This window comes from Lotus japonicus, chromosome 4, assembly GCF_012489685.1.
Source record: "Lotus japonicus ecotype B-129 chromosome 4, LjGifu_v1.2".
Classification (NCBI taxonomy): domain Eukaryota; kingdom Viridiplantae; phylum Streptophyta; class Magnoliopsida; order Fabales; family Fabaceae; genus Lotus; species Lotus japonicus.
In genome coordinates, this window is record NC_080044.1 from 70,964,381 (window position 1) to 71,086,276 (window position 121,896).

The 121,896-nt window shown below is 37.4% G+C and overlaps 14 protein-coding genes, 2 long non-coding RNA genes and 1 pseudogene across 17 annotated transcripts in view; 9 read left to right on the plus strand and 8 right to left on the minus strand.

The window, feature by feature from the left end:
* LOC130714307 (aldehyde dehydrogenase 22A1-like) overlaps positions 1-2,288 on the plus strand; it is an 8,122-nt gene extending 5,834 nt beyond the window's left edge. The window contains exons 11-14 of the mRNA XM_057564211.1: positions 1-177; positions 794-985; positions 1,478-1,621; positions 1,695-2,288. The exon at positions 1-177 is cut by the window's left edge and continues 39 nt beyond it. Coding sequence (XP_057420194.1) covers positions 1-177; positions 794-985; positions 1,478-1,621; positions 1,695-1,856 — 675 coding nt within the window. The 3' untranslated portion in view covers positions 1,857-2,288. The remainder of the gene's footprint in view (positions 178-793; positions 986-1,477; positions 1,622-1,694) is intronic.
* Positions 2,289-5,538: 3,250 nt separating this feature from the next.
* On the plus strand, positions 5,539-14,208 carry LOC130713281 (aldehyde dehydrogenase 22A1-like). The gene is made up of 17 exons (XM_057563059.1): positions 5,539-5,559; positions 5,703-5,951; positions 6,066-6,095; positions 6,420-6,489; positions 6,577-6,620; positions 6,802-6,897; positions 7,536-7,663; positions 7,773-7,895; positions 8,246-8,399; positions 9,473-9,576; positions 9,665-9,743; positions 10,120-10,215; positions 10,351-10,488; positions 11,671-11,886; positions 12,676-12,867; positions 13,355-13,498; positions 13,569-14,208. The coding sequence occupies exons 1-17, from the start codon at positions 5,539-5,541 to the stop codon at positions 13,728-13,730; spliced, it is 2,046 nt and encodes a 681-aa protein (XP_057419042.1). The 3' UTR covers positions 13,731-14,208.
* Positions 14,209-14,290: 82 nt separating this feature from the next.
* On the minus strand, positions 14,291-22,526 carry LOC130711635 (uncharacterized). Its single transcript, XM_057561336.1, has 13 exons — positions 22,169-22,526; positions 21,481-21,667; positions 20,967-21,039; positions 20,528-20,675; positions 19,008-19,117; positions 18,659-18,799; positions 18,434-18,575; positions 18,212-18,355; positions 17,434-17,594; positions 17,101-17,178; positions 16,735-16,873; positions 16,253-16,522; positions 14,291-14,889 (listed from the first exon to the last, which is right to left on the minus strand). Exons 1-13 carry the CDS (start codon positions 22,439-22,441, stop codon positions 14,740-14,742), a joined length of 2,016 nt encoding a protein of 671 aa, XP_057417319.1. The 5' UTR covers positions 22,442-22,526; the 3' UTR covers positions 14,291-14,739.
* LOC130711637 (uncharacterized) lies at positions 18,617-24,121 on the plus strand. Its single transcript, XR_009010733.1, has 3 exons — positions 18,617-18,749; positions 20,007-20,074; positions 23,523-24,121. It is a non-coding gene; the product is annotated as an uncharacterized LOC130711637 (long non-coding RNA).
* Positions 24,122-29,048: 4,927 nt separating this feature from the next.
* On the plus strand, positions 29,049-30,988 carry LOC130715095 (probable N-acetyltransferase HLS1-like). Its single transcript, XM_057565135.1, has 3 exons — positions 29,049-29,273; positions 29,527-29,663; positions 30,017-30,988. The coding sequence occupies exons 1-3, from the start codon at positions 29,100-29,102 to the stop codon at positions 30,882-30,884; spliced, it is 1,179 nt and encodes a 392-aa protein (XP_057421118.1). The 5' UTR covers positions 29,049-29,099; the 3' UTR covers positions 30,885-30,988.
* An 11,499-nt stretch (positions 30,989-42,487) lies between these two features.
* Positions 42,488-46,831, minus strand: LOC130711999 (protein high chlorophyll fluorescent 107). Its single transcript, XM_057561817.1, has 8 exons — positions 46,282-46,831; positions 46,025-46,168; positions 44,944-45,249; positions 44,789-44,848; positions 44,372-44,617; positions 43,563-43,673; positions 43,296-43,472; positions 42,488-43,024 (listed from the first exon to the last, which is right to left on the minus strand). Exons 1-8 carry the CDS (start codon positions 46,795-46,797, stop codon positions 42,686-42,688), a joined length of 1,899 nt encoding a protein of 632 aa, XP_057417800.1. The 5' UTR covers positions 46,798-46,831; the 3' UTR covers positions 42,488-42,685.
* A 1,654-nt stretch (positions 46,832-48,485) lies between these two features.
* On the minus strand, positions 48,486-51,682 carry LOC130714133 (flavonoid 3'-monooxygenase-like). The gene is made up of 3 exons (XM_057564026.1): positions 51,162-51,682; positions 50,227-50,673; positions 48,486-49,381 (listed from the first exon to the last, which is right to left on the minus strand). The coding sequence occupies exons 1-3, from the start codon at positions 51,606-51,608 to the stop codon at positions 48,737-48,739; spliced, it is 1,539 nt and encodes a 512-aa protein (XP_057420009.1). The 5' UTR covers positions 51,609-51,682; the 3' UTR covers positions 48,486-48,736.
* A 1,629-nt stretch (positions 51,683-53,311) lies between these two features.
* Positions 53,312-54,399, minus strand: LOC130713283 (uncharacterized; the record flags this gene model as incomplete). Its single annotated transcript, XM_057563060.1, has 1 exon — positions 53,312-54,399. A coding segment is annotated over one exon (555 nt), but the record flags the coding sequence as incomplete, so codon positions are not given.
* On the minus strand, positions 54,397-57,335 carry LOC130711093 (uncharacterized; annotated as a pseudogene).
* Positions 57,336-71,835: 14,500 nt separating this feature from the next.
* Positions 71,836-75,479, minus strand: LOC130715445 (uncharacterized). Its single transcript, XM_057565543.1, has 4 exons — positions 74,167-75,479; positions 73,665-74,087; positions 72,895-73,572; positions 71,836-72,817 (listed from the first exon to the last, which is right to left on the minus strand). The coding sequence occupies exons 1-4, from the start codon at positions 74,888-74,890 to the stop codon at positions 72,033-72,035; spliced, it is 2,610 nt and encodes an 869-aa protein (XP_057421526.1). The 5' UTR covers positions 74,891-75,479; the 3' UTR covers positions 71,836-72,032.
* Positions 75,480-77,400: 1,921 nt separating this feature from the next.
* Positions 77,401-78,917, plus strand: LOC130715651 (TPD1 protein homolog 1-like). Its single transcript, XM_057565769.1, has 3 exons — positions 77,401-77,876; positions 77,950-78,054; positions 78,247-78,917. Exons 1-3 carry the CDS (start codon positions 77,792-77,794, stop codon positions 78,546-78,548), a joined length of 492 nt encoding a protein of 163 aa, XP_057421752.1. The 5' UTR covers positions 77,401-77,791; the 3' UTR covers positions 78,549-78,917.
* A 2,085-nt stretch (positions 78,918-81,002) lies between these two features.
* Positions 81,003-84,059, minus strand: LOC130715556 (uncharacterized). The gene is made up of 3 exons (XR_009011690.1): positions 82,711-84,059; positions 81,735-82,155; positions 81,003-81,597 (listed from the first exon to the last, which is right to left on the minus strand). It is a non-coding gene; the product is annotated as an uncharacterized LOC130715556 (long non-coding RNA).
* Positions 84,060-84,290: 231 nt separating this feature from the next.
* LOC130715555 (dirigent protein 11-like) lies at positions 84,291-84,970 on the plus strand. The gene has a single exon (XM_057565671.1). The coding sequence runs from the start codon at positions 84,334-84,336 to the stop codon at positions 84,880-84,882; it is 549 nt and encodes a 182-aa protein (XP_057421654.1). The 5' UTR covers positions 84,291-84,333; the 3' UTR covers positions 84,883-84,970.
* Positions 84,971-86,597: 1,627 nt separating this feature from the next.
* On the plus strand, positions 86,598-91,675 carry LOC130715252 (ATP-citrate synthase beta chain protein 1-like). Its single transcript, XM_057565331.1, has 17 exons — positions 86,598-86,750; positions 87,351-87,469; positions 87,588-87,690; positions 87,894-87,959; positions 88,047-88,170; positions 88,265-88,399; positions 88,884-88,944; positions 89,012-89,088; positions 89,211-89,366; positions 89,461-89,589; positions 89,720-89,852; positions 89,968-90,095; positions 90,325-90,430; positions 90,557-90,633; positions 90,735-90,805; positions 90,911-91,195; positions 91,392-91,675. Exons 2-17 carry the CDS (start codon positions 87,370-87,372, stop codon positions 91,465-91,467), a joined length of 1,827 nt encoding a protein of 608 aa, XP_057421314.1. The 5' UTR covers positions 86,598-86,750; positions 87,351-87,369; the 3' UTR covers positions 91,468-91,675.
* A 2,007-nt stretch (positions 91,676-93,682) lies between these two features.
* On the minus strand, positions 93,683-94,818 carry LOC130710565 (uncharacterized). The gene is made up of 2 exons (XM_057559874.1): positions 94,157-94,818; positions 93,683-94,062 (listed from the first exon to the last, which is right to left on the minus strand). Exons 1-2 carry the CDS (start codon positions 94,763-94,765, stop codon positions 93,880-93,882), a joined length of 792 nt encoding a protein of 263 aa, XP_057415857.1. The 5' UTR covers positions 94,766-94,818; the 3' UTR covers positions 93,683-93,879.
* A 5,602-nt stretch (positions 94,819-100,420) lies between these two features.
* On the plus strand, positions 100,421-118,899 carry LOC130710564 (serine/threonine-protein kinase STY8-like). Of its 2 annotated transcripts, none has more exons than XR_009010394.1 (13): positions 100,421-100,921; positions 101,684-102,098; positions 102,173-102,815; positions 103,037-103,077; positions 114,459-114,527; positions 115,753-115,853; positions 115,975-116,053; positions 116,549-116,647; positions 116,776-116,844; positions 116,971-117,020; positions 117,123-117,204; positions 117,613-117,718; positions 118,190-118,222. XR_009010394.1 is itself a non-coding variant. In XM_057559873.1 (13 exons), exons 1-13 carry the CDS (start codon positions 100,569-100,571, stop codon positions 118,314-118,316), a joined length of 2,223 nt encoding a protein of 740 aa, XP_057415856.1. In that variant the 5' UTR covers positions 100,424-100,568; the 3' UTR covers positions 118,317-118,899. The 2 variants fall into 2 exon arrangements, 1 of the variants encoding a protein (XP_057415856.1); XM_057559873.1 differs by having other exon boundaries at positions 100,424-100,921; positions 117,624-117,718; positions 118,190-118,899.
* A 1,919-nt stretch (positions 118,900-120,818) lies between these two features.
* LOC130713284 (glycine-rich cell wall structural protein 2-like) lies at positions 120,819-121,637 on the plus strand. The gene has a single exon (XM_057563061.1). It carries the CDS (start codon positions 120,819-120,821, stop codon positions 121,635-121,637), a length of 819 nt encoding a protein of 272 aa, XP_057419044.1.
* Positions 121,638-121,896: the final 259 nt, after the last annotated feature.

Below are 121,896 nucleotides of genomic sequence, written 5' to 3' on the forward strand. Positions count from 1 at the left end.
TGCATGCATGAGCATTCTGAAAAACTTGAAGGCCTTGTAAATGATGCTTTGGACAAAGGGGCTGAAATTGCTGCACGTGGAAGTTTTGGACATATAGGTGAAGATGCAGTTGATCAGTATTTCCCCCCTACTGTGATTGTGAATGTAAACCACTCAATGAAATTGATGCAAGAAGAGGTAGCGAAACTCAAATTTTCTATGTTTACACTTTTTTTTTTTTGTTAGAATGCCTTCACTGATCACCTCACATTGTATAGTTTTCACCTCCTTATTACTGCTGTTCCCACCTCATTTTTTTCTTTGCACGCCTACAATTTGATTCTGCCTTATTAGTTATTAACTAGTGTGAGTCAATGTAACCTATATTATATTATTCTTATTAGGGTTCTATTGATGTGTATCTTTAGGGCACTTGTTAAGGAATTCAAAAACAGGATGCATTTAGTTAAAAGTACAACATTTATTGTATTGGGATGTAAAAAGTTTTTACTTTTCATTTATTATTTTCTATTTTTGAATCCCTAACACCTTGGGGCCTAGGGGTACTGCTGGGTAGCAATTGCCTTATGAGTATCGTTGTTTTAACCGATAGTTTCACTGATACTAGATACTTATACTTACCATATCTACTTAAACCATTTGTGATTTTTTTTTGAAATTTAGGTAACCATATCTCATGTTATAGTCATATATGCACTGCAATTGTGCATTTACATTCGTGAGTTTCCCTTCTGTATTTGTATGCTTCAGCAACTGCTTACTAGATTCATCTGTGCAATGTAATGATATCTAGGCATTTGGACCAATCATGCCGATAATGAAATTTAGCTCTGATGAGGAGGCTGTCAAGCTTGCCAATGACTCAAAATATGGGCTTGGCTGTGCTGTTTTCTCTGGAAGTCAGAGCCGTGCCAGAGAGATAGCTTCACAGATACATTCCGGGGTAGCTGCAATTAATGATTTTGCGGCATCATACATGTGTCAGGTGAATTCATTTTAAATTTAACACGGGCTTGTCATGATATGTTTTATCTTTTATATTAATATTGCATCTGATTGCTAGTTTAGAAAGTGTGCAACTAATTCGCTTAGAGAAGTACCACGGGATTGTTAATGTGTTTACAACTTCATTTCATGAGGTTACAACTTCATTCCTGAAACATCTTTGACATGAATTACTTGTTTTGGAAATGATTTATGCGCCCCGCACAGCGTGTAATTTCCAATCAGATAAAGAGATACGTTAAAGAGAAAGGGATTTATTATTTCTTATTATTTATGTTGGTTAAATTGCAAATGACCCACCCACTTTAGCTTTTGACTTGAACTATAATTTAAGAGACAATTTACCTGAGACCTGAAATAAAAGTGGGTCATTTACAATTTGATCTCCACTTGACTTATGAAGCTGTTTTTGCCAAGGTGCTTGGCAATGTTTTTAAGTATGCCTAGTTCATGTTCATATTTCCACTTGCAGTCCCTACCATTTGGGGGTGTGAAACATAGTGGATTTGGACGATTTGGCGGTGTAGAAGGTTTGCGAGCTTGCTGTCTTGTTAAAGCAGTTGTTGAAGATCGATGGTGGCCATTTGTCAAAACCAAGATACCTAAGCCTATTCAGGTGAGTCCGGAAAACCTTTCATGATATTTTTTATTCTACCACGACCAGAAACTTAAATGGGCTTGCCCTGCAGTATCCTGTTGCAGAGAATGGATTTGAATTCCAGGAGTCACTTGTTGAAGCACTTTATGGGATCAGCATATGGGACCGTTTGCGAGCATTAGTTGATGTTTTAAAAATGCTTACCGAGCAGCAGAACCCTGCTGGCAGCAGCAGTAAGAGAAGAAATGACTAATTGTCAGGTCAGGTATAACATGCTAAATGGTCAACATTGTCATATTCAAATAATCCCCGGCACCACTGATAAATTAGAGTACTGATATTACTATCTCGGAAAAATATGGATATAGTAGTTCATCACACTCACCACGAAAACAATGCCCCAGCGTATGGTTTGGCAAAGGTAGCATTGCAAAACTTATGGGATAGGAAGCTTTGCAGGAGGAGTTCATTTTTTTTGCATTACTAGCATGCTAAGAGCATATATGGAACTGCATTAGTTTCTATTTTTTCTACCTGTGTTTATTTCCAACTAAAAAAGAAATAACTCTGATGTCTTTGGCCATCCAACACGGAAGTTTAGTCATGTGTGTAATCAAGGCTCACAAAATGGGGACAGAGTAGCTGATTCAACTGGAAATTTAATAAATCAATCTCTTTGTTCATATTTCGACTTGCAATCCCTGCCATTATGGAAATTTCCACTTTAAATTTAATTGGAAGTTAAGTTGTTTACCTCAATCAACTAAAAAACAAAATCGATTGATCTTAGAACTGGGTGTAAATTGGTTCAAATTCAGTAAAGTGGTTGAAAATGTAATCTTAACCTTTGTACTCCAATATTATTTGGCATCCGTGTTTACATAATTAGCAGGATACAATGTTATAATCAAAATTTGGAGACAGTCACTCAACTACAGAAATATTCAGTTTCCTTGAAAGAAATTTCCAACTCTACATGCAAGTGAGTGCCCTCAGCATGACTCTTCTTTCATTTGATACCTTCCATTGCATTGGATGAGAAGGATAAAGAAACCCTGTAGTACTCATTGACTGGTTATCTATCCATTACTTTTTCTTTGGACATATCACATTTGGTGTTTCCTCATGTTATACTCTCAGGCTGTCCCAAAATGGAAGATGACTCTTAACCGGTCACCAACTTAAATACCTTGCCACTTTATGCTATTTTAAGCTTCTTGGCAATCCCTGTGCCACCCTTTGTTTATACAGCAAAAGTACACCGTGCATCCAACAATTAATCAACCATTCGCACTTGGAGGCACGGGTGGGTGATTTCCCAGCAAGTTGGATCGTCTAGCAAGAGCTCATCTACCACCATGCCATCCCGCTTAGAATTCACCAGTGCAAGTGTGCAACCATAAACCTCTCATTTTCTAACGACGAAGGATACATTAGTTGTTCTTCCTGAAACAAAATAATTTTATTGTGAAACTTACAAATAGTAGTATTTTCCAAATTAATCTTACTTGGGCAAAGGTAGAATTTGTCATTTCTTACCCGCATTGATAGAGTTTAATGGATATGCACAGTTTTACCCTGATAATCAATCACAACATGTCATGAAGGAGAATTAATAACTTTCATTTTAAATTTTAATTAAAACAAAGATATATTTTAGAGTAAAGTACACTCACCCCCCTCAAGTTTTGTTAGAATAACACTCCACCCCATTCTTATCTAAAATCTACACCCCACCCCATTTTATATAGAGGCAAATTTAGTGACGAAAAATATTCTTCATTAATAATTAGTTATTATTTAAATTGTTAATCAATAATTTCAAAAAATATTTTCAATATAATCCAATAAATATAAAAATGAAAACATCACAGTCCTCCTCATTCTCTCAATCGCGTTCTTCCTCCGTAAATTCACAATGCAAATTCTGCAATAGCACACATGACCGGTTGACAAACCATATCTCGAACATAGTGAAACATGCTTGTGTTTTCATATTTGGTAATAATTCAATTTTAATCAAAATAATCTATTTATACCTCCAATTTTTAAAATTGGATTGTATCCGGATAACGCTTGCATCCTCTGTCTTACCGCGGCTGCTGGCACAGAGTTAGCCGATGCTTATTCCCCGGATACCATCATTGCTTCTTCTCCTGGAAAAGAAGTTCACGACCCGTAGGCCCTCTACCTCCACGCGGCATTGTTCCGTCAGGCTTTCGCCCATTGCGGAAAATTCCCCACTGCTGCCTCCCGTTCCAAAAAGCAACACAAATGGGTGGTGAAGAAAATAGAGAAACAAAATTAAGAAATATGAAGTGGATCGGAGGTTATTAGAACCCAACGATGCGGTGGAGCACCGTTTTTAACAAAATCCAACAACATCTTAAACCAACAAAGTGTTTGCTCACAACTTAAAGGGGTGAAGTTCACAACAAGTAGTTGAACAAGTGGCTTTGGGGATGTGCGATTCATGTTCTGGGGTTCAAGTCGCAACAAAACTTTGAGGCATGGTGGTGCGATGGGGTTTCACATTCTGGGATGGTTGTCGTCGTGTTAAAGGGAGCAAAGGTTTGGTGGTGACCGTTTGTGGTGAGAAATACGATTTGGAGATAGATGAGACGTGGACTTAACAGGCAGAGTGGATGGTTTTTTTAAATTTAATTCAGTAAAATTATTTTCATAAATTGATGTATGATAGTGTATATGCATTTAATTTATTTAAATTTTAACTAATTAGTACTTATTTTTTATTAGTGACGAATTTATTTTCGTCACTAAATTTTGCCTTTATAAAAAATGGGGTAGAGTGTAGATTTTAAAAAACAATGGGGTGGAGTGTCATTCTTGCAAACCTTGAGGGGGGTGGGTGTATTTTACTCTATATTTTATGATGTGGCGGAATTCAATTGGATGACAGTGTAAAATTTGTTTATCGGTGCATATATCCCTTTAATTCTTTACGAAACCAAAAGAGAAAAGAAAAGAAATACATTTATGTTTATGGTCAACTGCCCAAGAAAGGAATTGCAATAAATTAAAAACTAAGGCTTTGTTCAGTAAATATATGAGATTAATTTCTATACACCGATAGTGTAAAAAGTTTTACACCGTCATTCAATCACAACCTTTCATTTTCTATTTTAAAAATCATTAAATTCAAAATTAATTATGAGCTATCAAAATGGATGGATGTGATTGAATGTTTGTGTAAAACTAAATTACATTGTCAGTGCATAGAATGGATTAATGTGTTTTCATGTTAATTCATGTGATATCCAAACATTCAATTAGTGGGTGCTCTCACCTTCCCTCTTCCAAAAAATATTACTTGTTTTTATATTTGCACAAATGTCCTTATGAGCATACACTCTTCGTGCGATTTGAAGGAAGAGGTAAGATGCTTATAGTTTTCTTGTATCTGGATGATTTAATTTATACCATTAATGATGAAGTGATGATTGAGGAATTTAAGAAATCCATGATGTCAGAATTTGAGATGTCTGATATTGGTTTGATACACCATTTCCTTGGCATTGAGGTTGAGCAATCCTCAAGTGGTATTTTTATCTCTCAAAAGAAGTACACAAGAGAAATTTTTAAGAGATTTCAGATGGACAGATGTAGTTCGCTGAGCACACCAGCAGAAACAAGTCTAAAGCTTGTTAAAAATCCAGAAGGAAAAGGAGTTGATGATACTCTTTACAAGCAACTTGTTGGAAGTCTCATGTACCTAACTGCTACAAGACCAGACATTATGCTTGATGTAAGCCTCATTAGCAGATTCATGGAAAATCCAAAAGGGATGCATCTCATGGCAACAAAGCGCATTTTGCGGTACTTGCAAGGAACAAAAGATTATGGAATATTTTACAAGAAAGGAGAGAAATCATATTTGATTGGGTTCATAGATAGTGATTATGCGGGAGATTAAGATGATAGGAAAAACACATCTGGTTATATCTTTATGTTTGGTTCTGGAGTTGTTTCATGGTCATCAAGGAAGCAACCTATTGTCACACTTTCAACTACTGAAGCAGAGTTTGTAGCAGCAATTGCATGTGCTTGTTAAGCAGTTTGGTTGAGAAATATTCTTCAGGAGCTTCAACACAATCAAGAAGTGTCAACTCCAATTTATTGTGATAATAGCTCAACAATCAAGCTGTCCATTAATTCTGTTTTACATGGAAGAAGCAAGCATATTGATGTGAGATACCATTTCTTACGTGAACTGACAAAGGGAAAAATTGTTGAGCTCATTCACTGCAAAAGTGAAGATCAAGTGGCTGATTTGTTTGCAAAACCACTTAAGTTAGCTGCATTCAAAAAACTTAGAGCATTGCTTGGAGTATGCACATTGGAAGCAAACGTGCCTCCGAATGAGTTTTAGACTTTGGTTGTTTTTTTTTGTAATGGACTTTGGTTCTTTAAACTTACTTATGTTTTTGTTTTTCTGTTGTAGATAGAGTCACTTTTTATCTGGTCTTTAGGAGTTAGTTGTAGCATGTTGCACCAGTTTTCCTATTTTATGCACGTTTATTGATGTATCAGCCTATTTTAATGGCTCAATGATGATCCAGTCCAAGCAATATATATAAATATGACTAAGCTCAAAGCCTATATCCATCACTCAGTGACAGTGGGAGCATTCTAAGCGAGGAGGTTTTCTCTCTGAATCTGTGAAATTCCAATGGCGCTTTGGTGGACATTTCTCGTTACTTTCGCATTCGCTTACGGTACCTACGGGTTCCTTCTCATGATCATTCCTCCCAATGGCGTTTGGAGGCCATTGCTCGCTGCTTTCGCATTCGCTTAGGGTATCTACGGGTTCCTTCTCATGATCTTTCCTCCCAACGTTCCTTCCATCGAGGTTGACGCCTCCGATGGTAATACCCCTCTCTCTCTCTCTCACTATCGTTTTCTTCGTTCACGGAAATTTGTGGTGATGTTGATGACGATTCTGTTGATGACAGTGTTGGACGATGGAAATCAAGCACAGGAGAAGAGCTTTAAATACGTAAGTACAATTTCTGTAACTTTAATTTTCAATTAGGTGTTAATTTTGATTTCAGAAATTCAAATGTGAATGTGAGGTGATAGATCATAGATATATGGATACTATTTCATGTGAATGTTATAACCTGGATTTTAGTCAATTTTCGAGGATTAATGTAGTGTTATTGATGGTTCCGATTCAGGTGCCTCCGTCGCAACAATCAGGGAAGATTGTTCAGTGCTATGAACCTGCAACTATGAAATATTTGGGAAATGTTCCTGCATTAACGCATGATGAGGTCAGTGAGCTTCAGAGCCTGTTATCTTATTGGGGACTAATGGTTATGAGATGCGTGGTTTTTGTATCTATTTCTCTAATTTCTCTAAAGCTAATAATCAATAGTTTATAAAAAAGCACGCCTTAGTTTTGAGTATACTTATTTTGTGGTAAGTGTTTAATGAAGTGTGGTATTGAGAATTAATTTTCGTGGCTAAAGAAATGGAGGTGTGAGATAGAAGGTTGGCCAAATCTAGGAGGACATCAGTGTTGTGCAAGAAACCTGCTGGTTGTGCTGAAGAAAAAATCTAACAAGTCATGGCTTCTAGCTAACCTTGTATACTAAATAGTAAATACTTTGCTTGTTTGTCATTTTATCAATGTTGAAGTTGAACTACAAATTCTAATGAATTGTATGTTTACTGGTTTCTGTAACTTTTTCCTTGTTTATGAATGGCCACATATGTCAGCACCTTTTTTTGAAAAAAATTTACACCCCAACCATTAATGGCAATGCCCACAAAGCTACTAACAGGGGAGTGTTGATGCAAGGAACCAGTTATTGAAGATCATGCACCTTAAAATGCTTAATATTTGAGTTGAATCTTCAGTAGTGAAGCATTGCCAAATTAACTTGAACTATTTTGCATGTATGGACAGGTCAAGGATCGAGTGGCTAAAGTAAGAAAGGCACAAAAAATGTGGGCTAAGTCCAGCTTCTTGCAAAGACGCTTGTTTTTGCATATACTACTAAAGTATATAATTAAACATCAAGCACTTATATGCGAGTAAGAATACCTATTTTCAATGGTTGTAGGAAGAAATTCAAACATTAACTTTTTATCAATTTTTTACATGAGAATATTGATAAAATTCTAATTCATTTGCTTTTATTAGAATATCTTCACGTGATACTGGAAAGACGATGGTAGATGCCTCTTTAGGAGAAATAATGACAACATGTGAGAAGATCAATTGGCTACTATCAGAGGGCGAGAAGTGGCTAAGGCCTGAATACCGGTATGTGCCTCAATATTTGTAGTAGCTATATATTCCCTCATTTTATTTAATCCATAAGACACAGTAGCAGTTCTATATTTATATTTCATATAACAAGGTGTGCTATTATCCTTCCTTAAACTGATTATGATTGATTCTCTGTCTCGGTATATTTTCTGTTCTTCCTGTACCTTATTTGACACCAAAATAAATCTTAAGATGCACATATTTTTATGGGAAAAAAGTAAAAACTTCTTCCGTGCACATTCATTGTTCTAACGTTTCTAATGTAAAATTTCAAATTGGCTAAACTCTCTTTTATGACCATATTATTTTTTCTATTGTTAGGGATAAATAAAAGACTTGTGCAGGTCTTCTGGAGGATCAATGTTTCTTAAGAGAGCCAAAGTAGAATTTCACCCCCTTGGTGTCATTGGAGCCATTGTTTCGTGGAATAATCCTTTCCACAACATATTCAATCCTATGCTGGCAGCAGTTTTTTCTGGAAATGGGATTGTGATTAAGGTATGAAATATCATACTAACTAGCTACCTATGTACAGCTCTTCATGCAGTAGGTGTATCATATTGTTTGGACATTGCTAACATTTATGCTTAATTGGACTTTGGTTATATTCCCCGACAAATTACATTAAAAATTGAGAATTTTGTTAGTTTTGATACGTACTCTTACTGCTAGAGATGTGAAACTGTTCATTTACTTCTAGCCAATAACTTCACCTTTTTTTTTGTCATAACTTCACCTTTTAAAAGAGTTGACACTTGATGTGGAATCCACTAATCAAAGCCTCTACGACCAAGTGGTCAAGACTCAAGAGTTTGATTCTTGCCACCCCAATCCTTCATCATTAAGCGGAAGGTTCTGAACAAGTTAAAATGAGTATATGTATTGTCCATAATTCAAGCCCCAAAAGGCTATTGTGTAGGATCATGTTCGAGCTAGAGATATAAAATCATTTTTGAGCTTCACCTAATAGGATAAGCTTTAAGGTGAGTTTGTATTGTATTTCACATATACTATAACCCTGTGTTTGGGTGATTTATTTTAAATTTCAAATGATTTGAAATTCATGGTAATTAAATTGATTATTTTAATTAGTAGCATTTATGTTATCTGGACAAATCTTGTAAAATGAAGCTTTTTGTGTGTGAGAAGGGTTTGATGAGGAATGATAAGGTGGAATTTGAATCCTCTATTTTGTGTTAAAAGCTGTTGAGAAATGAAGATTGAGTTTGGAGTCTACTTTGTTTAAGAATGAGCTAGTTGAAGACTGTTAGAGATAAGACCCACAAACCCAATGCCTTAAGGTTTTGGGTAAAGATGTTATGTTTGTCTCTTGGTAGTCTTCTTTGTTTGTCCAATGTGGTGTGTGAAGAGATCTCCATGCCCCCTCCGCGACACAACAATAACTACCCTGTAAATTACCTTGTATTTTTTTAAATTCTTTCTTTTGATTACCAAACCTTTCATTTTACAATAAATCATTTAAAACCCTCAATAAATCATTACCCCATTAAAACTCTTTACCCGAAGACATCCTAAAAGCTTGATTGAAAACCATGTGCTTCTACCTGCAGATATCAGAACATGCAAGTTGGTCTGGATGCTTTTTCTTCCGGATCATCCAGTCAGCCCTTGCTGCCATAGGAGCTCCAGAGGACCTTGTTGAGGTGATAACAGGGTAGGGCCTTCTGTTTTTCCCTTCCTTTTACCTTTTTGTTCCATGTTCATGTTTTCAATCTGTGGCACTGATTGGGCCTCTTTCCCAGGTTTGCTGAAACAGGAGAAGCATTGGTATCTTCAGTAGATAAAGTCATATTTGTGGGATCTCCTGGTGTTGGTAAGATGGTATGATTCCTGTGGCCAATCAAATTGGATCATTGTATGCTCTCACCTCAGAGCTGTATCATAATTCACATTATCCATAACTTGATTTGGATTTCTAAGAGTTTGATAAGGTTTGATAAAGGAACTCCAAAAGAGTCAATATCTAACTTAGTAGAATGAGGGTCTGCTTATCCCCATTCTGTACTGACAAAAAAAGTATTAGGAATATACAAATTCTCTGCCCCAAAAGTTGTAGTAACCTGTCATTTAGAGTGATGCTTTATGAGCTGAATGATCTCCTAACTCTTTCAAATACTCTTCCATTCTGTTTATGATGGTATCCAATTCCCAAGAAATTTGATTGTCCTCTCCTAATACACTTCATTTTCTTATGCAGATAATGAGAAATGCTGCAGAGACACTTACACCAGTTACCCTAGAGCTTGGTGGAAAAGATGCATTTATTGTTTGTGAAGATGTAGATGTGGACCATGTATGAATCCCTTCCATCTGTTCTAATTCCTCATGGCTTGAAAGTTTGTTGATCATGGTTGCCAAATGTCATCTTTAAAGCTTAATGACATCTTCATTCTTGAGAGTCACAGTTTTAACAAGCTTTGCTATGTAGGTTGCACAAATTGCTGTCAGGGCTGTTCTTCAGTCAAGCGGACAGAACTGTGCTGGGGCTGAGCGATTTTATGTCCACAGGGATATTTATTCTTCTTTTGTCAGTAAAGTTACCCAAATAGTAAAGTCTGTTACAGCTGTAAGTGTTTTGTTATGACTTAAATTAGTATAAATTGTACTTCGTAACTTTCAACATGGACTTCTGAATTTCTGATGCATATAATCACTGTGCTTGCATTTATTGTCACAGTATTTCAGAAATCTATCATATTTTACATATGTTGTAGTGCATTGACAGAAACTATGAGAAATAAACACCTATATTGATATTGATTCAGCATACATGGCTTTGTTACTGTTTTTTGTTGCATCTCTGGCTGCCTTTTATTTCTTTTTTCTCTTTCGGTAACAAAGGGAACATATGCTACATAAACCTTTTAAGAGATATTGTTTTTATCAACTTATTTTATATTAATTTGTTTCCCTCATAATTTGGTTTTTGATTGATCTCAATGGCTTAGCGTGATCCATATAGCCGACCTCACGCAGTGGGATAAGGCTTTTGTTCTTTTTGTTGTCTATATATTTGGAACTCTTGAAAATGATTCATATCTGTGAACTGCTGACATCTAGCAAATAGATAAAGTTGATGATGAAAATGTTATGTGGCATCTCCATTTCTCTTTTGAGATTAAATTGTTCGACTCATTAATTTAAACACAGTTCCGAATATTTTTTAGAGAACCAATCTGGTATGTAGACCATATCTGAGTACAATAGTACAATAGTAATAGGCATATGGTTTCCCCCTAACATCAAGTCTTCTCCTTTCAACTACGATCTGCAAATCTGATAACTTCCGTCCAACAAGCACCCTCCTAGTAGTAAATATTATCTGTCACATATTATAGTCATTAACTGCCACATATAAAAACATAGCTTCCCTGCTGCCACATACAAAAACAGAACTGTCCTGATAGTAAACAGTATCTGCCACATATAAGGCATAACTGCCTGAGGTATAGTAATAAATCAAGCCCGCTTTCTATTTTTTCCAACATAAACCTTCAATATCTTAGGCCATTATCGGCCTATCAATATCTTCCTTCAAAATGAATAGTACTGTGAATCTGGGTGTCATGATTGTATATAGATTAAAGGAAAGGGTATAAACATAAGAAATTATATTCATTCACAAATTTCAATATGAACAAGAACTCATTGCTAAATGATTATTGAAGAGTATACTTCTATTGTAGAAGTACTGAGTATGAAGAAGTCCATATTTTATATATTATTTTTGGTTATTGATTTCTTGCAGGGCCCACCACTTGTTGGAAAGTTTGATATGGGAGCTTTATGTATGCATGAGCATTCTGAAAAACTTGAAGGTCTCGTAAATGATGCTTTGGACAAAGGAGCTGAAATTGTTGCACGTGGAAGTTTTGGACATATAGGTGAAGATGCAGTTGATCAGTATTTCCCCCCTACTGTTATTGTGAATGTAAACCACTCAATGAGATTGATGCAAGAAGAGGTAGCGGAACTCAAATTTTCTACATTTACACACTTTTTTTTTGTTAGAATGCCTTCACTGATCACCTCACATTGCATAGTTTTCACCTCCTTATTACAGCTGTTCCCACCTCTCTTTTTTTTCTTTGCACGCCTACAATTTTATTCTGCCTTATTAGTTATTACACTAGTGTGAGTCAATGTAACCTATATTATATTATTCTTATTAGGTTCTATTGATGTGTATCTTTAGGGCATTGTTAAGGAATTCAAAAATAGGATGCATTTTTTTATGCATTTAGTTAAAAGTACAACATTTATTGAATTATTGTATTGGGATGTAAAAAGGTTTACTTTTTATTTAATATTTTCTATTTTTGAATCCCTAACGCCGTGGGGCCTGGGGGTACTGGGTAGCAATTGCCTTATGAGTATCATTGTTTTAACTGATAGTTTCACTGATACTAGATTTTTTGAATCTCTAACTCCTTGTGGCCTAGGGGTACTGCCGTACTGGGTATCATTGGGTAGCAATTGCCTTATGAGTATCATTGTTTGAATCCCTAACACCTTGGGGCCTGGGGGTACTGGGTAGCAATTGCCTTATGAGTATCATTGTTTTAACTGATAGTTTCACCATAACTAGACTTAAACCATTTGTGATTTTTTTTTGAAATTCAGGTAACCATATCTCATGTTATAGTCATATATGCACTGCAATTGTGCATTTACATTCATGAGTTTCCCTTCTGTATTTGTATGCTTCAGCAACTGCTTACTAGATTCATCTGTGCGATGTAATGATATCTAGGTATTTGGACCAATCATGCCGATAATGAAATTTAGCTCTGATGAGGAGGCTGTCAAGCTTGCCAATGACTCAAAATATGGGCTTGGCTGTGCTGTTTTCTCAGGCATTCAGAGCCGTGCAAGAGAGATAGCTTCACAGATACATTCCGGAGTAGCTTCAATTAATGATTTTGCGGCATCATACAAGTGTCAGGTAAATTCATTTTTAATTTAACACGAGCTTGTCATGATATGTTTTATCTTTTATATTAATCTTGCATCTGATTGCTAGTTTAGAAAGTGCAACAAATTGGCTTAGAGAATTACCACGGGCTTGTTAATGAGTTTACAACTTCATTTCATGAGTGCTTTTTATTCCTAAAACATCTTTGCCGTGAACTACTTGTTTTGGAAGTGATTTATGCGCCCCGCACAGCATGTGTAATTTCCAGTCAGATAAAGAGAAATGTTAAAGAGAAAGGGATTTCTTATTTCTTAATTTTTATGTTGGTTAAATTGCAAATAACCCACCCACTTTAGCTTTTGACCTGAACTAGAATTTAAGAGACAATTTACCTGAGACCTGAAATAAAAGTGGGTAATTTACATCTTGATCTACTAGACTTATGAAGCTGTTTTTGCCAAGGTGCTTGGAAATGTTTTTATGTAAGCCTAGTTCATGTTCTTATTTCCACTTGCAGTCCCTACCATTTGGCGGTGTGAAACATAGTGGATTTGGACGATTTGGTGGTGTAGAAGGTTTGCGAGCTTGCTGTCTTGTTAAAGCAGTTGTTGAAGATCGATGGTGGCCATTTGTCAGAGCCAAGAACCCTAAGCCTATCCAGGTGAGTCCGGAAAACCTTTCATGATATTTTTTCTACTGCGAGCAGAAACTTAAATGGGCTTGTCTCGCAGTATCCTGTTGCAGATAATGGATTTGAATTCCAGGAGTCATCTGTTGAATTATTTTATGGGATAAGCTATTGGGACCGTTTACGAGCATTAGGAGATGTTTTAGAAATGCTTAAAGAGCAGCAGAACCCTGCTGGCAGCAGCAGTAAGAGAAGAAATGACTAACTGTCAGGTCAGGTATAACATGCTAAATGGTCAACATTGTCAAATTCAAATTCAAATAATCCCTGGTATCACTGATAAATTAGAGTACTGATATTACTATCTCGGAAAAATATGGATATAGTAGTTCATCACACTCACTGCGAAAACAATGCCCCAGTTTATGGTTTGGCAAAGGTAGCATTGCAAAACTTATGGGATAGGAAGCTTTGCAGGAGTTCACCATTTTGCATTACTAGCATGCTGAGAGCATATATGAAACTGCATTAGTTTCTATTTTTTCTACTAAAAAAAAGAACTCTGATGTCTTTGGCCATCCAACATGGAAGTTTAGTCGTGTAATCAGAGCATTCTAAATGGGACCATAGTAGCTGATTCAATTGGAAATTTAATAAATCAATGTCTTTGTACATATTTCGACTTGCAATTCCTGCCATTTTGGAAATTTCCACTGTCAATTTAATTAAAATTTAGTTGTTTACCTTAATCAACTAAAAAGTAATATTGATTGTTCTTAGAACTGGGTGTAAATTGGTTCAAATTCAGTAAAGTGGTAGAAAATATAATCTAAACCTTTGTACTCAAATATTATTTGGCATTCATGTTTACATAATTAGCATTTAGCTGGATACAATGTTATATTCAAAATTTGGAGACAGTCAATCAACTACAGAAATATTCAGTTTCCTTGAAAGAAATTTCCAACTCTACATGCAAGTGAGTGTCCTCAGCACGGCTCTTCTTTTATTTGATGGATGAGAAGCATAAAGAAACCATTTAGTACTCATTGACTGGCTTATCTATCCATTACTTTTCCCTTGGACATAGCACATTTGGTGTTTCCTCCTATTATACTCTCAGGCTGTCCCAAAATGGAAGATGACTCTTAACAGGTCACCAACTCAAATACCTTCCCACTTTATGCTATTTTAAGCTTCATAGCAATCCTTGTGCCACCCTTTGATTATACATCTAAACTACACCCTTCCAAGTGCATCCAACAATTAATCAATCATTCACACTTGGAGGCACGGGTGATTTCCCAGGAAGTTGAATCGTCTAACAAGAGCTCATCTGTCACCAAGCCATCTCGCTTACAGTTCACCAATGCAACCATAAACCTCTCATTTTCTAACGACGAAGGATACATTAGTTGTTCTTCCTGAAACAAAATAATGTGTTATTGCCAAACTAACAAATATTAGTATTTTTAACATCAATCTTACTCAGGCGAAGGTCAGAATTTGCAATTTAGTATTAATATCTGAATACAATGCGTAGCTACTTCTGCGATTAGTTTTTTCCTTATTGATAGAAACTACATACATTTACCAATAGAGAAAAGAAACGGTATACACATTTAAGTTTATGTAGTGTAAACTGCCCGGGAAAGGAATGTCAATAAAAACTAAGGCTGTAGTGTTCAGTAAATATATAGTAAACGCGTTTCACTAATTTTTTTTTGATAGACAAATGTTAGTAGTGGTTAGTAAATTAGTACGAATTATTCCTCTTCAGGGTTCGAACCCTGACCCTTCACCTGCATTTACCCTTAGCTCAACCATGTGAGCTACCTAAATAACAAGATACTTTCATGAAATATGTAAATTATTGTAATAACAATATAAAAACATTTGAAAATTTCAACTTCAAAAATCTCAATTTAATCACTGATAAAATCATTTAAATATTAATCCGAAAGTTTCTCTTCATATTTAATGTTAATTAAAAACATAAATACAACTCGAGAATTTCTTGGGTAAATTTTAAATATGAAATAAAATTAAAATAAGAGCATTTTATAATTAAAACTAAATAGAAACAGCACAGGTCAGCACGTTTGATCCAAGTGTTTATCACTTGTGAGTTTGCTTGAATATCTTATAGTGTTGTCAATGCTAACGAGCATTAGCATTGACACTCATTTTAATATAAAAAGTGAACGAAACTCCTCCTAGTATATGTTTGGATTCCCCACGTTGTCAAGTTATATGCATTGGATGCTGTACTCACAAATTCCAATGGTAAAAACGGAGCTAAATTTAAGACAACTTTAATCCAAATATGGATTTAGATGAATGTGCTTTCATGTTAAATCATGTGATATCCAAACACACTAATAAGTGGGCGCTCTCACCTTCCCTCCTCCAAAAATATTACTCCCTCCGTTCCTTTTTATAAGAACCAACTTGGAGTTTGATGAGCATTAAATATTTTTTGACAAGAATGCCCTTATTTAATTGAATTTCTCTCTCTTTTCACTTGTTATAGCATTAATTATGCACAGAAATTAAGAATAATGGGTAGAGGGTAACTTTGAAAAGTTGATATAAATTAAGAACAAATTTAATGCAATTATCTAGATTAACTAAATTTCTTAAAGGGTGTGAAATGGTTGTTTCATTCGTATATTAAGGAATGGAGGGAGTACTTGTTTTTATATTTGCGCAAGTAGCTTCTCTCCGTATATGGTCATATGAACATAAATTTACTTCTGAGAAACTGATCAGAGTTAAAAATATTACCTCCGGAAGGTCATTGAACTCCTCAGGAGATATCTGCAACAAATCCATAGCAGTTTGACCAGTGCACCATGCTAAAACTTTCGCACTCTTATCCGCAAGAGTAATTTTCAAATGGAAAGTCCGCACTACTTCTGCATCAGAAATTATATGACAGAAGTTGCATTTCACAGTTCCATCAGGAATCATGTTGACAAAGTGGCCACAGAGAGAATGTGCAAATCTTGTATTAACATCATAATACTCAATCGGATCAAGCCAGACCCGACAGACCTAAAACAACATCAAGGAAGAGAAATTCAGATTTTGTAGATAAATATATTGGCTTCAGAGCTATGAGGAGTACTCCAAGGGTGCAACATTTTGGACATGTGCACAACATTGTAGTGTTTGGTCCATATTGAAGATATCAGCTAGTGTACAACATAATAATTGAAACAAATAAAGAAATAGATATTTAAGTAATACCAAAACATAACTCTTACCTGCGCATAGCTAGCCTGGTTAGAAATATCAGCGAGTTGCGATAGCTTGTGAAGGCAAGATGAATTGATCAATGCTGGTAAGCAGCTGATATTGATGAATGAAGTCCCAATACTATTCTCAAACCATGATACTTCCAAACTGTCAAAAACATTGCTGAACAGTAAGATTATGTGCATAGAATAAAGGCAGAGAAAAGAAAACCGATTGAGCAGACGCCATGAACAGCTAGGGGTACGATACAAGATTTTGAAGAATAAAAATAGTATTTAAAGACCAACATTATTTTAAAATGTAAATTTTCACATTATATTTTTCCTTATGTCTGATGTGCATTAGTTCTAAACATTCAAGTTGGATGTGCTCACCGCTTCTGTTTCTTAGACATGGTACATGTCAAGCCAGATATGAATACAGTGTGTCCAAGACTCACTCTTCCCAACGACCTGTCATACATTATAAAAGCATAAGAACGGGGAGGATAAAACAGGAAACATGTTACATTGTTTCTTAACACTGATAGTAATTATTTCCAATCCCCTCCGTCACCAAGGCTTCTTCTTACTATCTCTTCTTCCTTCCATCTCACTTTTTATCTTTTGAATTTTCAATCCTAGACCTACTCCATTCTGCATCTGTCTACCCAATACTGCTTAAGAATGCTGCTAGAAAGTAATTCTAGTATTAATTGTAATCATTACCAAAATCTGGCAAAATGAAGCTTTGCCCAAATTTCTCCGCTAGTATCCGTGATTCTTAAATAAAAAACAGTTTCTTGGATATTATCCTCTTTGATAATATCTGTAACTACACCATAGAGGCAGATCCTAGTCATCTTGTTGCGAAGGTCGACCACAAATGACTGCAAAACTTTACACAAGTAACAACGTTAACAAATCAACCATTAGAGACAGAAGATAAGCACTATTAAGGAGGGAACGCAGGATAGTGTGAAAAACATCAATATACTCATATACAGCCATATGATTGGCACTGCTTAAGCAGCAGACCCCTCTACGAAACAACTTATTAGCATGGGATGAAGATTTCCATGTTGACTAATTTATGCATTATGTTGAATTTGTAAATGTATGATTGAGGTACTGATAACAGTGTGATCTTGAAGATACGTAAGCAAAGCTCGTTTACGATTAAGCAATCCAACTACTGTTACCCAAAGAGCTTTCATTGCATAAATTATATATACTCATAGACAGTTAAGATATTGCATGAAATGCAATCACACAAGCTTGTGCATCTTTATGTCTATACAGGTTGCATTTGAGTTAAAACAGAAGGGTAACGAGCTAAAGCCAATATAATCAAAACACCAGCAATTGCCAGGATCCCAATATAAATAAATATCTAACATAAATAAAGTAAATAACATACGAGATAGCTATTGAGATCACGAGTGCAGAAAATAAGAAAAATCAATCCTTTTATTTTCTTTGGAGGAGTGGTAGAGGATAAGCTCACCCGAAAAGGGTAATTACTGAAATCAATGGCCCCTTGAGAATCACGGGGCAAGCTCACTTGAGAAAACCTGAGACCCTGACTGGGACTATAGGAACTCATGGGCCTTGAACCTTGATGGCGATTCGGTGTCAACGTTATGCAAACCTAATCAACAGAGTTGTTTAATATTTCCTCCAAATGACAATTACAATAGCTCATGTCACCTAAAAATCCAAAAATCACCTGTTCTTCATGTTGAATATAAGGCACCAAATATAACTGTGTTGCACTTCCATATTCAAGACAAAATTTCTCACTTGTTTCAATACCACACTCTTCAGAACTTGTAACGTATGGTTTGTCCAGTGCAAGCATGCATCCCACTCTGAGCATCCACAAAAACATGAATGTTACACATAAGAAAAGAATTACTCGGCTTCAGTAATTTGACACAGTGCAAGAATTCACCTGAAAAGATTGGCAAGGAGAGTCTGCTCACCCCACAAGAAAAACTTTAAAGTGACACCATCACCATCAACAAGAGTAATCTGTTTTCTTTGTAAGTTCCCAAAACTCCCTTGAATTTCTGCAGATTCAATGCTTTCAATCCTGCAATCAACATTAGAAAGTAGTGAGCACATGCGTACTTGTAAGTGGAAAAAAGACGACTACACAGGATTATGAATCATGTTGATGAATGCATATGAGCAGGAACATTGATGAACTAGTAAATTATTTAAACCTCTGACGCGCTTACATAGATATGCAACAAAATGTTACATGAAATTTTCATAGATGCAAATTGTAAAGTGTTTACCTCGCACAAAGTGAATAAGAAGCCCCCTTGTTCACTTCATCAAGAGAAATTGAAGAGAAGGAGTCTGAACAAAACTGAGCGGCTAGCAGCATTGCATCATCATCCTGACTCTACAGATTTGAAGAAAACAAGAAGCTTGCCATCATGAAAACTTGATCTATCTGAATCTACCTTCTAAGTTCTAGGTGCCGCATAAAGACCAAAAGATAGAACTAGTAATACAAAGTATCATTAAACCCAAAGAAAAAAATGAATTTTCTTTTTTAAAAAGACCAGGTTTTAACGCTTCTCATACATTAGATTTAGAAGCACTTCATTTCATTTCCTGTGCGCTGCTTCTTCATCCCTCCTCTATTCAGTTTCCATTTCTCTACTTTTTCCAGTTGTAGCTCTATCTTCTTCCAATCTAAAGCATCCTTTTGGAGACTTTAATGAAACTTTAAAGCCCCAACCATCCTCTTTACTCTTGTGAGTTAAGTTTGTAGTGATTTCATGGAGTTAAGTTAGTGCTTAATGGATGAAAGGTGCTAAGCCAATGAAAGCTACTTACTGTGCTCTAAAGTATCCCTACAATCCAAAATTGAGGATTTTTTTAAGTTTATATTTTTATTGGGTTGAAATATTTTAGTATTAAAGTAAAGATTTAAGGGTTTTATTATGAATTTATTCAATATACACTACAATGTGTATAGTTTTGCAGAAATGTCCAATTATATTTTATTATCTTATTTTTCTTAATTTAATATTCAATTATGACATGATAAGGTAGTGAAATATAATTGAAATTGTAAAACTCATTTTTACAAGTAATTCTCAGGAAAGTTAAGATCTTATTTCACAAATTATGAGTTATCTTATGAACTTACAATTTTCTCTCTACTTTATGCTATAAACTATGTCTAATTTTAAACATTCATGTCATAACTTTTTTCCTTCATGCTGACTTTGTTTATTCTATTTCACCAAGTTTATGTAACTCATCTCATTTCTTTTCTTCAGATTTGTAGGCTGATGAGTAGTGGGTTCATGAAGTTTGCTCGTCCGTGCAAGAGTTATTCATATTTTTGGTAAGCTTCACAATGATCGACGGCTGTATTTTGTTCACTCAATTATAGATGTTATTCTATTGAAATCTTATGAAGTTATGACAATCATTGTTTATGGATGATACAAACTTTGTTTGACAGGTTCTGGACATGGAAGTGAAATTAAAATGAATTGTTCAAATCTTAAGGGATCTGACTTTATCAGATTTTTAGTATCTAAAAGATATAATCATCAATATATTTTCAGTGTGGTTCTATCATTAGGCTTGTAAGGCTAAATAAGTGACAAGTTAATATTAACTTGCACACAGATTACAACCTAAGAGTCATGACAACCAGTCTTCCGAAGGAGAGACTTGGTTCCAAATTTGAACTGCTTATATATGAAACTACAATAATAGAATCTGAACAACACCAATTTATATTAAAAAAAAAAAAAAAAAAAAAAAAAAAAAAAAAAACTTTGACAGTTACCTCATCCAAAATAATCACAAGATACTCTGTTGGCAAGAGACGTGGATGACCAGAACCTTCAGTGGCAGTTCGGAGGTAGCAACCAGTAAGGAAAATCTCCCTCCCTCTCTTCAGAACTCCATTCTGCATGCCTGCCAAGTCATAGTATCTGCTAGATAAAATATTCGGTTATTAGAAAATGAATTGAATGAAATTGCAAACAAGAGTATGCCTTGTTTTTAGGCCAAATCACATGCTACATGAATGATTCAATACGTGCACTCTGCACAAATATTCAAAGAAAAGAACTTATTGGTATATTTGAGAAAAGATTCGATTACCAATTGAAAGAACAAATAAAGAATATATTCTCATAGTGAAAAATATTTTATTCTTTTGATCATCAAAGCAAAAAATTAACTTTGACCTTAATTGATTCAATATTGCATTCTGCATATACCTGCGGTGTAGATAGAGATCTATGATATTAGAACTCCAATAATCCCCTAATGTAAGCATGAAGATGTTTGTGCCTGCAGGAAAAAAAAAATCCAATGATAACAAGCATTAATCACCACAAAAGCAAAACAGAAATTATATCTGCAACAGATACACCACCAAGCCTTATCCTGCCAACAAGGGCTAAGTTACCTGAATCAATGGACGCCAATTTCCTCTATCAGAAAATCATTTTTTCAATAGCCAATTTAGAGTGAGGTGTTTTTTACTAATTTCTACTAAACCAATTCATTTTTTACAACAGGGTAAAATATCATAACTGGTGCCTGTTAGTATATAATTTAATAGGTTAGGTGCCACAGCAATGGCTTCTCATTTCTCATTAGTCATAAGAGATACATGACCCTTCAGTTGGATCAGAATAAATCAAATGCACTAACAGCTACGATTCTTCACATTCAATCAACATAATAAACTATAGCAAGAAAAAAAAGAACAGTTTAATTCCAAGATACCTGGGAGTACAAATGCATCAATAATAATAGTTTCCAGAACACTGTTCAATGACAAGAAATTTTTCTCGCATATAGAATCAATGGTAACAGTGTTTGGAAGCTTTGTCCTCCGATGATCCTTCTTGAGTTGGTTAATTACTTCGAGCCTCTTCTTCGGAGCACCAACCCTGCGTTGCTCACTCCATGCCTTCAAATCAAAATCAACAATCAGAGAAAATAGCCAAAAATGAAAAAAATAGTAAAAACCTAAAAAACTCAAAACCGCATCACAGATTCACAGTAACAGCTACACTTCAACAACAACAACAAAAATCGTCCACTGCTACAAAAACCTATATAATTCCAGAGAAGATAAAGATAACCGACTATTAATCCCTAATTTGAACATTTCATGGTTTCTGTACTGTACATCAACTTGAACAGTAAACCTATCTAATTCCAGTGAACAAACTATGAATCTCTAATTTCTGAATTTCACGGTCTGTGTAACAAGAAGATGGAATCGGAATCATCTTCTAATACATCAACCAATCTAATTCCAGAGGAAATGAATGTAACCGTCTCTAAATCCCTAACCTATGCATTTCACAGTTCATGTACAAACGAGATAGAATCGGAAATCGGAATCATATATTAGGTTAATTTTCTGGAAACGCAGAATCAGATGAGGGAAGGTGAAGTACGGTACCTGAGAGAGTTCAGAGAGCAAGATCGCAGGAGTGACGCCGCTTGAATAAGCAACGCAAGTTTTGAGAATACGAGACACGATCCAGCTCCAACCATATCCACCGGCACCAGAACCGTCTCCGGTTGGATCATCTTCCAGTGACAGTAGCTCGGATCTGGCGTAGTCCACGAATTTGAGGAATGGATCCTCCTCCTCCGACTTCTCTTGATCTTCTTCTCGGTGATTATCTACGTCCATCGCAGAATCTCTCTCTGTATAACGGTGATGCTCCATTCTCGACTCACAAGAGTTTCAGACGAAGGAGCTTGGTCTAGTTTAGATGAGAGAGAGAGAGGGGTTTCTGTGTATAGGGCGCGGCGTTTGGCGCGTTTTTTTTCAATTAAAAATTCTCCCGTTTTTTTCGTCACTGTTAGGTTTTCTTTTTTTGTCAGGCAATTATGGGCTGGGCTTACATGTACTTACAGGCCCAAATATCATAGGGTAGGGATAAAGGGTGTTACACTTACATTTGACCAAAAATAATAAAAAACACCCCAACTACTACTCACACCACCCCTAATTTAAGAGGGGGGAACAATGGCAAAAAAAATAAATCATTATACTACTACAGAAAAAAAAAAAGGTGCAAGTGCATCCTAGGTCTTGCACCATACAAGAGCCAATTTTACCTGTTATAATAGGTAATAGTTACCTGCTGGAAAAAAAATTAAAAAGTTATGTGACAATAATACCCTCAGCCTTATATGCTCTACCCTCTCTCTTCTCTTTGGATCACCAAAATCCTCCACTGGAACTCTAGATCCGGAACCGCGGCGACCACCGCCATCGGAACCAGTCCAACCCCATCTCTTATCCGACACCGCCAAACCGCTGGTTCACAACCACCGCGAAGCAGGTCCTGGATTTCGTCCGCAACCACCACGAAGCCACCGCCGCGCAATGATGGGTTTGCTTTTCCCGTTCTTCCCTAAGCCGTGAAGATGAACAACGTTCTGTGAATCTCCTGGAATGATTCGCGTTTGGCGTCGTCCGCATGTGTCTCGGCGACGATGGTGGAGTTGATAAAAGGGGAAAGACAAAACTGCTGGTGGTGGATCTGGAAGGGAAAAAGGGGAATTTTTTTTAGGGTTTCATCATCTTAACTTTGTGATGTGTTTGTTGAGGTTTATTAGCAATCAATTGCTGCTTGTTAGTTTCAAAAAAAAAAAAACAAAATTGCTGCTTGTGTTAATTTGAATTGGCCTAAATACAAGTTACTTGTTCAAGTTTTGGATGTTAACATGGTTGCAAAACATTAATCTGAGATTTCATATTGAAATTGGAGCAACAAGTGAATGGGGCGTTCTTTTTTCAGATCCGTAAATGGTAATGCCCAGTGAAGAAGGTTGCAGAAGGTTGCTTTCTTCAAGTATTGAAGGAGAATGACGACCGTAAAAAAGAAAAAGGAGAATGGTAGGGGTGCAAGTGTCATTTACATATTATATTTTAAATATATCTAAACTTCCAGTTAATAGAAAGAGCCGGTTTCCAATTTCCCCTCTTGACATATGCTTTAATCTCATTGGTTCTCACCTATATGGCACCGGTGCAAGACCCATCCTCTATTGCACCTTATACTCCACCGTAAATATAATATAGAAATATATTTGTCAAGAATAAATTGATTGGTTAAATTTGTTCCTGAAAGTGTTGGACGGTGGCAAGTTCGTCACTGAATTTAAACATTTCCCTCGCGGTTCTAGATTGTGTAAAATGTCTGTCAAATTAGTCTATATCGTTAGATAAAACGTTGGTCAAGTTAGTTTATATAGTCTATACAGACACTAACCTAACTGACATTTTACACAATTAGAAATTATATGAGGTTTTTTTTTTTCTCTAAAGACAAAGACAAACTTATTGGCGTCCAACACTTCTGTTTATCAATTTCACCATTTCACTAAAAAAAAAAAAAAAAAAAAGAAGAAGAAGAAAGGGGAATTGAAACTTGGAAGTGTGGTTCCTATTCAAGTGAAGTGACAACAGGCCCTAGTCTGTGATTGGTGAAACCTGTTAGAAATCGACAACACATTGTGACTTCTGGAAATAATGCAGTAGTCAGTAATCCATGTATTTTCAAGAACACATACAGATTTTCCACAGCATCTTCATTAGAATGCACTATAGTCAAACAAACTCCTTCTCATAAATTATTCATGTAATTAAGTACTCTTCTTTTTTCAAACAGAAAAGCTTATCTATAAAGATGTTTGAGATCATTCATCAAGTAGGACAAACATTCACATTCAACATTTTTATAAACATAAATCCCAAAATGCACAGGCAGAAAAATCCCTACTCATCTAAGAAAAATAGCAAAATGATATCAATATAAAAATAACTCACTTTAATGATGAACCATAACTATAGCCTATCAATAATCTGCCAAAACCGAATTACCTATAGTACTCTCTTGACCTCATAAATAACAAGAAGGCTAGCTGAATGAATGCGGAGTATACAGCTATGTTTGGCATGTCATTTCAGCTAACTTATAGCTTATTTGACTAGTTTAAAGCTTATTTCAGTAGCTTAAAACTTTAAGCAATAAGTTATCTCAGGTAGCTTATAGCTTAAAGCTTATAGTTTATTAAATTTATTCTCATTTTTATCCTTATTATTTTATTAAAATTCCACCATTATCCTTATATATTTATAAAAACACTAAACCTATTTTTCCCTGACACTTACGTATCCAGTTCCCGGCCCACCGCTGGGTACCACAAGTATTAAAAATATTATATTAATAAAAATAAGTAAAAATTAATATTATATTTTTAAGATAAATAACTTGAGTTAATAAAAATATTTAAAGTGATAATAATTTTAATACTAAAATCATATAGGTATTAATGTTAAAATATAAAAATAATTATACAAGTATGTCCTTTTACAATTTCAGCTTGTTTACCAGCTAGTTTTACCAAACACTTTTGTTTCAATCACGTAGTTTTTCCGCTTTCAGCTATCAGCTTTGAGCTAGCTTATCAGCTTTTAGCTATCAGCTAGTTTTTCAGCTTTCAGCTAGCTTATCAGCTAAACATGCCAAGCATAGTCTACCACTATATTTTTTAGAGAACATTACTTATAATGTGTTTAGGTTGAGAAGTTTACATTAACTAAAAATATACAATCAAGATAACTTTTATATATGGATAGGCAATTAGCACCATCAAGCTACAAGCTACTTTTTGAGTTAGCTCTCAAGTTCTAATACTTGGTTTTTCAATTATAAAGTGTAGTTTCTGAATGTAATGTGTTTTAAATGATGGGTCACATTAATTAACTAAAGACACTGGAGATTTTGATTACCTTGCTTATGTAAAGAAGTCTCTTCAGAAAACCATAAGACAATTTTCTGCAGTGAGAAAAAGAAAGGGAATCTGACAAAGGCATACCCTCATGTTTCTTGATATTTCCCACCAGTTTGGCTTTTTACATGTCTAAAGCTGTGATGGGATCACTGCAGCCAACACCAAAAGGACAAAGCAATTATAAGTTGAATGACTAAAAGTAAGAGGAACAGCCAATTGATAAGAAACGAGTCAATAGATATACAGGGATCGACCACAGTGATTTAACTATATTCCTTGATCGGCAGTCACAGCATCTTCACATGGTTTCTTCAACTAAGGTTCTCTAGTTTGCCTCGTAAGTGAAGTGGTAACCAGAAATAGTAGTTTAACACAATTCAGCCACAGAAAGACTTGCTCTCACTAGATCATGGCAAGAAAAAAAACTGTTCCAAATGGGAATTACCCATGGATTATAATTGTGGCCCTTGATTAAAAAACCGGTAATAATTAGCTTTCTTGTAGTGTTGTACCCACAGTCACATGTTGACTGCCGAGTATGCCCGACTAGACATAAGTATTCGGGCGCAATATAGCCACCGATCAACCATCCGACTACCCCATGTGGTTTGTTGACCATGTCCAGCCAAACATAGTTATTCGGGTGCATGCTTATTAGCCACCGACAATCTCACTACCACCTACATGTTGTTGGCTGACTATATCTGACAAAACATAGTTATCCAGGTGCATGGTGAGGCGTCTACCATGTCCGATCAAACAGAGTTATTCGGGTACATGGTCTCCATCAACCATCTTCTAGCTCTACTATCCATGAACATGTCAAACGACTACAACCCTCCACCCGTCAAACACTTGCAACCTATAGTAGTCCATCTCACCATTGATTAGTACCCATCGCCATAACTTAACACTTTCACCATTGGGACACTCCTTTAATTTCTCATAAGGTCAACAACTCTCAATCCAAAGAGAAGACGCAACACTCAGAGAAGATGTCACATGCAAAGCCCCTGAGCACCGATCACCAACGCCATGTTTCTCGCATCAAACAATCCAACAGGCTGCCAGATTTCCGGTCAACTCAAACCTTGCACCCCACGAGCTCAACCCCTAAAAGACGAAGAACAAGCATGTCAAGTACAGACACTTCACATCATTTTTCGCGCTTTTAACTCATATTCTAACTTGAGCGCAGATAATGGAGGAGCGACCCCGAAGCACCAATCCACTACCTTTCCTACTTAACAACAAGAGAGTATCTTGTGAGCTTGTCCGATCAATTAGCATATGTATTTGCGGGTTCAACATACAACCAAATTTGTATTTTACTCGTTAAAAAAAAACACTCAAATAAAAATACTAGCTGGATTTTAAACAATGCTGCCTCCATTTTGGTGATATTCAAACTGGCTAGAATAGATAGGAGCATCGCAAAGGACAATTTACGTGTTTTTCTTCAATGGCTATATGTACTTATTTTTGAAGTGACAAATCTTGGACAAACCTATGAGAATCATTACAAATATATTGAATGGCTATATTCACTGGATCATATTGAAAGCTACTTGCTTCAACTTTGTGGTGCAAGGTGCAACTACGTAGATAGTATAGGTACACTTGTTACCGGTCCTCCTCATAACAACGAAAGTACCCACTTTGATACATTCACATTTTACACTCATTTTTATTTCTATTTCAATTTTACTCATTTTACTGATTTCCTGTTGACCGATCTCTAATAGTTCTATTTCGATGTGACAATGAGAGGAATTGTGGAATTAATTTTTTCCCCCAATAAGCAATGTCAACATTACTAATAAAAAACTAACTATACTCTCTGAGTAGTGTCAAACCTGGTCTGAAGGACGAGTCACACGTTAAGTCCATTAAGCTCTACGCTTAGGATTTTGGGAATTGTGTACCCTCAAGATTTGAGGCAATGAAGGTGTTAAGCCAAAATTACAAGTACTACAATTCTCGACACCATGGTGCAAAAGTGGTTTCTCGACAGAAAGGGTTGGGCGAAGCCGGCAACTCAGCACACGATGTCCCTCAAAGACAAGTTAGTAAAAGCCATAACTCGACACACTCAGAAGATGAAGAAATCTCGATCATCTTAATGGAAGAGGCAGTTACCGAATAACAAGCAACTACAAGCACGTGCGTACACCCACGATGCCACGAATAGCAACGGTTGCCCACGACTCAGAACCATCCACGTGGCAATAGAGTCACGTGCGCAAAGACCATCGGCTAAACGTGGGTTATGGCGCCAAAATTCAAAACCCACGAAGCCATCGTGCATCCAAGGAAAACCGCCAAGAACATGGGCAGAAAGAACAATATAAATAGAGGAAGCAGCAGCAGAAGAAGAGGTTCCCAACTAAAAACTCTGAAAATTCACCAAAAGCTCTAAACGTCCGCATCAATGAGACTTCGAGAGCAGAACGTGATGATGGAGGAGTATGTTGCAGAACCAACGCTTTAGTTTCCCTGCATTTCAGTTTGTTGATTTCCAGTTCTTGTGTGTAGCTTGTTTTGTCGAAATTTGCTTTCATGCTATTTTAGTTTGCTTGACTGTTTTGTAATCGACTCATATTCAATAAAGTCCAGTTTCGTTTGAGTTGTTTATTGTTGTCGAGAATACACTCGTTCACACACTACACTTTGGCAAAGCGTTTTCTCAAAAGGACCCCGAATCTAAACTTCCTTTAGTCGAACTAAGAGGATATTTGTTTACCAAAAATCCGTGTAAACAGAAGGAGAGTTATGTGCAGATTATGACCCTCTCCAATAATGAGGGGTTGTACCTCCCACCTGAATCAATAGCGTCGCCCTATTTAATAAGTCAATCGGTTCTTAATCAGCACCATTAATATGCTATGAAACCATCAGAAGTCACCAACAACCCAAGAGTTAAAATAAACTTTTAAGAAAAAAAAAACTTTTAAAAAAATATTGGTCCAACATTTTAAATATCTTCACTCATTATGAATTTTGGACCCTTAGATTAAATGCTCAGGTAGGTGCCTTCTAGCTATCTCCGAGATTTGGAGGGAAACACTAACATATGCTATAGTTATACTCCCTTTGTTCCTGTATACTTTGTTCCTATATAGCTCACATTATTTCTTGCTGATTATACTTTATCAATTGTATCATCAATTTATTGGTGGTAGGAAAATTAAAAAATTAGAATTAATAAAAGAGATAAAGGGTATAATATGAAGTTATATTGTAATTTTAATAAAATAAGAACATTAATTATTATTTTTTAATATTTGTGCAACAACTTTAAAGTGTCAGTTATATAAGAACAAATGGAGTACTACTTTCAAGGGACACATCAATTTCAGTGTTGTAAAATAGCAACTAACGATATATATTTGACAGGAAATACACGAGATCATAGGACATTGTGAAGAAGAATGAAAACAAACAACCAATCATTTTTAACCATATATATATGGATGCAAACATGAGTTTGTTGAGGCGAGAGCGCAATCAAAAAATATTTCTTTTCCCTGTTCCCACACCTCATATCTAGTACTTCACTTGCTTCTTTTAGACTAGGGATGGAGAGCAAGTTCCTTATAAGAGAGTATGATGTAAATAGAGATGTTAAAGTGGTGGGGAAGCTTGAAAGGGACTGTGAGATCGGGAGTACTCAACAAGGGATCTCCATTTTCACCAACATGATGGGAGACCCTTTATCTAGGATTAAGTTCTACCCCCTTCATGTTATGTTGGTATGTAATTAACTATATAATATGTCTTTCCTTTTTCTTCCTCACACAATTATATCTTTTCAAATCACAAATGAAAATTTGGGGTGAAGTTAATATGTATTCTTTCCTTCCATCCAATAAATATCATTGTCTTAAATTTTGTAATTCTACAATTTCTTGCAAGCCATTTTCATAAGATATTATAAAAAGTAAGCTTCTAATTCTATACCTAGTTTATACTAATCATATGCTTCATAATATGGCCTATATATAGGTGGCTGAGCTGCTTGAAAATGGAGAGCTTGTTGGAGTAGTTGGAGGATGCATCAAGAGTGTGCAGACTACTCCAGCTTCTGGATCACTCTTGAAGATGGGTTGCATACTAGGCCTCAGAGTCTCTCCTACACAGAGGTAACTAGTACCCACTTTCTTCAATTTAGGAAAATGTGTCACACACCCCAAATTGCATAAGAGATAAGCTCTGGTTATGCTTGAGGTCCAGAGAGGGACAAGGTTCTCTTTGTGGATCTAATGTAGTAAGTCTTACTTTGCATTTTTGCAAATGATTGATTTCACGACTCGAACATATGACCGTAAAGTCACATGCATGGCAGTAACCTTACCGCTGTACCTAGACTTAACATATGTTAATTAATTTAACATGATGTAAAATATAGAACTTTGTTTTGAGGCAAAGATATTGCATTGGTTGACTAGTGTTGTGGTGAAATGATATATATCACACAAAATTTACTCATCTGCAGGAGAAAAGGGGTTGCACTAAAACTTGTGAACTCAGTTGAAGAATGGATGCTGAGAAATGGGGCTGAGCACGCATTCCTAGCCACTGAAAAGAACAATGAAGCCTCAAAAAACCTATTTACCAACAAATGCAACTATCATCACCTCAGCTCACTTGTCATATTTGTCCATCCCATTAGTTTCCCTCCAAAGCATCACATTTCCAATAATGATATCAAAATAGAGAAGTTAAACATAGACCAGGCAATTTCCTTGTACAGAAGAATCATGAGGGCCAAAGAGTTGTATCCACTAGACATGGAAGTTATTTTGAAGGAGAAGCTCACCCTTGGAACTTGGGTGAGTTATTACAAAAATGAAGGCTGGCTCAACTTGGAAAGAAAGTTAGAAAGTGAAGAACGCATTGGCAATGAAATTACCAACAGCTCATGGATTGTGTTTAGCATATGGAACACTTGTGAAGCTTATAAGCTTCAACTCAAGTCTCAGCCACTTAGGTTTCTTTTAAATCATGCAAAGGACAAGATTTTCCCTTGTTTGAGAATGTTGGTGAGTGACTCACTTTGTGGGCCTTTTGGGTTTCTCTTCCTCTATGGACTCCATGGAGAGGGAGAGAACCTTGGGGAGCTTATGGAATCTATATGGAGGTTCACATCAAAAATGGGAGAAAATTTGAAGGATTGTAGAGTGGTTATCACTGAGTTAGGGTTAGGGGATCCACTTGTAAACCATATCCCTCAAACAGCTTCTATGTCGTGTATCGATGATGTGTGGTACACAAAAAGGCTTTCACTTTCAAGCCACAGTGATGAATCGCTGATGATGAAGAGACAACTCGGTAATGTGTTTGTTGACCCAAGAGAATTTTAGGTATTTAATAACACCCACGGCTAGCTTGCATGTCTTGATCAGTTAGTTATTTTTCTTCAGAATCAATTTTGTTCTTCCCGGAATTGTCTAAGCTTAAGAATCCATCGGAGAACACTTGATTAATTGCTTGATAAATTGGCTTTCTAGCATCATGATCTCGATCAGTATAAATTTGGAATCATTTTGTCGACATTGACATGAAATTGTTATCTCTAGGGAAGTACATATTATTAACATCTCATGTCTTTCTGTTCTTTCAAATCAAGATTAACGAATCATTGTGGGAACACCTATGTTTTCCTCATAGTGCAAGACAAAATTCCAGATAGAACTAATTCCCGATCTTTTCCTCTTCCCTTTTTTCACACCTATAATTATTTATGTTGTCCTAGAGTAAATTGTCGCTGCAACCGTGAACTTAAGCGGCACTACTTCAATTTTCTTAAGAAGTGTATCAGGTTTGAGACTTGTATGTAAAAAAAGTTGAAACCCCTTAAAATCACTTTTTTTTTTTATTGAAGTTACTCTTAAATATATGTTTAAACTTTAAATTAAAATCATTGTATAGTTCGTTTAAAGTCTGAATAAATTCATTCTGTAGTCCCCAAATAATAGTTCAAGTGGTAAGAGTTAGAGGACATATGAATTGGGAGGGGGAGGTTTAGAGATTAATTCCTGAATGATGCAATTTATATTTCCGATATAGAAAAAAATGAATATTATGATTAATTCTTAAAAAATAAATTTTGATCCTCAAACATGTTAAATAACTTCTTTTAGAATCACTTCTCAAGATAAAATCTCAGGTTTTCAATCACACATTTTGTTGCATGTGCCATGATGAAATGCTTGAACAACATATTTTGATCACTCAAAAGTGTAAGACATTAATTTATGAATTTTGACTGTTTGGTCAGGGTGGCTGTTAGGGTGCAAGTGCATCCTAGGTCTTGCACCATGCAAGAGCTAAAATGACCTACAATAGAGGGTTAAGTGACCTGCTGATAAAAAAGTTAAAAAATCAAGATAACAAAATTAGGCTTTTCATTCAAACTTCTCTCTACCTCCCCTCCCCTTTCTCTCTCTACCTCTCCATTGTCCCTTCTATGTCAGCCATCGGCACCGCCAGCAAACCACCGACAAATGTTGTTGGTCCAGCGAGAGCACTTCACCCCCGCTTGTAGATGCAGCTCGCGACGGAGATGTGGTGGAAGATTGGGTGCTGGGTTTTGGGGGTGCTTCATCTTGCCCAGATCTGATTGAAAATCTTCTTCTTGCCCAGACCTCCATTTCCGATCTGAGTTGTCCCTTGATGAAGGTATTTCTCGGAATCTGGGCAATCTATACTATGAGTTTTGGTGGCTCTTCACTGGCTTCCTCTCCTGCGAAGGTGCGCTCCACCACTGCCATTGTCGAGGAAATGAAGCATCACGATTCTCTTCTGAATCTTGGGCGAAACATATGAATTAATAAGCGATTTTTAAGAATCATGTGCGATTCTCTGTTTGATTTCAGCAAATTTGTCGTTTGGGAAAAGAAAATTAGTGGCTAATTTGGTGGTGGTGAAGACATATGGTCATGGGGTTTTTTCCTAAGATTATAATGGGTCTTGGACGATGAGGTTCCAGACGGCGGAGGCGGCAGTTGGTGGTGGTTGTGGAGGTCGAGAATGTGCTGCCGTCCTTCCTGGGGCTTCCGGAGTACAGAGGTGGAGGGAAGAGGGAAGGGGAAAAGATGAGGGTATTAGAGTCAAAATGTAAAAAAATTAAAATAAATTACAAATACAATCCTACCATTTTAACAAGTTCCCCATAAGGCATCTTTATAGCATATTCCATTTCTGTGGCTGATAATATGTCATGCACTGGTGCATGACCTAAGACATATTGCACCTTAGACAACACCTTTGGTCAATTGTATAAACTAATCAACATTTTCTTTTTTCTTTGAATGTGTGACTACACAACACGAAAGGTCCATAATATTTTATTTGGCTTACCTTACTCATTTACGTGCTGCGGGCTAAGCCAGTTCATACTTTGGAATTTGCACAATGCTCATCTCTTGCATACAGAAAAAGGTATGAACACGTATAAAGCTGCCAATGAAGTAGATCCAGTTCAGGATCTTCTCCAGAATGCAGAAATGACAAATATTTGCATAGTGCTATCGTACACGTAAAGGCATAAGATGCACCAAGAAATCAAGAATCATTTCTGCATACTTAAGTACTCACGCAGTTATTAATGCATTTAGTGCACATATTAGTTTGTATGTTTGTGTATACCGCGTTGAGTTTGAGAAAAATTTAACATGCACAAGTAAAAACTTGTGTATGGTTGCACATTGGCATTTTAACCCACTATAGTAGGTTTTAAAAAAAAAAATTAAAAAACATATTTTCTTAATTAAACATTTATTGTTAATTAGTTATTTTTTTTAAATATTCTTAATTAATCTGTTCCTCTTTTCTCTCCCTAATCACTAAATTAAAAACCGACAGGTTGAAATCACACCAAAATGCCCTTCAATTGAGGGTGAGAATCAAGTTCTGTTCTTTTTCATTTGGTCCAGATTCTAAATCTCAAAATTTATAACTAGAAATTCTAAATCTAAAAATTTATAATGCTAGTGTCAGTGTTCCATTACAAAATCAGATCTGAAGAACAGTTAAGAAATTGGAAAAACAGCTCAATCAAATCTTATTCAACAAGATAGAAAAAAGGCCAAGTTTATAGACTTAGCACTACAGCTGACAAACAGAAAATAGGAGAAATACCCACGAGCTAACAGCATATCCTAAACGTGGGCAACTAATTAGAAAACAATTAAATTGACTAAAACAGAACCAAATAAACTAGCTTAGCTGAGTTGGAACCTTGACTCAGTCAACAGTCAGATCCACCACCGCCGGTGGAGGTGTGATTCTTCTCCGCCAGATTCTCCGTTTGCTGCCGCTGTAATTTTTTCTTTTGGCTCCGACGGATCTGGAGGAGTCGCCGACGTCGCTGTTCTTCGATGAAGAAACGGAGTCGCCGGCAACAACTACCGTTGCCTTGCATGCTACCAGATCTGAGATCTGAGATGGGTGAAAAGTAGCGAGCCTGCAGTGGTGGCGGCGGCGGCGTGCGATGGGCGGCGACAGCAGCACGGTGGTCCATCATGGGTGAGGGCTTCTGGGTTGAGATCGTGGGTTCTGGGTTGGTGGTGGTGTGGAGATTGGTTGGTGATGGTGGTGGGTTATGTTCCTCTTCATTCTTCTTATTTAGGGGTTTCTGGTGATGGGGCTTGAGAGCTAAAGCCCTGAGATTGAAGAAGAGATGAGATGAGGTGGTGTGGTGGCATGGAAAGAGGTGGTGGGTTCTGGGTTGGTGGTGGTGGTGGTGGCATGGATATTGGTTGATGCGGTGGGTTCTGGTCGAAGGTTGGTGGTTGGTGGTGGTGGATTTTGGTAGAGTGAGGGGAAGGGTTGGGGAAGAAAGAGAGATGAAGATGAATGATTTAATAGATCCATTTAACTTAAGTAAAATTATCACAGGTTAATTGTTATAATTAATAAATCTGTATTTTTTATTTTTTTTTTGAACCGGAAAAACCTGCTATTGCAGGTTAAAAGTAGCTTGTGTAACCCTACACAAACAATCAAGTGTGCACCGTAAATTCCTCCGGATGCTGGTTTTTTGTTTTTTTTTTTTAAGAGTTTGCTGGTTTGTTGGACTTAATTAAAATTAGATTCATGAATTTCATTTGGTATAAAGGTGATTCCATTTCAGGATAAACCATATTGTAATTCCAGACTCCAGAGCAACAAACGTCAGACTTTAGCTAATTACAAGAGTGTAATAATAAGATTGATAATTTGGATATATTTGTGGTTAACTTTGCACTTTGTACAACTTTTTTTTTTCTCAAGAGGGTATATCACAATTAGTAGTTAGATAGCTTGACTACTTAAGCATATAATCAAGAGTTCAATATATAATTGAACAGTGTGTATAGAAAATAGTTTGTTAGAAGAAGTTTACTCATCTAATGTAGTATCGATCAGAGTCTTAAGGAGTAAGAGATGACTCATTAATAAAGAGAATCAGGGGTTCAGGTAAGAGATAAATCATATCTAGAGTTGTATATGTCATTTTAATATGAAATTAGTGACATTAAAAAAATAATGTTATCACCTACAATTCTTATGATCGGGAATAAAACCGAATTCTAATGTTTGGATAGTCAAAAAATATGTCAAAATTGATAGGCTTAATTATGTTGGGGGCCCCTATAAAATAGGGGTCCTTCAGCATAAGCCCCTACAAAAAAATTTCTTCGGCATACACCCTTATATGCAAAATAATATGTAGCTTTAAGCCCTCGCCGTCTACTTCCGTCAAAACCCCAAACGGAATCCGACGTGGATTTATGCACGTGTCCAGGTGTGAATGACACGTCAATTAATGAGGTAAATAAAATAAAAATAAAAAAACTAAATTCCTAAATTTCTCTAACATTTACCCTCTAATGCTCTAACCATAAATCCCCAAATTCATTCGAAGAGAAGAAAGGAGAAGAGAGAAGAGAGGAGCTCGAAGAAGAAGAGCAAGTGAAGATGAAGAACTCGAGATCTGGTGTGAGGATTGTAAGACCCAAGTTTTTAAACTTAGAATAAGTGGAAGAGATTTCCATTTACGCTTAGGGTTGATGTATCGTGACGGGAAACCTGAACTAGAGTTTACCAAATGAAATAAATTTATGAAGGAGAAAGTTCAGGAAAAGTCTAAGGATTGTACCAGGATCGATAAAAGGTATAGCACGATCGATTCGCTAAAACCTAGGACAAGAACCTTAGGAAAAGACTATGTTCCACCCTTGGAACACTGTAGGAATTTATTCCAAAAATCTTCAGAGAAGTGTTAGAACTTCTCTTATTCAATATATAACAATCGTTTCGAGGCGAAACTTTAGAATCTACGAACGTCCGATTCCGATCATCGGAAGTTTGCCGAAACCGAAACCCTGGTATTTCAAAACCCTAGAATCACCCGACATTGAAGACTTTTTCTATTCGGAACATCAAATGAAGATTCCACACGCGTACACCCATTTCTCTTGATGATTTCAATCTTTCTTTAGAAGAAAGTTTTCTATTCCGACATCCGATGCAAAAAGCAACTTATCGGGTAAAATAGTTTTACACCGACTTTGCATTAGTTACCAAAAATACAAGGAAACCTCTTTTGAGTTTTGGATTTATGTCGCCAAAACCTATCTTAGAATTCACGGAGAATGAAGCCGGAAAAATCAGATTCGCGAAACTTTCATTTTACCGCGTTTTGCCAACCTCTATATATAGCCAAGAAATGAGAAAATATCACAAATCTTACCCATTTTCTCTCCAAGGGCCGCGAGTTTGCAAAGAGGAGGAGGAGAAGAGATTTTGTTCAATCCTTGCTTGATCGTCGATTAATCAGTTGCTACTTCAAGGTTTCGAGGTATACTCGCTAATCCTTACCTCTGATCGCTTTTTCCATAGCTTTTTTGTAGACTTTTCTGAGCTGATAGTTTTGAGGTTTTTGCAAAACTAACCTGAATATTTCATTTTTGATTCTAAACATCTTCCTTACATGCCCAAGATCACTTCTGTCGGATTAGTTTTTCCGTTATGTCGCCGAAATTCCGCCGGAATCAATTTATGCCTCAAATACCCATTTTTGGAGTAAAGCTTCAACCTTTGGGCTGAAAACTATCGCCTTAGCTTAGTGCTAGTAGGATTAGTTGTCATAAACGTCGTTGGTGACGTCCCTGTCAAATTTTCTTTTTGGGATTTCAGTTTTGAAATTCTAAGTTAAAAATCATGACCAAAATACCCCTGCGACAGTTTTTGATCCGATGATTTTTTCGAGTTTAGAATACCCTTAGTTACGGCTAATGATAGCATAGGAACCAAGTTTGATCGAAGAAAAATCGAGCACCACAATTACCAAAAGTGGCCGAGCCCTTTAAGGGGGGAGGAGGAAAATTTCCTTTTTCAAAAACTTGTCCTTTCGCGCTAGATTATCGTACCTCGGAGTATATACTACTTCGTGTAACCTTAGTGAGTATTGATTACTGAGTTTCTGATAGTCTTTGATGGAATCCTGTGGTTTTACTCTAAAGGTTCTTTTGAAGAATTTCCTGAAGATCAAGGAGCTCATTGTGAAGAACGTTTGAGGAGAACGCTGGAATAACTATAGGTAAGGGCAACTTACCTTACTAGCTAATGCTTTAGGTGTCGATGCTTTCGACATTGATTTACTGTTTATGCACTTGTTTGTGTTTTGATTGGAAAAATGTTTTCTGAGGCTTCGGCTGACAATGTAGATGATTCATCTGCTGAATGTTTTTGAGAGTGAATTTCATGTTAAGCGCTAAGTGGGTAATTTAGGATGTGTGGTGCATGCTTTATATGCTAAGTGCTACGTGGTTATTGCATAATATGTTGATATATGACATGCTGGTTGATTGTGCTGAGTTAATTATGCTTTTGCAATGAAATCTGAGATTCTGAGGAGTGAGAATAGCGGGCAGGTCATGACGATTTTACTTTGAGAGTGTTGAGGAAGCTTGATAGGACGAATGAGATTCGGGCCTTGTTATGGTTTTTCATGGATCGAGGCATTCTCAGGAGTCATTTGGGATTAGTAGATCCCGAGAACTTATAAGATTTGCGATATGACAAAAGTGGAAACTATTTTGTAAGGAAAACTCATAAGACATTAAACAACCTTGAAACCTTTTAATGATGATAATAATCTCAGAGGAAAGCTTAGGGGTCAAATCTTAGTTTTTTTGGAAAAACGAGAAGTGTCGTCGGATCCAAGTGTTGAGATATTGATAAGGTTTGAGTATGTTGGTACTCTGGTGCTCTGGGAGCAGTTGTGTTATTGGGCTATCCGAGAGATAAGCCGGGAAACGAGTAGTTTCCGAGTATGTCGATACTCTTGTTCGTTGAGCAGTTTTGACCATCAGATGGAGATGAGTCGGATGATTTGGAGATCATCATGAGATAATGTTTATGCCTTCGGGTACAGTTTATGCCTTCGGGTACAGTTTATGCCTTCAGGTACAGTTTACGCCTTCGGGTAATTCGGACATCGACGGGGGATATGATCGACCGTGAGGTTAGGATCGACCTGTTGATTGTCGGGCATAGCGGAGGGAAAAGTCGACCCGCAGGGTTAGGACTGATCTGGCTATGTCAAGGTTGTAAGTGACACTCGAGGGTTATGGTCGACACAATGCGAGTGTTAGGACCGACTCGATCGTGCCCAGCCTACTTCTTCCGGAACTGTCAAGTTTGACGATGCATGGACATATCATGCACTCTAATTATATTCGTTATGTGTTTTGATGAGTAGATGTTGATAAATATCGTTACGGGCTTTGATGATTGAATTGTACTAGAGATTTGATAACATGCTATGTTTAAACCTTAGGGTAGACAATGCAGAACTTGTATGTATACATATAACATATATATATACCCCTTATACTTTACCTGATGTCTTGTATTCTCTATATTATATTCCGTAAGTTGACCCTTGCACGTGCTACCTGTGTTTGGGGGGCTATGTATGCCCTTTTTGTCAGATGCCGTTGACGGATTGTTTCGTGGTGCTTCGTCGTACGGGGAAGACCCGGAGCGACATGACTACTACTGAGCCTTCGACGTGGACCCGGGCTGAATGCATGACCAGATGAGGGTCGACGATGGAAGTTTAAGGATGGGTGTTTAGAGTCTACTGAGGTTGGGGGTTAGTGTCATAGCTCTGACTCATTCTTATTTTGAGGGCTTGTGTTGCTGACACTTGACCTATCCTTTTTGGGATGGTACATTTTGCCTACGGGCGTTACACTTTTCTACTTTACATCACTGGAGGTTACTCGTGACGAGGATGCTACTTACAGCGGGGGCTGTAATTATTATTGTACATTAGTTTTGTTATCTTTAGTTGTTGAGTTTCATTTCCTTTAGTCTCTAATATTATTATCGAAAAAAAAATAATTCACGTTTTCCGCTTTAAGTTTCTTTTTGGTTACTAAAGTGACGCCACCGAAATCGAGGTGTTACAAGGATTCAGAGGAGCGGTTTGTCGACCTCGACCTCTCTTTCATCTAGGGTCTGCAAATGTGGTCATCAAGTGATATCATACATATCCAACACCAACGACAACCCGCGTAGAGCTTTCTGGAGGTGCCCAAATTGGATGGTGAGTTTGATGTTCTACCTCTCTTACATATCTAACCCCTCACATATCTAACCCCTCTTTATTTTTGTTGTTGTTTGGTACTCCTCAGAATCAAGACAGTTGTGGGTATTTTCGATGGATGGATGAAACAGATGAAAAATTGGAAGATGGACTTGTGGCTGAACTTCGAGAACATAATGCAATGCTGAAAGCCAAGTTGGAGGCTGAAACTCAGAAACTGGAGATTGAAAGAGTTAACTTTGAGGTGAAGAATGCAAGGCTGAAACAAAAGTTGGATGCTGAAAAACATAAATTAGAGGGTGAAAGGAAGAAGGAGAGAAATGAAGATGTATTGGCTGTAATATGTGAGGTTCAAATAGGTGGTTTTGTGTGAGGGAGAGAAATGAAGATGTATTGGCTGTACTTTATATGCCATAGTGTTTCAATGAAGTTGTTTGGCTGCCAATCTAGTCTTGTTTATTCAAAGTCTAAACATATTGCAAAGTTACCTTCATTTCACCCTTATGTGCCTCAAGAACATATTCATTTCACCTTTACTCTAAGGTCTAGTCACTGTAGTAGTTTGTCCTAATCTTTCATGCAATAAACCAAAGATAAAAGAAATAACAAGGAATAATTGAGTACAACATCCATGTGCCTCAATAACATAAAATAGTGGCCTAAAATAGTGGTCCAAATAGCAAACATTGGTTCATTACAAAATGACCTTATAATATAGTTGTTTAGTCATCATACAGCATCCATGTGCCTCAATATCACAAAATAGTGGTCCAAATAGCAAAGTACAAACTTCATAAGGTAAAAGCCATACATTTAAAGCCAAAAGCTAACACATGTGGTAAATATTTATTTTTAAGGACCCCTAATTTTTCTTATTCATAATTTTATTTTTAATATTTTGTAAATATTTATTTAGATAATTTCCTTTTAAATGTGTCTTTTAGTTTTAATTATTCAAAAATATGTTTTTATTTATCATAAAAATCTAAAATCCAAAAACATGAAAATCTTAGAAAATACAAAAAACATATATCATCTAAAAAAAACACAATGGAAAATCTCTTTTAATATATTAAAACTACCTAAACTTTGAGTCATTTCATAGAGGTATGTAGGATTGTGAATATCTTCCACCAGCCTTCCAAAGTCCAAACAAAACATCAATTTTGTACAGTTATGGATTTAGATAGTAAATAGTATTTTTACTTTTACTTTATTGAGTCAGTTACTTAGATATTAGGTTAGTAATCAGTTAGTTAGTTGTAGTTACTTAGATAATTAGTTTCTCTTACTTTTACTGTTTCAGCTCATTGAATGAATGGGTTTATACAATGATTCTAGCTTACATTGTACAAACTCATTTATTTAGTGAGATGAAAGCATAAAGGTGAGAGAAACTAATTACCTAACTGACTCTAACTAACTAACAGATTAGTAACTAACTTTGTACCCAAGTAATTGACTCAATAAAGTAAAGAATAAAAGCTATATTTAATATTTACCATCTAATATAAGGCTGGTGTGTAAGTGTGGAATCAAAGCCACAACAATCATCAATTACATGTATGCACATTCCAAACAGATACATATAGTATATCTTAGGCTTTGTTTGGATTGAGGGGAGGGGATGGAGTAGAGGGGAGTGAAGGAGAGGGAGTAACAGGTCCATTGTTTGTTTTATTTAAAATTTCAATAGAATTAAGTGGAACTCAATGGTACATGTTCCATCAAATACCATTCTTTTTCCTCAATTAATTTAGGAGGAATAGGATGGAGCACAAAACTGATTCTTTAATAAAATTAAGAAAATACTAATTTATCCCTTGTAATCCCCTTCTAAACTCCAGATTTTTGTGATAACTGACTATTTTCCCTTCATGCTTTTCTACTTCTCGCTTTTCCTCTAAAACTGAGGGCTGATTGTCAAAAGTTGAAGAAGGTTTAGTGCAAGGTACCTTCGAACACTATGTACGTACAAGCAGATCTTGCAATTTAGATTTGAGAATGTGTATATGGCTGAAGTGGTTTTCTGGGTCTAGTGTAACAACTAACAAGCATAAACAAACTATGACAGAGTTTTTTAAAAAGGAGCCTGGGAGCACATACAAGAGTTTCAAGTAAAGTTGTTTACATTCTATTCTCTGTTTCGAGAGGCATCTTTGATATGTTTTAAGCTTATTCATTGCAATTAATATTTTTAAACTAAGGGTATTTTAGGAATAAAAAAATTAAAACACGTTAATCGGTTCGCTATCCAAACAATAGAGTGGTAAATTTATTCCATTTCATCATAAAATGTCCAAACAATGAAAAGGAAATTTTCTTCCATTCCATACAAATTGTGTTATGGTCCATTTACGGGTGCACATGGGTTGGTTTGGATGGATTTTGGTCAAAATAAAATCCGAACCGATCAAAATTGTCTGGATTGGGTTGGGTTGGATTTCACGAATTTCTTCTTTGGACCCGATCCGAACCAACTCGACAAAGTTCGGATTGGGTTGGATGGATTGATTAGGTCACTATATTAAAATAATAATATATCTGAAATATTAAAAAATCTTACAAATATTATTATAAATTCAGAAAAAATTATAAAAAAATACTAAATATGTTATAATACTAAATAACATGAAAAGACACAAAAAGTTATACCAAATAGCATGAACTAATACCACATAAATAACATATAGTTAAATATCATGAAAACATAAAACTTCATTACCAAATGGCATGAAACAATCTAACATAAATAGTACCTAAAAAGTGAAAAACAACACTAAATGTCATGCCAAATAATATATATAGACATGTAACAAACAACTACGAACAAATACTCTAAGTTCAAATATGACAAATAACTACAAATACTTAAGCTCAAAGTTTCAAAAAGTCATCCCTCCGACACTAGCACTCCAAGTATGAGTAAAATTATAAAAAAAAATATTATTATATGTATGGATTCTGGGTTGGGTTGGATGGATTTGAACTGAATCCGAAATCCGATCCGAACTTAATTGGGTTGTAGTAAAATCTACCTGATCAACCCGATTACCCGATCCAACCCGCATTTTTTCTATTGGATCGGATTGGGTTGGACGGGTTCATTGGATTTATCCGGCCCATGTTCACCCCTAGTTCATTATATTCCGTTCCGCTCCATTATGTTCCACCAATCCAAGCATAGGCTTAAAGAAAAGATAAACTATTCTAAAATGAATGTCTTTAAAGTTCAAGTATCTCCAAAGTTAATTCAATTTAAATGCATTAGAATCTTGGTTGATTAATTTAAAAACAATTTTTTTTAATTATTGTCAAGACAAGTTCACTTTGAACAAGTTATTCCCCTTGAAGACATGCTACTGTCAATCATAACTCGTAGTATACTTTTTTTTTCATTAAAATTTTCTTGCAGTGCTATGTTTTCAACACAAGGCAAGACATCTCCTGTGCTATGGTCATACTTTAAAATTTAATTTGAGAAGACACCAATTTGTACTGCACAAGGCCCAACCCTTAACAACATTACCTATATTTTGAGATTACACTTTGCCAACTCTATCATTTGATGGCCATATCCTTCTTCCATATCCTTCTTGGAGACGAATATCTTTTCACAGAAGGCATTTTTGGTGTTCCCAACTGAACTTCTAGATTGGACGAATCAAAAGATAATCTGTCCATAATGAAAGCATCCAAGTCAAAGTCACTTTCACCATCCTCGCCACTAGAAAAATCAGCCTTGTTTCGATTTTTTCCGGCAATATTTCTCAGAGAATCAAGCGGCGTGGTGTAAGCATTTGAGTCCAGCTTCAGGAGTCTCTTCAAAGTGTCAATCGCAGGGTCTAGAATATCTAAGAATCCCATAACCCATGAAGCATCATCCACAACCTCCGTGCGCTGTTGCATGCAACAAATAACATTTCAAATATTAGCAGCGCCTAGCGTCATCACAATTAATTTTGGATAAAAGTAATTTTGGTAAAAGTGATTGAAAGTGAAGTGATTTATGTTTGTATGAATTTATGAAAACACAAATTCTACTAGAATTGATTTTGGAGTAAAATCAATTATCTGAGATGATTCCCAAACATCTATGTTGTCATCCAGAGAACCAAACACGTCTAAAGTCATCACTTATGATTATGAATTGATAAACACCAACAGTTACCTGCTGGAAATAAAGGTTACGAATCTCTTCAGCACGCACAGAATTTCCTTGATCTTCCTCCAGTGAAGCCCATGTCATCCATGTCACATAACTCTGAGAATTTATATTCAACGAGGATCTAAATAATCTACGAGCAGCTGAAAGATTGCCAACCCTCTGCTCCAGAACACCCCATGCCTGCGTTGGAGAAAGTTGTTATAAAAAATGAATACTTAGCTATGTAAAGGATCAAAGTGTCACAATATTTATCATATGCAAACATGTTACCTGGAGACACCTGGCAGCACTTTCACTGTTTGAATTAATCGATAAGGCTTTCTGGTATAGTTCTCTAGCTGTATTCAAGTTTCCTTCTTTCCATTCCATCCAACCCCAAGCCTGCATATCCCAAAAGTTATGATTAGTCATTCTCTTTTAACCATAAAGTTATGCGAGTCCAAAATATGCAACAATAAAAAGAACATGGTGCTTTAAAAGGTAAAGGAAAGATTATCTTGCATGCTCAATTAGCGTAACATCATAATTTTTTTTGAAAGACCAACAAAATGAATTATTATAAAGAAAGGAGTACAAGATAATGTACAGAGATAATACTGTGTTAAGAGTTACACGAAAAAATAGTAACAAGAGTGAAAATTTCAAAATAGCAATAAGAGTAAAAATTTCAAATAGCCCTTCATAGAACTTGCAGAGTTCTTATCTTCACCCCATCATCTTCAAGAGTTACTAAAAACATTGAATAGGATTTGATTACCAAAAGATATAAAAGATACATAGAGGTGCTTGCAACTTGTCCCCGCCCACTAGAGAAAAATCATAAGTATATCTCATACATAAAAATCAAATAGAAATGCTAAATTCTGTTCCTTTTTCTAAAAAGTACATCCTCGAGGTCAGAACCACAAATTGAATGGTGTGAAGTAGATGCACAAAGACACAAACCATTCACCATGTCAAGATTACTTCGAAAAAGATATATATATATATATATAATATATATATATATATATATGAAAAGGAATAGAAATTTGGATATTGATGTTTGAGAAAGATATCCAAGTGAGAAGACTTCTTACAAACCAAACAGGTTGATGTTTCGGGTCTAATTCAGAAGCTCTCCTGAACAAAATCCGAGCAAGGTTTGCACTCGAGTGATTGTATTCCAGTAATGCAAGAGACTGGAGGAGAACGGGATCTCTTGGATTCAGCGCATGGCCAATCTTTAGAAGTTTTCTTCCCTTAATAATGTTGCCCACATTAGCTTCAAAAATGCCCCATACATGCCAAGCAAACCTATTTTTAGGACTTGCTTGCACTGCTCTCTATTAATCACAAAGAATAAAAGGAAGCATAAGCCATGCATTGAGATAAATTAATAAAAGTAAAGGGCAAGGAAAAACACCCTAACTCCTAACGAAATTTAGTCTGCTAAGTTCTAACAAGGAAGGGAATCAGAGAGAAAATATGAAAGAATTGGCAATATTAGGTATCACCTCAAATAATTTCCTAGCAGTACGATAGTTTTCCTGTCCCACTTCCATTTGTGCCCAAGCCTATTTCAAAAAGAATCAATACGAATTAATAAGATAATATGTATAATATATAAGATCAATTCAGAAACAATATGCCTTAGATGACCATGACTTACAAGCCAACTAGCACAGCTGTTAGGATTACACTTAGTGGCCTGATTAAATAAGTATCGAGCCTGCTGAAATCTATTTGCTCTAACTTCAAGCAAAGCAAGAGTTTGGTATATGTACTCATTCTGTCCACAATACTTAAGACCTTTGGAAAGCAGATTCCTAGCCTTCGTTATATTTCCCTGTTTCAACTCTAGAACTGCCCATCCGTGCCAAGCTGCAACATGCCTCTTATCAGCTACCGTGGCAGCATCAAAAAGCTCTCTTGCTTTCCTGATATTTCCCATTTTCTTTTCAAGAACTGCCCAGCACTGTTCAAAGATAAATTTCAGTTGTTAACTTCAGCAGAATGTACGTCAAAAGACAATATATTAAAGCATTGAAAGCAATCACTCCAACTCCTGATGTTGGCAGATGAAACATTCTCCATGCCAGGTCTAGCTAGTACAAGCTTCAAAGGCATGCCAGGCCATGTAAATTATAGTCATGTCTAAGCTAAACAGTGATTTCAAATTAGATCGGGGGGGGGGGGGGAACTCATGGATGAGACCTAACAGCTATCCAGTTTTAATACATGAAGATGAACGCCTATGATCCAGCGTTTATTATCACCTGATTAAAATGCTTAATAGGTCCTTAAAGTATAGATAAGATCAGCGGTAACAACTGACTCATTGACAAAGAGTCATTGTCTAAAGTGAAATTTGAAAAGAGTTTTTGGAAATACAGCTGTCTTGCCCACATCAAAGATGTTCTTAGCAGCGGGCAGTCAAGATAAATCACAGTCAGATATGAGAAAATGGATATCCTGGAAATGATTCACCATGGATGGAATGACCAGAACCTACTCATGGCTTATCTTCACAGCTTCATGCTCATCATGATGGTGTAACTAAGTAAGAACTATTGCTAAATAAGAAAATTACCTACATCCAGATCCTATTCCATTTACATGCAATGTGAATTATTATACTAGAATTGCAACTTGCATGCACTACAAAACTTGCCTATACTCTATAGTTCTGAACTTACAGACTTTAACACACTCCTCTGTTATCACATGCAAGAGCAAAATTGAACACTAACCTGCCAAATGTAAGCATTTTCACCCTGAGTAGCTTGGCAACCCTGTTCATATACCTCTCTGGCTTGACTTGTTTTGGATTGCTTGCTCAAAATCTTCCCAAGTGCCACATAAGCTCTACCATCTTCTGGCCAACAGCATATACACTTCCATTCCCAATCCATTCAAAACACAAACAACAAAAACCATAATCAGAAACACAAATCAAATAAACTTCAAACAACAAACAATAACCAAATTGATCAAACACCACACACACCTTCTGAAGAATTTGCTCTGCTTCTTCATACCGAAACTTTCTACCCAAAACCTTAGCCTTATACAACGCCAAGTCCAAATTCACAGTGAGGGGTTTCTCTTTAGGCTCCGATTCGACCCTCTTAGGTTCAAACAACGGCATCTTCTTCGCGAATCTGGTTAGCCCGGCGTCAATCGAAGAACCCTTCGTGTCATCCTCATCTTCATCTGCCTCCTTCACCTCGCCGGAGATCTCCATCACCGGCCGGCGAACCACGAGCGCGCCGTTAGAGTCTTTCGGCGGAGCGTCATTGCGGGAAGTCTGTTCGGAGGGACGGGTATTTTTGTCCAGCACGGTGGTGGTGGTGGTTGATGAGTCGCGGAGAGAGCAACATGGTGCCGGTGCGGTGAGATGGGAGGAGGAGGAGTGGAGGGGTAAAATGGGTACTTTGAGTGTGAATTTGAAGTTGTTGGTTTGAGTGAAGAGAGTGAAGTTGTGTGAAGAAGATGGAGGAGGAAGCTGTGAGAGCACCTTCATTTCTGGTTAACGGACTCAACTGTTTCCTGTTTTACGTACAGACCAAGTGGAAAGAAGAAGAGATTGTAATAAAATTACTGTTATAACCTCCATTTTTTAGCTAATTTTTTTTGTAACAATCTAATAGATGCCTAATTACTAAGCTTTAGACATCACATATATCATGAGTAGTACATCAATTTATATAAAAAGAATATTAGATGATTTTTTATATATTTAAGAATCGAAGTAAAACTTAAGAATAAAGGGTGATTATGTATAATACAAATTTTGAATGAAGGGTGTAAGGGTGGTTTGGTAAATTAATGCATTATGGGTCGCTGGTATGAGATTATCCACGTTACTTTATGATTTGTGTGGCTGAGGTCTTCATTGTGACACGTGGTTGTTTGTTATTGGAAAATACATTCGAGTTCGTGATGTTGCCAACAAAGGGATACAGAAAGTGTTTGTCTTGAGTCATGGATTTTTTTTTAGGGAACAATTTTATATATCCGTTAGAAAATAGAAATATTAAAAAATTGATTTTAAAATATAGAGTATTTTTGGAAAATGATTATACGTTCTTATGTTTATTCTATATAAAGTGATGATATTATTTAGAATCAACTAAACATACTAAAAAGTACCCGCACTTATTACATTCTCTTTTCAATACTATTTTATTGGTTAAAAATTGAAGTAGGTTTCACCAAATTAAAAAACTAAAAACGAGACTTTATTTAATGAACCGTATATTGATTTCAACCAATAGAAAGAAAAAATGTTGAAAAGAGTATATCATTTACCTCATAATCCTAGTATGTAGGGGAAATTTCCTTGTGCGTCCACTTTCTTTTTCGGGGTTCTCCCTCTTGCGGGACTTATCCTTCTCCACGGTAGAGTTTTCTCCTTATAATATGTGAGTTCTCTATCACCTTAGGTGGTTTTATTATCTAAGGAAATGTTTTCCCCCCTTTAAGTTGGGGTTTTTCCTCTTATCCATCATTTATGCGGCTACCATGAGAATCATCTACACCCACTTATGCCTCCACCCTTAGCCTTTTGCCGCATCAGCCCCTGCCTCAGTTATACTAATCAATGCCACTGTCGCCAACATCTTTCTCACTCACCGTTGTTTTATTCCGATGTGTGTATACATGTGCCGAAGTTGACATCCTTTTTGTGTTATTAACGATGCCAACTTGACTTCTTTTGGTGCTGTTGGAGGCACAATATCGATTTTTTTGGAAAATGCATAGACTATAATTTCAACAAAGTAAAATGTGTTGTAAAAGTTGGGATGATGATTAAAATAGGAAAAAAATTGTTTCCACTCGGAATAATTTGCTAGATTGTTTCATTGTTGATTATTGGAGTTTAGAGGATTTTTGGATGGCTTGAATTTAGTTTATTAGCTACTTGTATCAGTTTGAGTAAGCATGTTTTGCTTTGTTGTTCTTAAGTTTTTTAATCTTATTTATTTGCAATATCACGTTTTAAGATTTTATTCTCACATGACATAAGTGCAATTACGCAACTCTTTATGTTTAAATCTAAAGATCTTTGAAAAAAAAAGTGTTAGTATGAGTTAATTACCTACATTTCCATGTTTTTACTATTATTTTTAATAAATTTAGAAATATTTTGAGAAATCTTAAATATCAACCAATAACAACTTTCAGAAACCATATTTTCAGAAAGGAGTCTTGAAAAATAAACGCCCATAATTTTAAACAAATGCAATGGTTCCACACTCAATAGATTTTATACACTCCTAAGTTTGAAATACACCACATTTCCCCTTTCCGGATCTTCACAAACTGGTACACTACAACATCATCTTTCCTTCTTATTATTATTTATAGGAAGATCACCATCAATAATAGGAAGAAAGGGATCTTTCTTTCTTTTTTGGTCTCAGAAAGGGATCTTTCTAAATACTAGCTTAACTTCAAAATCAATGAGAGGCTGCATACACATGTGGCGAGAGCCTGGGCCTAGAGTACACTGACAAAGGCACAGCCCGTTGCAATGTTAGCCCATAAGCTTCATCCATGTTGAGCTTTTCATGGTTAAGCCCATTTTCTAGCTCCCAGTTAAACGAATGGACCAGAGTTGCAGTTAACAGCTGAACCATACGAAGCCCAAGGCTCATCCCAGCACATATCCTACGTCCAGCACCAAAGGGTATCACCTTAAAGTCATTGCCCTTAACATCAACATCAACCTTATCACCCTCTAGGAACCTTTCGGGCTTGAACTCCAATGGCTCAGCCCATTCTTTAGGGTCACGGGCTATGGCCCACACGTTCACCAAGAGAGTGGACCCCTTTGGTATGTGGTAACCCAGTACCTCACAGCTCTCAGATGCGACACGTGGCAGTGAAAGAGGGGTTGATGGGTGAAGACGGAAGGTTTCTTTCACTACTGCTTGCAAGTATGGGAGATGAGGCAAGTCATCTTCTCTCACGTTTCTTTCTCGGCCCACGACTGTGTCCAATTCTTGTTGGACCTGGGCTAGAATTCTTGGGCTACGGATCAGTTCTGCAATGACCCATTCTGTTGTGCTAGCTGACGTGTCAGTCCCAGCTGTGAACATGTTCTGCAAAAAAATTGGACAATGTCAATAAAAACCATGAAAGAAAGTCCAATGTTGAAAAATTAAGCATGGATCAGGATTGAAATTTCTCATCTTATGTTAAAATTTTGTATCTATATCTCTTGTCACATATATGTATTAAAAAATATAGGTAAGACCATTTCAATGTTTATAAAGAGAGATATACAAAATTTTAATATGAGTGAACATGAGAGAAATTTAAATTTATATAATTTAATGCAATTAAAATTCTAGAAATTTAGTTACTCCATAACTGATCAAGCGGTTTAAGTTTTAAGTGATTGATGTGCATTTGAAATTTACTTTTAAATCTGAACCCCACAATTTTGATTAGATGTCTATAGAATCGTGACTGCAATGAATTTATGAGAATGTGACTGTGAGAAGACGGATTTGAGAAATTCATGATTTTTGATAATAAAAAATTACTAACTTATTGCTGAGCTACCCTACTATTATATTTATGTCACTTTTTGGTCCATTGTACTATTTTGATTCATAAAAGTACAATCTTATTTATTTGGCTCTTAAATGTGCCTTTGAATTGCAAGTAGACAATAATTCATTACTTACTTTTTAAAATAACGTAAAATATTTTGTTCACACTAATTCCACATTTACCCTTTAGAAAGAGACGTATGAAATAAATGAGGGAAAAGTTAGAAATATAATGAGTGATATGATGATAAAATGAGAGAAATTGAATGAGAGAGTTTGTGAAAATGGAATGATAGAAATAAGTGGAGGCTAAATATATCATATCAGTAGTTATAAAACAAAAACTTATATGTGTAATATGTTTGAGATATAGAAGAGTAGTTATGTACCAGAAGCAGTGCTTTGATCTCAATATCATTGAGTTTGTTTCCATCATCATCAGGAACATCTTTAAGCGACAACAACGTACTCAACAAATCCTTATGATTCTCACTCTTGGAAGAAGTATTGTGTTCCTCAATAATGCTGGTTAAAAATTCGTCAAACCTATTGTGCAATTTCTTCATCTTAGCTTGCACTCCTTGAAGGTCTAGCCACTCCAAAGAAGGAATAAAGTCACCTATGTTGAAAACACCCGCTAACACCATTAACTCCACCACCATGGCCTTAAACTCATCAGCTCTAGGATCACACCCACCGTCACCGTCGTTGAACACTCTCCTTCCGATCATTACCCTGGATAATGCATTGGTAGTGCATACATTAAGTAGTTGTCCCAAGTTGACAACTTTTGAGTTGGATTTTGATATGTTCCGTGTCAATCTTGATACCTCTTCCTGCAAGTGTTAATGAACTAGAAAAAATAAGTTATATATGATATGACAGGGAAAAAAAAAGATAAATAGAAAAATGAGATATATGTAAGAATTTATATTGTTTGAGTGTGTAAATATCATAATTCATTAAAATTAATGCCATAATAAGTCAAACTGTTAAAAGCATTTTGATCCGTTTTTTTTTCTGCTATCAACACATTTTCATCAGTTTTGATTAGACGATCCATATTTTAAATTATAATAAATAACTTCGAAACCACTCAAAACACTTGGTTGAATGCATGAGACTCAATTCGGGAGTCCAAATCTGTTATTTGACCCATGAAGTAAGCAAAATACTCCATAGAACTAAACATAATCCATTAAAAAAAAACTAAAGTCAACGTTATTATATTATATGAACATGGGATCGTTAAAGTATAAGAGATGAATCACAAAAAAGCAACGTGTAGAAACAAAAACAAATGTTATTAAAAATGTTGATTAACCTGACGCAAGTGTTTGAAATTATCCAAGGCCTTGCCGGAGAAGAGGTGGAGGTTGGTGATTTTCCGGAGATATCGCCACCGTGCACCGTACGGAGCAAACACAAGATCCTGATAGTTATAAGCTATGTACTTAGCTCCGGCGTTGGGCGGCCGGCTACTAAAATTTGCATCATGAACCTTCAAAAACTGTTCTGCCACGGCGGCCGACGCCGCCACCACGACGTCCACAAAGCCCAATTTGAGGTGCATGAGCGGGCCGTGGGCTCGGGCCAAGGCTGCGAGGGAGTGGTGCGGCACGGGGCCCATATGGGGAAAGTTTCCTATTATGGGCCATGGTTTTGGGCCCGGAGGGAGTGGGAGTGAGGGACGTGTTGAGAACTTCACGACACGGTGTATGAAGATGAGGAATGTGATGGTGGCAAAGCCAATGATCATCCATGGGAACATGGTTGTGTAACGATAATGGTGGGTGGTGTCGTTATGGTAGTAATTGATAACGTTGTCTTTTCCTTTTGAGCTCAACCTCTATACGTTACTTATAGAAGGAAACGCTTCTTCTCTGACTTTACCCGTTCTTTACTTGACAAGTAGCTAGACACAAGGGCTGCTCAACGTACCTTCAACTTTTCAATCAATTGATACTGCTTTCACACTAATTTTTTTAAAAAATACTATTTTGGTCAAATGTATTTTTGTATAACCACTTCATAACTTTCTCCGTGCATGTGGCTAACTGTTCAATAAAATGTTAAATACACCCCATTAGAGTTTTAAATTGTAGTTGAGGTACTCATTCACTCCATAATTGCTGACAAATGCGACCTCGCATTTCAATCGCCAATGCAAAGATTCCAAAACATGATATGTTGTGTTTCCGATCTCGATCGCAATTCCACGATTTAACACAACACCCAATATCCATCTACATCCAAGAGATGGTAATGGACATGAATGCTAAATCACATTATCACACGACCCATGGAGTGCACTACTACATACACGACCAAGTGTATTTTAAAACAGAAAACTGTTAAAGCTAGAAAATGTAACAGTTTTAATTTATTTTTAAATTTGGATTTAATGACTAATCGAGAATCAGTCGTGCATGTAGTGCTTTTACTTTGTCGCGAGCTTCAGCATTTTCCAGTAATGGAAGATGGATGGATGAAATATATGATCGGTAAAGTGATAAAAAAAAGAATAGAGATACTAAAAAAAAGAGTGAAAAAAAATAAAATAAAAAATGAATGTGCATGTATAAAAATTACTAGTTCTTCGAATATGAAAGTGTTGGCATTTGTCAAAAAAAGAAGGTGTTGGCATTACTGGTTGTTGAACCATCGTATGGACTTCACTCGTGTCTCGTGGAGGTTATGCAATAGCGTTAGGTAAGCACGACGCTATCGCTACGTTGGTTGAGTATGGCCTGGTCATATTTTCAAAACTAGTATTGCCCTTCATTTATTAATAAAGCTGATTTTTTTTTGTTCCTTCGGAAAACTAATATAGCTGATAAGTATACACTTCTAGAAATAAAATAAAAAACTATTGAAAAAAGTAGTAAATACTGAGTATATCAATTTGTTTAATATTAAATTATTAATTGATTGAAAAATCTATGCATTAATCAAGGATATTACTACAGAGTGAATAACAATTTAAAAAAGCAATAACTATTATAAAAAGTAGTTACTATATAGTACTTTTTTGGTCATCAGTTACTATATATATTATTGATTGAATGAAACATTTAAAACATGGATTAAAAAAGTTAATAAAATTAAGAAAAAAGAAAAAGAAAGGTAGTTGCTAAAATGAGTCGGTTCAACAATAAAGACTCATCTACCGGTTAAAATTTTGATTGTGTTTTATCGTAGCAATGCAGAGTTCCATTCTTAGGGACGTGAGATTTGAAAGTTGGGTTTTCTGAGCTTTGTGCATTCATCAACCATGGTCATTTTACGCGCATCTCCATCACCATTATTCGTTTCCACCGCTCGTACATTTTTCATCAAAAAATGAATTTCATGAGATAAAGTTAATTGACAAGTAAAAGTAAAATCTAAATATGTAGTATTTACCTTGAATAACATGGTAATAATCTATAAAATTACTTAATGGGACACCATACCAAAAAAAAAATTTGAGGGTACCACATAATTTACCAATTTTTTATATGAAAAGTGGGAAACTAATGACAATGCACATTATGAGTTCAAAAGAAAGACACGTGATTTCATGTGAACAGGTTACGTGACGTGGCTAGATGAAATTCAAGAAATACTGAAACTCATACATCAAAAGTAAAGAATGAATTCCCACCTATTACTACTTCATATCCAAAAAAAACTCTGCGACCAATAGGGCCCTATAACTATGAGCCTCATTAGCCAACAATTTGGCAACTTGGTTTGCTTCCCGGAAGACATGCTCAAAGAGCAATCTCCGTCTTCTACTCTTCCAATTCAGAATCAGCAAAACGATGTTCTACCATAAGGATGGTTTTCAATTCAACTAGCTGACAGCAAATTAAGTGCAGTTGCACAATCACTCTCAATACTTTGTAGCTTAACCGGTTTTCTACCGAATGTGAATTTCCCTCATAATCATAATAGCTGTTGCTGTTTCATATTAAATCATATCTGAGATAACTCAAAGCCCTCATAAGTCACAATCATCCAAACTAACAGTCGTTCCAGCGCCTCTTTCGAGCTGGTCTATGTTGCTTTATTTCACTCATATTAACTGCTGTGTCTGCATTGAGCTTCAAAGTCTTTTCTGCTTCTTTGATCATATTCATTGGCTGCTTAAAGCGCTCCCCACGTTTCTCCATCTTAGCTAATGTATCAAGAATCTTCTGGCTGGCAATATTGCCAGTATGCAGTTCAGAATTATATCCATTTTGTGACTTTCTCTTCTTCACAGTATTGTCAGTGAGTGCTGCACCCTCAGAACCATCTCTTCTGGATACAGAAGGCTCCATATGAGGTTCTTCAGTCACTATCTCACCTTCCTCAATATCCAAACTTTCTTTCTGCCCTTTATTCGGAAGATTCTCAAGCCATTTCTGATTTTCATTCTCACACACAGATTTCGAAATGTCAAACTTGATAGTCTTATTATTGTGAGAATCATCAAAAGCCAGTAAAGCTGTCCGCTTCTTAGTGAATCCTTGGTCCATACATTCAAGCCTATCATTGCACACCACTCTGGAACTTTTTGCATGAGACTGCAGAATCAGTTATGAATGAGGGCACAACATAAATTAATAATCAAATCAACACAAGGATAATATCAGCACATTAACAACTCAAAATGAATGACGCTGCCTGAAAATGTGCAGTATAAATGTATAATCCATCCAATAAGTGATAGTGCAACGAGGTATGATTAATGTGAGTTAGCAAGTTAGAATACCAAGTATAAACGAATGTATTTTGAGCAGCAGTAGTCATTTAAGTAACAGCATGACAGGTAAAACTGAAAAGTATTACAAGAAAAATATATAGAAATAACCCACTAAAAAATAGAACAGTACAATCTCTGATCATAAGGTCAATACAAAAATAATGTGTGATAGAATTATATAAAAAGTCAGTAAACCTATCCCTGAGCTCAGTCATTTATTCAACATCAGGATGAGGATATACAATGTTCAACTGTGTCATCCATTTTTTTAGCTAAATGCTTTTAGACTAATCTTATCATGGGAAATTTTATAACTAGAAGTACAAATGGCACTGAAGCTGCAGTACCAGACCAAGATAATCAAGTCATATATATATTAATGAGGCTACAACGAATTAAGTAAATCGTGGTCCATGTCTTCACAACACAAAATTGATAAACAATAATCTATCTTCAGGCTACCAATTACCTAGTAGGAAGCCATTTCATAGCAGTGATAAAATACATAAAATGATCACAATACATAGCCGGAAAGGCAGAAACTGGTCATCACAGTACACATTTCATTAAAATACCATAGGCAGCATGTTATAATTATTCAGTGGAAGGGAAATGCCTGAGAATACCCTTATTGCCAAAAGGAAAAAACACTAATTTAGAACCAATAACAAGGTCCAAAAATTGAACCATACACATATGTCCACTTTCTATACAGGAAAAAAACTAATAATACAGGCACCAGCGCAGACTTTGAAGGTCATAGAACATCACAACTCTTCAGCAAGCCCATGCATTGAAAATTGGAAAAAATCATTTACACAATATAAACATCAGAAGTAAGGAACAGTTCATCTGATTCCATCACTGGACTACACAGATAAAAGGTAAATCAGCACAGCGTAGCCATCAAACTCTGGGGGGGGGGGATCTATAGCATCTTAGTGACTTAGATAAAACCAGACACATATATCCTACCCATCAAGCTCCATGTATGTATTGTACATGTCCAAGACTATACTTTTACTTGGGACTTCCCCAGATATGGTTGAGTGGTGAACTTAAGTTACTTTGGTTGCATGGTAGACTGATTAAGAAATTCCAAAAACAATGAAAAATGTGCAAGCAAAATATTCCGGTGCAGAAGCTTTTATCAATTGAAATTTATAATAAGCCAAAAATATATATTTAGCCACAAGATCACTGGATGTAGCTCCTGATCAGCAAGGCTAAGTAATAAGTATCCATGTTGACTCAAGGAATTTTAATCACCACAACCCATTACCATAAGATGTCAAATTCCCTGCACAGCCCATATATTAATTTTTAGGTTGGTTCAGGAGCAAAATGGGAAAGAGAGAAAGAGTAGAGAGGGGAGAAAACCCGTAAACTATACAACCTACAACAGTCAAGCCTTTTCCCCACCATGTGAGGATGGTTATATGGATCAATTGACGGCATTAGATTCCATAGATAAAATCCTGAAATTCTAGTTCACGTCCAACATAAAATAAATTAAACAAAGCTGAGGGCAAATAGAATAATCAGCTTGAGCAAAGCAAGAATATTGTATCATGAGTGTGTTGTGTTACCAGACAGTAGGAGAAACAGGCAAACATATGTGACACAAAAGAAGCACTTTCAACCACAAAGTATCTCATTTTAGCTGCAGAAAGGAAGTCTGAGACATATGCTATATTGGCTTCAAGGAACTTTGTAAACTAGCTTCCGTTTTCTTACCTGTGGTTTTCTTTAATTTATAGCTTGATAGGATGTTCAAGCAAGTCATAACATCTATAATTAGTTTAAAAGCTATAACTGCAGCAGGTAGTGGTACACTAAATATTGGATGAGAAAAAGTTCGAGCCCAATTATTAGTGTACTGTGTACACTGGGGTTGTATTAGTTTACTGTGTACACTCAGGCTCAGCTGCAATGGATTATTTCCACTAGTTAGTTACTCACAGTTAGTTGGTTAGAATTAGTTAGCTCTGTTTCAGAGTTTTCTTCCAATGCAAGCTTCCTATGTTTTCTATATAACTAGGGACATAACACATTTGCATCTAATGAGAATACACAGATTCTTTCTCTATTCTGTTCTTTTATAATTATTTCGATAAAAAGTACAATAATACAGGTTCTTAACCATAGTTTCCCTAATTTTACCTTTCCTTCCCTATTAATCAAGTCAACTGATTGCCTGGATCTCAGCACAGCCTGCTGACAGTGATCTCTACTAATAACCTTAGAACTTCTTGTTAATAAACTTTTGCCATATCTCCTAGGAAAATTTAGTTGATGCTGCCATTTTGTATCATCATTTTGCATCTTAGCATGATTAGATCCATATCTTCCATTTGTCTCATGCCTCAGCATTCCCTCCAGGAAAAATGTATCATCTTCAGGATGCAATTCATCATGATGCCAATGGAAAAAATTAACATCATCCTTGGTACAGTGCGGAGCCTCAGATGGGGGAGTGTAAACCTTACACTCTTTTATAGGACAACTAATGCAATCATCATCTTCAGTAGGATCGGTATAACCGCTGTACCAGTCACTGCCTCTGTTAGTGGCATGTTTATGCCTCTCACATCCCCTAAAGTTCTCATTTACTCTTGTGGCACGCACACAATTTCTCGGTCAATCAGTATAAGGTACTCTATGATACTTCAAATATGAAGGCTTATGATGTGTGTGTTTCGGGTGCTTATCTTTCATTTTCCCAGACCACATGGTATTGACGACTAGGGGGGCCCCGCCTTTCATAATGTCTACTATTGAGAATTGAGAGAATTGATGAATTGTTATTCAGTAAAGTGAAAAATGAAATTGGTAATTTACATCAATTGCAATCTTGCTTTAAATACACACTCTATTAGTGTTAAAACTACTGCTAACAAACTAATAACTAACTGAACTACCTCTAACAAACTAGTAACAAACTAGTAACTAATCTAACTGCCTAACAAACTATTGTTAGTCTGTATTACCCCCCCACAAGCTGGAGCATGGAGATTATACAAGCCCAGCTTGGTTACAAAAGTGGGAAACAAAGATGGGGGCAAAGGTTTGGTAAAAATGTCAGCTAGCTGATGGTGAGTGGAAATAGGCAGGAGATGGATCAAGCCAGCTTGCAACTTGGCACGGACAACATGACAATCCAGTTCTATGTGTTTGGTCCTCTCGTGAAATGTCGGATTGTGAGCAATGTGAAGCGCAGACTGATTGTCACAAAAGAGAGGAACCGGTAATGGAACATTGAGCTTGAGGAACTGGAACAAATAGGAGAGCCACTGGACTTCACACACAGTAGCAGCAAGGGCCCTATACTCTGCCTCAGAGGATGAACGAGAAACAGTGGTTTGTTTCTTCGTGCGCCATGAAATTAGAGAGGTGCCAAGAAATATGGAATATCCAGTGACAGAACGTCAAGTATCGGGGCAACCAGCCCAGTCAGAATCACTATAGGCTTGGAGCTTCAGTGGAGAATCAGCTGAGAAAAAAAGACCTTGACCAGGTGCTCCTTTGACATAACGAAGAACACGAGTTGCAGCTTGCTGATGAACATCAGTTGGAGAAGCAAGAAATTGACTTAATTGCTGAACAGCATAGTTTAAGTCAGGTCTAGTCGTGGTGAGGTAAAGCAACCTTCCAACCAAACGACGATAGCTAGTGGGATCATCAAGAGGAGTACCACTATGCTGAGAAAGATGCAAGGTAGAATCCATTGGAGTGCGAACTGACTTGCAGCCAAGGAGACCTGCATCAGTGAGAAGTTCAAGAGCATACTTGCGTTGAGTAAGACAAATGCCTTTGGTAGATCTAGCCACCTCTAAGCCAAGGAAATATTTGAGGTTGCCTAGATCCTTGATTCGAAATTTACTGTGAAGAAAGGCTTTGACAAGCTGAATTTCTTCATAACAATTGCCAGTAAGTAAGACATCATCCACATATAAGAGCAAGGCAGTAACTGAAGTAGACGTGCGCTTAAGTAGCAAAGTGTGGTTATGTGGACACTGTTCATAGCCCAGAGATGTTAGAGTAGTCACCAATGTTTGGTACCATTGTCTGCTTGCCTGCTTCAACCCGTAAAGGGACTTCTGCAGAAGACAGACCTGATTGGGCTGAGGAGTATTAACACCAGGAGGGAGACGCATGTAGATCTCCTCATCTAAGGAGCCATGAAGAAATGCGTTGTCGACATCAAGCTGATGGAGAAACCAATTTTGAGATGCGGCAAGAGCTAACAGTAGTCGAAGAGTAGTCATCTTCGCAACCGGTGAAAAAGTATCCAGATAATCAAGGCCTGCAACTTGAGTATAGCCTTTGGCTACAAGACGCGCTTTGTAGCGATCAATAGACCCATCTGGCTTGTGTTTGACACGATAAACCCACTTGCAACCAATTGGTTTCTTGGTGGGAGGCAAATCAACAATTATCCAAGTGTTGTTGCGAGCCAAAGCTTCTAACTCCTTATCCATGGCATCACGCCATTCCTTGCACTGTGCAGCTTGTGTATAAGTCTTAGGCTCAACAACTGTAGAAATGTTAGTGGTAAAAGCATAATGGGTGGGAGACAAAGTGTGATAAGACACAACAGAGGATAATGGATGTTTGATACCTGAATAAACCTTTGAGGAAGAATGTGCAGCAGCTATAGAGGGAGGCACGGTTAACTGATAATCATGAAGGTGAGAAGGGACACGACGGGAACGAGTGGAATGTCGTGTAACAGGCTGGGGAGTAGGCAAAACTTCAGGGGTGGGGTGTACTGGATCAATGTTTGGTCCTGTGGGTAAAGAAGTGTAATCAAGGGCCTCAGCCCCTAGAAAACTAGGCAAGGAAGGACTAGTATGGGCACAAGCATCAAGATTATGATCCAAAGTTTGGAAAGGGAAGTCTGTTTCATGAAATATCACATGTCTAGAGAGTAAGACTTCTCGTGATTTCATGTCAAAAAGCAAATAACCTTTTGTACCTTGTCTATAGCCTATGAACACACACCTACGAGCTCTAGGATCTAACTTTGTCCTATTTCTGGAAAGTGTAGATGCATAGCACAATGAACCAAAAGTTTTGAGAAAGCTAAAATCAGGAAGTTTGTGATACAAAAGTTCATAAGGTGTTTTGTTACCTAATGAAGGAACAGGTAACCTATTAATGAGGAAAGTAGCATGAGCTACTGCATGAGACCAAAAAACTTTGGGTAAATTGGCTTGGAAAAGCAAGGATCGAGTAACATTCAATAAGTGTTGGTGCTTTCTCTCAACAACTGAGTTTTGTTGAGGAGTTTCTACACACACCCGTTGATGTATAATTCCTTTTGAGGAGTAAAATTGTGTTAAGAAAAATTCAGGTCCATTGTCTGATCTAACTACCTTAACTTGACCCTGAAACTGAGTTTCAACCATGGCACAAAAGGAAGGAATTAATTCCTTGACCTCTGACTTAGCTTGTAACAGAAACAGCCAAGTAAATTTTGAATAATCATCAACAATAGTTAAGAAAAAACGATGACCATGCATTGAAGAAACAGAACAAGGACCCCAAATGTCAATATGAATCAAATCAAAAGCTTTATTAGATCTGCTTTCACTATCAGGAAAGGACAATTTCCTCTGTTTGGCTATATGACAAGTCTCACAAACAAGATCTTTATTGCAAACAATATATGGAAAATCTTTACCTAAGAGTCTAAGCCTATCTAGAGAAGGATGGCCTAGACGAAAATGCCACAAACTTGAGGATTGTACTGTTGTGGCAGCAGAAAAACAAGTTGACAATCGAGGTGATGAAGTCAAATGAGGCGTAGCCAGTGTTGGAGTAGCAAGATAGTAGAGTCCTTCAACCTCTTTAGCTGCACCAATCATCCTCCAGGCTTTGGTATCCTGTATCAAACACAATTTAGGAAGGAAAATTAGTCTGCAAGCTAGTGTGTTAACAAGCTTGGTCACTGAGATCAAATTGAAATGGAATTCTGGAAGATAAAGAACATCAACCAGGTAAAAGCTATCTGTGAACATAACAGTGCCAGAAAAATGTGCAGTAAGTGATGAACCATTAGGAAGATTCACAAGAATAGGCTTTATGCGTTTATATGACACAAAAACTGATAAAGTGCAAGAAATGTGGTCTGTGGCTCCTGTATCAATGATCCATTGGAGAGGTTTGAGTTTACCATTCTTGGTAGGGACAGTCACAGTATTGTGTTGAGCAACAACAGAAGTCTTGGTAGTTGGAGCAAAATTGACTTTGGCAGTGCGTTGATGCTCCTGATCTTGTGAAGGTAAGAGAGAAATCAAACTGTTGTATTGAGCTTCAGTAAGGCTAAACCTGGTGTGATCTCCATGAGTGGAACCAGCATCATCATCCTCTGTGCTTGCTCCTGAATCAGCACCCATAGCCAGATTTGCATGCTTCTGATGCCCCTGAGAATTAGCAGTCTTGGATTTGAAGCTTTGGGGATAACCGTGCTTCTTGTAGCACACATCAACAGTGTGTCCAGTTTTGCCACAATAAGAACAAATCCTACGAGCTTGATTATGGTATCCATTGTTGGAGTTTCCATGAGAACCGCGATTGCCACCAGCACCAGAAGTGCTTCCAGAATGATAAGCACCAGAAGTGCTTCCAGAGTGAAAATTTGAGGATTTACCTCCACTGTGATGCGAGCGCTGAGAATCTGATGCTCCACTCGCATTCGCCATTAAAGCCTTTGGAACATGCTCAACTGCAAATTGCCGTTCTTGCTGAGCAGCCAATTGAAAAACACGATTTATGCTAGGAAGAGGATCCATAAGCATAATCTGTGACCTAACGCCTGAGAATTGCTCACTGAGACCTCGAAGAAAACGAATCACATGATCTGAATTTCGTTCTTCCTTGATCTTGACCAGAGCTTCACAGGTACAAGAAGGTAGTGGTTTGAGTACCTCCAATTCATCAATCAGGATCTTCATCGCCGTGAAATACTTTGTTACGGAAAGATCGCCTTGCTTCAAGCTGTAAATCTCTTCTTGAAGCTCAGAAATTCGGAAAAGATCCGCTTGTGAGAAGCGTTCCTTCAACTCTTTCCAAACATCGATCGCCTTTTCACGCCACAGGATCGATTGCGCGATTTCAACGTTCATGGAACGGATCATCCAGCCAAGAACCATCGTATTGCATCGTTGCCAGAAAGGATGAATCGCATGATCCTCTGCAGGTTCAGGCAGCGATCCATCCACCAAACCGAGTTTGTTCTTCGTCAACAAACTCATCCTCATCGATCTGGACCAACTGTGATAATTGCTCTCAGATAACGGAGGTGAAACGAGAATCATCGATGGATTCTCGTTGGGATGCACGTAGAGTGGACAAGAAGTGACCAAGACATCTTCAACTGTGTAAGGATAAGGAGTTGCCATGGCTGCCATAGCCAGATCTGGTTGCGAGAACGAAGAAGCTTCAAGAAACGCTCAGGGGAATCTCGAGGTTGAAGAAGCTTCGCGAACCAGAATAGGAAAAGGAAAAATCAGAGTGCACAACAGAGCTCTCTTAGAGAGAGCTCTGATACCATATTGAGAATTGAGAGAATTGATGAATTGTTATTCAGTAAAGTGAAAAATGAAATTGGTAATTTACATCAATTGCAATCTTGCTTTAAATACACACTCTATTAGTGTTAAAACTACTGCTAACAAACTAATAACTAACTGAACTACCTCTAACAAACTAGTAACAAACTAGTAACTAATCTAACTGCCTAACAAACTATTGTTAGTCTGTATTATCTACCCCTTCAGTGATATATTTTATGTTCTCTATCAAATTGAGGAAACTGCTTTTCATGATGTCTACCCATTTCTCTGTCAGCAAAAGAAGAATACATTCTATTACTTCTGTTTAAAAACTCAAACTCATATTCATCAAACTGTTGATCATTATCACAGTTTCTGTTCATAAAATGGGGCTTGTGATGCATTCTTCTCCTTTGAGTATCTCTCTCCTTAGCAGGAAAGGAGGAATGTTTTGGAAGAAAGTGTCTTGACTCCTTATAAGAGAGGAGACACAGGTCATCATCAAGATGATGTTCTCCATCAGCAGGATGCCAATTACTGTGTTCATTATATGCAGTTAGAGTTCTTTGCTCCGAAAAAACATTCCCTATCATCCCCATTTATTCTGTTATATTGATTTGCATTCTCCCTGAAGCTGTCTCGATGTTCCCTATCTGAATATTCACTTTCTGCTGTCTGAACCAGGTCATCAACAACCTTTTCAGCACCATAATAGAAGGAATGTTTTGTTTCCCTGTTATAAGAAAAATCTTTCCTTTTATGAGTGCCACAATGTTGCAGTCGTTCTTTCAGTCTATAATTGACAAACTGATGATCCCGGGGAGATAGATCCCTTCCACTAGACTTAGGAATGTGAGAGACATAATTATCATTTTCAATGTTGTTTTTCAGTTTAGAACCAGGTACATGTCTACCACATTGATGCCCCGGTTCCCGTTGTACTGGACCTCAATTTCTTGAATAATAAGCTATATTTACTGGTATTTTGTTGAAGCTGATGTTCTTTGAGGTTTTACGATAAAGGGACAAAGACTCCTTTAAATTGCTGCCAGAATGCACCAAAGGGCTTCTTAAAGGGCTGTGACTATTCTCATTATCAACATGTGCATTATCTTCAGTTCCCTCAGAATCATTGTCAGTATAGGAAGTCAGGCTAAGATCTTGATCGCCAAGTGATAATTCTGGTTCAATCCAGCATGAATCTTCACTACATGTGTCTATGCTAACTCTCTCCCCAGTTTTAATTTCTCCCTCCAGCATTTCTGTAGCATCTTCTGAATGTTGGTCCACTTCATCTGGATGCTGAGCTTTAACCATGCAAGGAATCAGGTCATTTCTGTGAAAATCAGAGTCCACATAAGTAATCATCATGTTTGATTATCTAAAAATAACTCACTTCAAGAAACATGGAGAATTTTAGCAACAAAGTCTTTTAATAGAAAGACAAAAACCAAAAGCCATTTACAAATTACAATCAAGGATCTATTTGCAACAAGAAGTGCTGGGAACTATATAGAAGATACAATTATCCACAGAATGGAAAGTACTAACTAGTGCATACTTTTGAGGTGAAAATCAGAAGCAGAAAATTACAATTGTTATATTTACCCCCCTCCCCCTCAACAAAAAAAAAATCTGTTGTGAAAAATTGTTTACAGATTTTGACCCCCTAAACCTTTAAAAATAGTCAGAAGAAAAAGTTGGTTGAGATTTCCTCTGTTTGACGAGTCAACAAACATTTCAGATTTATAAAACCCAATTTTCAAATGCTGAATTAAAAAACGATATGACAGACTTGGCCGTGCTTCTAATATGGAACAGTTAGAAACAAATATAAGCTTCAATTAAGAGAAACAGATCTATATCCTAGATTCATCATAATTACATAAATTATATATATATATATATATGGAATTACTCAGACAATATCTGACACATACCTTTCCTGAACAGACAACTCTTCTGATTCTTTTACATCTTCAAACTGGTCCTTGTACATACCATCATGTTCACTGGAAGAGTTGTAATTGTTTCTGTTTTTGTCTGCAATAATTTCTTCTTCTTCCAATGGATCACATTCATCGCTATTGAAAGAACCGGAACTCTTGTCGGAGGACTCTTGCACCTTGATCTGCTCGAATGCATGGATAATTACTAGACATACAGCAACTACAGCACAAGAATAAGGTAAAATAAGAGTGAGCACAAACCTGTATGATAACATCAGAATCTAAACTGCGAGGATGCCTCACATGAATAGATGGTTGGCGCTCAACCACACTGTTTTCAACCTGTATTGCTCTGCCCTTAGGCTGAATTATCAAACAACAATCAATAATAAAGTCATGCAACGGTGAAGAAAACAACTTCAGTAAACTATAATATATAGAAAGTGGAATTGTAGGAAAGAGGCAATATTAACATCAGCATACCAAATCACATGTTGAGGAAGGAGAAAGTGAACTCCCTGACACAGTGTGATCAATTTGCTCCCTCATGGATTCCTGAAATACTTACTCCAGTAAACAAGGTTGAACAAGAGAAACGGTCGCAATTAACACAGCTAAAGTTTTACTTATCACAAAGTGTTACACACCTGATTCAATTTAACAGACTCATTAACAGGGGTAACATTTTGCTTGGATGTTTGCCACAGTTGCCCCAATGAAAAATTTCAATAAAGGGTTCTTATCAGTAATGTTAAAACTAGACGTGTCTATGAAGCCCGGATATTAAACAATACAACACGAACACCGGAACTCAAGATGCAATGCGGTCTAGATATGTTAACAAAAAAATATGAAAAAAATATTTGTTTACATAAATACATACATAGTGTTTATAAAGAAAAGCAGATGCTTCTGATGATGATCAAAATTTACAAAAAGATACTTGTGATCATAACAAAAAATTATAGACACACCTCTTCCTTGTCCATATCAGAATATATTTGTTCCCCTATAAACATGTTATAAAAATTACATATCTTTTCTCAATCCATGCCAGAATGTCACAATAAGCATCATTTGTCCTATTTAAAAGAAGTATTGGCTCTATTCAATTGCCAATTATTTTTGTCTAGTACTAATTGTATCACTTTCATCTCTCCTATTCCCATCATTCAAAAATATCTTCTTAGTCTAGTTCATCAAGAGACAATATTGCCAAGTTGAGAAGTCCACCACTATCATCAAGTCGATCACATATATGTACATGAATATCTTCCAACCTTGACTCTCCTATAGTATATTATTTATCTTCCATAGACAATAGTCAAGGTTGGGGTGCACATAAGTCAAATCCTTTGCCCTATAGGATCCATTTTTTTTCTCCTCAAGAAATAAATATTGAAAGTATATAATCCAATTCCTCTTGCAACATTAACATGATGAACAGCAAGGCTGTACAAGAAGCTAAGGGCAAGTTTTTAGATCCGTATCCCAAACATATCAAAGGTGTATTCCAAAAGTTTCAGACAATAATATATATTTTTTTTTATTTAAAGAAAGTTGAAGGATACTCATTGGATACGACGTATCTAGGAGTATCATACCTATATTACTATCAGATGCAGGTTTGACATCAATACGTCAGATGATATGATGGGTAATGCAATAGGAATGGAGCAGAAACTAAAAAGGAAAGCATCATTTGTGCTTGAAGCTAACCAGAAAGACCAAGAGACAAGCATCACATGTAAACTACAAGTTGAAACTCACAAGAGACACACAGTATTGCATCCAAGTGTGAAAACCTCATAATTTCAGATAGAATATAATACATTAAAATCACTATCATCATTTTAAGTTTTAGCATTGTGGTTCAGGATCATAGTGCTCCACCAGGATGTAAGCTTTGTAATTACTTGTTCATTTTATCGAAGTTGAATCTCTATGCAATTTCCTTTTTCTTTTGCAGGGGAGCAGGAAGGAGGAAAATGAAATGTAAAAAAAAAAGTGTCACTCCATTTGCTTGCAAAATCAAGTTTTTTATACAAATCACACAGTGCATTTGTTAGAAGGACAATACCCAGTTCCTAGTTTCCACAAAAAAAGCAATAGAAACAGCTATCCTCCAAATTGAAGAACCTCTGAGGAAACTGGAAACAGTACCTTGGGACTTGAAAATTGTGAATCGTATCCACCTTTCACTCCATTTTGACTCAGTCCACCACACCATGTCCATCTGAACTCACAAGTTCCGAGTCATCCTTCAACTCTCCATTGTTGGCCAACTTTGTTCAATCCGTCACCGCCACCGTCGCCGTCATCGTCTTCAGGTTCTTCTCCGGGAGCCGGGGCGGGAAGAATGTCGAGGTCGGCGTAAAGTTCTCCAAAATCATCGTCGGCGAAGTTTTCCATTGGCTTGAGCGCAACTCAGTTGGCGCCAGTGAGTGTGCTTTCGAAGAGAGGTTGCGTAGCCATGAATGCCCCTAAAGCTAACATTTCTGTGCGGTGTCCATAAACCCTCGCAATCTTAAACCCTGCCATGCCATAAAAGCAATTTTAATTTATGGTCTCATTCATTTGTATTTTTTTGAAAAAAATGCCTTTGTTAAAATGTGTGCTTAATGGGGACTGCTTATGGTTCTATTGATATAATATTGGTAGGGTTTTAATTGTGGGTGTTACCCATACTCTTCCAAATTATGGGTGAAGGAAATGTCGTTGCTAATCATTTGGCCAAGCTTGGTTCAACTCATACAGTGTTGTTAGTGTTTGAAGTGCTCATTTGGTTAGAATTATGCCTCTTTTGCAAATTGATGCGCTTGATGTGGCTTTTCTACGGCCTTAGTTTTCTTTTGTCCTTTTTTTCTTTACTTTTCAGAATAAAGGGTTTAGTATTTCAAAAAAAAAAAGGTTTAGAACCTTTAGTTTGTTAAAGAAGAAATTAAGACAAATTAAACTTAAGGATACGAACCCCTCAACTTTTAGATTGATACTACAAAAATTGCCTTCAGCGTATATAAAAAAATAGATAAATTTTTTTAACATGAAAACATTAGGTGAAAGTGAAACTTTTATTTGCTTCTTCCTATTGTGCTTCAAGTGTTCTGTTGGCTTAAAAGATACAAAAAGAATACTCATTTAGGGGAACTGATCACATAAAAAATAAGAAATATGTTTTAGTTTATTATTTAATTCTTTAATATACTTTTGTATTCTTGATTTCCAAAAAAAAAAACTTATTTTTATATTCTTAATATAGTATTGTTTTGCATAATTCGCCTATAGATGATAATTAGCTCACATTCAAGAGACAACTATAACATTTTTGGGATGTTAAAGTGGGTTTAAGCCACAAAGTCAATTTGATTAATGGGGCGAGTAAAATGGGTTAGGTGACTCAACAGATCTCACCTAACCTACAAACTTGGCATGCCAACAACGGTGCGGGCTAGCTCAACCCGCTAGCCAACATTTTATGAAAAAATGAAATTTTAAGACTTTGTACAATGTTTAATGTTTAAGTGAATTTTGGTGAGCTAATTTGTCGAACATTCATAGTGAGGGATCAGTCACTACTATTGGTTCGGAATATCCTTAATATCCATAACCTCGCTAAAAAATCTAAACTAGACCCACAACATGTGCCCCTGAAATTCATCTGAAAGAAATGTTTAACCTGTCATTCATTCATTATTTCACATTATACATATCGGTAAAACGCCCCTTTGTCTTTTTGGCAACAGAATAGTGACTGCTACTGTGCTGTTTGAAGGTTGAATTTGATTCTGGAGACACAGCTTTCATTGTTGCCAGGAATTGCTTCTCTTTTGGTTATGGGCCATCCCCTTCTATCTCCACGTATAGCAAGCTAGCTGCAAAGTAGGCTTCAACCCTCTTCTCGCGTGTGTATCTTCTGCTTACAATCTAGCTGACAATTATAGCAAACATGTCAGAAAATTGATTCATAAATACTATGCATACACAAAAAGAGCCCCAAAATTTTCAATTTCATATTAATGAGCTGAATTTTTTTTCTAAATAATGCAAAAAATATTTTTAATTAGCAAAAAGGGTACTAAAAACAATATTTAGCAAGATGGGGTACTTTGTTGGGTTCCGCAATTAATGTTGCGAATTGCAAGTCTGAAAAAGTAAAAGCTGATTGGGAAATGATGGGTGAATGATGGGTTGCAGGGTGATTGGAAAATAATTGCCTTATGATTTTGGCCGTGTGTGGGAGCCGCATGTTTTCTTGCGAGTCCAACTTGAGATGCATGGGGAAGGGCCACGTGCTGACTGACTGACTCGAGGAGGAAGGGCCACGTGCTGACTGATTGACTCGAGGAGGACACATTGATGGGGAGTGGGAGCCGCATGTTTTATTGCGAGACCAACTTTTCAGGGTGAATGATGGCACAATGATTCAGGTGATATGGGGCAGGGTGGCAGGGGAACAAGACAGGACCCGTGAGTCTGGCTGCATGGGGAAGGAACGTGGCAGCTCTGATTTGACCATGGAACCGCAATAAATGTTGCGAATTGTAGTGTTTTGTGGCGGTCTCCAACCCCTACAAATAGACCGCCACTCTCCCAACTCCCTCAACTCCAACTCCCAAATCTCTTAACTCTCACAACTTTCTCCCAACTCTCGACCAATTTTCTCTCAACTCTCAAAGTGTTAATTTCTTTGAACTCTCCCCCCTCAAAATAAAGGTATTTTCTCTACTCTTTCAACCTTTACTTTGAAATATTTTTTTAATGGTTTTGTTAATAATGATATAAGTAAATGACTAGTTTTCATATGTGACTTGATTATTATTACTAACTATATTGTATAACTTTTATTAATTATTAGCATTAAGTTTTGTTACTTAAATTATTTTAGAATTATTATCATTAAGTTTTGTTACTTAAATTATTTTAGAATTATTATCATTAAGTTTTATTAAATTATTTTAGAATTATTATCATTAAATTTTATTAACTATCATCTTTTATTCATTATGTTCAATAGGTATTGTAAATGGCCGACCAAGAAGTGGTCAAATTGGGTCCGAGGAATGATAGTGTGTTGTATTTGCAAAAAGATGGCAAACACGTGTCTGTTGGTGCGTGGAACCAAATAAATAGAATTCTGAAAGTGAGAAAATATCGGGATTTTCGAGATTTTATTCCCGCTGAAATTGTAGGCCACCTTCGTCAAGCCGGATTTTACGAAGCTGCCTTAGCTGGGTCTCTGAAACTTGACAAAGTTTTAATATCAGCTATGGTGGAGCGATGGAGGCCTGAGACACACACGTTTCATATGCCGTTCGGAGAGTGTACTATCACTCTGCAAGATGTTGTTGTTCATCTTGGCTTACCCATTGATGGGAATCCTGTCACCGGAGTTACTTGGTGTGATTGGTCTGAGCTTGTAGAGGACTTGCTCGGAGTGGTGCCACCCGCCAGTGCTATCAAAGGAGGTGGCTTGAAGTTGGTTTGGCTGGCTGAGCAATTTAATTTTCATAATCTAGCCGGTGCCGACCCGATACAACTTATGTATGCTGCAAGAGCATTCATCTTGCGACTAATTGGTACTTTCTTACTTTGTGACCACACCGGTTCACATGTCCCTCTTAGATATCTCATTCTCTTACGAGACTTTGAGGAGACCGCAAAGTATAGTTGGGGTTCAGCCGTACTAGCACTTCTCTATCATGAGTTGTGTTATGCAACTGGTGCTTCACGTACAGAGATTGGCGGCTGTGCTTATTTGATACAAGTGTGGGCATGGCTAAGGATTCCAGGAATCGGCCCGGATCCACCGAGGTTGCACCGTGGCCTCCCACTCGCGGCAAGGTATGCACATAATTTAAATAATAAATTTCGTTGTTAATTTCATGTCCTTAAATTCAAACATTACGGTTCATTCATTTTTTATATATTAAACAGATGGAGGGACCCGGATCCGGAAAAACCAATAAAGTGGGCAAAGAAGCAAATCGAGTGGTGGCGCACCAAACTAGACGATTTGAGTTCTAATGACGTGAGTAGCTTGTCGGACTTTGCTTATCTTTATTTTCATTTAAATTCTTATCCTTCTTGTGTATGTAGTTTGTGTGGAAGCCGTACTCTGATCGTGTTCTCAATGGGCTTCCGGAACGTTGTCGAGAAAACATGCATTTATGGAGAACTGTGGTGCCAATGGTACTCTATCACATTTCAGAGTGGCATCAACCGGATCGAGTTATGCAACAATTCGGGATGTTTCAACCTGTACCGGATGCACCGTCTCAACTTAATGAAATGCATGATATTTCTCTAAAAGGGAAGGAAAAGCAGGATTGGGTACATAACATGCGTGGTTTTATACAGCTGTGGTCGGAGAGGCACCAGAGGTTGGCTAACCAACCCGAGACTAATACTCTTGTTGGGCCAAATGATGAGTACATGATTTGGTACGACAAGTATTCCGTTCGTTGGTTGACGCGTGCGGCTGCAACAAGGGGGCAAATGGTTATTATTTTTAAATTGTTGTGTTATTTTTACTTCTGTATTCATATATGTGCGTAACATCCTCACTCTGTTATTAATAATGTAGGCTATGCGCGTTCAGCATGTATGGTATGGACTGACACCTGAAGGTCGCCCACTATACACGGATCATGACCTTCAGAACCAAGCTGCTCGTTGCCTTACACTTTGCCATGCAAGTGACAGGATATCTCATCCCGCTGCATCGGTTCCTAGCTTTCCTATGGAGTTTACACACGCAACCACAAATGACATACCGCCGACTGGAAAAGAAGAAGGGGAAGGTCTTGGAAGACGGCGAGAATCTCAGATTCCCGAACATGTTATTATTCAGGGGGGAACACTACCACCTCCACATGGACAGTACTCATTGTACCCCCTTGATCTGAATGAGACATACCGACCATACTATTATGGGGCGGGGTCATCTGGGGTTCATGATGATCAGGAAGAGACACCGATGCAGATGCCCGAGACTCAAACAATGTATGGATCTCAGCCATATACTCCCTCGGCACAATTTGATGGATCCATGTCTCAGCCATATATACCAACACCGCATTTTGACAGTTCACAATCTCAGCCATATGTGCCGGCACCGCCTTTTGATGGATCACACTCTCAACAATTTGTGTCATCAACAAATTTTGTTGGTGAACAGTCATTTGCCGGGTCACAACATGGCTATGACAACTTTCAGACACCGCCAGTGCATATGCAGGACGTTAGTCCAGATACTTGGAATCCAATGGGTGACTGGGATGGTGTTGCAATTCGTGAATTGCTGGATCCTCCTCGACCGCAATTCTGGCAAGATATAGACCCTTCGCAGCTCCAACAGACACAGGCTAACTTCCAACTGGACTTGAACCGTGCAGCTGCAGGGGGAGACCCAGATAGGCCATACCGGGATGCAAGAGACCGTCCTTATCCTAATTGTCGAAATTGTTAATTTGTTGTATCATTTACTTATAATTAGTGAATTTAAAGTTGGTGTGTAATATATTTTAGACTTCAAAGTTGCTGTGTAATATATTGGTGTGTAATATATTAGTGTTTATATTTTAGACTTTTAAGTTTGGGTTTATATATATATATAATATATATAGTTTATATATATATATATAATATATATAGTTTTTATATATATACGAGTATTATATAGTTTATAATAAAAAATTAGTTTATACATTAAACTTTTAGTTTATATATATATATATATATGTATATAGTATACGAGTATATAATAATACTATACTATTAAATTCTTTCTTTCTTGTTTTGATATGTACTAGCATCCAATTCATATTAAGTTAGAAACAATAGTAATGAGCCAATGTTTAAGCTCTAACATAATTATTTCTCACATGCATTTGGACTACACTTCAAGCTTACACACAGTGATTAATTTAAGAGCTTGCACAATTAAAGCAACATAATTATCTTTGTAGTGACACTGATCTCCGACTCGGCTGAGATTGATTCTCCCTTAAGTCCATCTCATTTCTTATACGGGTAGACCTTGGACGACCCTTCTTCCGTATTTTGGCAGGATCTGGAGCAATTCTAGGCCCAGCTCTGGGCGGCATGTTCAGATCATTCCCAATGGGGTACCACTGCCCTGAATACGCATCCACAATGTTCTGAATCGTATAAACAGGGTCCACATATTGAAGATAGTCTAAACTCTGGTTGGCGCACGCGGCGATCACATGTGAACAAGGATATTTGAACGTCTGGAAGCGCCCACATTCGCAAGTTCTTTCATCTAAGTTCAGTCGCCACGTATAACCACTGCGATGGTTCTGCTGGTTGAATCCCTCCTCTACTTCGAACCTGGACCTATCTATGCTATACGTCCGCACAATGTGAGACTGGGCAATCGTCGCATTCTTTGTCATGGCCTCCATGACCTTGTTACAATATATGTCGCCGGCTCTTTGTTGTGCTGCTGCTGCAGAACCTCGCTGCACAAAATATTCCACAAGCCTGCCATATGTGCATTTAACAAGTGCAGTGATAGGCAAGTTTCTAGCACCCCTAAACACTTTGTTCACAGCCTCAGATAAGTTCGTGGTCATGTGGCCATACCTACGACCTTCCACATCACACGCTCGGCTCCATTTCTCATTACTGATGTCATTTATCCATTGCCGGACAGCTGTGTTGTGCCCTCGAAACGCCGCTAAGCGTTGCTCGAAAAGATATGGGCAAGGCTCGTAAGCTGCACATTTCAAACAAATTTCAATATTCCATATTAAAAAAACATCGCATTGAACTAATGAACAGACGCAAACTTACCCATATTTATCAGTTCATTTTTTTGCTCTGTGTTGTGAAACCTGTTGTTGAAATTACTGGCAACGTGGCGAATGCAATACACATGATAAGCGTTTGGTGGCTGCCACCCGTTAGACGGATTCCCCACTGCTGAGAGAATGCTAGCGTGTCTGTCTGATATTAGACATATCCCTTGTTTCTTGGTGACATGCACACGCATCAGACGAAGAAACCACGTCCAAGCACCGAGTGTTTCTCCCTCCACAATTGCAAAAGCTAAAGGCAACACATTACTGTTCCCGTCCTGTGTCGTGGCAATAAGCAAAGTTCCACTATACTTTCCGTAGAGGAATGTGCCATCAATTTGTATCATTGGCTTGCAATAGTTGAATGTGTCACAACATTGTTTGTACGTCCAAAACACTCGACCAAATTTCTTGAAATCAGGAACAACATTGCCATACTGGTCCTTATAGTCAGTTGTGACAAACTCGTAATGGGATCCAGGGGAAAACCTCAGCATATATTCCAACCACCTAGGGAGCAGGTCGTAAGACTCCTCCCAATCACCGAACACGCGAGCAAGTGCTTTTTGCTTCGCCTTCCAAGCTTTAAAGTATGACACCATATAATTGAGTTGACCACTTATCCTCTCTTGTATGAGGGAAATAGGGATAGTTGGTTGGGCACTTACCATGCCTAAGACATAAAAGAAAAATAATGTATGTTAATAGCAATTTCATATTTGTAAATGTGTAGCGAAATAATAATCATATGTAAGCAATATATACCAAGAATGTAGTTGGACATGAAGGTGGACGTCATCTTCTTGTGGTCTTGAGAAGTCATCGCATTTAAGCACGTATGCGAACCCCCCCATTTGGATATGATCCATTTACCAATTTTCTTGGATAGATGTGCCCTTATCCTCCACGGGCAGCCATCTACGGATTTTTGACACTTTGCAGTAAAGTACTCTGGCTTGGATTCACTCATCTTATAAGTTTGATTTAGTCTAAAACAATAGTGTAACAAGGCATCCTGTACAGCACGCTTGTTTTCAAAAATCAACCCTTTACATAAGTCATCACCTAGCTTCCATGATCCATTCACATCCGTTTCAGAATAAAAATCAGTTTCTTCATCTGGGTGATCCCAGTTAATATATGTATAATGCGAAGAAGCACTCCAGAATGGGGCCGTGTTTGGGTGGCCTATAAAATTATAGAAATATATCAAGTACCATATATTTATAAAAAACAACGCTTGATGAGATATGTTGATTGTACATACCTTGAGTTTCAACATTGACATTCACTGGTGCCGCAGGTTGATCAGCAGGATGAGGTGCCATCCGAGGCTGAGGATTAGCGTGTCGGTCTCCCTCATCGTCTGTGTCAGACTCGTCACCTCCTTCTTGCATTCTTTCATCTTCATTGTGGTCATCGTCTGAAGGAATGACTTCACCGTCCACATTATCATTGTCAAGGCGGTAGTCATAATCATCGCCCAAATTAACTGCGACATCCGAAGGAACGACGATATTGGTCTCTTCAATACTCATAACGCTAAAAGGCACAGTATATGGTTCTGCAAGAAGCTCCTCATCAACAACATGTCTACCACCGTCTTCAGTGGGTCTCGGTTGAGTAGACGACAGATACGTCGGCACTGACATTGATGAACTTCCAGCTTCAGTAACTTCAACATACAGCTCCAGCTGAACCATATATGACTGCTGACTAAATGCATCCATCATGACTTGAACATCAACATTATCAACTATCTCAAAATGCGTAAAAAAAATGGGATTCGGTGTCGTCATAAATCTAGAGCTGACTCTAGAAATCATCTGGTTCCTTTGCAGCTTCAACCTTTCGTGGATTTTCTTCTTCAAACGGTCGAAGGTAATGTTTCGCTTCAGATGCATGGACCTTCTCCGACCTTCGAATATGGCACCTTGGTCGCCATGGACAACCCTGCCATCGTAATACACAAAAGTAATAACTTGATCCATTGCAAAGGTTTTTTTCGTTACAGAAACGTTCTGAAATGCAGGAGATTGAAGTTTTGAAAATATTGAAGTGTATTTTTCGTAGAAGAAAGTTATGAGGCTCAGGAGTTAACTTATAGTGTTTTGAATTCGCAAAAATAATTGAGAATCCAGTCAATCTCGCTTATTTTGTCATTTTGTATATCCTGGATTCGCAAAAAAAATTGAGCATTCAATCTTAGCCATTCCTTTCCCTCCATGTCAGTACTGCCACCTGAAAAGCACCTGAAAAGCACTTGAATTCGCAGGTAAAGTCGCGACACCAATAACGTGCAACCTGCCACCCTGCCACCCTGCCACCATCATTGACCATCATTCCAACTACATGGAAAACGCAAGAAAACTTGCGAATCCAATAACGTGCAACCTGCCACCCTGACATGGAAAACGCAAGAAAACTTGCGAATCCCACCATCATAAAGCAATGATTTCCCCAATCACCCTGCACCTCCCAACGCAGTCAGACCTTTTTCAGAATAATAGATGGAAACGCAACAAAACTCGCGAATCCCACTAAAAGTACCCCATCTTGCTAAATAAATTTTTTCGTGCCCCTTTTTACTAATTAAAAAACTTTTTTGCATTATTTAGAAAAAAAATTCTTAATGAGCTAGGTACATGTTAATTTAAATGAGCATATTCTGAATCAAAAGTTTCTTCCCATAATTACTTTTAACATCATAATCAATTTTATATAAATTAGTATATAATAAAGTTTAATGTTTTTTTATAGGAGGAAAATTAACAGTAAAAAAAGAGAAAAATTAACTAACATCTAAATACAATGATGCATAAGCAAAGGAAGGAGGCCTCATCGGCTCCTCCAAAGTTAAATGTTAATGATATTGTCCGGAGAAAACAATTTACAATTTAAAGGAAAAATGACACAAGATATGCACGGGTTAACATTACCATAAAACGTGCAAATCAACCGACACATAGTTGTTCTATCTTAAATAGAAGTTTCGGATTCAAATTTTATAAATGCAGTTGTGTGTTAAATATTGTGGTAGAATTAGAAACAACTTTTACCACCTATAGTGAGGCTACTAAGCTCGAACACAATTGAAAATTGATTCATGGAAAAATAAAGTTGGTTTAAACCAAAAACTCGTGTGTCAGTATCAAAATGACAAAATGCATGCAGCTTAGTGGAAATGTCCTTCTTGTCGAAGTTGGAATGGGTCTATAATATGTAGGGCGAAGTAAAAATGGAAATTTATCTTTACATTAGAAGAATAAGAGACAACCTAGAGGAACTTTAATAGTTTAGTTTCCTTAATATATAGGGGGCTGCTACTACTTCCCCAAAACTTTTCTTCTTATAGTTCGGAAGTGAATGGTGATTTCTACTATCTATAGATGCTATTTTCATGTCTGATTATAAAAGAAGACAAGGAAACTAGAGGCTTATCAGAAAAAGAAAAAGGGGTAAAACAGAATATTGAAATTTGAGTAAAGGATCTCACATGAGGCTTTGGAGACTGCAGAAAAGTGTAATTTACTTTTTGACCAGCAAAAGTTCAGTTCAGCATCTTGGGTCAAACCATTAAAAAGACTCACTGCCAAGATAAGCTGCTGCAAAATTAGACAAGATAAACAATTATCAACTTGATCTATTAGTCAACAAGTTAGATTACCTTAGAAGATAAGTACATAACCTCAAATTTCAGGAAAATCATCTGTTTGGATTAGTTTTTTATTTTTTCAAAAGTAATTCTAAAACGCAAAAATTACTCACATAAATTTTTCCACAAGATTAATTATAGCTTTGGATCAATGATAAAAGAATTTACAAACATACATTAAAAATGTGTTTGGTTTGCCTTTAGAACCTCCAAGCCATAATTAGCAAATTCTGACCTATTTTGACCTAAACCATGGTTTGGTATTTTCCTAATTGCAAATCAAACATGAACTAAATATGTGGACCCAAGCAGCCCCCGCTGCTTACATTAATTTTAGGTTTATTAAAGACTGCATGGCTAGGAAATAGGGTTCAGGTGGCATTGTTTAGCATGACAGTTTTCAGAGTCCTTCTTATAGAGTTAATTTATTTTTGTTGGTCTCTCTTCAATGAATTAATTCTAGATTACTTGCAAAATATACAAATTTGGGCTTACTATCTCAGGTGCACTAGTGTAATTAACATAATTATATCAGAAATTTTCGTTAACAAAGTCCCAGAGTCTAAATTTTGTGAATGTAAAAAATTCTCGGTGAGAGAACTAGTCTCACCATGATCTAAATCCAGCTCGAACAGGATAAAATGCTCAGTAAGAGAGCTAGCCCCACTTTATGGTGCAGAAAAAAAAATTGTTTAAAACTTGGGTAAGTTAGAAAACCCAATACAAATTTCCTTAGAGTAGTTGACAAGGGTAAAATGCTTGAACGTAAGTACATCACGTTGGGCCTAACAGCTTGTCTGTGCTTTGTAATTTACACTTTGATAGGAAATAGCTTTTGGTATTTTGCACTATGCATTCAGTGGCTGCTTTCTTCCTTTTACCTGGGTACGAACAAGGTAATTCTATATAAACAGTAATTTGCACGTAACAAAACAAAATGCATTTTATCATTGTGTATGCACATATTGTTAGAAGCAACTATGTCTTCATGAATATATAGCCTTAAATTTTTTCTACACAAATTCATATACAGTACATTGAAACATATATCCCTCTGTCCTTGTGTGTTATCAATTTTCTTAGAAGTATATTGTTCGAAGCAACTTTGTAGAAGATTTTTCAAACATTTACCTCACAAATCTTGTACTACAAATATCCTTCTGTCCTTGTGTGTTCTCAATTTTCTTCTTCACAGCTTATCAGTTTGACTACTTGTCTGTCAAGCACAAAGACTAAAATGAGCAGCATCATGAACTATTGCCTTATGTTCTTCCTCTGCTCCATAATTCCCCTTGTACTTCGCCATGTGGGGGTACATTCAGGTATAGCAAGAAAACATTTTACTTTTTCTTACCAATTTTTCATTGAAGCTTATGCCTATCTTGTTTTTAGCAGGTCCTTCAACTCAGATTCTGCATTCTTTCCATGAAGACAAAAACAGGTCAATCACAGTGAAAGAAGAACAAGCACACTCTACATCTAGAAAGTTTTCATTGCACGGTATTTATGTACTTCTCAATTTGTAATTATTAGTTTATAACCTTTGTGTTCTGTACCTGAGATGACATTTTTCCTTTTGGTTCCATTCTGAGTGCATTTAGCTTTTTTGACTATCCACCATAATTTTGAGGTCATTGTGGTTTTCGACTTTATCTACAAACATTCACTGAATGTGTGTTTGTTTCTCATCAGGTTCTTGCAGTAACAGAGACATAAGCATCTCACAAAGCAGAGAATCTACAGCTGGGATTCCGCAGTATGTTGTGCAAATTGTCAACACCTGTGTTTCTGAGTGTGCTCCACATGAAATCCGCATCCACTGTGGCTGGTTTGCTTCTGCAAGAGTAATCAACCCCAGATTGTTCAAGAGGCTTTACTATGATGATTGCTTGGTGAATGGAGGGAAGCCTTTAGCCTCTAGCCAGATCATCAGATTCTCCTATTCCAATTCCTTCATGTACCCTCTTGCATTCAAGTCTGCCAAATTTTGTTGAGTTCCAAAAAGTAAAAGAACTTCAAATTATAGAACTCATTTCCTACACCCAAAGAAACATGTGAAACCACAGGCATGCTTGTAAATCCTTTTACATTTGAGTGCATGTTTAGATACACAGTAACATTGGAAGGAGAAGTTACTCCTAGTAGCTCTTGTGGGAGTAGAATTGCTTCTGGAAAATTTGGACATGAATCTAAACATGCTCTGATTCTAAAGCCAGAATCAATTACGAAGAGAAACTTATGTGAGTAGTTTTTGGGTTCCATACATTTCTTGTAGTTGTGATTCAGGCTGATTTAGCTAGTGTGGTTTGTTAGAAATATAATGCAAACTATTTATGAGTGTTTAAGCTTTGAGCAGAAAAGGTTCATGACATGTTTTTGATAATAATCTTCAAGCAGAAAAGGTGTTACTTCTTTCCATCTCCATCTTGCTCCCTCAATGTTCTTAGTTAGAAAAGGTGGTAGGTAGGCTGGTAGCATGTCAGCATAGTAGCATACAGAGTTTCATGAACCGAACCATAGTTACCAGGTTCGTGGTACTCTTCGGTACGTGGTACGGATACGGGATCGTGGTACACCATATGTGAAGTATGCGGTACGATGGGGGTATACAGAGTCGGTTCGTTTCGGTACGCACTTATAAATTTTACTAAAGAAACATAATAATAATAATAATAATAATAATAATAATAATAATAATAATAATAATAATAATAATAATAATAATAATAATAATAATAATAATAATAATAATTAATTACGTCATTTTGTATGTAAAATGATATTATCATTTACGTAAATAATGAGATGAGGAGACGCTTATAAAATAAATGAGATGAGTAGAGGGGGCGTTGTTCATTTCAATACAATTAAGCTGCTTATTCAATGATTTAAATCATTCATATTCCAAGAAATTAATATTAATGTTGAAATACTTAATCATTAATGTGCCTTACTCTTCCCATAAATAACTAGTTAGCAAGTGGTACACCACTTATGTTGTTCTGCATTCCAACCAGAAACAAAATTGAAAAAAAAGTTGGAACTCCACTTTGAAGTACAAATACGTGAATTGAAGAGAACCAATTCGCAAATGTACCGTGAACCGGTACACATGAATTGGAACGCGGTTCCTAAGGTTTTGAGCGAATTCGGTAACTATGAACCGAACAACTATGTAAACAGTCATTGGATTGAACTATGCTAATTCTGTAAGCTCCTCAATTTTTAGGCTATGCAGTTGAGGCCTCAAATTCTGTCAAGAAGAAAGGAAGCCTGGAATAGCCAAATGTTAAATTTGTCAAAAGGAAAAAAGGTAAAAAGAAAAAAAAAATTGGCCGATTTGAGCCTGAACTTGAGCTGTTTTAAAAACTGTTTTTTTTTAGAGAAAAACGAAATCAATATTCAATTTATACATAAAAGAATTAATGGGTTACATTTACTTTTTTAAAAAATAAATTAAAAAAAGTCATGGTCTCATAGATTAATGAGTAGATATTCAATTTTATTAAACGCTTTTATTATTTTTAAAAATGTAAAAATAATATAGAGATTTGAGTTTGAAATTCAAAATTTAAATTTAGTATTAAATATTTTTAATTAAAGCAAACTTTCGCAAATTTTTAAAAAAATTCTTAAACCACAAACAAGTGATTAAGCTCCATGTAATTTTCAAAAAAAAAAAAGCTCCAAGTAATTATGGACAACTGACATACACACACTTACATGGTAAAAAACTTCCACGGGAAAAAATATTTTACATAAAACAAATTCGTTTAAAATGTAATAATTTTTGCAAACTCTCCATTGCCCTCCAACCCTTATGTCTCCTTTCTCTAACCACTTTTACTAACTCTCGGGAACAAATATTTAGAATTAAGTATATATATGAAGTTTTTGTCAAATTTTGCAAGTTTGATGACACTCATTGTGATTTTATTTGGTTGAATGCTCATTTTTTTTTTCATATCTTAATTTATTAGTCCGTGCCTAAATAATGAGATCATATTTACCATGCAACGCACGAGATAAAAACGCTAGTAGTTGCAAAGGGTAAAATGCTTGAACATAAGTACTTAACGTTGGACCTAACAGCTTGTCTGTGCTTTCTAATTTACACTGATAGGAAATAGCTTTTGGTATTTTGCACTATGCATTCAGTGGCTGCTTTCTTCCTTTTACCTGGGTACGAACAAGGTAATTCTATATAAACAGTAATTTGCACTTAACAAAACTAAATGCATTTTATCATTGTATAAGCACATATTGTTAGAAGCAACTATGTCTTCATGAATATATAGCCAATAATTCTTTTCTACACAAATTCATATATAGTATATTGAAACATATATCCCTCTGTCCTTGTGTGTTATCAATTTTCTTAGAAGTACTTGTAGAAGATTTTTCAAACATTTACCTCACAAATCTTGTACTACAAATATCTAAAGAAGGCAAAATATGATCAAATGGCTTGCTTTCATTCATATGCTACGTATATACCTGAGTAAATGAATCTTTAGTATTAAATTACAATGAATATTATTAATTGATGACCAATTTGAATATTGAATCACCAATTCAAATATCAGTAGCTGCAGGTAGGAGCAATCCGTGGAGATGAATCTGCAATTGCTATTTGACCATAGGAGAGAATAATGCAAATGTTTTAATACCATTATTGTCTTGCTGTTATTCACTTTTACTACTGCAGCAACATTAGCTGAAATCATGCAGATGGTTAAAGATCATAGTTGACTTGCAATTACGTTCCTGTATTAATATCCCTTTCTCCTTGTGGGTTATCAATTTTCTTCTTCACAGTTTATCAGTTTGGCTACTTGTCTGTCATGCACAAAGACTAAAATGAGCAGCATCATGAACTATTGCCTTCTGTTCTTCCTCTGCTCCATATTGCCCCTTGTACTTAGCCATGTGGGAATACATTCAGGTGCTGCAAGAAAACATATTGCTTTTTTCTTTCTAATTCTTCATTGTAGCTTATGCTTATCTTGGTTTTAGCAGGCCCTTCAACTCAGATTCTGCATTCTTTCCATGAAGACAAAAACAAGTCAATCACAGTGAAAGAAGAACAAGAACACTCTACATCTAGAAATTTTTCATTGCACGGTACTTATGTACTTCTCAATTTGTAATTATTAGCTTATGACCTTTGTATTCTGTACCTGAAATGACATTTTTCCTTTTGCTTCCATTCAGAGTGCATTTAGCTTTTTTGACTATTCACCACGATTTTGACGTCACTGTGGTTTTCGAATGTATCTACAAACATTCACTGAATGTGTGTTTGTTTCCCATCAGGTTCTTGCAGTAACAGAGACATAAGCATCTCACAAAGCCAAGAATCTACTACTGGGATTCCACAGTATGCTGTGCAAATTGCCAACACCTGTGTTTCTGAGTGTGCTCCACGTGAAATCCACATCCACTGCGGCTGGTTTGCTTCTGCAAGAGTAATCAACCCCGGATTGTTCAAGAGGCTTTCCTATGATGATTGCTTGGTGAATGGAGGGAATCCTTTAGCCTCTAGCCAGATCATCAGATTCTCCTATTACAATTCCTTCCTGTATCCTCTTGCATTCAAGTCTGCCATATTTTGTTGAGTTCCAAAAAGTAACATGTAAAACATGTAACTGATATTTCTTTATTCTCCACTTAGATCTCTCACTCGAGTCAATGTATGTGTTAAATTTTATGTTAAATGATTCAAATTTTACAAAAATACATTGCCATAATTTATAGTACTCTTTTTCTACACCCAAAGAAACATGTAAAACCACAGGCATGTTTGTAAATCCTTTTACATTTGAGTCATTGAGTGCATGTTGAGATACACAGTAACATTGGAAGGAGAATTGAACCTGGGAGAAGTTACTCCTAGTAGCTCTTGTGGGAGTAGAATTGATTCTGGAAAATTTGGACATGAATCCAAACATGCTCTTATTCTAAAGCCAGAATCAATTAAGAGTAGTTTTTGGGTTCCATACATTTCTTTTAGGACCAGTAGTTGTGATTCAGGCTGGTTTAGCTAGTGTGGTTTGTTAGAAATATAATGCAAACTATTTATGAGTGTTTAAGCTTTGAACAGAAAAGGTTCATGACATGTTTTTGATAATAATCTTCAAGCAGAAAATGTGTTACCTCTTTCCATCTCCATCTTGCTCCCTCAAAGTTCTTAGTTAGAAAAGGTGGTAGGCTGGTAGCATGTCAGCATAGTAGCATACAGAGTTTCAAGAACCGAACAACTGTGTAAACATTCATTGGATTGAACTAGGCTAATTCTGTAAGCTCCTCAATTTTTAGGCTATGCAGAGGCCTCAAATTCTGTCAAGAAGAAAGGAACCACGGAATAGCCAAATGTTAAATTTGTCTCATTTGTCAAAAGGAAAAAATGTGAAAAAAGAAAGAAAGAAATTGCCCGATTTGAGCCTTAACTTGAGCTGTTTTGCTTATTAGGGGCAAAGGTAAAAATACTGTACTTGCAAATATTTTATGCATCTCTGCCTTTTCTAGACCAGAAGAATTTACTTCTCAAAGGGACAAAAGGGAACAATTCAAACATATCTTTTTATCTATGCTGGTGGTATGTTTACCTATGGTAACTTGACTTTTACCTTTAAAAGTTGGAGGAGCAAAGAAAATACAAATTCATGAAATAGACAAAAGAAAAGGGATCATTCTTTCCTTACAACACACTGCTCCTTTTAATTCAAGGAGGCCTCTCCTAAGAAGAAATAGAGAATGCAAAGGAAAACAACTAACTAAATTGAGGTGCTCCTTAATAACATAATCTGCAAATCTTATCTTCCTCTCGAGTGATCAAGCTAGCTCTCTGCTTATAATCCCCTCTTCAATTTTCAATGAGGCATTACGCGAAGCATAAGCATCATTCGCCTTATCTCTTGCATCATGTTTCCCTCCATTGAGATTTTTCTCCAATTGAAGTGCAAACTCAAGTTTCCACAGCACATCACCCATTGAAGGACGTTCAAGGCCATGATCAGCTAAACACTTCTGAGCTATCTCTGCAAACTTCTTCAAGCATTCAGTGTTAACTTTCCCATTAAGACAAAGATCAACACCATCTTCAAGAGTCCCCTTCTTTAGGTTCAGCAGAAACCAATCTACTAAACTAACTTGTTCTTTTGGCAAGCCAGGATCAAGTTAAATCATTTTTTTTGTTCCGTCGGAAAACTAAAAGCAAAAAACAACTACAACGAGCTTAAACGGTCCCTCAAAATAAGGACCTCCAATTCCCAGGGCGGAGAATCCAGGGAGCACTCAAAATCCAGCGAGCACTCAAAATCATTAAATTAAGAACCGATGCATTTTTTTCTTAACAATATTCTCATAGCCAATATTCATGAGAGTTATTGAGAATATTACCTCGCCTCACAATCAACGGAACAAGCAGTAGGGGTTGACCAATAAGTTTTTTCTATTCATTAGAGTTGATAATCGAACCGGCAATCCCTCATTTAAGAGATGAAATGATGAACCAATACACCTAGTATGGACAAAATTAAATATATTTTTTTATCCTAACAAAATTAAATAGACTTTTGCTCTAAATTTATTTCAAAAACTTAATAATTATACTAGTTAAACACATAAGCATCTTTTCAAGTGAAAGAAAGAACACATGTCTCATTTGTCTCTTTCCACTAGGAATCTCCACTAATCAACCCAAAGCATCTTCCTCACAATCAAATAAAATGTATGACAAATAGAAACAAATCAAACAATAAGCAAAGAGAACAGGCCATGGCCAATCCACTCACTTCCAATTTCTTTCTCTTCTTCATCTCCACACTGACCATCCTCTACGTAAACTACACCTTCCCCAGGTTCCAGCAACCACTACCAAACCAAACCAACCTCGTCTTCTACGTCCACGACCACTTCACCGGCGAAGACACCACGGCAGCCACCGTCGCCGGCAACAGCGGAACCGCCTCCAGCATCCTTCGCTTCGGCACGGTGGCGGTAGTGGACGACCCTGTAACAGAGGGACCTTCCATCGACTCAGCGCTCATTGGCAGGGCACAGGGCGTGTACATAAACTCGCAGCTTGACGGGAAGGGGCTGTACATGGTTTTCTCTGTGATCTTCACCGGCGGTGAGTTCAGAGGGAGTAGCTTGGAGATTCAGGGTTCTGATATCTTCACGATGAAGGAACGAGAATTTGGAGTTGTTTCGGGTACTGGTTATTTTCGGTTTGTGAAAGGGTATGGGATTATGGAAACAGAGTTCATGGATATAGAGAATCTAAGAGCTACTCTTAAGCATAATATAACAGTCAAGCATTATTGATTAGGAAACTTCTACTATTATTTTCTTTTTGTCTAATTTGTTCTATCACCTTAATAATGTTGTTTATAAATTGGGGTTGTTTAATTTACCTCATGAGTCATGAGTTCTTTAACCTTGGTGAATTAATGATTTTTAAGATAAATGAGTTAGAATTTTTATATAGTTTTTCCTAAGAAAAACCTCAATGGTCCATTAGGAATTTAGGATGGAGTTAATTTGTTAAACAACTTCATGAAGTAAGTTACAATGTATTTTTTGTAGTTGAGTTTTGAATGAGAGAGAATGAAATTAAGGGGATGCTTAGTTATAATTAAGAAACCCTCTCTTTGGTTGAGAGATTTTAAAAAAGACGAGGAAGGGGTCGGGGATTATTTTTTAAAAATCCGCAAAACCCCCTCTAAGAACATCATTTAGTTGTTTTTGTGGGATTCTCCTAAATTAGGGGTTTATAAGATAAATTTAGAACTAGCAAACAAGTGAATAACTACTTGCAAAACACACAATGTGCAAGCAAATACATGACACCAACAATAAAGCTCACAAAAACTGAGCTTCTGCAAGCAACAGAGACAACACATGAATATGATAGTTCGTTTTGGATTGGTTTTTTTTTTTTTTCAGTTTTAATGGATTTCATTTTCTTTAGGATCTTTTTTTTATTGAATTGAATCAGTTGATGAACACCCATTACACATACGGAACCAAACATCGTTAATGCATGGAAAGATAAGTTTATGATAACAACTTTTTAAAAAGTTTATGGAAAGTTTATACTTTATACACTATTTGATAATTTTTTTTTTGCCTTTTGTGGGTGTTTGTTCGTTCTTAAAATTGTGACAATCTCTTCTAACTTATGTTCCGTAAGATTCAAATTTGTATCGACACACTTTCTTAAAGAGATTTAACTTACCTAGCACTAAACTATTAAGGCATTCAGAGTCTTTTTGTACGAGTTAATGGGAAAATCATGCAAAAGAATAGAAATTTCTTAGTTCAAATTATGGAAGTGATTGTTCCTTGCAGAAACCCCCAAGCTAATATAACATTGATAAGACTTCATAAAACCTAACTTAGCGGTTTCAGTTTTGAGGATGACATTTTTTTATTAGCTCTTTCGGTTTGATAAATTATAACAAGACATCCCAACCATAATTTGACTTTAAGTTCAAGCCAGCAGAGATGTTGATGCAATTCATAACCATACTTTAACCTTTCATTCCCTATAATACAAGTGTAACAAAAAACAATTTCTTAACCAACCGTGGGGTCTGATCCGGACAAAACAATAATGTGTCTACCTCCTCCTTCAAGACCAACCCAGCTGATTGCTTTGCCCACCACCTATTCGTGTACAGCAAACCTTGGACATTCATAATATGGATTGATAAATTTATTCGGTGTTAATGGAACTATTCCACGATCGAAAGAAAGACGCTAAACTAACATTTTTTCTCACTAACGGTAACGGTAGTACATTAAGCGGTTGAAAATTGACTAATGAAGTTTTTTATACTCCCAAGAGAAATGTGGATTGAAAAGCTTATGATATTTTCTCGGGTGCTCTACCTATGAGTGAGTCTCAGCATGCCACTTACGTTCTGTCAGTCAGGTAGTTTGGAGGTTTTTCTCGTTGTTCTATCATTATTTAAAATCAAATCTTAATATATTTTTATTTTTTTTATTTTACTACAAGTAGAGTAGCCTATAAAAAAGCAGTTATATTGAGTGAGCTAACTACCATTACCATACTCCACGTGATCACTCTCTGAATCAACTTCCTTCATTCTCAATTCTCATTCAATCCAATATAAAAACTCCTCTCTAACCCGAAATTTCTGCATCTTCCTTCTTCTCTTCTTCACCAGGTACGTACGTACACAGTACACTCTCATTTCATTTCTCTCTCTGAGTCCTTGCATTTGTTGAATCAATGACTTGATGTTTTTCCATTTGGATTCACCGTTTTCCCCAATCTGATTGATTTGTTATCCCTTCCTTGTTTGAAACTGCTGAATTATAGAAAGTTAGAAACACTGTCTCCGAATCACATTCACCACACCGGCGGCATTCATGTCTGAATCGGAAATTTTCGTTTTCCATCGAATACAATCGGAAATTCACTGTGCATTGGTTTAGATTTGTTTGAATAGCGATAAGTTCCGGCGGTTTTGTGATTTTGTGGCGGTGGTTGCGCCCTGCGTTTTTAAGTATGATGAATGAGCATTAGCTTTTAGCTGCTTTCACTTAATTGCTTAATCTTCTGAAGTTTGTATGTTGCTTAAAAGTTAAAAATAGTTTATAGATGTTTGATTCTTTAGAGAGATATCAATCTCTATTTGTGATTTTGGCTGATACAGAAAATATAAATATTTTAAATTTGATTTTCGGTATGGTCCCAATATTCATTTACATAGTTTCTAGTTTCTACTGCAATCGAATGTAATGCACCATTAGTATGTCATCAGATCTTTCTGTATCTTTGTCATGGCGACTGGACAACTATTCTCCCGTACGACACAAGCTTTGTTTTATAACTACAAGCAACTCCCCATCCAGCGGATGCTTGATTTTGACTTCCTTTGCGGTTCGTATAATCAGCTTTATCATCTCAAATTCTTAATGTTCTTCCAGAAAGAGAGTAACAAATTGTTAATATCCTGTCCTTGATTAATGGAAACCTTTTTGTTTTTGTCTATTTATAGGTAGGGAAACACCATCAGTTGCTGGCATAATTAATCCTGGTTCCGAGGGATTTCAAAAGCTCTTTTTTGGACAGGAAGAAATTGCCATCCCAGTTCATTCTACGTATGTGTTGTTCATTCATAATTCATAAATTGTCCTTTTCAGCTTTAGGTTTGGATTTGGTGACTTGAACCTGGTCAGTGGTCAAGGAGTGTCTTTTCTTCATTTCAGTGTTTTCCTTACCATTTGCAACATGCTACTAGAATACAAAATAACCTAATGACTTTCTTCGAGTGTTCTTAGCCATATGTTGACTTCTTTTGTAGCATTGAAGCAGCTTGTGCTGCCCATCCTACAGCTGATGTGTTCATCAATTTTGCATCATATAGAAGGTCAGTATTGTTATTGTTGTTGTTTTGAGACTGTAGGTATCTTATTTCACAGTACAATGAGAATAGTGCGTTTTGATATAATTGCAGTGCTGCAGCGTCATCCAAGGATGCCTTGAAGCAGCCAACAATTAGAGTTGTTGCTATTATTGCTGAAGGTGTACCAGAGTCAGACGCCAAGCAATTGATTGCATATGCTCGGGCAAACAATAAGGTCGGAGGAGAGATAGAAATTTGAATCCAATCAACTTAATAGCTACACAGATTAACCTGGGAGTACTTATTTTAGTGCTGATGATGTTTGCTAGGTTGTTATTGGCCCAGCCACTGTTGGTGGTATTCAAGCTGGTGCTTTTAAGATAGGTGACACAGCGGGAACTATAGACAATATAATTCATTGCAAACTCTACAGGCCTGGATCTGTTGGGTTTGTTTCTAAATCGGTACGTAGTTCTTCATTTTTCTGTTTAGGTCATTTTCATCTTTCATATTTGGAAGATAGACCTTTTCAGCTTTACTTGTAACTGTCTTCTAACCTTTAATATGTTGGTGAGCTCTCATCCCATTGTTGATTTAAGAATGGAAATTATGGTTCAAGAATCAAGAGTGATTGTCAATTTATTATAACGGAAGTGCAGTACTGCTTAATAGCATAAATTGGTAGTTAACTTGTGTGATAGGATTCTGTAACATTAGTAGCCACTGTTTTCCCCCTCTCTATTGATGAATAATGGTACTACTAGCTACTATAGGTATCTAAGATGATTTGTCAACACTTTGCATGTGAAATTACTTTTATCCAATGTTTGGTTAACCGAATGGTGATTTACAGTCACAAGAGCTTTTGAATTTGAGCTTTATTTCTTTTGGCTTGATTTAATGAATAGACTGATGATTTTGAGAGAGGACAACCTTATTGAACTGCAGGGTGGTATGTCCAATGAGCTATACAACACTATTGGCCGTGTAACTGATGGAATTTATGAAGGTACTGCTCAGTTTATCTTTCAGTATTTCCTAATGCTAGTTCTGATCCATATCCTGTTTTGCTAAAGGCATTGCCATTGGAGGAGATGTTTTTCCTGGTTCCACACTGTCTGACCATGTTTTGCGGTTTAACAACATATCACAGGTAAACATTTTCTTTCATCTTTTGCGATACAGCCTATAATATCTGCCACTCATAAAGAACTGTCAATGTAGATCATATTACTTTGTTGTCAATAATAAATCTGTATCCACATTTAAGCTTAGGTTAAAATGATTGTGGTACTTGGTGAACTTGGTGGGCGGGATGAGTATTCTCTAGTGGAAGCCCTGAAACAAGGGAAAGTGACGAAACCTGTTGTTGCCTGGGTTAGTGGCACCTGTGCACGACTCTTCAAATCTGAAGTACAATTTGGTCATGCTGTATGTCACTGTTCCATTATCTTTTACTAATTCTCAATTAAAATATTTATGAGAGAGCCAATTCCTGATATCCATCAGCACTTGTATAAATTAGGGAGCTAAAAGTGGTGGTGAGATGGAATCTGCTCAAGGAAAGAATCAAGCACTAAGAGAAGCTGGTGCTGTTGTTCCCACTTCATATGAAGCTTTTGAAGCTTCAATAAAGGAAACATTTGACAAATTGGTTAGTTTATATTGCAAATGTTGTACTTCCTCACTGAGATTTTTACCTCGTCCCTCTTCTCCAAAGAGAGCAATGTTTTAAACAAGTCTTAGATTAGCTATAACATCATGGCTGGCTTTTCTTTTGTTAGGTTGAAGAAGGGAAGATCCCACAAGTGAAGGAGTTTACTCCTCCACCAATCCCTGAGGACCTTAACACTGCAATTAAGAGTGGAAAAGTCCGTGCTCCAACTCATATTATTTCCACCATCAGTGATGACAGAGGTATGATGGATCCTTCGTTTTGCTTGTTGTAACATAGAAGTGATGAATCTTTCTTTTTGCATCCTAGGCATAAATTTGATTGTTTAATTGACGTTCTCTTCCATTTTCTTCCTAGGTGAGGAGCCATGCTATGCTGGTGTACCTATGTCTTCCATTATTGAGAGGGGTTATGGTGTTGGTGATGTTATCTCTCTTTTGTGGTTCAAACGCAGCCTTCCTCGTTACTGTACTCAATTTATTGAGGTCAGCTATCCAGTACTCCAGTCTTAACAGCTTTCGTTTAATCTTGTTCTCCCTTACTTTCACTATATGTCTGTCTCTTAAGTAATGAAACTGTCTATGCTCAAGCTTTTTTAGATATGTCACTGTGCTGTCAGTTTTTCATAATTTATATTACCTTTTCAAAGTAAATTATTGATATCATCTTCTAACTTCTATTTTTTTTGTATGAATTACATTGGTCATTGGTCAGATATGCATCATGCTGTGTGCCGACCACGGTCCTTGTGTCTCTGGTGCTCACAACACTATAGTGACAGCAAGGGCTGGGAAGGACCTTGTCTCCAGTCTTGTATCTGGTAAGTTAGGCGGTTAGGCCTTAACCTTTCTACTACTCTATTATGCTTGGTATCTCAGTAGTTTACCGTGTCTGGGTGCATTAATATTTCCATTTAATGGTCAGTAATAATAGGCTTCTGAATCAGGTTTGCTTACAATTGGTCCTCGATTTGGGGGTGCCATTGATGATGCTGCTCGCTATTTCAAGGATGCTTGTGACAGGGTATGATTAGTAGGCTTTTCCTGTGATCTAGCATATTTCATGTTTGATGATGACCATCCTACTACTATTCTAACATGCGTTACTATGCTTTCTTGTTGCAGAGTCTTACACCTTATGAATTTGTTGAAGGCATGAAGAAGAAAGGCATTCGTGTGGCAGGAATAGGGCACAGGTGATGTATACTGTGTGTTTATTTACTAGTTTATAACCTTTTTGCTTTCCCTTCTGTTACTTTAAAGATCTAAACTATGAAGCTCCGTTTTGTTTTGTAAAATAGAATCAAGAATAGGGATAACAAAGATAAGAGAGTTGAGCTGCTACAGAAGTTTGCACGCACACATTTTCCTTCTGTGAGATACATGGAATATGCTGTTGAAGTTGAAAGCTACACACTCACAAAGGCAAACAACCTAGTTCTAAACGTAGATGGTGCAATTGGATCACTTTTCTTGGATCTTCTTGCTGGTAGTGGAATGTTCACCAAACAAGAGATTGATGAAATAGTCGGTATTGGCTATCTAAATGGGCTTTTTGTTCTGGCACGCTCCATTGGTCTGATTGGGTGAGTTTATATTGAAATTTGAACAATATACATTTGTATTGAAGAAGATTTTATTTATTGAAGTGAGCAGCATGTCATTCTATCTTGGAAATCAATGGGACTCAAAACATCCAACTCCAAAAGTAGGAAGAATAAGACACATGCACACAGTATTCATGACTTAATTTAATTCATGTTTTTTTTTTCAAAATTTCAGGCATACCTTTGATCAAAAGAGATTGAAACAACCACTCTATCGCCACCCATGGGAGGATGTTCTTTACACAAAGTGAGGTGTCATGCTTCAAATCAACAATCATATGGGGAATCATATATGCATCAGCTTCATGCTGGAATGGTTTTTGTTTTTTATAGCTCTTATACTAGTGTATTGGTATCAAGCCATCATCCATCTGTAAGTTGTATCAACAAATTTTCAAGGAATAACTAAGTCAAATTTGAAATTATCCTTTTTCTCGATGAAGATCATGATCTCTTTTCTGTTGTGGCTTCTAAAAGAAATGATCATGCACCATGATGAAGATCATGATCTCTGTTCTGTTGTGGGGAGTGATTTAATAATAAAAAAATAAATTAAAAGTACTGAATTTACTAAAAGGTTTATTGGGACAAAAGTGCAAATCAATTATATAATAGAGTCTAAATTAGTTAATTATAAAATTTTCTTTTCTTTCAATGGCATAACTCCTTTGCTATATTTTAGAGCTACCTACCTGATAAAAAGAAAAGGAGATTTGTATTTGATATAGAAAGTAGAGCCAATCAAGCAGCTGTGACTTCCTTTTAACATGCTTATCCTTTTGATGTTAGCTTAGCTTCCTTAATTGAATGGCGGTTGTATATTCTTTATCATTTTCATAATATTTATTTTTAAGTGAAAAAAATTTGAAAGTATTTTTGAAGTAAAATTAAATATAAAGGTACATTTTATGCAAAATAAAAAGGGTTAAAAACTATAACTGTCCCTGAACTTTGAGCGAGATTTGAAAACCGTCCCTCGCCGGAAAATTATCTGAAAACCGTCCTCAGACTATTGAAAACTAAATTGACCCGTCCCTCCGGCGAGGCCCTTATGTGGCACGCCACGTCATTTAATGAGATGACGTGTACTATATATTTTTTTAAATAATAAAATAATACTTTGATTATCAGAATTAACACAATTAACCCTAAATCCCAAATTAACCATAAATTCATAATTAACCCTAAATCAACCCTTTATCTAATACTAATTTTACCTAAATCCCAAATCTATCTACACATAAAACCCCCAAATCTGAGTTAGGGTTCATCATGTTCCTCTTCTGCTCTCCCTTCGTGTTCCCCTTCTTCTCCCATTGTGTTCTCCGTTTTCTACTTCTGCTTCTCCCATCGAGCAACACGAGCAACACGATGAGAAGACCAACAACTTCTTCTACTTCTGCCACTGGTTCTCGTGCTTCTTCTCTGAACGCATTGCCTCCTGAAGGAACTTGCGAATGTGGAGAATTGATTTTGCACCTGACCTCACACACTCCTAAGAACCCAGGTCGGAGGTTCTGGAGATGCAGGAATTTCGAGGTAAATCATACTCCTCTACCCCTTCATGGTTCTGTTTTACCTCGAATTCAATGGTGTGATGATTTTGTTTTTGATTTGCAGACACCTAAAGATTGTGGGTTTTTCTTGTGGGATGATTTTGTCCAAGGGCAAGGTGCTGAAAGACAACCAGACCTTGAATTACTGAAAATAATGCATGAATTGGAGGATTTGAAGAGGAAACATGATGAATTGAGCAGAAAATTGGAAGAAAGCAAGAAGAAGAACAACAAACTGCAAAGGAAGCTTGACTGTGAAACCATGAAGAATAATGTGGCCTTTTTTAGTGTTGGCTTTGCTGTGCTGTTGTGGGTTGTAGGATTAGGGTTGTTCTTCACTTCTGGGAAATTCAAGTAGGTAGAATTGTGACTAGTTAGGTTGATGTATCTTTGTTGGTTGTGGTTGCAATAGCACTATGTAAGCTTGACAAAATTTCAATTGTAACAGCTTTGGTATTGAAAAGTAATGACAAAAGTATGGTTGTTGTTGTCTTTAAAAAGTTGTTGTATTCCCTTGTCCCTTTAATGTTTCTGATTTCTTTACTGACCTATAAAGCACAAATAACTTAAATAAAGCATATTATAACCTTTAATCAATGCTAACAGCAATTAGAGAAGAGAATCTCATTGACTAAATTGATCCCAATAGGAAAAAGTGGTCCATCCCACTTGCAATAAAAAACATAACATCACAACTTGTGGTCCACATTGAATGCCATCTACATCAGAAAAACCCACCCATATGGTGTCCAAAGTATATCAAAATGAGCACACATGTGCTATGCAAAGTACATCAAAATGAGCACACATGTGTTGTGCAAAGTACATCAAAAAGAGCACCCATGTGCTATCAAAACAAAACAGAGAGTGATTAGCCCTAATTACATCAATCATTCCTCCTCATACAGCTTGAGATGCAGATGCAGCTGTCAGATCTTCCCCACCATGAACCTGAGATGCAGCTCCAGATCCTGGCAGATTCGCCACACCTTCTTCCTGAGTTCTTGCTCCATCTTCAACCTGAGATTGCACAGCTTGAGAGGCTCCATCCTGCAATTTCATGAATTGTTTTAGAATAATGATTTGTTGTATATGACCTTAGATCTGTCAAGTATACAATAAACTTACATGAACAGCTTGAGAAGTAGCAGTTTGAGTTATGACAGGAAGACTGCATCTCCTTGAATTGTGTCCAACTTGCTTACATCTGCTGCACCTACGAACTTGAGGTGGTATAGCAACCTGAGATGGCCCAGGCTGAGAAGGCCCAGCTTGAGAGGTTCCTCCATCCTGCAATTTCAGTTCATATGCATATACAATTTTCAGTTAATATGCAATTTTCAATTTTCAGTTCATATGTCAATTATACTTGAATTATACTTACTGTGGGAACTTGATTTTGTGCTTGGGTTTCAGTTTGTGTTTGAGTTTCATTAATGACCTGACTTTCATTTTGTGCTTGAGAATTTTCTCCTTCTTCATTTACAGGTGGGGGAAGTGTGCATCTCCTTGTATTATGTCCATGCTGCCCACATCTACTGCACATGTGCCTTGCAACTCCTCTGTTTAGATGTGTCTGCTCTGTATCTTCATAAGGGTCCCTTCTTCTCAGTTTCTTAGGTCTTCCAGGCCTCCTTTTAAACAGTGGTGGTAGTATGTCAGGGTCATTGGTAGGTTCCCACATTGTCTGGCCATTAATAGGACTGATCTCATGACCATATGTTGCTTCATAAGCTGCTCTTTTGTAGTAATCATGCACAAAGGACTGTGGGTTTAGACCATTGTATGATATGCATGCAACAGCATGCCTGCATGGAATTCCTACCAACTCCCACAGATTACAAGTGCAAGACTGTGCCCTCAAGTCTACAATGAAGCTATAACCATTAGTACCCATGAACTTAACCTCAAACTTATCCTCTGAACTGCATGTAGGAAACCAGTATGCACTTTTCTCTATCTCCACTGATAACCTCTTCATGGGTTTGGGCATCACCTCTCCTCTATATTTCTGAAACTTTTCCCTCAGAGTTGCAAATCTACCCATTAGGTAAGTTCGAATCCAATCCATCATAGTCAAGATTGGCTTGTCCCTTGCCAGAAGGATGGTTGCATTGAAGGACTCACTCAGATTGTTTAGGAGCACATCACACTTAGGGTAGAAGGTGAAGTCATGCTTACACCAGGACCTTGTAGGTATGGCAATAAGGTACTCCCATGCTGCTTGATTTTGTGCCCTCAGCTCATTCATCTTCTTTTCCCATAATTGTTTATATGTTGCCTTGGCTGCTCCCATCATGAGATCTCTAATCACAACCCCACCTCCAAACTTCTTCTTGAAGTTGGCATAAAGGTGCCTCAAGCAGAATCTGTGCTCATATCCTTCCAAACATGACATGAGGCCCTGCAAACATAGAGATGCTAAGTATTCATTGACAATTATTGTATTTATGCAAATAAAGGGTCAGTTTATTGACTTACCTTCTGCTGATCAGATATGAAGATCCACTTTCTATCAGGACCAATGTCATGCAAAAGTAAATCAAGGAACCACTCCCAGCTGTCCTTGCATTCAGACTCAACAACAACAAATGCCAATGGAAAATATTGGTCATTTGGGTCTCTTGCAACAGCACATAGCAGAATCCCACCAAATTGTGTCTTCAAATGACACCCATATAAGCCAATGAAAGGCCTGCACCCCTGTAAAAATCCCCTTTTGCAGCCTTCTAGACACATATAGAATCTCCCAAATCTTGGTTGAATAGCCCTAGTAGGGTGTTCCAATTGCATCTTACATGTGTTACCTGGGGATACCCTCCTCAGCTCTGCACTGAATCTGTAAAGCAAGGAGTATTGCCTGCTAGCATCTCCCTCAACCATCTCCAAGGCCATTTTCCTTGCTTTCCATGCTTTGTACCTTGTTATTCCAGTTGAGAAACCTATCCTGATCTCCTCAACCACATCATTGATCTTCATCTTCCTTGAACCCCTCATCTTATCAACCACCTTCTTTGCAACCCAGCTGGATGTTGCACTTTTGTTGTTAAAAACTCTGCCACATGTATGAGGAGCAATCAGAGTCTTGATTGCAAATGTCTGCTTTCCACCAACCTTGCTACACAACATCACAAAAGGACATTGATCTTTCTTCTTACACACTGCCCTAACTCTGTCAAAATCATTCTTTGGGAAAGTGATTCCTCTACCAGTAAGGACAGCATGGTCTTTAGCTGCCTCTTTAAACTGCTGCAGTGAAGTGAATCCCATTCCCACCCTGAATTTGAACTCTGGCCTCATATCTTCAGGTCTGAACTGCAGATGTCTCCTATCAGGTTCATTAGAATCATCACTATCACCTTCTGACATGCTATTTAAGTCCTCACTCTCCCAACCAGCTTCCATGTCATGATCACCATGAAATCCACCAATTTCCTCATCCACATTCTGTACAGCATGCACATTAGAATCCTCATCAGTCATTTTCCTCAACTGCTCATTCAACAGTGCTTCAGCCACACCAACAGTGTTTGATTCAAATCCATCATCAATACCCTGTGTCCTCTCCTCTTCACTGTCACTGAAGTGCACATCAAGTTCAGAATCATCACTACCTGAAGTAGAATCTCCATCAAGTGTATTTTCATTATTCTCCTCATTCATCACTTCTTCTTGAACATCATTATGCCCTTCATTCATCACCTCTTCTTGAACATCATTATTCCCCTCATTCATCACCTCTTCTTGCACATCATTAACTGGAACCTCAACTTCAAGGCCTTCAAACATAAAGACATGGTAAGTCTTCTACACAACTATTGTATGTATTAATGAAAATAAAGGGTGACTTTATTGGACCTACCTTCAACCTCCACATCTGCCTGAACTTGAGGTTGTAATTCTGGTTCAAGTACAGGTACAACTTCTGGATCATGAACAATATCATTAATTGGAAACAACTATTGTATGTATTAATGCACATAAAGGGTGAGTTTTATGGACTTACCTTCAACCTCCACATCTGCATCAATTCCATCCTGGTTCTCTGCCTCACCCTCTCCATCATAAGCAATATCATTATCCAGTTGTGTTAGCACCTCTTCTTGTACTTCTGGTTGATCCTCTTCATCACTAGACAATTCCAATAAAACAGGAAGCCTCTTTTGCTTTGTCTTTGGAACAGTGCACATAATCCTATATGACCTTCTGGTAGGCTTGGGTGGAGCAGGTTTCTTTGCATGGGAAACATCCTTTGAAGGAGCAAGCATTTTTCCAGATGAAGCCATGAATGAAGGAGTAGCCTTAGCCTTTGATGGAGCCATGAATAAAGGAGTAGCCTTGGAAGTAGCATGCCTCTTTGCAGATGAAGCAACCTTTGAAGGAGCAGGCCTCTTTCTAGTTGAACTCATTGAAAGAGTAGCCTTGGATGGAGCCCATAATGAAGGACTAGGCTTGGATGGAGCCTTAGAAGGAAGCTTAAAAGGCTTAGTTGATGTTGTAGCCTTAGCTGCTGCTGCTGCAGCACACTTAGAAGGAGGCTTCAAAGGCATACTTGTAGACTTAGTTGATGTTGGTGCATTGGCAAGATGAGGAGTTCTACCATCAAGGAACCTCAGCAATTCCATTGGACTAGAGGGCAGTTCATCAGCAGTATGCTCCACAAACAAATGCACAGAACCACCCATGTTTTTGATAGCAAATGTTGCAAGGTCCAAGGCATCTTTGTCAGTCAATACATGCCTGAAGTTGTGAGCAATAATATCATCGCGTGTCCTCCACCAAATTTTGAACTTCCCTCTTGTGTACCCCAAGTCCTTCACGGTATCAAGGCACTCGAAATAACACCACCTATCCATATCAACACCAACCTTAGTGATTTTGACATCTTTGTAATGCCAGTGTGGCTCCCTGGCGAAAACCCCATGGTGATGAACAAGCACACTGAAACTCATCCTACAAAATGCATAACAATACATGTCAAGAACAAGCAATGGTGATGAACAAACATGCATAGTTTCAAGCATCACTAAACCCAAATCGCACACAAATACCCTAAAATAGCAACAATCCGATTCAACTCCAAAATAAAAACCAAGTAAAAACAGCACACAACTCGCAATGAAAGGCACAAAAACACATTATGGACTCACAAATCGTATTCGAAACCCTAAAATGTTAAGCGATAACGAGTAGACTACAAACCTGGAAATCTTCTTTCGTCGTCGCAGCCTCTGTCCGGTTCGTGCTCTTTGTCGCCTACTTCGTCCTCAGATCATCGAATCACCTTACCCAGATCGCAGCCTTGTCTCCTTGTTCTTCGTGTTCGTCGAGGATGAAAAAGTGCAAGGGAGAGGGATGGGATTCGGACGAAAGCTATAACAGAAAGGATAAGATGTTGATTTTGTTGTTTACAGTTAATTTGGGATTTAGGGTTAATTAGGAATTTATGGTTAATTTGGGATTTAGGGTTAATTGTGTTAATTCTGATAATCAAAGTATTATTTTATTATTTTAAAAAAAAAAATATTACACGTCATCTCATTAAATAACGTGGCGTGCCACATAAGGGCCTCGCCGGAGGGATGGTGGCCGGAGGGACGGGTCAATTTAGTTTTCAATAGTCTGAGGACGGTTTTCAGATAATTTTCCGGCGAGGGACGGTTTTCAAATCTCGCTCAAAGTTCAGGGACGGTTATAGTTTTTAACCCAAATAAAAACCCATCATGTGACCACAGAATGAACCATCTTTAACTTTTTGTATCTTTTCAAGAGCACCAATGAAGGAAACTCAATTAGAATACATGTCAGTTCAATGAACATGCCCCTAAACGTGGACAAGATCATTGTTTCATGTTGGTCACCAACTTTAGATTTCATTACATTATATCAGCTGACTTATCACAAAATTTGTAAACGAAGAAAAACCAATATAAATATGCCTAGTATTTTCTATATCAAGCTTAAAAAAAGTGATCTCTTCTTGTTGAAGAGAAAAATAGACCCGGTAAGAAGGGGAAAGGTGCTGCTATGAAAACGAACCAACGTAAGATGCCATATAAGCACGAAAAGAGAATGATGGTGAAAATGAAGCAAACACTCGAAAGCTGTTTGGAGTGGACGCTCTCACGAGATTGGTCTAATACTGACTAACACCAAATGTCCACGGGCTGTGATTCACACATGCAATCTCGCGCGTGGAGATGTGGTTTTGATTAGTAATGCTAATTAATTCTTTCTCCTTTTGCGATATTAATCATGAGAAAGAACCTCTCTCACAAAAAAATTATTCTAAACATTAATTCGTGATTTTTTTTACATCGAAAAGATAAATTGCACTTATCAGAAATTGATTCTAGTCTCCCACCTAATTTAATTACACAGATGGTCCCTGACTTTGCTGGCAGTCTGCAACGTTGGTCCTACCGTTTGTTTGTTAATAGAGGAGGTTTACGTGGATGGTCACTTAGCTGATGTGGAAGTTGAATTGGAGAGAGAAAGAGACCAACAACTTATTCAACCTTCTTCCTCCCCTCTAGGGACTCGTTCGTTCTTTATCTCTTCCCTTTTTGCTAAATCTCAAGCTTCGAAACATCTTTCTCACGGTGCTATGTTTTTTAAGGAGGAAGAGGGTAGAAGATGACCGTTGCAGGTCTCACGTGCAACTCACGTACTTCCCTCTCTCTTTAGTCCTTCTTTCTCTCTCTAATTGAACATTCACGTAAGCCTCCTCCGTTAACAAATAAACGACAGGACCAACATTGCAGACGGGCAGCAAAGTCAGGGACCATCAATGTAATTAAATTAGATGGGGGACTAAAATTGTGGAATTGGTAAACGTGAGGAGGCCTAAACTTTATCTTATGACCGCAATACATTAAGGGCAAAACTTAGGTGCAGGTACTCAGGTGCTGTTTTTACTGTTTGCCAATAATAATAGAACACTTGGATTATTATTTCCATGTCAAATAAAAATTAAAAAAAAAAGAAAATCTGGTTCACGTTTCCGTTAAACGTCTCCGTTAAATCAACCATCTGGCACTGAATTCGTTTAGTCTCAACCTCCATGGGATTGGGTCTTGAGGAGTGAGAACCACGAATCCTTGCTCTGTTTTTATTTTTTGTGAATCATTGTTTTCTTCTTTCTTTTTTTTCCACCTGCTTTGTTTTCCTCTTCGTTTCCACAACCAAACACAACGCCATTACCATGACATGGTGCGACCCTCAATCGTTCTTGCTCGACAACGACAAGATTACGGCGACGCTCGGTGGAGGATTTCCCAATGATAACTCTGTGCAGGGAGCGAAAGCAGTTCAAAGAAGTCGTGGCGGAGGAGCGCTATGCCCTCGTCGGAACCCCTTCTTCTTCTCTTCTCGTTATGGGGGTTGGTGTTATAAATAAGGGGTGGTGGAGATCATGCTGGACTGGACTTTGGAGACATTATTGTCGGTTATGGAACGATGGTGGCTAAAAAAAAAAGTGTGGGTGGGTGGGGTTTGTTTAAAATCTGATGTGGAAATATTAATCCAAGTGTTCTATTATTATTGGCAAACAGTAAAAACAGCACCTAAGTAACTGCACCTAAGTTTTGCCCATACATTAATTTTCTATTTCTATATTTGTTGAAGCAAAATCAGAGAACCCAAAGAAAAAAAAACTTAAAATAGATTTAAGAAACGTGGCGTAAGGCTTAGAGAGAGAAGCAAGAATTCTTGACTGGAAACTAGAGAGAGAAAGATAAGACCTTGTTCAACAATGGATTGAAAGTTTATTCATCTGAAGAAGATTGTGTGTTGTAATGGGAACTCCAGCCAGAGAAGAGGTGATGAAGAAGATCCAAGACCTGGAAGAAGGTCATGTTTACCTCAAGCAAGAAATGTCCAAGCTCAAGCTTTCAGATGGAAGGAAGCAGCAGCAGCAGCACCAGCATCATCATCGCCAGAGGTCTCACTCTGTGTCCCCGCAACGTTCCAGATTGGGCGCGCCACCCAGGAGTGGAACCGATGGAGTAGGTAGTTCTTCGTCGCGTCTTCAGAGGGAGAGTCACGGCGGCGGTGGTGTGAATTTGACTGAAGGACAGTATTTCAATATTTTGCAGTCAATGGGACAATCTGTTCATATATTGGATCGTAACTTTCGTATAATTTACTGGTCAGTCATTGCTTTCCATTTCAATAGGAGCTTATGTTTGGTTCCATTGTTCGATAGTCTAGAATCACCAAGAATCACTTCTGGTCAAATACTACTTGTCTTATAGCATGTTTCGATCAATTTATCTATTTTCAGAATCAATTATGAAATTCTGAAGCTAGTCACATAAGCTTCTTCCTAGAATTGATTCAAGCTTTAGAATCAATCATAGTAAGATTTCCAAACATGCACTTTGGTTCGAGTAAACGTGTATCGGATTTTGTACAATTTGTGAAAAGAAGGATGTATGTAGTTTCTTTTCCATTTTTGTAATGGATGGTTACTAGAGAAGTTTATACATTGTTGGGGTTTTTTTTTTTCTTGTTATGGCAAATTCGAGATAGTGGGATAGTAGTATGAGATACCATATTTAAGTCGAATTTCTATAAGGAAAAATGCATGCCCTTTTAGTTCGAAGAGTTTTTCAAGTTGATTGGTTGAGACTTGAGAGAATGAAAGTCGGGTGCATAATTATCTTAAAAAGCTACTTTAAGATGAGCTCACCGAGTATTGTTGTGCATTTCCACTTTTGTGTTTGTTTTTATGATAGTTTCCTCGTACCAAATAGCATTGGTATCTCTATAATTTGGCTTTCGGAGATGATGAACTCTCTACTTAAAAGTTGGTGTCCATGTTGGGCTTGATCTATGTTGATTGTGTAAATTCTAGGAACCTAAATTAATAGCTGTGTTTGAAATATTTCTGTTGGGAATACTTGTGCAGGAACCATAGTGCTGAGAATCTATATGGTTATGCAGAAGAGGAAGCTCTAGGCCAAGAAGGGATTGAACTGCTTGCAGAACCCAGGGATTTGACCTTCGCCTATGATACAGTGAACCGTGTAATGATGGGAGAGAAGTGGACTGGGCAGTTCCTGGTCAAGAATAAGATGAGAGAGAATTTTTTAGCTGTAGCAACAATTACACCTTTTTATGATGATGATGGAAGTTTAGTTGGGACTATTTGTGTCTCAAATGATTCACGGCCATTTCTTGAAATGAGGGATCCGCTGTCCGGTGAAAAAAATGCTGAATCAAATTCAGGTTCCACCCGTCCTAGAAGTAGCTTTACGAATAAACTTGACCTTGACTCTCAACAGCCAATTCAAGTTTCTCTGGCATCTAGAATTTCAAATTTGGTTAGTTTTGTAACTTTTATATTTATGTAATTTGATATACCATGGTGTGTCTTGATGTTGGAACCATTAAACAGGCATCAAAGATGAGTAATAAAGTTACGTCAAGAATGTGGACAGGAGAGAATAATGGGGATTGTGAAGGTGAGAGTGGAGAAAGTCATCATTCTGGACATAGGTTCTCAGAGTCTGTGCTTCCAGACCACAGAGAAGATGCTAATTCAAGTGGAGCTAGCACCCCCAGAGGTGATTTGCCTCAGTCACCTCTTGGTGCATTTTCTCACGTTGAAGAAAAATTCCAAGGAAAAACTTTGAGTGACCCTGGTGATGAGAGTGAAGGAAAACCTATTCACAAAATCATACATTCTAAGGCTGAAGCCTGGACTCAAAAGAAAACATTATCGTGGCCATGGAGAACAAATGATCGAGAAGGATCAGAGGCAAGGAATCTTCTTGTTGCTGGGCCGTCGAGGCAGAACGATCAAGAAAATGAGTCAGTTAGTCAGAATATTCTTTCTTCCGTTGAAAGTAATCACGCTACTAACAATGAGGCTCCGGGATCCTGGTCCTCCTACTTTAATGTTAACAGTACAAGTAGTGCTAGCAGCTGTGGGAGTGCCGGCAGTTGTGCTGTAACTAACAAAACAGATGTTGACACTGATTGCTTGGATTATGAAATTTTGTGGGAGGATCTGACAATTAGAGAACCAATTGGAGAAGGTAGTCATGTTAAGCTTTTCACAATTTCTATACTTTTATGACAAGTACTTGTTCAAAATTTTGACACATTATCTGTATTGGGAGTTCTTATATTTTAAATTTTTTTGCATTTTTATAGAACTCATAATTTATAGAGTCATTGCTTGCAAACCCAATTGCAGGTTATTATGCATTTTATGAGTTACTAGTTACCCACTTACCTTTTTGTTGTTTAATTGCAGGTTCTTGTGGAACTGTATATCATGCTATGTGGTATGGATCAGTATGTTACTTTTCTCTTTCTGTAATTTCTTGTTTTAAACTCATGCATTATGAATGATATTTTACAGACCAGGACTTGAGTTTTCTTTGACAGATGTTTTTACTTTTTGGTGGTGTAAGACTGATAAGATAGGGGAATAGAATAATGGATAATTATTATTGATACTGCAGAGATGAAGAATCTCTACTGGAAATAATACAATACAGCAGGAGTTCGAGAGCCTGTTCTCTCCATACTACCACACACTTATAATTTCCTGGATGATCATCTAATAGGCTACATCTATTATTTATACAACTGCATAGTGCAGTTTCTATTTTGAATTCAAACTGACATACACACATAATAACTGCTAACTCCTAATAACTACAGACTGGTAACTGCCCCTATCCATCTGCCAAATTCGTATTTCCCCTCTCTCCTTGCTGTTTTGGCTGCTCAGCAGTCTCCATGGCCACAGTAGTGGCTGCGCCACCCCCCATGGTGGTTCCAGACCTGAAATTCTTCTTTTTCCGGCGATAAACTTGGATCAAAGGAGGTTTAATCTTATCAATACCCCCCCCTTGAAGATTCACCTTGTCCTCAAGGTGAAAGTCTGGAAAGGCTTCATGAATGCGGGCCACCGATTCCCAACTATTCTCACAAGAAGGAAGATTCTGTCAGGAAATCAGAACCTCAACATTACCAGGAGAATCTTCACGAACATTGAGAACCGATTTGGATAAACTTGCAACTCGTGATCTTCAGATAGCATGGGAGGCAAGGGCTGAGATTGAAACGAATCGCCAATGGCTTTCTTAAGAAGAGAGACATGGAACACCGGATGAATTCTGCTATGGGAAGGAAAGTCCAATTTATAAGCTACAGCTCCAACTTTGGCTAGCACTTGGAATGGCCCATAGAATCGTGGACTGAGTTTCTGATTAACTCGTTGAGCCAAAGATCGCCTTCTATAAGGCTGCAACTTCAAGAAGACCCAATCGCCAGCTTCAAATTCCACTTGTCTTCTGTGTTTGTTGGCATATGTACGCATGATATCCTGAGACTTAAGCAAGTTGTCTCGCAAATCTGCCAACAATTCGTCCCGGTCCTTAGAAAGTTTATTAACCTCATCTAACTTGGAAGGAATGGTCGAACCTTTGAAAAGAAGAGGAGGATCCTGCCCATACAAGGCTTGAAAAGGTGACATTTTGCTGGAAGCATTATAATTAGTATTAAACCAGAATTCAGCCCATGGAAGACAAGAAACCCATTTTTTGGGTTTGGAACCTGTAAGACAGCGCAAGTACACCTCCAAGCACCGGTTGACAACTTCGGTTTGGCCATCAGTTTGGGGATGATAAGCAGAACTAAATTTCAATTGAGTACCTGCTGCTCGGAAAAGTGCCTTCCAAAAATTGCTCAAGAAAAGGGGATCTCGATCAGATACAATGGAGGAAGGAAAACCATGGAGCCTGACAATTTCTTGAAGGAATACTGCAGCAACCTCAGTAGCTGTATAGGGATGACCCAAGGCCAAGAAATGTGCATATTTTGTAAGACGATCAACTACTACCAGAATGGTGTCTTTCCCCATGGATTTAGGTAAACCAGTGACAAAATCCATGGAAATATCTGTCCAAACTTGAGTAGGAACGGGTAAAGGTTGCAATAAGCCAGCCGGAGTTAAAGTATCACTTTTGTTCCTTTGGCAAACATCGCAAGCAGCCACATAGTTCTTGATGTCAGATTTCATGCCGTCCCAATAAACCAAGTTGGCCACCCTTTTGTATGTTCTGAAGATTCCGGAATGCCCTCCCATCAATGAAGAATGAAACTCTTTCAAGATGACTGGTATACGGGAGGAAGTCTTTGATAAAACCAATCTACCTTTAAAGAATAGTTTCTGATCACGCAAGACATATCCGGAATGAGAAGTAGGGTCCAGAATCAAGTCTTGTATAATTTTCTGCAACTTGTCATCTTTATTGACTTCTTCCACCCATTCTTCAAAATCATGAATTTGTAAGATAGAAATGGCGCAATAAGAACTCCGCCGGGATAAGGCATCAGCAGCAGAATTGTCTTTACCCGGTTTGTACTGAATATCAAAGTCAAACCCAGCCAACTTAGAAACCCACTTGAATTGTTCTTCACCCAACATGCGTTGATCTGCCAAAAACTTCAAACTTTTCTGATCAGTTCGGATTATAAAATGATGACCCAACAAGTAATGGCGCCATTTCTGGACAGCTTTGACAACCGCCATCAGTTCGCGATCATAGACTGATTTCCTTTGATTCCGATCAGATAAAGTTGTACTCCAAAAAGCCAAAGGGCGACCTTCCTGCAATAAAACAGCACCCAAACCTGTACCTGAAGCGTCAGTCTCTAAAACAAAAGGCTTGGTAAAATCAGGAACAGCCAGCATAGGAAGAGTAGTCATGGCATTCTTTAATTGTTCAAAAGCAGCATGAGCATCAGAACTCCATTGAAAGGCATCTTTCTTCAATAAATTAGTCAAAGGTTTCGCAATCTTCCCATAATTCTGTACAAAACGGCGGTAATAACCTGTTAGCCCAAGAAAACCCCTTAAACTTTTGATGTCCTTGGGAGTAGGCCACAACCACATAGCCTCTAATTTCTTTGGATCAGCAGAAACTCCACCTACAGAAATGATGTGACCCAAATACTCCAAAGTCTCTTGGCCAAAAGTGCATTTCTTCCCATTGACTTTCAAATCATGTTGTTGTAATGGAGATAAAACAGTGTGCAAATGTTGGATATGATCTTCCATGGAGAGGCTATATATCAAAATATCATCGAAGAAAACTAATACAAACTTGCGGAGAAGGGGCCTCAAAACTTCATTCATTAAAGATTGGAAAGAAGAGGGTGCATTAGTGAGACCAAAAGGAAGTACCAGAAATTCGTAATGACCTTCATAAGTTCTGAATGCAGTTTTTTCAATGTCACCTTCCTTCATTCTGATTTGGTGATAACCGGAACGCAAATCCAGCTTTGAAAAGATCCGTGCCCCTCCTATTTCATCCAACAATTCATCAATGACTGGAATTGGAAATTTGTCTGGCACGGTGATCTTGTTTAAGGCCCGGTAATCAACACAAAACCGCCAACTACCATCTTTCTTTCGAACCAGAATTATGGGGCTGGAGAAGGGACTTGTAGATGGACGAATAATGCCGGCATCTAACATTTCAGCAACCAATTTCTCAATTTCGTTTTTCTGGTAATGAGGATATCTATAAGGTCTTAAGTTAGGAATTTGCGCCCCTTCCTTGAGATGAATCGCATGATCTTGCCGACGGTGAGGTGGTAATCCTTCCGGCGGTTCAAAGATGGAAGGAAATTGGTGGAGAATGGAAACTAAATCTGCTGGAACATTAGCCCTCCAATCTGTTTCCGCTCGAATTTGTTGAAAATCAATGAGAAATCCCTCACCATGTTGCAAAGCCTTGAGTAAGGAATTTAAAGAAGCATCCTTCTTGCATAATTCAGGATCCCCTTGGAGTGATAACTTCTGGCCATTCATAGTGTTAGGTACCAGAAAATATGAAGGAAACTGGAACTGAAATTGTATTGATTATACTGAATTTCTGGTATGAAACCCAGAAATTGTGTTAGAGAATACAAGAAACGAAGGAAAATAAACAGAGCAATTCGAGAGTGCTCTTCTCTCCCAATCCTAAGCCCAAAAACAAGCCTACCTCATTCTCTCACCATAACTAACATATATTCCTCTCACTCCCTAGTGGTCCCCCCCCCCTAGCTGTACTACTAATAATAACACCTCATCAGGTGGTTATTTAGGAATCCTAACATTCTAGAAGGCCTTGTCATTTGACAGAATGCCAGTGGACTTGGGCTTCCTATTGTAGACTTTGCCAAACCTGGGCCTGGCCATAGCAGGTGCAACATCTCTCCCCCCTTGAAGATTCACCTTGTCCTCAAGGTGATGGTCTGGAAATTGTGCTATCAATCTGTCCAATTCTTCCCAGGAATCTTCAAAAGCTGGCAGATTCTTCCATCTCACTAGAACTTCTGTGGTTCCAAGGTCATTCTGTCTGGCATCCAAGATGGTTTCAGGTTCTACTTGAAGCTCCCACCCTTCATTTAGATCTTTGGGCAATGGTTGGCTGACGATCCCCTCCTTCACTACTTTTTTGAGCAAGGAAATGTGGAATACTGGATGAACTTGGCTGTCCTCTGGTAATTGAAGCTTGTAAGCAGCAGCATTGATCTTCTCTATTATAGGATAAGGACCATAGTATCTAGGGCTCAACTTTTGATTCTTCCTCCTGGCCAAACTCTTGAGTTTGTAGGGTTGAATCTTGAGATACACAAGATCCCCTACCTCAAATTGAATGTCTCTTCTATGTTTATTTGCTTGCTGTCTCATTCTGTTTTGAGCCTTCTCCAAATTTTCCTTGAGTTCATCTAGCATAAGGTTCCTTTCAGCAGTAAGCTTCTCCACTTCCTCTACTGAAGTGACAGAATCAGTTCCCCTGATGATAGCAGGAGGGTCTCTCCCATATAAGGCCTTGAAGGGAGTGGTTTTGATGGCAGAATGATAGTTGGTATTATACCAAAATTCTGCCCAAGACAACCATCTTGGCCATTGCTTAGGTCTTGTTCCTGTCACACACCTGAGATAGGTTTCAACACACCTATTTACTACCTCGGTCTGCCCATCTGTTTGAGGATGGTAGGCAGAGCTAAATTTCAGTTTGGTTCCAGCCAATCTAAAGAGTTCAGTCCAGAAAGTGCTAAGAAAAACTCTGTCTCTGTCAGAAACTATGGTATTGGGAAACCCATGTAGCTTTACTACCTCCTTTATGAATATTTCAGCCACTTCCTTAGCATTATAGGGGTGTGAGAGAGCTATGAAATGGGCATATTTGGTGAACCTGTCAACCACCACAAAGATGGTGTCCTTCCCCATTGCCTTAGGAAGGCCCCCTATGAAATCCATAGAAATATCAGACCACACTTGTGATGGTATAGGAAGAGGTAGTAACAAACCTGCTGGATTCAATGCTTCATATTTGTTTCTCTGGCAAACCTCACAATCTTGCACAAATTTCTGAATGTCCATCTTCATCCCTTCCCAGTAAAATAGAGCTGAGATTCTCTTATAAGTTCTAAAGACCCCTGCATGGCCTCCAAGAGCAGACTCATGGTATTCTTTGAGTATGGTGAGAACCTTGCTGGACTCCTTTGGTAACGCTATTCTGTCCTTATAAAATAGTCTTCCCTTCCTTAATTGATACCCTGCTAGAGATTGCCCTTGTGTCAATAGCTCTTGCATGATTTTTTTACATTTTTCATCAGCCAATAACTCTTCTTCTAAGTCATTCCAGCCTTCACACTGAATAGATGAGATGGCAGAAAATTGCATTTTTCTGGACAAGGCATCTGCTGCTTTGTTTTCTACTCCAGGTTTGTACCTGATTTCAAAATCATAACCCATCAATTTGGAAACCCATTTTTGCTGATCTTCACCCATCAATCTCTGGTCAGCTAAGAACTTTAAGCTCTTTTGATCTGTGTGGATTAGGAACTTGCTACCAAGTAAATAGTGCCTCCATTTCTGGATTGCGAAAACCACAGCCATTAATTCTCTTTCATATACTGATTTTGCCTGAGCTCTGTCAGATAAAGTCTTGCTCATGAATGCAATTGGTCTCCCTTCTTGCATCAAAACAGCTCCAAGCCCCTTTCCTGATGCATCAGTCTCAAGCACAAATTCCTTGCTGAAATCTGGTGCTGCCAACACAGGAACAGTAGTCATTACCTCCTTTAATTTGGCAAAAGCTAGACTGGCTTCCTCATTCCATTCAAAGTTGTTTTTCTTGAGGAGGTGGTTTAGAGGTTGAGCTAACTTGCTGTAATTCCTCACAAACCTTCTATAATACCCTGTCAAACCCAAGAAACCCCTTAACCCTTTCACTTCTTTGGGTTGAGGCCAATTCAGCATGTCATTGATTTTAGAGGGATCAGCAGCTACTCCTTGCTTGGAGATTACATGACCTAAATAGACCAATTCTGGTTGGCCAAATGAACATTTCTTTTTATTAGCTACTAAGTGATTTTCCTGCAAGCTTTGGAGCACCAACCTCAAATGTTCCATGTGCAATTCTAAACTCTTGCTATAGATTAGTATATCATCAAAAAAAACCAAAACAAACTTCCTTAAATGAGGTTTCAAAACCTGATTCATGAGGGCCTGAAAGGTTGAAGGAGCATTAGATAACCCAAAAGGCATTACTAGATATTCATAATGTCCTTCATGAGTTCTAAAAGCTGTTTTATGAATATCCTCCTCTTTCATCCTTATTTGATGATAACCAGATTTTAAGTCCAATTTAGAAAAGATAACAGCAGAACCTATCTCATCTAATAATTCATCGATTATAGGTATAGGGAACTTATCTGGTATAGTAACCTTGTTCAAGGCTCTATAGTCAACACAGAAACGCCACCCTCCATCTTTTTTCTTCACTAGAATTGCAGGGCTACTGAATGGACTAATGCTGGGCCTTATAATCCCATTCTTGAGCATGTCCTGCACTTGAGTTTCTATCTCATTTTTCTGGTAGAATGGATACCTATAGGGCCTTATGTTTGGTGCTGCTGCTCCTTGCTGCAGTATAATAGCATGATCAGTAGGCCTCTTAGGAGGCAGCCCATGAGGTTCTTGAAACACCACAGGGAATTTTTCAATAACGGTTCTCAATTCAGCAGGGACCTCAGCTACTGCTATGTTGATACCTTCTACAAACTCATGAGAAAGACAGAAATCCAGGTCTTTGTTCTTCCTTGTGCTCTTTATGTTTTTGCAAGCTTCCTGAATTTTATTACCCTGCGGTTCTCCATGTAACACAAACTGCTTGCCCTGAAGGTTCCACTTAATAATAAGTTCTTTGAAGTTGGCCTCAATGTCCCCAAGGCTGGCTAACCAATCCATTCCCAGGACTAAATCAGTGCCCCCAAGCCCAAGGATAAAGAAATGTTGAGTGATAGGGATTCCTTGCACTACCAGTGACAAATTCTTGCACACTCCTGAATTTCTCTCTCTGGCCCCATTTCCAACTTCCACCACATATTCAGTGGTTGCTACAACAGCCAAGTCTAGTTCATTCACAATATTTTGGGAGATAAAATTGCTGGTTGCTCCACAATCTACCAGAATCCAGATTTCCCTTGTTCCAAGTCTTCCTCTAACTTTGAAAGACCTGTTAGATGTTAAGCCCTCTTTACTATTAAGAGACAATTGCAGTATTTTGCCCTCCAAAACAAACTCACCATCTTCAGCTTCTTCAAATATGTCTTCCTCTTCTTCCTCTTCATCTCCCTCAATGAGAATGAATTGGAAATGTTTCTTAGCACACACATGTTCTCTTCCCCACTTCTCACCACATTTAAAACACAATCCTCTTCTACTTCTCTCTTGCAACTCATTTTGAGAGAGTCTTTGTCCCCCTTGCCACTTCTTCTCAGGGTTCTTAGTTTCATTCCCTCCATCGTCCTGGGTCTCTTTTGGTTTGGTTTCCTGTCCAGTATTGTTCTTCCCCTGATGACTGGAATTATAACTTATGTGCTTTCCCCCATAACTTGAAGATTTGCTTCCAAACCCACCCTTATCCTTCCACCCACGTTTGTCCTCATCCTTTCCTTTTTCTCCTCTGAGAGCAGAATTTTTTTCCTCAATCAACAAGGCCCTATCCATCAATCCTGCAAGATCAGCAGCAGGGTACAATTTCATTTCAGCTTTGATTTCCTCCTGCAATCCATTAAGGAACACTCCTTTCAGGATCTCCCTATCAGCACCTCTCATGGGTGCTGCTGCCTCTTCAAAGCTTTCCCTGTAGGCCATGACACTCCCTTTTTGCTTAATGCTAAGCAAAGGGCCAAAAGGGTTCTGAACCAAGGTGGGTTGAAATCTCCTTATCAAGGCTTGCTTGAAAGGTTCCCAGGTTCTCTCCACAGCTTGCTCTTCCCACCATTGAAACCATCCCAGTGCTTTCCCTTCCATGGCAATCATCACCATCTCCAACCTCTCCTCCTCCCCTACACGACTGAGTTGGAAGAACCGTTCAACACGATTAATCCACCCATAAGCATCGCTTCCATCAAACATGGGGATGTCGACCCTTCTTCCAGTCACAGCACGCAAATGGACGCGATGGGGGTGATCGAATCGCTCCCTGCTGTGGTCTGAGGTACGCGACCCGGTTCGTGACCCGGTTCGCGACCCGGAGTGCGAAGACGAAGCGTCGCGATCTCGCTCTCTGTCTCGCGATGGTCGCCGGTTTCTGGGTGTGTTCGATCTTCCTCGCGTGCGCCTCCGTTCCCGATTCATGATGAGTCGCCGGAGCTCCTCAAATTGCTCCGTGGCCATCTCCTTCATCGTGGTAACAGATCGCTCAAGGTCATCAACTCTGGACTCCATTGCAGCTCGCGTAACCACCATAAAAGCTCCCTCAGGATCGGGAGCTCTGATACCAATGTTAGGTACCAGAAAATATGAAGGAAACTGGAACTGAAATTGTATTGATTATACTGAATTTCTGGTATGAAACCCAGAAATTGTGTTAGAGAATACAAGAAACGAAGGAAAATAAACAGAGCAATTCGAGAGTGCTCTTCTCCAATGTTAGGTACCAGAAAATATGAAGGAAACTGGAACTGAAATTGTATTGATTATACTGAATTTCTGGTATGAAACCCAGAAATTGTGTTAGAGAATACAAGAAACGAAGGAAAATAAACAGAGCAATTCGAGAGTGCTCTTCTCTCCCAATCCTAAGCCCAAAAACAAGCCTACCTCATTCTCTCACCATAACTAACATATATTCCTCTCACTCCCTAGTGGTCCCCCCCCCCTAGCTGTACTACTAATAATAACACCTCATCAGGTGGTTATTTAGGAATCCTAACATTCTAGAAGGCCTTGTCATTTGACAGAATGCCAGTGGACTTGGGCTTCCTATTGTAGACTTTGCCAAACCTGGGCCTGGCCATAGCAGGTGCAACACATAGTAAACCGCAAAGTCAACTGTTCAAAGTTAGCTCTAATGTCACCAAGACTTGCTAACCATTCTAGGCCCAATACAATGTCCACTCCGCCAAGGCCAAACAAATAAAATTGCTGATTGACCGGCACATTGTGTAACAGCAAAGACACGTCCTTACAAACACCCTTGCATGGTATCTTATGACCATCCCCTACTTCAACTACATAAGATGGAGTATCCTCAACCTTCAAGTGCAATTCCTGTACTAACGCCTTGGAAATGAAATTATGAGTTGCTCCACAATCAACTAACACCACAACTTTGTGATCTTCAATAGTTCCCCAAACCTTGAAAGACCTTCTGGAAGTGAATCCAACAATACTATTCAGGGATAAATGTGGGACAGGTTCCGTTTCGGGGTGACAATCTGGATCATCTTCTGGTTCAGAATCGCCAGTCTCTTCCATCAGCATAACTCGAAATTGTTTGTTCTTGCACACATGGTTAGGCCCAAATTTTTCATCACAGCGAAAACATTCTCCTTTCCGGATCTTCTCCTGGTAATCAGCATCAGAAAGTCTACGGTAATTACCCGGTCGATTTCTTTGAAATGGTTTTTCCACAGAGACACTACCAGAATAAGATGAAGATGGTGTGTAACTTTTGCCTCCACTCTTCTGTGTAGTATCAACTGTGACAGTTCGAGAAATTGATGGAGACTTATAAGAATTACTGAACCTTGAACCAGAAGTGGAATTTGGATGAACCTTACTAACTGCAAGATTTTTCTGCTCAATCATTAAAACCTTTTGGACCATGATGGATAAGGTTGTTGGTTCATAAAGTTTAATTTCTGCACCTATGTCCTCCTTCAAACCATTCACAAAGATATCCATTAAGTGTGTTTCATCAATGTCTTTCAACATGCCGGCAAATTTCTCAAATTGTTCCACAAATTCCGCCACCGAATCTTCTTGCTTAAGGGCTAGTAAAGCAGCAAAGGGATTGAGAGTACTTGAAACTTGGAACCTCTTCAGAATTGCCAACTTAAAAGTGTCCCAGTCTGCGTGAGGATGACAACCTTCCCACCATTGAAACCATGATAGAGCTTTTCCATCCAGTGCCACCAGAACCGCCTGCAATCTCCCCTCCTCTGGAACTCCACGAATTTGGAAGAACCTTTCCAACTTATGAACCCAACCATAGGCATCAGCAACACCATCAAAAACTCGAACCTCCAACTTCCGCCAACGTGCAGAAGTGTTATCACAGTTAGACTCTTCTTCCTGTCCTGGGCGCTTAATGCTCTGTTCATGATTGTCTCTTTGAGAGCCAAGGTCGTCCCGATGCATGAACGTCTCCATCATATTTTCCAAACGTTGAATTCGTTGATCAGTTTGTTGACGGTCAATCTGTGCTTGTTGACGATCAGCCTGTGCTTGTTGATGATCAATCTGCAACATTTCCATAATTTCTTGCATCCGCTCCATTGGATCTTGACTGGCTTCAGAACGAGTTTTTCCCATTTATAAAGTGAACCACTTAAGTACCACAGCACCTGGATGGTGCTCTGATACCAAAATGATAAGATAGGGGAATAGAATAATGGATAATTATTATTGATACTGCAGAGATGAAGAATCTCTACTGGAAATAATACAATACAGCAGGAGTTCGAGAGCCTGTTCTCTCCATACTACCACACACTTATAATTTCCTGGATGATCATCTAATAGGCTACATCTATTATTTATACAACTGCATAGTGCAGTTTCTATTTTGAATTCAAACTGACATACACACATAATAACTGCTAACTCCTAATAACTACAGACTGGTAACTGCCCCTATCCATCTGCCAAATTCGTATTTCCCCTCTCTCCTTGCTGTTTTGGCTGCTCAGCAGTCTCCATGGCCACAGTAGTGGCTGCGCCACCCCCCATGGTGGTTCCAGACCTGAAATTCTCTTTTTCCGGCGATAAACTTGGATCAAAGGAGGTTTAATCTTATCAAAGACATATTTTATTTTTTCATGTCTTGTTTGTGCAAGTGGTTGAAACTAGAATTACTAGCACTTATGGCATGTTTGGATCAGCTTCTTTTTCCTCATAATCAATTTTGAAACCCAGAAGCTACTCACAAAAGCTTCTCCCAGAATTGATGTTGGCTCCAAAATCAATTGTAGAAGAATTTCCAAACATGTTATTCAACAATTTTGAATTGAGGCATCACTAGAGTTTTGGTGGGCCTACGAAATGTGTTGCCAACACTAAGCCTGACATTAAGAATGCATCTTCTATAGGTTGACAAACTGCATTTTTCCGACTACTATACTGATGTCAACTTATATTCATATTTTTACAGGATGTAGCCGTCAAGGTTTTCTCAAACCAAGAATATTCAGATGATGTGATCCAGTCCTTCAGGCAAGAGGTATGTTCTTCTGTAGTCTAATTGGTTGATTATGTTTGGCCATAGAATTCTAATCCATAAGGTGAGGAAGTCAGCATAAGTTTAATTAACAGCAAGGGTAAAAATGGTAAAAATAAATAGCCTATAAGTTCGACTTGAAATATCGTTTTCAAACGTTACAAGTTAGTGAGATAGATCGTTTACCAAACACCTATTTTTTTGGTTAAACAAGCTTATTTTAGTAAAATAAGCCTTATGTTAGCTGAAATTACTAGCCAAACACACACTATGCTTTTAGAATCCTATATGATCTCTATTACTTTTTAGCGACATGTAAAAATTTGTTAGTTAAGTGTAAATGGTCTGTTTCTGAATTTAGTAACTATACAATGAAAGTATTAATAGGTTTTACATGTGCAATCATAATTCACCGTCTTATCTTTTTTTATCTTTCTTAACTTCAATCCAATTATGATATGATAAGAGTAAGACATTGAAATATAAATGTGCGTATGTGTAAAACTGAGTTTATAAGGATAAACTCTGTTTTTCACTGTGAGACAAGATTTACATTTACCCAATGAAAAATTGAAAGAAAATAAAAGTAAAACAAAGATACTTCAAATCAAAAGTCATCTCATGTTAATTTCATGTTTTTTAATTTCTTTCTTTCCAAATCTTATGTTACACTACAAGAACCAAAATTAAAATAATAAAAATGATAAGCAACTTTCTCACATGTTCCTCTTTGGATGAGTTTGGCACATCATTTAAGCAACTTACAGCTTATTTAATCAGCTTATAACTTTTATTAACTAAAATAGAGATGTTTCATAAATGAGAGTATTTCACTAGCCTATAACTTATTTTCAAAAGCCTTGAAGTAGCTTATAGCATATTATATTATTTTTTTCTTCCATTTTTAACCTTAATATTTTAATAAATTTCTTCCTTTATCACTTTTAATTAAAAAAAAAAAAAACTCTTTGGAGAACCTTAAATAAAGAGTTTAATTTTGATAAAGTAATTGATAAACACATGCTTTTATGTCGTTTTAAATTTTTTAGCTAATTCAATAGCCAATTTGACCAATCACTTCTAATTCAACTTAAAAGTTCAGTTCAGCTAGCTCAACAACTTTCATGAAGCTTATTAACTGTTTATCTCAAACATAGCCTTCATCACTTTTTTCTCCTAAATTTCTTCTTTGTCTAACCTTACATGGACAAGATTTTGGTGTATGCAGGTGTCAGTTATGAAAAGACTTCGACATCCAAATATTCTTCTATTTATGGGGGCAGTGACTTCACCTCAACGTCTCTGCATTGTGACCGAGTTTCTCCCACGGTTTGTTCTGAACCTTCCTTTGGATCATGGAGTATTTTCATTCTAGTTTGCTATGTTGCATGTCACAAAGTATTAAGCGTGGCTGATTATCGTTGTGTTCATTTGTACTCTACAACTTCAGGGGAAGCTTATGTCGCTTGTTACACAGAAACACATCCAAACTTGACTGGAGGAGGCGAGTCAATATGGCCTTGGATATTGTGAGTATTTTGGAATAGAGACATGGTTTATAACTCTATATGATATCTATATCTTTTTCCTTCTAAATAAAGATATTTCATTGTTATGATGTTGAAATTTCGGTGGAATAGTTACTAGTTCAATTTTCCCCCTTGTGTTGGTATAATTAATTTGTTTAAGGCTTTAAGCTTATCACACAAACAATCAAGCAAGTATTTCGTAAATTTAAGAAAATAGCTTATAACCTACCTATGAGCTCTTTTGAGCTGATTTTCATAAGCTTCTCAGATTAGCTTATAAATAAGCTTAAAGCGTTTATACCACTTATAAGCTTTTATTAGCTTATTTCGATAGGCTTCCAAATAAGCTTATGAATGTGTTTATTGTCATAAGTGCTTAATTAAACTGTTTATTCAAACGCACCCTAATTCATTATGGATATCTGCTCTCAGAAAACTGCATGGTTTTGGACTTAGCTTTCAATGTTGTATGCTTACAGCTTACTCTTTCTACAGGCACGAGGCATCAATTATCTTCATCATTGTAACCCTCCTATCATCCATAGAGATTTGAAGTCTTCAAATCTTCTAGTTGATAAGAATTGGACAGTGAAGGTCTGCCACTTGTCACTTGTTTAAGTTATCCTACAATGTTGGGTTGGACGCTTGTATTTGATTGGTTTAAAGTTTCGTGCTTTGATTTCTATTAAGCTTGACAATGCCTATCTTTGTAAACTGAACAGGTTGGTGATTTTGGTCTTTCACGTCTGAAGCATGAAACATTTCTCACAACTAAGACAGGGAGGGGCACGGTGAGCTCATTATTTCTTTTATGGACCATAAAAAAAATTCTGTTGGAAATTGTCTCCTACTTTACATTTTCACTGCAAAAGAGTCTCAAAACATCTCACTGATTCTAGCTTTTTTCTCCTTTGTAGCCTCAATGGATGGCACCAGAAGTTCTTCGAAATGAACCATCAGATGAGAAGTATGTCAAATCTATGCCCTTAATCACACTCTCTCGCCGTCATGTTTTTAGACTAATTTCAGGCTTTGAATGTCTGGTTTTGCTGCTTCTTGTGAACATCAGGTCGGATGTATACAGCTTTGGGGTGATATTATGGGAACTTGCGACAGAAAAGATCCCTTGGGAGAATCTCAACTCAATGCAGGTATTGGCTTCATGTGTACATGAACCTTTTAAAATATATTGAAACAAAGGAGATATGCAAACTGAAATCATAGTTAAGCCTATTGAATGAAAAGCCACCGGCAAAATGCCAAAATGTGTTTTTGCTTTTTTGGTGAAGCATTTACTTTTTTTCTTTTTGTTATATATGTTATCCCAATGCTTGAAGATGAACTATTATACCATAGAGAATTTAACTTAGGTGTTAAAGTTGCTTCTTGGTTTTTCCCCTCATTTAGTTCTTGAGTTACACTTGTTTTACCGATAGAGAGTGGTGACTAAAAACTTCTATCCAATAATATTTTTGCCCAGTTCCTTCTGATATCACATGAATATTTTTTATACAATTATGGACAACTATGGGTGCACATATGAACAATTTTTCCTCTAGGAACCTTGCAGGTGATTGGAGCTGTAGGGTTCATGAATCAGCGGCTAGAAATTCCGAAAGATGTTGATACACGATGGACTTCTATAATTGAGGACTGCTGGCATAGGTATGCATTCTCATCTCTTTTTTAAACTTAGCTCTTGGTATTTTCGGCCATAGCTCTCGGAATATCCAAGAACATATTAAATGTGATTCGTGTCATAATAGTTGACCAGCTTACTTAAACAATCTTCGCATCAATTGTTGGTTCATCTAATCTGAATTATTGGCGTTATAATTCATTTAATATTAGGTTTAACATACTTGATATAGCTCTGATTTCATTTTCGTGTGATGGGGCATAAGAAATTAGTGGCTGCTCAATTAGCTATATCAAGTATGTTAAACCTAATATTAAATGGATTATAACGCCAATAATTCATGTTGAGTTTGTTACCGACAATGTTTTTTATGTAAATCCTTAATTTCATCTAATTTCAACCTCCTTTGGGTAGTCTTATTCCATCAATATTGAAGCCAAAGTGGTGTGATTACCGAATATCCTATGTTGACTTATAAGTTTGTCCATTCCTGTCAGTGATGCAACTTGCCGACCGACATTTCGGGAACTGATTGAAAGACTTAGGGAGCTGCATAAATGGTATGCCATTCAGTTCCAGGCAGCCCGGTCTGCTGGCGTGGAAAGCGCCCAAAAGGAGTCCTAGGCACAAAACCTTGGAGCTATTCTTTCTTTTTCCACTTGCATAAGAATATATATATTTTTTGCATATATTTTATCAAAGTTCGTGTAGAAGAATTGGTACAATCTGGTCTTAGAGCCAATGTAGAAAAGCTGGTCTGAGCTTTTCATCAGCATTTGCAAAGGTATTATAGAGATTAGAGAACGGGGATAGAGTGATATAAAAAAAAGTGAGAATTGCCAAACTTTTATGATGATTCATAAAGTATATTCAATTTATTGGTGGTGCTGTCCCAGTTGGATTGATTACCACCTCATTGTAATTTTCAATCTAAAATGCTTGCACCCCATTTAAAAGCTGTACAGAGGGTAGTATAAAGGGGGGAAAGTTTTCATTTGACTACAGATTAGAATCCGAAAGTTTGTATGATTTAGTGTTGTTGTTATGGTTGGATCTCCATCATTACCCACTTGATTGGCCTGTTTCAATTCAACTTGTTGGAATTACACTCAAGAATTCCAAGCTTAGATAGTTGTAATGGCATCTACATTCTATGGGGCTATGGGCTGAGCCCCAACAATGATATATACACACCTCCTTTTTTATACACTTCATTTCCACCTATTTTTATCTCTATCTCTCTCCTCTTATCACTCATCACATCTTATACTTTTTCTCTTACTTTTTTCATTTTTTCCTATCTCTCTCCTCCTCCATCTCATTCCACCTCATTTTTGAGGTGTCAACAAATAATTATCCGGCTGAGCCCCCTATTCTTAATATTACTGGAACAATACAGGAAAGTTCAAATTTCCCAACTGATGTTAAGTTAGAAAGAAATTATTGTTTTCTTAAGATTATTAGTTGCAGTGGTAGTGGTTGTTGGTTTAATGTACTGCTATTACATTTTTTATTTTATTTTTGTGAAAAATGAACTAATCGAAAATTACAGAAGTATATAACTTTCTAGTTCTGCTCCTGATACTGTAAATTGTTAAATAAATGACATTGGTTATGCCCAAGATTTTTAAAGGAATAATGGTCTTGCTAATTAACCTAAAGCACAGCACATTTGAGTGGATAAAAGTGAAGTTTCCTTGCAAGCCTTAACTTTTACGAAGTTTGGCATCAAAATTATGTTTGGGATGTGTTTCATATTGAGAATGCATCATGTATATTTGGAAACCAATTTTTTTTTTCCGATGAGAAAACATACTCATACGAACTAATGAGAGAAAAACTAACAAGTTAGGTGTTCTGTTCGCTTGAAAGTTCTTTTAGAACAACTCAGCTTTCCACAATATTTTTATATTAGAATACATGCATATTACAAATTATAAACTACAAGAATTTAACAATCCATAGAATTTTTTTTACATAGGAGAGGAAAATTCTTAAAAAATATTAGTACTGTTATAAATAAATTATTACAAATAATCTAAAAATTGTAAAAAGAATATCCTATGGAAAGGAGGTAGTATTTTTTTTTAATTGTAGAAAATTAGGCAAAAGTAACTTACCAATAAAGATATAAAAAGAGTTTTTTCGTTTCACTCGGTCGCTCACGATACCACTTTTTGCTATCTAATTTTAGTACAATGTACTACTACTATAAGTGTTGATTATCCACCACTTGTTTTCAAAAAAACACGGCTGTCTTATTATGCACACTTGGCTATTAGAAATTAAGAGTTCACTACTCTTAAAGCATGTAAACACATTAAATGTTTTGGTTTATAACTCAAGTCTAGCTTATTATTAGAAATTTAATTAGTCTATGCCAACAAAACCTAACTCTCGTCTTGCTTTGGTGATTAACAGCTAATCTCATTTATGGCTTTGGTTATCCTGGTGCCGTCCAGCTATCCTTAACCAGTGCCATTTTTTTCTACAAATTTTGAAAACGTGAAGGTAGTTTACTAGCGTGTATATCTATTTCTCAGTTTATTTTTGTTGCATTACACAAATGTATTGAACTCTTTATTATGTTTTTAATATTACTATACATATTAATGGACGTTTAAATCACTACAAGTCTACAGGAAAATTCGGCCATTAATGTAAAATCTAAATTAAATTATATAAACCAGTAAATAAATATTTATTTTGATATTATTTAATTTACATTTTTCGAGCCATTAACTCTTTCAATTTTCAACTAGCTAGCTAGTGGCTTTAAGCTGAAATAACAAACTTTTGAACTTTCATAGTATTTCCCCTAGTATAGCAAGTGATTAGTAGCATCACTCCACAGAACTTAAAAGGCAAAAGTTATTGATAGTTGAGATTACATTAATTATGAGCACTACACCGGCCAATAGAATTATTATCTTTCATACAAGTTTGAAATTTTGGCCAACGTTAATGGATAGGAGAATCTCCAATGTACATACGATAAAGACGTTTGTCTGAATGTATGGCACGTATGTGCTATCGATCCTTACACTCTATAAATACATGTCCTTGCCAAACTTCATCTTCATCACAAGCAAAGCAAAAAAAAATCAGGTGTTTTCAGTTGCAAAGATGGGAAAATCACACGTTGGACTGATACTCGCAGTGCTACTAGTGATAGGAGTATCAGAATGTCGAAACATTCAAAAAAATGGTAGTGTTGGTCATCTGGATGGTGCTGGTGGTGATCCTAGTGTTGGTGGAGGAGTAGGTGGAGATCCTGGAGTTGGGTATGGTGGTCCTGGTGGAGAAGGTTATGGTTATGGTGGCGGAATTATTGGTGGCGGTGGAAGTGCTGGTGGAGGAATTGGTGGAGATGGAGGGTATGGTCCTGGTGGGGGAGGTGGAGGAGGAGGAGGTGAAGGGTATGGTCCTGGTGGAGGTGGAGGTACTGGGTATGGTCCTGGTGGAGGAGGGCCGTATGGACCTGGTGGCGGAGCAGGAGGAGGGCCATATGGACCTGGTGGTGGAGAAGGGGGAGGGCCGCATGGACCTGGTGGCGGAGCAGGAGGAGGAGGTGAAGGAGGAGGGCCGTATGGACCTGGTGGCGGAGGAGGAGGAGGGCCGTATGGACCTGGTGGTGGAGAAGGGGGAGGGCCGCATGGACCTGGTGGCGGAGCAGGAGGAGGAGGTGGAGGAGGAGGGCCGTATGGACCTGGTGGCGGAGAAGGGGGAGGGCCGCATGGACCTGGTGGCGGAGCAGGAGGAGGAGGGCCGTATGGACCTGGTGGCGGAGGAGGAGGAGGGCCATATGGACCTGGTGGCGGAGCAGGAGGAGGAGGGCCGCCGTATGGACCTGGTGGTGGTAGCGGGTATGGAGGTGGTCCAAGCGGAGGTTATGGTGGTGGCTATGGAGGTGGTCCGGGTGGAGGGTCTGGGGGTGGATATTGAAGTAAAATATTTAGAATGAATGCTTATACTATATTATACTATATATTTTTGAAATGTAATGCTGATTCATAAGCAACAACATACTATAATGAAATAATGATCACGTTCTCTACCAGGCATGATAATCTTCTTATTCTTCTTCCTTATCTTAATTATTACAATCTTTTAGCTTAGTTATCCTATATTGTGATTAGCATAATAAAAGCAGTAGTATTATTTGCTAAACCAATATCAATTTTAGCATGTTTCGGGTTATAAA

What these genes read in the sequence shown, in the direction of transcription:
- LOC130713281 (XM_057563059.1), top strand. Translation starts at nt 5,539, where the DNA reads ATGATAGGAAAAACACATCTG. An exon ending in CGAGGTTGACGCCTCCGATG is followed by an intron (nt 6,490 to 6,576) that starts GTAATACCCCTC and finishes TGTTGATGACAG; the next exon opens with TGTTGGACGATGGAAATCAA. An exon ending in AAGATGTAGATGTGGACCAT is followed by an intron (nt 10,216 to 10,350) that starts GTATGAATCCCT and finishes TTTGCTATGTAG; the next exon opens with GTTGCACAAATTGCTGTCAG.
- LOC130711635 (XM_057561336.1), bottom strand. Translation starts at nt 22,441, where the DNA reads ATGGAGCATCACCGTTATACAGAGAGAGATTCTGCGATGGACGTAGAT. An exon ending in ACCAGGCTAGCTATGCGCAG is followed by an intron (nt 16,523 to 16,734) that starts GTAAGAGTTATG and finishes ATGTTGTTTTAG; the next exon opens with GTCTGTCGGGTCTGGCTTGA. An exon ending in AGTTCAATGACCTTCCGGAG is followed by an intron (nt 14,890 to 16,252) that starts GTAATATTTTTA and finishes ATTTTGTTTCAG; the next exon opens with GAAGAACAACTAATGTATCC.
- LOC130715095 (XM_057565135.1), top strand. Translation starts at nt 29,100, where the DNA reads ATGGAGAGCAAGTTCCTTATAAGAGAGTATGATGTAAATAGAGATGTT. An exon ending in ACCCCCTTCATGTTATGTTG is followed by an intron (nt 29,274 to 29,526) that starts GTATGTAATTAA and finishes GCCTATATATAG; the next exon opens with GTGGCTGAGCTGCTTGAAAA. An exon ending in AGAGTCTCTCCTACACAGAG is followed by an intron (nt 29,664 to 30,016) that starts GTAACTAGTACC and finishes ACTCATCTGCAG; the next exon opens with GAGAAAAGGGGTTGCACTAA.
- LOC130711999 (XM_057561817.1), bottom strand. Translation starts at nt 46,797, where the DNA reads ATGAAGGTGCTCTCACAGCTTCCTCCTCCATCTTCTTCACACAACTTC. An exon ending in ACAGCTGTGCTAGTTGGCTT is followed by an intron (nt 44,849 to 44,943) that starts GTAAGTCATGGT and finishes TTTTTGAAATAG; the next exon opens with GCTTGGGCACAAATGGAAGT. An exon ending in GTAACCTTTATTTCCAGCAG is followed by an intron (nt 43,025 to 43,295) that starts GTAACTGTTGGT and finishes TGCATGCAACAG; the next exon opens with CGCACGGAGGTTGTGGATGA.
- LOC130714133 (XM_057564026.1), bottom strand. Translation starts at nt 51,608, where the DNA reads ATGTTCCCATGGATGATCATTGGCTTTGCCACCATCACATTCCTCATC. An exon ending in ATTTCAAACACTTGCGTCAG is followed by an intron (nt 50,674 to 51,161) that starts GTTAATCAACAT and finishes TAACACTTGCAG; the next exon opens with GAAGAGGTATCAAGATTGAC. An exon ending in AGATCAAAGCACTGCTTCTG is followed by an intron (nt 49,382 to 50,226) that starts GTACATAACTAC and finishes ATTTTTTTGCAG; the next exon opens with AACATGTTCACAGCTGGGAC.
- LOC130715445 (XM_057565543.1), bottom strand. Translation starts at nt 74,890, where the DNA reads ATGGATCAAGTTATTACTTTTGTGTATTACGATGGCAGGGTTGTCCAT. An exon ending in TGTCAATGTTGAAACTCAAG is followed by an intron (nt 74,088 to 74,166) that starts GTATGTACAATC and finishes ATAATTTTATAG; the next exon opens with GCCACCCAAACACGGCCCCA. An exon ending in AAATGAACTGATAAATATGG is followed by an intron (nt 72,818 to 72,894) that starts GTAAGTTTGCGT and finishes TGAAATGTGCAG; the next exon opens with CTTACGAGCCTTGCCCATAT.
- LOC130715651 (XM_057565769.1), top strand. Translation starts at nt 77,792, where the DNA reads ATGAGCAGCATCATGAACTATTGCCTTATGTTCTTCCTCTGCTCCATA. An exon ending in CCATGTGGGGGTACATTCAG is followed by an intron (nt 77,877 to 77,949) that starts GTATAGCAAGAA and finishes TGTTTTTAGCAG; the next exon opens with GTCCTTCAACTCAGATTCTG. An exon ending in TAGAAAGTTTTCATTGCACG is followed by an intron (nt 78,055 to 78,246) that starts GTATTTATGTAC and finishes GTTTCTCATCAG; the next exon opens with GTTCTTGCAGTAACAGAGAC.
- LOC130715555 (XM_057565671.1), top strand. Translation starts at nt 84,334, where the DNA reads ATGGCCAATCCACTCACTTCCAATTTCTTTCTCTTCTTCATCTCCACA.
- LOC130715252 (XM_057565331.1), top strand. Translation starts at nt 87,370, where the DNA reads ATGGCGACTGGACAACTATTCTCCCGTACGACACAAGCTTTGTTTTAT. An exon ending in TTGGGTTTGTTTCTAAATCG is followed by an intron (nt 88,400 to 88,883) that starts GTACGTAGTTCT and finishes ATTGAACTGCAG; the next exon opens with GGTGGTATGTCCAATGAGCT. An exon ending in AAGTACAATTTGGTCATGCT is followed by an intron (nt 89,367 to 89,460) that starts GTATGTCACTGT and finishes TGTATAAATTAG; the next exon opens with GGAGCTAAAAGTGGTGGTGA.
- LOC130710565 (XM_057559874.1), bottom strand. Translation starts at nt 94,765, where the DNA reads ATGCCCAAACCCATGAAGAGGTTATCAGTGGAGATAGAGAAAAGTGCA. An exon ending in CACAAAATCAAGTTCCCACA is followed by an intron (nt 94,063 to 94,156) that starts GTAAGTATAATT and finishes CTGAAATTGCAG; the next exon opens with GATGGAGGAACCTCTCAAGC.
- LOC130710564 (XM_057559873.1), top strand. Translation starts at nt 100,569, where the DNA reads ATGGGAACTCCAGCCAGAGAAGAGGTGATGAAGAAGATCCAAGACCTG. An exon ending in TCAATATGGCCTTGGATATT is followed by an intron (nt 116,054 to 116,548) that starts GTGAGTATTTTG and finishes CTCTTTCTACAG; the next exon opens with GCACGAGGCATCAATTATCT. An exon ending in AATGAACCATCAGATGAGAA is followed by an intron (nt 117,021 to 117,122) that starts GTATGTCAAATC and finishes TGTGAACATCAG; the next exon opens with GTCGGATGTATACAGCTTTG.
- LOC130713284 (XM_057563061.1), top strand. Translation starts at nt 120,819, where the DNA reads ATGGGAAAATCACACGTTGGACTGATACTCGCAGTGCTACTAGTGATA.